The sequence below is a fragment of the Phascolarctos cinereus genome, unplaced genomic scaffold, assembly GCF_003287225.1.
Source record: "Phascolarctos cinereus isolate Bilbo 61053 unplaced genomic scaffold, phaCin_HiC Scaffold_3;HRSCAF=262, whole genome shotgun sequence".
Taxonomy (NCBI): Eukaryota; Metazoa; Chordata; class Mammalia; order Diprotodontia; family Phascolarctidae; genus Phascolarctos; species Phascolarctos cinereus.
The window spans coordinates 31,966,797-32,072,917 of NW_027555736.1; the positions used below are offsets into that span (position 1 = coordinate 31,966,797).

At 46.7% G+C, this 106,121-nt stretch overlaps 1 protein-coding gene across 14 annotated transcripts; it reads right to left on the reverse strand.

Moving 5' to 3' along the window:
- Window positions 1-5,281: 5,281 nt before the first annotated feature.
- LRRC20 (leucine rich repeat containing 20) lies at window positions 5,282-101,681 on the reverse strand. 14 transcript variants are annotated; one of them, XR_002322152.2, is made up of 8 exons: window positions 101,548-101,674; window positions 100,678-100,751; window positions 94,733-94,888; window positions 63,838-63,987; window positions 35,760-35,927; window positions 9,181-9,286; window positions 7,990-8,357; window positions 5,451-5,540 (listed from the first exon to the last, which is right to left on the reverse strand). XR_002322152.2 is itself a non-coding variant. In XM_020975164.2 (7 exons), exons 3-7 carry the CDS (start codon window positions 94,812-94,814, stop codon window positions 5,360-5,362), a joined length of 687 nt encoding a protein of 228 aa, XP_020830823.1. In that variant the 5' UTR covers window positions 94,815-94,885; window positions 100,678-100,751; window positions 101,548-101,674; the 3' UTR covers window positions 5,282-5,359. The 14 variants fall into 14 exon arrangements, 11 of the variants coding, with proteins under 11 accessions (XP_020830823.1, XP_020830822.1, XP_078006882.1 ...); XR_002322150.2 differs by having other exon boundaries at window positions 9,091-9,286; window positions 101,548-101,673; XM_020975164.2 differs by lacking the exon at window positions 7,990-8,357 and having other exon boundaries at window positions 5,282-5,540; window positions 94,733-94,885.
- Window positions 101,682-106,121: the final 4,440 nt, after the last annotated feature.

The window sequence follows — 106,121 nt, forward strand, 5'->3', positions numbered from 1 at the left end:
GTGGCTGCTTCCTTCCCTCCCTCGCACTATGACGGAAATCAGAAATTCACAGAGACTGACCTGATTGTAGAAGCCCACCGGTTATGCCTTGAGCTTCTTCTGATCATGAGGAAATATCTCTGTAGGAAATGTGGATGAACTGAATTATCCCTTTTGGAGGGTCTGAGGAAGATCTATAAAACTCTTCTCTTTAAACCCTCCCCCCCCATGCTTTTTCGTTATCAAGAATCCCTTATGATTTGTTTTCCTCATTATGTTTTAAGCTGTTCCTTTATATTAGTTTTGTTCTTTCTCCACATACATTTATGGTCAACTGAGAAATGTGCATTTCTTGTGTGTAACCTGCAATTACAGAAGCCACTGGTCATTTGGCCACAAAGAATTTGGCCAGCAGGAAGCTTCCTTTTCTAGCGTGGCTAAGCACTGCCTAACCATCATTTTATTGATAAGTCTCTAAATTTCCCAAAGGCAGACTTTCTAATGAAATCTGGGGTTACTTTTTTACCTCCAGAGTCATCAGCTTACGGTAACACTGTGAAGCTAAGAAATCCAGCCCTAATTTAGAAAGAAAGGAAGACTAGAGAAAAGCATAGTAAGGGCCCTTGAGCAAAATCTCCACTCCTTGTCCAAAGGGAAGTGGGCTAAACTACAAGAACATCCTGCCTCCAGCCAACCGCCACGGGAATAGGCAGGCATGGTGGCCAGCCCCTTACCTGCAGGGAGGTCCAGTGAGTCAACTTTGCTCTCCACAGTGACACCTACAGGTCGCAATGATTCTTGGTCCAGTGTGGTCTGTAGATACTAGCCCTGGTTCTACTGCGTGCTAGCTGTGTGTGACCTTGGGCAAGTCATGTCAACTCTCTGAGCCCCCCTCAATTTCCTCTATAAAATGCGGATGGTAATCCTAGTACTACTTGCATCACAGACCTGTTGGGAGGGAAGTACTTTGAAAGAAATACATCATTAAGAGAAATGGAAGCTGTCATTATCAGTGAGTGAGGTGGATGGGGATAGGTATCATCTCTTTTTGGAGGTGATAAGCCTAGGAAAGCTTTGCGGGGCTCCAGGGTCTGAGTTTCCATAAATACAGACAATCCTAACTTATGTAACTTTACTTGAGTTTTCATAAATCAAAGGAATCTGTTGCATAACAAATGGGGAAACAAACGAGAGCCACATTTGCTACTGGGGTGAGGAGCCAGCTTCATTTTTCTTTTTCTTTAGAAAAGAATAATCAGAGATTGATTGGGAAATGACTAAATAAGCTGTAGTACATGAATGCAATGAAATATTATAGTGTTGTAAGAAACAATATGTTGAATACAGAATTTTTTTTAAAGGAAGAAAAAAAGATAAACAAAGGTCTGATGTTATACGGTGGGTGCATTCCCGTGGTCCTCACTTCTGTGAAGGAGCAAGGGGAGGTGTCTCCTCTGCCTCTTCTTTAGGACTGTGCTTGGCCATCGTCACAGCATTCACTTTAGTTGTGTTGTTGTAGTCCTTGTGTCCACTGTTTTCTCGGTTCTGCTCCCTTCACTCAGCATCAGTTCAAAAATCTTCCCATGCTTTTCTGAATTCTCCATAATCATCCTTTCTTAACGGAGATGCACCACTTGCAAATAGCTTGCTACAGGTGGCACAGAAATATTAGGGTCTGGAGATGATTTCACAGGTGGGTTAGACACAAAGTGAGCTAGTGGACACAGTGCCGAGTTCAGAATGAGAGAATGTGGACTAGGATGGCCATTTACCTCTCTGGAGTTTTTTCCTCGACTGTAAAGTGAGGGGTTAGCCTTGGGGCCTCTACAGTTCTTCCCAGCTCTAGAGCTAGCGGCCTATAAGGCAGATCAGGACCTGCTCTGCCAATTACAGTCTTACCTGGGGGCCTGGCCACTGGGTGGTGAAGTCATCTACCCCAGTCACACTACCAGTAGCTGCATCTTCAATTCCGCTGAGAAGTACAGCAGCCTGGAGAGATTCCCTGCCCTTCCCTCAGGAGCAGAGCCAGTCTCCAAAGACTACCTGAGAGCAAGGGGGGATTCTCCCATGAGGTTGCCAGCAAGGAGGGGTTAGCTGCAGCCGGCTGGGAGGAGCCAATTCTGGGACTTGGGGTACGGACCCTGCTTCCATCCCAGCCTCTGTGGGCATCATCCAGGGGAGCAGCCCTAGTGGAACTGTCACCCAGTCCCTGCCTCTGCAGGTGCTCCCACCCCCAACCCTCCTGCAATCCTCCTCAGCAGCCACTGCTACTGACCGCTCAGAAGGCTCTTGCCACCCATGTCGCCGGCACTGTCAAATGGCTCAGCATCAGCATGGTTATGGTTTTACGGGACACAAAGGATGCCTTCCTGGGCTTCACGACCGTCCCCGAGGACCACCAGGGCCTTTCCGTCGTCCTTGCCACCGCCGCACTCTCCTGCACGCGGCACTTCCCCCTGTGAGAATGGGAGCCCTAGGACCGCAGGGACTGCCTGCTTTTCTGTTTTGAGCTTCAGCAGAGGACTCGGGATGCAGGAAGTGCTTAATGCAATCTTCTTTCTTTCTTCTTCTCTCTGGCCTTTCCTTCCTTCTTCCCTCTTTCTCTCCCTCCATCCCTCCTTTCCTTTTTTCTTCCCTGCCCTCCCTTCTCTCCCTATCAGGTCTGTACTCACAGTCTTGGTGACTTGGTTGGATCGACCATTGCTTGACAACTCCCCCCCCCCAGCTTTTAAGAACCCAAGGTCCCTTCCATTCTCCAAGGAAGCACCTGAGGACTTTGGCAAAGGCAAGAAAGCCAAGTCACTGAAAACATTAAAAAAGGCACAATTGGCTTTATAGGAACAGGCCATTGGCAATATGGTAAGGCAGCACAGTAGAGTAGAAAGGATACTGGCTTTGTTACAAGATGACCCGAGTTCGAGTCTAACTCTGTGTCTTACTGCTTTGTGACCCTAGGTGAGTCACTCACCATCCCTGGGCCTCAGCCTCCTCATCAGTAAAATGAGGGGTCTAGACTCCAGGGCCTCTGTGATCCCTCTCGACTCTAAACCCGTGATTGGAGGTCCCACAAACAGGATCTCGGCATTTAAACTGTTCATGGAAGATTTTCTGGAAGTGCCCAGGGCAAGAAAAATCTGGTGAAGAGGCTGAGCCAGAAACACTCGGCCACAGAGGATTTGGGGAAATGCCCTGTCCTATGAATTAGTCCAGGGGGCCCAGGCTTTGCCATAAAGAGGGAAGTTGGCGACCTGAAGCCAGCAAGCTTCGGCAGGGCCTTGCAACAGCTCTTGGGGGGGAGGCTACCAGCCGTGCAGGACAGAGAATGGGGAAGGCGGGAGAGTCTCCTCTGGAGTGAGGAGATCCTGGGCAAGGAGGCCAACCACTCCCCTATCAGGACTCCGTGCTGTCAAGGTGCCTTATTGTCCTGGCACAGAACAAGACTAAGCCGCGGGATTTCAAGAGCTGTTGTGTACCCACGCCCAGAGTTCTTGGGCTCTTACACTGGGTTCTTAAGCCTATTCTCCTCATCTGAGGCGGAGTGAGGGCAAAGTACTGACCAAATTCACACAGCCAATCAAAGGCAGCTTGAACCATGGCTTCTGGAATGCCAGCCGCTCTTCCTTCCCTAGAACACATTGCTTTTCTGATTTAAAACAAATCCAAACGATGATTTTAGGGACTTATTGTTTTATCTTAATGGTTTTTACTTTATTAATTTATTTTGATTTATCCACAATCACTTCCATAAGCTTTGGAGTTTTACATTTTTCTCCCCCTCCTCCCCATCTCCCTCCCCAAGACAGCATGCAGTCTGATATAGGCTATACATACACATTCCTATTAAACATACTTTCACATTAGTGATGTTGTAAGAATTAGAACCAATAGGAGGAACCACCAGAAAGGGGAAACAAAACACAACAGAAGAAAAAAATAGCAAATAGTATCCTTCGACCCACATTCAAACTCCACAGTTCTTTCCTTGGATATGGACAGCATTTTCCATCACGTGGCCTTTGGAGATGTCTTAGATAACTTGCATTGCTGAGAAGGGTTAAGTCTATTAATATTAGTCATCACACAACGTGGCTGTTATTGTGTACAGCGTTCTCCTGGTTCTGGTCACTTCACTCAGCATCAGACCAACAAGTCTTTCCAGGTTTTTTTTTTTAAGTTCATCTGCTCATCATTTCTTATGGCACAATAGCATTCCATTACATTCATATACTACAACTTGCTCAGCCATTCCCCAATTGATGGGCATCTTCTCAATTTCCAATTCTTTGCCACCACAAAAAGAGCTGCTACAAATACTTTTGTACATGTGGGTCTTTTTCCCAGTTGTGTGATCTCTTTGGGATAAAGCCCTAGAAATGCTATTGCTAGGTCAATGGGTATGCACATTTTTATAGCCCTTTGGGCATAGTTTCAAATTGCTCTCCAAAATGGTTGGATCAGTTCACAACTCCACCAACAATGCATTAGTGTTCCAATTTCCCCACAGCTTCTCCAACATTTGTCATTTCCCTGTTTTGTCATGTTGGCCAATCTGATAGGTGTGATGTGGTACCTCAGAGTTGTTTTGACTTGCATTTCTCTAATCAATAGTGATTTAGAGTATTTTTTCACATGACCATAGATGGCTTTAATTTCTTCATCTGAGAATTGCCCGTTCATATACTTTGACCATTTATCAATTGGGGAATGACTTGTATTCTTATACATTTGATATCTTAATGCTTTAAGAGTTATTTGCATTTTAAGAACTGCAGAGAGAGGACAATGCTTAACCCAAAGGGTTGAATTCCCCAAATGGTGGAATTTCAGGCATTGGTAAGGATATTTTTTAATTTTGGTCTAGGCAATGGGGTTAAGTGACTTGCCCAGGGTCACACAGCTAGTAAATGTTATGCGTCTGAGACCGGATTTGAACTCAGGTCCTCCTGAATCCAGGGCCAGTTTTCTATCCCCTGCACCACCTACCTGCCCCCAAGGATGCTACTTTGGGGGCGGGGGTTATCTTCTGAGCCCTTCAAATAATTCCCAGTCTCTGGGGCCAATCTCTTCCTCTCTGAACAAAAACAGTAGGGCATGCATCCTTCTGTGGGCAAGATTCCTGGGTCCCGGGCTTGCAGGTGGGGATGGTCAGTCAGCCAACGAACATTTATTCAGTGCCTACTACGTGATGACACTGCAGGAAGTGCTGGGGACACAAAAAGGTCAAAGACGCTCTGCTCTCAAGGAGCTCACAGTCTGATGGAAGGCCAACCCCCCCCCCCAAAACCAGTCACTGCACAGAAGGTGAAATCAGCATGTCCTTTATTTCAAACCCAAAACTAAGCAAGCACATTTCAGGTCACACATTTTTTTTTGTTTGTTTTTAAAGCAAAGGCTTCAGAAGTGAGCAAGGAAGGAATTTCACTTTGCATAGGTAAATCTTCCCAAGTGGAGTGTGGAGACAAAAGGTCACGCCCTTGTGCCTAGACGGGGGTAGGATGCAGAAAGCCTGTGCATGGAATTGGGCATGCCATATTCTACCTGGAACCCACGGTTGGATGGTGCTGTGAAAATAAACCGTACATATGATGACGTCAGCTCAAACCTTGCCCTGCAGCTAATAATGCACGTGGTCTTGGCGAAGTCATTTCCCCTCAGTTCCTCTCTCTAAACCGAAAGCTTCTTTCGCTTTCAATCTTGTGCTCTAAGCCTAGGTGGGGCAGAAATGCACAGCCATCTGGCCCTGGCCCAGACTGACTGACCCCTCGCCCTGGTGCCCCTCCTCAGACACACTCCTACCCCACAGTCCTTCTGGCTGCCCCACCTCCCCTCACTTACGGACCTCACCTAAGAACCAGACTTTTCTTCGTGGCTTGTTCCCTGGGCTTACTACTCTAGAAACAAGCGTTGTTGGTTCAGGTTAGCCTGGCTGTTAAGAAGACAGTATTTGTGGAGCTCAGAGGGCATCAAGTTCAATACCCTGAGGTTACAGAGGAGTAGACTGAAGCCCAAGGTATGCCCTCAAGGTCACAGAAGTGGGATTAAGTGGCAGAGCTGGGTTTTGGACCTGGGCCTCCTGACTCTAAATCTGCTGCCTTTTCTGTCTCACTTTAGACCTTGGCAATGGAGGGAGGAGGAAGAACTGTGGCCCAGAGTGGAAGGAGGCAGGCCGACAGATGTATTCAAAGGTATGGGGGCAGAAATTAGAAGGCAGTCCAATCAGTATGTACTTATTAAGGGCTTACTATGTGCCAGATGTTGTGCTAAGCACCAATAGAAAAAACAAAACCCAGTCCCTGTCCTCAGGGAGCATACACTCTAACTGTCCCAGGAACAAGTGAACTGTGGTTTTGGTCTAGTGGTTCAGGGAAAGGCAGAAGACAATAGTGTGAGGGAGGGAGGGAGGGAGGGAAAGAGGAAGGGAGAGAGAGGGAGGGGGGGAGAGGGAGAGACAGAGACAGAGAGAGACAGAGAGAGAGAGAGAGAGAGAGAGAGAGAGAGAGAGAGAGAGAGAGAGAGAGAGAGAGAGAGAGAGAGTGTTGGCAGACTCTAAAAAAATGTGCCACGGGTTCGGGACTGCAGAGAGCTGGGGTTGTGTCCTGGGTCTCCTCACCATGGCACCAGCACGACCACAGCCCAATTACATTCTCTATTACTGGCACGCTTTTGTAGGTCTACACTACAAAGAGTGCTTGGAAAAGTGAATGCATATGCTGATGCAGAGCTTCGGGCAGCAGTGTGTCAGAGAGGGTGTGTGTTCATACTCCATGACACTCTTCTCCTCCTGGGGGCCCAGGATATGCCCCCAAGCCTCGACTGACCCTCCCAGTGGGTCCTGGGCCACAGGGGCTAACGCTATCCTTGGGGGCCACGCGAGGTCAATTCTCAGAGACGCCTCACTTCCAAATTCACTGGAGAAGCAGAGGGAAAGAGGGTAAGAGTCGAGGGCTCTGGACCACTGCCCTTCCCCGCCTCATTGGGATTTGGAGCCCTGGGGGCTCTGAAGGACTGAACAGCTCCCCTTCCTAGAGATCTTGAAGGTTTTCAAAGCTCAGAGGCAGTATGTTTGTTGACCTCCATTTTACAGAGGGGGATATTGAGGTTTGGAGAAGCTAGTGACTTGTCCTTGGTCACCATGCTAGAGGTAGGGCTCCAGGGGTCTGCAGGCTCTCCACACCAGCAGCATTCACCAAGCAGCCCAAGCTCTTCCTCCCCCCTGCCTCCGTCCCAGGAACTGAGAGGGGCACGTTACAGGGGTGCTACTAGTCACCCTGACTCGGTGACCATGTTTGTCCTCAGGAAGGAGGATGATGTTGCCAACATGTTCACAGAGCGGGTGGTTGGAGGGTGGTGCTCTTTAATTACCTCTGCCTGGTACCATGCACATCTGAGCAGCTGTAAATGATGTGGGGGCTTATCTAAGCATGGGGATGATGCTGTGACTAATCCCTGACCTTACACTGCACTTCAGTGTTTGCGAAGCCTCTGCTTATTACTTCTGCCTTTCCTACTATCACGCCTTTGCACTGGCTGTGCCCCACGCTTGGATGGCTCTCCCTGCTCACCTCAGTTTCTCGGAATTCCTCAGTTCAAATGCCCCTCCTAAATGAGGCCTTCTCTGACCCCTCCTCCAGCCGCTTGTGCCCCCCCCCATTACCTTATATTTACTTTGTATATATTTTGGGTTTTTTTGGGAGGGGGCTGGCAATGGGGTTAAGTGACTTGCCCAAGGTCACACAGCTAGGAAGTGTCAAGTGTCTGAGGCTGAATTTGAACTCAGGTCCTTCTGACTCCTGGGTCAGTGCTCTATCCACTGCACCACCTAGCTGCCCCCACTTGGTATACATTTTGAACACACTTCTCTGTGTACCTATCTCCCTGGAACTCATGTTAAGTCCTCGAGGCCAGGGACTGTGATGTACAGAGGCTGGCAGGCAGGAAGCACTTAAGAGATGCTTACTGATGATCTCATCTGAGGTGTAAAACAACCCCACCAAGAGGCCAGCGACGTACCCGGGGCCTAAGGTCAGGCTCTGGGGTGCCCGGGGGCCCCAGCGTTGCTCCGTTCCAGGGCAGGGAGGCAGCAGGCCTGGAAGTGCTGCCGCTTCCTATCCCTGAAACCTGAAGGGCTGGAGGATGCCGGGGACGACCACCATCGCGACCTCGGCCTGCTCCTGCACCACCCACAGAAGCAAAAGGGAGCAGCTGAGGCATGTGCAGATGCAGCTCTTGGGGTCTGGGGCTTCCTCCTGTGGCTCGGGAGTTGGAGGTCCTTGGTTTCCTCGAGGTTCTGAGTCACCTTTTACTGCACAGCCTAGGATCCCAGAACACGGCCCAGCCACTCACTCCCCATGTGACCCTATATGGGCCTCAGTTTCCTCCTATGTAAAATGAGAGGTTGAACTAGATCTGCCGGAGTCCTATCATCTTTATTCCCTTCCATACCAGCCTGGGTGTCTGAACTTTGGCAGGAAGGAGTCAACCATGAGCCCAGAATAGCAAGAAAGACTAGGGAAAGGCCGTGAGAGGAATAAATACAACCAAGACCCAGCAGCAGAGTGAGAAAGACGGCCTTAACAGATCCAATTCTGGAAGTGCAGAAAGGATTCCAAAGCACTTTCCTCACAAGAGCCCCATGAGGTAGGCAGGGCAAGCGGAATCCCCTCATTCTGAATGACGGGGACAGGGCCTGGAGCCCAAGGAGACTATTCCAGCCCCAGGAGAACAGCCACAGGCCCACAGCTAGAAGTGCTGGAGGCAGGATTCGAACTAGGGCCCCCAGGACACTTCCCACTACACCCCCTGACTCTTCCAAGAGGACCATTCATAGGTCTGGAGTCAGCAGCTACTTCCTAGAACACGCTGGCAACGGCTGCTTCTCCCTTTTGCCGGACGAGGCTTGAAGCCACGTGACAGCGGGGCTGGCACAAAGAGCCAGCCCCTCCCTGGTGGCACCAGGCTCAGAACCCGGCCAAGGCACCACCTCCGCCACCACTGCTCCTGGGGGTCCAGTTACAACGCTACCACACTCGTCTTGCAAATGCTGCAGCCCCCCCCCCAAAACACACACACAACCCACCCCGCCCCTCCCGGAGGCTGCAGGGAGGCAGGCGCCTGGCATCCTCAGTCCAGCCAAGCCCAGCCTGAGCCTGCTACTGGGCTGAATCGCTCTGGGCTTCTTCCGGGGACACCAGGAGGTCGAACCTGATGAGCGGCTTGGCAATCACGCGCACCTCTGGGTTCAGAGGGTTGAGCCGGAGGTTCACACACTTCAGGGACGGCATGGCGTCCAGCTTCTCCACAGGGACATCTGCGGGGGAGAGAGGAGACGCGTTACCCCGAGATCCCCTGAACTCCGATATCCAACCACCGCCGGGGTCCCGACCACCCAGCCACACAGGCACGAGGGATGTTAGAGCTGAGAGGGATCTTGGAACACGAGACGATGAACCTCCCAGGGTGGGGACACCGTACAGACTATCAGAATGATGGCTGCCCTTGGACGAGGGTTCAAATCTCAGCTTTGCCGCTCACTCTGTGTGACCTTGGGCAAGTCACTAAACCTCTCTGGGCCTGTTCCTTACCTGTAAAATGAGGAGGTAGAACCAAATGACCTCTAAGGTCTCTTCCACTCTAAATTAGTTTTACTGAGCTGGTTTCCTTTCTTTTCTTTTTTATTCTATTATAAAGGAGGTCTCATTGGATAGGAAGGAGGGGAGGGATATGTTTTAAAATGAAGGTGATGTGAAAATGAGAGGGATCAACACCTTTTCTAAGAGGAAAAAAATGAAATGACACTTAGAGCCCAAGTCCATCCCCTTCACTTTACAAATCAGGACACTACGGCCTAGAGAGGCTAAGTTTTTGTCTAAGGTGGGAGCTCTTTACCTGCGGTCTATAAACTTTTTTTTTTAATTGGTAATTATTTCAATGTAATCGGCTTGCTTTGTAATGCTATGGATTTTATTTTATTAATTTAAAAACATGATTCTTGGAAGGGGTCCATGAACTTCACCACACTGCCACTGGGATCTCTGACATAAAAAAGGTTAAGAAGCCCCAGACTAAGGTCGTAGGCAGCTGAAGAGCACAGCGTAGGATCTGAACCCAAGTCTTAGGGTGGCAGAGCTGGGAACAACTGCTCCTGGCCCTCTCTTCCAAGTCACAGAGGAACAGGAAGTGGCAGGGACATCTGTTAGCCCCCTAAACACTTAATCTAGATTCCCCTGCCAAAGACACTCCGTTACGGCTCTCCTACTCAGGTCCTGCTAGCCCTGCTGATGACTGGCACCTTCTCCACTCCCCTACCCCCAGCGGGCCCCCGCCGCATCTCTCAGAGCCAGACGGCTCAGACTCCACAGCGCCTCCCTCCCAAAGAGGGGACATGCTCTCAGCGGCTCTGATGCACACACACGGGCACAAGCCGGTCAGGAACCTCGGACAGACACACTGGAGGCAGGAGCTCGGAGAGCCAAAGAGGAGCTTCAGGAGATGCCTCCGGGCTGAAGAGGGCCAGCCCAGGCCTCCTGTGTCTCTTCTGCTCTATCGGTGGTAAAGCAACAACCAAGCCTGGCGCTCACCTGGGCGCTGCCCCCAGCGCTGCCCTCCATCCATCAGTAATGACAAACAACACAATGTGTCTCAAGAGGATGTAGAGGACACAAGAATGTCAGACAGCAGGGGAGGGGGCCTTCAAGCACAGCCTGGAAGGAAAAGGCCTGAGTAAAAGATGGCTTAAGTCCCAGGACCCTGGCTCTGTGGCAGAAGAAATGTTAGAGGTCACCTAGCCTAACTCCCTCATTTCACAGACGAGGAAACTGAGGCCCTGGAAAGGGAAGCATCTTCTTGCTCCAGGCCCCAGAGGACGACAGCACTGAAGGAGGCAGCTGAAGGGGGTTCTCTGACACCACCGTCCCACACCGCCGCCCTAATGCCACTCACAAACAGGTATTAAGTATCTGGCACTGGCTCCCGAGTTCAGCTGGGGTGAGGGTGCGGGGTGGATGTAAAGACAAAAATAAGGTCATCCTTGCCCTGCCATGCTGAAAGGGGCCTTGGGAACACCACATGTTTGAGGCGGAAGCCACCCTAGAAAGCGTCTTACCTAAACCCTTTCCTTTTACAGACAGAGAAACTGAGTGCTGGAGAAGAGCCTCCATCTGCCCACGGTCCTGACAGATTCCCAGGGAGCCCCGCTGCGTACCTACGGGGCCCAGACTGCAGGATTTCTGGGCCCTTTTCAGTTCTAACAATCTATGACTACCACAATTATCACTGCTATTTGTGCTGGGGGGAGGGGGAGGAGTGAGTGTTCTACATTAAGTAATTAATGTGTTTGGGGGATGGTGGGGCCATCTTGAATAAGCCAACCCTGCAGGGGCTGAGGTGGGTGGGAGCCAATGAGCCAAAGGAAAAATGATTCTGATTGTTATTTGGTTTGGAACAAGAGAGAAAATGAGAGGTTCTGCAAGAGCTTGGGCTTTCTCCACCCCATGCTGAGAGCTGATCCCGTTCTGTTCCAAACCTTCTCCCCACCTGTCAGTTGGGGCTACCGAGGGAAGTGGCCCTAACTCTCAGCTGACGGCTGGAGGGGCCCCTCCCTGCCAGAAGCCAGGCCGACAGGTTAGGGATCTCTACTCCAGGTTTCAGGTGAGGGCCCCTGGTAACACAGCTAGTCCTTCTGATGCCCTGTCTGGGCTGCCTCTCTTCATTAACAACAAGCATAGCTAACATTTTTGCAGGACTGTGCAGACATCACAACAACCCTGGCCAGAGTTATCATGGCCATTTAGGGATGAGGAAACAGGCTGAAGGGGCATCTGAAAATGATAACAGGATGACACGGCACCTGGAGGATTACAAATCACATTTCCTGTATTATTTCATTTGACCCCAAAACAGGCTGGTGAAGTGGGTGCTACTATTATCCTTAGCAGTAGGTGGCACCATAGTGCACAAAGCACTGGGCCTGGAGTCAGGAAGACCAAGCCAGGAATCTGGCCTCACACACCCGAGACCTCAATTGAGAAGGTCATTTACCCACTACTGGCCTCAGTCTCTTTGTCTGTAAAATGGGAATACATGAGCACCTACCTCCCAAAGTTATTGTGAGGATCAACTGAGATCAGCGTTTGAGAAAGACTCAAGTCTCACTGATTCCAAGTCCAGCCTTCTGGCCACTCTGCCAACCCGGCTGCCCAAATCAAGAAGAAAAGCGCCGAACCACAAGGATGACAGAGTAAGGATGGGAAGTGGAACTCTGATCCAGGGAGTGTCTCAGGGGAAGGCACTGATGGCATGAGTCTAGGAGAGACCAGCTAAACTGAAGATCTGAAGAGATCTGAGAAGATCCTGACAGTGAAAAGATGAGCCAAATCTAATGAAATGAAAATTAAAACGGATAAATGTAAAGTCCTACTCAGCAGTGTCCTAATACACACTCACATACATATACACATATGTGGAAACATCCGTTTTATTTAGTATTTGTTAAATTCAGAATAAAAAAATGTCCAATTCAAAAAAACGACCCATCCCAAGTCAGCAGCAGCAGCACAGAATGGAAGCAGAGCGGTCCTTGTTAAAGGCACCCAGGTATTCAGTGGATTCCACGCTCCATATGAGTTCCCAGAGTGACGTGGAAGCCCCCAAAATGGACGTGACTCCATTAACAGAAGAAGGAGGATGGGAGCCCCTCTGCCCTCTGCCTTGCTAAGGCTGCCCTCGGAGGCCTGGGTACAATTCTGGGACTTACATTCTAAGAAGGCCATTGGACAAGCTGGGAGAGGAGGACAACCAGGCTGGAGGGAGGGGGAGCTGCAAACTCTGCCCTGGAGATATTGGTTGAAAAAATTAAAGACTATTTAGCCTGAAGAGGAGAAGACTTAGGGGAGATGAAACTAGCCTTCAATAATGTGAAAAGTTTCACATGGAAGAGGGATTAGACTTGCTTTGCTTGGCTCCTGGGATGAAAGAGGGAAAATAAATACCAATGACATTTTCTATTCTTACTTTACTTCTTAGACATGGCATTCAATCTCTAGTCTGCAGCCCTTTGTCTAAGCTGTCCCCAATGTGCCCTCCTCACCTACGCCTCTGGGAATCCCTACCTCCTTTTAAGGTTTAGCTCAAATGCCACCACCTTGCTTAAGTGTCAGTCACTACCTTCTGGAATATTTTAGTCTTTTTGAAAGGCAACAGTAACTAAATCATTATCTATCAGAGGAATGCAATTACAACAACTCTGAGGTACCACCTCACACCTATCAGATTGGCTAAGACGACAAAACAAGAAAATGATAAATGCTGGAGGGGGTGCAGGAAAACAGGCTCACTAATACATCACTGGTGGAGTTGTGAATTGGTCCAACCATTTGAGAACAAGTTGGAACTATGCCCAAAGAGCTATAAAACTGGGCATACCCTTTGATTCTGCAATACCACTACTGGGTCTGTACCTCAAAGAGATAAAAGAAAAAGGCAAAGGATCTATATGACAAAAACATGTCTATCAGCTCTTTCTGTGGGGGCAAAGAATTGGAAATTGAGGGGATGGCCTGTCAACTGGGAATGGCTGAACAAGTTGTGGTACAGGATTGTGATGGAATACTCTTGTGCTATAAGAAATGACAAGCAGAATGGTTTCAGAAAAATCTGGGATGACTTACATGAGCTGATGCAAAGTGAAGTGAGCAGCACCAGGAGAACACTGTACACAGTAACAGCAACATTGTAACGATGATCAACTTGACTTAGCTATTCTCAGCAATACAATGATCCAAGACAATTCCAAATGACTCATGATGAAAAATGTCATCCATCCCCAGAGAAAGAACTGATGGAGTCTGAATGCAGAACAAAGCATACTTTTAAAATTTTCTTTATTTTTCTTGCTTTTTTCTTCTGAAACACAGCTAATATGGAAATATGTTTTGCATGACTTCACACGTATTGTATTTCTTGCCTTCTTAATGGGTAGAGGAAGGATGGCGGAGGGAGGAAGAGAGAATGTGGAACTGAAAGTTAAAAAAAAAAAGGTGGATAGAGAGCTGGCCTCAGTCAGAAAGACCTCAGTCACATCCTAGCTATGTGACCCTGGGAGGTCCTGTCACCTCGATGGGCTTGAACACGCCACCTGCACTGGCAGAGGTCATTTCCTCGATTGAGAACTCCCTCCACTAATGAAATCAGAGGGCTAGTTCCTGTCCCTTGAAGGCATTATAGGATTATGAGATCATAGTTCTAGAGTTGGAAGGGACCTCAGAGGCTTTTCCTGCCCACCCCAGTTACTTATATACAGTTTGTTTTTATTTAAAATGCACATCTTCTTCCCCTGTGAGGCATCATGTGAGATGCGAGGGATACAAAGATAGAAATGACAAAATCAAACAGTCCCGGCCCTTTATGGAGGGACTGGTCTTTGATCTCTTTTTGGTACAGACTTATCCAATAGGCCTTTCCTGATCCCCCTGCTTGTTAGTGTGCTCTCTCTCAGAATTCCTTTGTATAAACTTTGTACTGACTAATTTGTATACATGTCCTATCTTGCCAATAGAAAGTAAGGTCTTTGAGAGCAGGAATTCATTTCTGAATGAAAACTAATGGAAAAAAATTCCTTTTTATCTCTGAACCCCTAACGCCTAGCACTGTGCTTAGCGCACAGTTGGTGGTTAAGAGACTGTGAAAGCTCACTGACTGAGAGTTGGAAGAAGCCTTGCAGGCCATGGAGTCTCAGGCGGCAAAGGGTTAAGTGATTTTCCCAGGGTCTCTCACACTGCTGGTAAGTGTCTGAGGTGGGATATTGACTCTAGTTCCAGGGCTCCACCTGCCACCCTAGACACCTCTCAATGTGTGGCATCCTAACTCAGAAGACTGAACGAGATGTGTTCCTTTTCCCTGGCCTCTCTTGGGGTTCCCTGAATTTTTCCTGCTCTTTACAGAAAGGGAGTTGAGGGGAGAAAAGGGAAATATGGCTGAATGAATAAAGACTATTAAAATTAGAAAAGACATAAAAACTATCTGAGTTGGACAGACAGACGATAAAGGGAGGCCTATAGAGAAGGTATTGGTTATTCACAATAGCGGCTCCAGCTCTGTTATCCGATAATTCCTGGGGAAAAAAAGGGCTAATCCAAAACACTCTTATCATTAGCAGCTTTTTAACCAATCATCAATTGGTACGGGCAGTGCACAGCGTGGACCAACGGAGCTGAAGGTCCCAAACACGTGAAACGACCCTACCTCACCTCTACCTGAACATACTGATTGTTTGGGTGTAGGATATCAGGGTTGGGAGAGGCCTGAAAGATCCAACCCCCTCACCTAACAAAGGAAACTGAAGGCCCAGAAAGGCCAGGTAATGTATTCAAGGTCACCCAGGTGGTGAGCAGCAGAGCCCAAGTCTGAATGGGCTTTACAGGACACCATGTAACTTAAGTCACCAAACCACAATGACCCAGCTGGGGCGCAGATGCCCGGTCCCAATGCTCAGCCTCTTTGGCCTCTGCCTGTGCTCCTAAGACGTTCCGGGTGCCCAAGGGGCAGAGAGGGTCTGTCTGCTCTTGGGATTCTCCTCCCCTTGGCCTCAGCTGTCTCTTTTTGACAAAACTCATCATCTGCATTTGAATAGAGCTTTCAGCTTTCAAAGCCCTTTCTCAACCATTAAGAGCTTTACTCCTCACTACAACCCTGGGAGGGTCTCACTCCAACAACAGGTTCCCGAGGTAGGAGTCAAACTCATCTGCTAACCCCAAGTCCAATGCTACATTCACTGGCCACCTAGATGCCATGTAATAGCATATCCCTGTGAGGTAGGAAGGGTGGACGTTGTTATCCCTATGTGACATATGAGGAGACTGAGGCCCAGCCAGAGACCTCTAATGCATGCATCATACATTGAGAGCTGCCCAGAGCGGCGTGTCATTCTAACTTGCCATCATCTTCCCTATCTCTCTGCAGTTGTGAATTTGAGCCAGAGGGGGCTCCTGATGCTCTGATCTACGATGCTCAACCCCCCTCTCATTCTGTGCCTGTCAATGCCTTCCCCTAAAATGAGACACGGGACTGGACACGTCCCCACGGGCACCAAGGAGAGAGCTGGACTTGGGGTCAGAAAGCCTTGCCTCTGATGCTACGGGATCACAGTCCCACCCTCGCCCGCCAGGGTGATCAGTTTCCTCCCCTGTAAAACACAGTGATCGTATCAGATAAACTTTGACGTCTCTTCTAGCTCCAAAGCCAACGATGCTGTTTACAGAGGCTTGGATGGCTTCCCTGAAAGAACACTTCATCCCTGCCTGGGGTCCATAGCTAAGCACAGGTCAGGAGAGCACAGGAGTGAAGCCCTCATAACTACCCTGTCAGGGATACCGTGGGAGCACTACTGTTTGCCTGCTGTCTCCCCCATCAGCCTGTGGGCTCCTCGAAGAAAAGGCCTGGTTTCTGCCCTTCTCTGTAGCCCTAGCATCAGAATGGCGTCTGGCGTATGGTCTGGTCGTTGTCCTCCGTTCTCAAAGAGAATCAAAATGACATCGCTATGCTAGAGTCATGTTAGTGTGTCTGACTGTGGCTGATCAGGCCACTGCAAGCTCGGAATGTTTTGCCACACGTTGGGTACAAATAGTCCGTGTGAACATCCAGAGTGGATTCTCTGAATCTGCGCATCTTGTGATGCTTCTGAGCTGTTTCAATTCTGCTTTGCTCGTAGAGCACAGCACCTTCTCTGACATGGGCATGCCATATTGGGCGGTCCTGTGCCAGTGTCTCCCACATCACACAATCAATTCCAAAGTTCTTAAGACCTCGAGAGTGTCCTTGTATCACTTCTTCTGATCTCTATGTGTGTCACTTGCCCTGTGAGAGTTCTCCATAAAATAGTCTTTTAGGTAAACGTACGTTTGGCATTCGAACAACATGGCCAGCCCATTGTAATTGCACTCTCTGTAGTGAAGTTTGAATGCTTGCAATTTAGTTCGTGAAAGGACCTCAGGGTCTGGTACCTTACCCTGCCAGGTGATCTTCAGAATCTTCCTAAGACAATTCAAATGGAAGCGATTCATTTTCCTGGCTTGGCACTAGTATATTGTCAAGGTTTCACAGGCTTACAGCAATGAGGTCAGCACGACAGCTGTGTAGACCTTCAGTTTGGTAATCAGTCTAATACCTCTCCTCTCCCACACTTTCCTTCAGAGCCTCCTAAACACTAAGCTAGCTGTAGTGTGTGCGTCAACCTCGTTATCAATGTGTACATCCCTGGAAAGTACACTACCGAGGTAAGTGAACTTACCCACAGCATTCAAAACTCCTCCATTTGCTGTAATTGATGGTGCCACTTATGGACGGTGTGGTGCTGGCTGATGGAGCGCCTGTGTTTTCTTGGTGTTAATTGTTAGGCCAAAATTAGCACCAGTAGCAGAGAACTGATCCATACTTTGCTGCATCTCCGCTTCAGAGGCTGCATGGAGTGCACAATCAGCTGCAAACAGAACATCAGGCACCCACACTCCCTCTGCTTTGGTCTTGGCTTGTGCAGTCTTTTCAAGTTGAAGAGTTTACTAGCAGTGTGGTAGCTGACCTTGATGCGATGTTCATCCTCACTGAGGGCGTTTTGACAACACCGTAGTCACTTAATAAATGCTAGCTAATCATATTTAAAGATAGTTATCAAAATATTTTTTAAAATTATTGAACCTCAGGTTAAGAAGGCCCAGATGAAATGAGCTCAGAAGCCCCTTCCTGCCACTCCTCACCACCCAACCAACAACCTGGGCAGAGGTGGCAGGGGTGACTAGGTAAGATGGTCCACGATCAGGAGGAGGCTCCACTGACCTGGTCCTCTTGGCTCCTGAAGATACTTCAGTCACAAACAGATCTCCAGAGGTTTTTTGGAAACGACTGTCCTCCTCGTTGGCCACCTGAGCTACTCTAATGGCTGAGTGGCTGACTTGGGCTCTGATTTCCTCCTGACATTTCGCATCTCTTGCATTAGATTTCATCCCTTCACTCGCTTCATACCATTCCCAATTCAACTGGCCTTCTCAGAGGTCTCCCTCCTCCAAAGAGAGGGACTTGAAACCCTCACAGGCTAGAGCTCCTGAATTCCATCCATCAGTCGTTAAGCACCTACTATGTGCTACACATGGAGGATACAACTACAAGGAAAGAAACGATTTCTATTCACAAGGAATTTCCACCATAATGGGGGAGACAACAAGTACATAGAGAATAAATATTTAGAGACTGATGTTATTGTTCAGTCATTTTTCAGTCCCGTCTGACCCTTTGCGATCCCAGTCGGGGTTTTCTTGGCAAAGATGCTTAGTGGTTTGCCATTTCCTTCTCCAGCTCATTGTACAGATGAGGAAACTGAGGCAAACAGGGTTAAGTAAGTGTATGAGGCCAGATTTAAACTCAAGTCTTCTCCACTCCAGTCCCAGCGCTCTACCCACTGCGCCGCATCAATGCATTTTAAGTGGATAATACAGAGTCATTAAATAGAAGGTAGTATGATGATTCAGGATCGGCTTTTGGGAAAGGGGCTCAGACAAGTCTGAGAGATTTCATGATCATCTTCCAGATCACAAGTTACAGGATTCAGAGCTGGAAAGGACGGACCTTAGAGATCAACCACACTTTGTTTTATGGAGGAGAAAAAGCGACATGGAGAGGAGAAGGGCTTTAGAGCAGGAAGGGGCCTTCAGGGTCATTTAGAACAACCCCGAATCCCACATGGGTCCCACTGTACTACTGCACAAAGCTTGGAGGTGGAGGGAAATCTGAGTCTTTTTTTGTTTGTTTGTTTTGGTTAAGCAATGGGGTTAAGTGACTTGCTCAGGGTCACACAGTTAGCAAGTGTCAAGTCTCTGAGGCTGAATTTGAACTCAAGTTCTCCTGACTCCAGGGCCGGTGCTCTATCCACTGCACTACCTAGCTGCCCGTTGCTTTTTTTCCTACTATACAAAACTGTAGGCGGATGACTGGCTCAAGGGCACTAGAGGGCTTAAGCTGTATCCACCACAAATCTACCAGAGATCAGAAAGTCAGGAAGACCTGGGTTCCAGACCTGCCTCATCACTTACCACCTCTGTGACTCTGGACAAACCACTTAATTGCTCTCTGCCTCAGTTTCCTCATTAGGCAGTTGGATTCAGTGGCTTCAGGGCACCGGTACTCCAAATTCTGAGCTCTTTCCTCTATATCAGGCTTGCGTCCAGGGATGCCCTGGGGCGGCCCTTATCTTGGATTCCTTACCTTCTCTGCTTGTGCTTACGAGGGACTCAGATAGGGAGCCAAGTATGCTCCATGAGCAGGCTGTTCTGTGGACGTGCCCAGGGTGCATTCAGGCCCATCAGTGTGGGGAGCTATTCAGCAGGTATTTACTGAACCAGACACCAAGCTAGGACTTCCTGCCACTTCCGATGTACACTGATTGCTCCCCAGGTTTGAAGTGACAAACTGAGGAAGCCACTCCCACACCTACACAATTGTTCAGTTATCACAGGACCCTGGAAGGGGGGGAGGGGGGCCGATCTACTCGTTCCTTCCCCTTCCTACGGCTGGCAAACTCCTCTGTCTCTCGGTCACCCCTGAATTCAGATTCAAGGGGATGAACAACCTTCCCTTCCCTTCTCTGCTCCACTTCCGTGTAGCCCGTGTCTCCCCCGCCCTCCTGTTTCAACGTGCTCTCCAGAATCTCTGCTTCTTATTCACAAACTCCCCTACACCCCTCATCTCTTTATGTAACCAGGGGTTCATAACCTTTTTTGTGTCATGGATGCCTGCGACAGGTTGGTGAAGCCTATCACGCCTTCTAAGAATAATATTTTTTCCCATTTTTAAAATTTTAGACAAATGCTAAAACTTAAATACATAATAAGAAAAGAAAAAACATTATAAACTTAAATATAAAATAAGAAAAAACAAAGTGTCACGTGCACAGCAGAACATAAGGAGGATTCAAAATATATAGCAATAACTTTTCATTTCGAGAAAGTCTGTGTGTTACTCTCGTACACTTTTTACTTTGTTCTCCTCCCCCCCTCCACCACTTCCCCCTTACCCACCACCCCAAGACTGCAGTTGAGCACTAGATATATTGATATATAGGCATTGATATATACATACACTTATACATATGTACACATATACACATACATAGATACATACATATACTTTCCCTAGGAGATTCTACTCCTAATCTTTGTTTTTATGTTTACGCGTATCTCTTAATTTTTCTCCTAACTCCTCTACTTTACTTCTACCTGCTGCCTTACCCTCCTATTATTTAACTTACCCCCATTCTAGCAATCCTTCCCTTATCTTCCTATTCCCCTAAATCTAAACCCCCTTCTATATTCTAGACCCCCTATGTTCCCATACCCTCTCCTCTAAAGATCCCTCCTTTATCCTCTCCCCCCTCCTTATCCGCTTAGAGTTTTATTTCTTTCTAAATGTTGAAGACTTTTATACTCTTCTAAATGTATATGTATTTTCCCCTCTTAAACCTATTCCCGATGTGAGCAGGTTTCCAGAACAAACAGTCCCCCTCTCCCTCTAATTCCTCTGTATTGGTCCTTCCTTTTGCACCTCCTTTGTAAAAGATAATTTCTTTTAGCTGTACTTGAATGGCTACTCAAGTCTACCTCAATCTTCCTTATAAGCTACCTAATTACTAGTGACAATCTTAGACATAGGTTTTACATTTTTCACACATAAAAGGTAAACATTCTATTCTTATTTAGTCCCTTGTAATTGGTCATTGGCATGTACCTTATATTTCTCTTGGCTCTTGTATGTCATATCTGTGTTCGGGGTTTGGTTTTTTAACAAAGACTGAAAGTCCGACAACTCATCAAATGTCCAGTTTTTTTTATTCAGAATTACACTTTGCTTTGCTGGGTATGATCCTTTTGGCTGGAAGCACTGTGCTTTGGCTCTTCAGTATACAGTGTTCCAAGACCTGAGATCTTTCAGTGCTGCCACCGGTAAGTCTTGTGTGATTCTAACTGTGGTACCACTGTATATAAACTGTTTTTTCTTGTTGCTCATAACATTTTGTCCTTGATCTGGGGGTTTTAAAATTTGACAATAATATTCCTGTGAGTTTTCCTCATAGGATCTCAAAGGTGGTGACTGGTGGATTTTTTTCTATTCCTACTTTCCCCTCTTGTTCTAATGCCTCAGCACAATTTTCTTTATTTATTTCTTGTATTACTGTATCAAGATTTTTTTTTATCAGAACTTTCAGGTAGTCCAATTATTCTTAAGTTTTCTCTTTTTGATCTGTTCTCCAGATCCATTGTTTCTCTTATGAGATGTTTTACATTCTCTTCTACTTTTTCATTCTTGATATATTTTTAAAATTTCTTTATCTCTGATAACTTCACTGGCTTCCCCTTGACCAATTTCTGATTTTCAAGGAGTCATTTTCTTCCTTAAGATTCTGGATCTCCTTTTCCACTTGGTTGATTTTCTTTTCATAATTTTCTTGTTTTTCTTGTATTATTCTTATTTTTCTTTTTAGTTTTTCCTCAGTCTCCCTCATTTGATTTTTAAATGTCTTTTTTAAGTTCTTCAATGAGTTCTTTTTGGGCAGGTGACCATCTGACATTACTCTTTGGGGTAGAAGAGGACTTCTTTACTTTGGTATCCTCCTCTGAAGATGAACCCTGATCTTCTCTATTCCCATAATAGCCCTCTATGGTTGGATTCTTTCTCCTTTGCCTGTGCATTTTTTGGGCAATAATTTAGTTTTTATCATCGCTTCTAGTCCTGGGGGATGGTGCCTCTAATCCTCTTCAGTTCACCCTTCTGACCTCCAGCCTCCTGTAAGTGCCCATAGAGAGGTGTCCCCAACCCACCACTTCTGCACTCGCCAGGCCTGTGCTGGTTCCTTCTGGCCCCCACCCCGTCTCCACAGCCCAGCTGGCTCTGGTGTTCCTTGTCAGCAGAGGCTCCCTCTCTCTTCTCCAGGTCAGACCCCCAACTCCTCTCACTGTCCTTGGGGTGGGGCCAAGGCAGCCTCCCAAACCAGCCAGCCCCAGGGCTCACCACTTACTGCTGAAGCTGACCCTAGCCTAGAGGTGTTTACTTTTCACAGGGACAAAATCTTGTCCCAGATTCTCCTCCAGATCTTCTCCAATTGTCCCAGGAGGAGCCCTCTTCTGCCCCTACTCTTGTTTGTTTTCATGGCTCTATGTTCGCCCAGAGGCACTATTTTATCTCTTTCGTGGAGGAAATCTTGAGAGTTTGAAATTTTCTGACCTACTCCACCATCTTCCCAGAATCCTCTCCCAATATTCTTAAAGATTTGAAGGAAATGACATATTTCAGTTAGCAATTAGTGAAAATAAACATGTAATTTTTTTTTCCATCCAAGTTCGGAGACCCTCTAAAATCTACTCCCAGATGTCTTAGGGGCAGGACAGATGTCTGCTGGACGTCTCCAGCATATGCACCTCAAACTCACCATGTCCAAAATCCAGTTCAACATCTTTCTCCCCACACTGCCTCCAAACATTGCTTTTCTGTCAAAGGCAACAGCATCAGCCCAGATTTGTAACCTTGGAGAGCGACGTCCTTGACTTTGCCTCTCCCTCCCTACCCATCTCACATTCAATCACTTACCAAACCTTACTGACTCTACCTTTAAAACGCCTCCCGTAACCGTCTTTCCCTCTTCACTCACAAGACCCCAACTTGATTTCCAAGCTTTCATTATCTCCCATCTGGACTAATGTAAGAGCTTCCTAATTGTTCTCCTGCTTCCAGGTTAGTCTCAGAGTCTGGGTGACCTGGGTTCAGATCTTGCTTCTAACAGGTTTGACCATGAACAAATCACCTCGAGGCTCTTCTCGTGCACAAGTCATCCATGGGAACATGCTGCAGCCCATTCATGCCAACACTGCCACTGCCCTTCCGGTCACCCACAGTTTTTAGTCTTCCAAGACATCCGGAAATCCTGTGCACAGTAGGTGGTTAATACGTGTCTGGAACAAACAGATCTCACTCCACAAAGCCACAGCAAAAGCTGACAATAGGTCCACACTACTGTCTTTGTTGAACCAACTCCAAAGAGAGTGACGTCCAGGTGAATCGGCTTATGACATGGCTGAGGTCCAACCTCCAAAAGCGCCATACAAATGAACTCCCCCAACAACCTGCTGACAAAGAAGGGCTGAGTCATGCAGTGTTGTTTATGGAAATAAAGGGGCTTATTACAGCAATTTTGGGTCATGTCATAGCAACCTGAAATTTCCGAACACATCCTCAAGGAGCCAGGATTTACTGATCAAGGAAGATTATGCAGTGAAACAGTGCAAACTGAGCAAGAAACCACTATAGACTGCAAAACTTTAATACCTACTGGATACAGCGGAAGCAGACAAAATACCTCCCCTCCTCCCTTTCAGAAATGTTAAGAAAGCATTTTTAAATGTATCTGATCTGAAGCCTTTGAACCAATCTGAAAGGCTAACCCTTTTCAGTCTTTCTCTATCAGTCTAGAAACTATGTCCTGCTCCCTTCTCTCCTCATCAGCTAGCTACCAGACAAAGACAAGCAGGAGGAACTCTTGGTTGATAAGAGCCTTTGCCCCTACTCCCTCAAGGGGGTAAGATAACGATCCCCCTAAGAAAAAGAAGAGATCTCTTTGACTACTTCAGATCACCTGTGCCCGATATGAAGATGGGGCAGGAGAAGAGAGAAGAGCCATTGAAGAGAATGGTCAGAGGGGGATTGATCAGTTTTAGGAAAATTATTCTTTGATATTAAGTGGTGACTCTTTTAGATTAATGAAGCAAAGCGTCAATCTTTATCTTCCAATATGATAAACCATATGGAACTATGTTTTCTCATCCTTCACTATTTCCCTTATTCAAGATTCCTATAAATATTCCTTCAAATATGTCTTGTGTTAGAGACATATTCCCCAGGGCATTAGGGGCCTCTGTTAGTTTGGACATTTCTCTCTCAAGCAGAACAACAGTTTCATTCAGGATAATTGTAAATGAATAAAAAGTGTTTCTGGTTAGCTTGTGCTTAAAACACAGAGTACAGCACTGATAGTTTTTCTTTGACAGTACCTGGAACAACATTATCAGGTAGCTAGTATTTATTGTACACCAGAAACCTTTATAATGTAGTAGACTGGGCAACAAATACAAACCCCAAAACATCCTTGAGAATGCAACAAAGAAAATGTTCTGGAATCAGAGAATCATTCTGACAGAAGTGTTATCTTCAAGCGCTTGGATGCAACATTAACCCATAAAAATTGAAATATGGCCTTTTCAATAGGTTGTCATACTGAATATACATCATCTCCAAGAGACACAGAATGAAAAGCTTTCAGAATATAAGGACAAAAAGGAACTCTCCATGTGAACTAAAATATTTATAGCAACACAAAGAAGATGCCCATTAATTTGGGAACTGGCTAAATAAACTATAGTAGATACGTACAATGGAATATTACTATGCATGAATGTGAGGGCCATGGACTTGCATGGACCAATGCAAAGTGAAGAAGCCAGAGCCAGGAAAACAATCCGCATGCTGGCTGCTATCCCGCCCCCTCAGTGCTGGCGCCTCCCGTCCCAGACGGCCTCCTGGGCCGGCATGCTGCTTGTCTCATCTCTGGCCAGCTGCTGACCCGCTGTTTCTCTGGTTAGAACATGAGCTCCTTGAGGGCAGGGCTGTTCTATCTTTCTGTCTCTAGTGCTTAACATAGTGTCTGGCACATAGTAGGGGCTTAATAAATACTTTTGACTTTAAAAAAAGAAGCTTAAAAATTGTCTTCACATGTAATTGGGGAAAAATGAAACAGTATTTTAAAAAAATAAACATAGACACAAAAAATAAATACATGTTTTGATCACAATATAAATGGAAAGAATCACCACAAAACAATCAAAACTGAATATTTCAAAATTACAAAGAACAAGGTTGGCTCCAGAGAAAGGAGAAGACATCCCCCCCATCCCCCACCTCCCAGACTCCTTTGCAGAAGTGAGAGGCTGTGGATGCAGAGCACCGCCTATCAAGTTCAATCTTTTTCAATGTGTTGATTAGCTTGGCTGAATTTTTTCTTCTCTTTCTCTTTTAAAATTCTGTGTTATAAGAGACAGCTTTCTGAGAGGGGGCAGGGGAAAGGACCCTGGTAAATGCAGGCTATATAAAAACAAAAGATATCAATAGAAATATATTACAAACAAAGAGACCTGGCAGAACAAACTAAAATCCCATGGGAGCAGGAGGACATACATGTCATCCCATAGCCCCCTTAGTACTCGGGCTGATGCCTGAAATGAGCCCAAAGGACCACAGACTTCCTCTACTTTAATTCAATGACAAAGAAGTAGATGCATGAGTAAGCCTTTATATCAATACTTTAATTTAATAACCAAAAGGGGTCATCTTCTCTACCCTGTAATAATCCATTCAATATTAAACAGAATAGAATAATAACAGCACACTAACTTGTCCTAGGACTGCTGCTGTCTGAACTCCACCCAGGCCATCCTACAGATGCAGGAGGTAGCAGAGACTGTGCTAAGTCAGAGCCAACCATAACTGAAAGCAATTTGGAAGACTTCTAAGAATCTTCAATATTGGTTCATCGCAACAGGACACAGTGAAGGGCACTGGGTTTGTGGGCAGGAAGTCTGGTTTCAAACCCATCCTCAATGCTCATGAGCTGCATGCCTCTGAGAAAGCCAGTGAACTTCTCTGAGCCTCAGTTTCTCCATTTGTTAAAAAAAAGCATAATAATGATTTTCACAGAATTTTTACTATTTTTTGGCATTTCTTGTAATTGGTGTCCTGAGAGCAGAGGCCAGATGAGTATCTGGACTCCCTGGGAGGTTTGTGATTCAATATGAATTCACCTCTGGGTATGTGACAAGGATGAGCCCTAGCAACTGGTAAGAGACCAAGTATGTAAAAGGCTCTTTGCTCAGAGAAGTCTCAGGTTCTTCCAAGAGGAACACAGGCTGACAGCGGCAGCTCTGACTGCCCAAGACGTGCCCATTAACACTCTTGGCCACCATCACTTCGAATGCGGCCTCACTGCCGTTCTGTGGCTGCTCTATGAGCAGGCTGGATGCCTCCAACTCACCAAGGTCTCCCATCTTCCGGGGCGCTGCTTCCTAGAGGGCTGTTCCTGGTCTCTGGGATTGCCACGGCCCTACCTCGTTGGGTGCCTACTGTGTGCCTGCAAGCAAGAATGTGCTGGTGAATGTTTTCAAAGCAGAGGGAAGGGTCTGCCATGATGAACAGAGTTGAGTTCATCACTTGAAAATTGCCAGGGGCATCAGAGTCCAGGGAGTCCAACCTCTTCATTTTAAAGATGAGGAAGCTGAACCCCAGAGAGGTCAAGGGATTTGCTCAAGGTTGTATAGTTAGGGAGTGGCAGAGTTGGAAACTGAATCCAAGTCTTCTGGCTCCAAATTCACAGGCTCACAGATTTAGAGCAGGAAAGGACCTTTGAGGTCATCCATTACAAACCGTTCATTTTACATATGAGGAAACAGGTTCAGAGAGAATTAAGTGAGGTGCCCAGAGTCAAAAAGCTAGTAAGGGCCAATGATGGGCTTTGAACCCAGGTCTTCCTGACTCCAAGCCCAGCACTCTATCCACTATACCAGGCTGCCTCTCTTCAGAGCTCTTTCCACTGTTCTAAGCTGTCTTTTAGGTAGTTGGTTGCAACAGTTGGTTGCACAGTGGATAGAGTACTGGGCCCAAAGTCAAGAAGACCGTAGTTCGAAATCACCCTCAAACACTTACTAGCTGAGTAAGTCACTCAACCTCTGTCTGCCTCAGTTTCTTTAGCTGTAAAATGAGGATAATAATAGCACTTACCTCCCAGGTCGTTGTGAGGATCAAATGAGACAATAACCGTAAAGCACTTAGCCCAGTGCCTGGCACGTAGCACGTACCATATAAATGTTAGTCATCGTCACATCATCATCATTGTAACACCCAGCACAGTGTCCGGCTAATAAGTGCTTATTTCCTTATTCCTTTCCTTCCTTCCTCCCTTCCTTCCTTCCTGGGATGGAGATAAAGACCTGAGAATCATCTGTATAAAGGACTCCAGATGTGCCTGTGTCGTATCTTAAAGTCTCTCTCTGCCACTGACATCAAGCCAGAAGTCTTTGTCCTTCCTTTGTTGCTCCTTGACCAGACCTCTCTTCACTGCCTGATGCGTGGCCAGCCAAAAGGCCTAGCAAGCGGTCCTGGCATCACTGTAGACCCTGTGACCCGCCTTGTCACTGTCAGCCTGCTTGTTGCACAAGTGTGAGAGCTGTGGTACAGTGGAAAAGTCAGAAGACCTGCGTTCAAATCCCAGCTCTGCCCTGTATGACCTTATACAAGTCACTTTCCGGCCTCAGTGTCTCCAACCACAAGATGATGGGGGTTGGTCTCTTCCAGTTCTCAATCTATTATCATAAGGGAACACAGGGTGGCAGCAGGGGAGAGAGGACAGAAAGCTGAACAAGGAATGACACGTCACAACTTCTGTCTTCACAATCATAATCCTTGCCTTCTCTCCCCACGCTGCCTCCATCAGTGGTTCAGAAAGGATATCAGAGGGCCTGAGCTGTCCACCTGATGCGGGGTTTGCTCTCTCCAGGTTCTGCCCCCTCCACTGGGAGCGTCCCTTCTGTTGACAGGTCTGGGCTCCCAGGCAGAAGAAAGTAGGAGTCTTTGGGTGCTGCTGTCTAGCCTGACTATGGCTTCTTGTAGGAAAAACAACAGTAGCAACAACAGACCATCCATCCTTTGCCACAACTCAGAGCTTCACCCCTCCCTCTTGGGCCAGCTATCAGCTTAGCACCCCAACATCTACAGAGCACACAAATGGAGAAAATGGGAGTCCTGACTAGGGGATGCCATCCTGTTGCACTGGACCAGGACATCTGGCAAAGCCAGGTCCTTGCTGCTGCCTCACCTCTTCCATCCACCCTCGCGTCCAGCCAAAGTGGATCAAGACCCTGACTCGAGGCCGAGGCTCATATACCATGCTTCCTGTGCTCGGCTAATCAGTGTTCTTTCAGCAGTCTGGGGCTGGTGCTGCTTGCAGAACATCTCATCAGGGGCCAGGGGGTAATGTGGCTCCTAACTGCTCATTTGACATGCCCTGAGCTTCACTGAGACAAAGTGGTTTGGAAGACAGAGTACGAGACTGGGAAGCAGAAGGTTGGAATTCTAGTCCTAACGCACTTTGGGATCTTGGACAAGCCATGTCTCTTTTCTGGGCCTCAAACTCCTGACCTGTAAAAAAAAGCATGGTGGGGGAGGGTGGACTTGTCTCCAAGTTCTTAACATTTTCTGGGTCATGGCCCCCTTTGGCAATCTCATGAAATCTATGGACCCCTTCTCTGAATAATGCTTTGAAATGCATAAAAGAAAATACATAAGAAACCAGTTGAAATACAACAATTGAAATATTTTTTTAAAAAATTCACAGAGCTCCTGAAATCCCATGACTATGAACCCCTGGACAAAATGAACTCAAAGGTCCCTTCCAGTTCTACAGATCTGTGGTTCAATCTTGTTCCCCCCAAATGGAATTGTATGGAAAAGGCCAAGAGAACCTGCCAGGCCTGTGACCAAAGGACGCTGGTCCTATCCCCAATGTGGAAAGCTCTGCCACCATACTGGCCTACTCCAGGGCCTCAGAAGTAAGAGCTTCCCTGCTACAGAAGGCAAGGAGGTGAGAAGTCACTGCCATTCAAATAGTCCTTTGTGGCTGGCACAAACATGACTCTTTGCTTTACAATAAGGAAATAGATGCTCTGAGAGGCGAATGACTGGCCCAGAGTCACACAGCTAAGTGTTCTAGGGCTCTGGACACTCGGTCATTATACTGTAAAGCATCTAGAAGGCACCAGCTGATCAATCTATCCGTCAAGGAGCATCAAGTGCCTACTACACGCCAGGTCCTGGGAGTACAAAAGTGAAGCAATCCCAACTCTCCAGAAGCTCACACTGTATCTAGACAGACAACGTAAATATGCACGTAACACACACATATGTGTATGTCTGTGCATATACGTACACACACACACATATACATATATTTCTTTGTATACACATACATATCATACATTTATGTATACACACACAAACACAGCAAATAAATCTCAGGTCATTTGGATGGAAGCACCAGCAGCTGTGGAGGGGTTGGGGAAGGATAAGGAAAGATTTTCCTGTGGGAACTGAGCTTTGAAGGAGACCAGGGATTCTAGAAGGCAGAGGTGATGGGGGAGGTTCTGAATGTCCGGTCCTTGAGAGCAGGGACTGTTTCATTTGCAGTCTTTTTATCCTCAGCATTTCGAATACAGCCTGGAACAGGATGGACCCTGAACAACTACATACTTGATTGTTTAGTTCAGGGAATGGGAGACAGCCTTTGCAAGGGCAACAGGGTGTCCCATGGGAAGATGACCAGAAGTTCTGCCTACTTCAATCAGAGGACATAGGGCATGATCTGCCTCCTATCAACAACTCTTTCCTCCTTCCTAGTAATCTCCACTTTGGGGAACATGAAGGAACTGCGGGAAAAACATCTACGCTATTGCTGCTAAAATGTAAACTGGACAACGTGTTGACTAACGCAGGTTTAAGGGAGAAGCCCGCTTCATGGCTACTCCAGAATGACAGAATCTCAGAGTCAGAAAGGACACTGGGGAGCATCTTGCCCAGCTTGGACTTGAGCCAGAATCCCTTCAGAACATCAGACAAGAGGCCATCCAGCTCCTGCTTGAAGACCTTCAGTGGTAAGGTGGTTAATTCCATTTCTGCTTGAAGACCTTTGAGGCTAGGGAGCCCATTCTCTCTGAAGGTAGTTAATCCCACTTTTGGATGGCGCTCATTTTCAGGTGGCACTTCCTGACATCAGGCCTAAACTGGTCTCTCCTAGTTCTGCCTTCTGGGATCAATCTCAACAAGTCTGCTCCCCCTTCTATATAATAGCCCTTCAAATACTTGAATTCAGCTATCCTGTCTTGTCCCTCCAAGTCTTGTCCAGGTCAAATAGACCCAGTTCCTTTCAGCTGGTTCTCATATGACATGATCTCGCAGCCCTCCACTAACCTAGCTGCCTTCCTCTGGACTCTTTACAGCTTATCAGTGTTTTTTGTAAAACTGTCTACCTAGAAGTAAAAGTTCTCTAGAAACAGAAGCAAAATTGTCTACAGACCACCTGGACAGAAAGAAGAAAAAGATGAAGAGTATGGGAAAGAGATCATAAGCCTGGTAACTCTGCCTCTCCTTCCTCTTTACCTGGTCTGGGCACAATGACAGTGTGGCTCCACCAAGAGGTCACTCTAGACAAAGCTTTTTCTTTTTAACCAGGTGTGGAGTACCTACTGGGGAAAAGCCATAAAAAATACTAAGAAGTGAAAGCCATAACTTAAAACTCTGTGAAAAGTGGAAGCTTGGACATGGTGACCTGTTAGAATCATAATTCAGACACTGAGTCATAACTCAGATAATGTGTCCAGTGACAGCTGTCACACAAACACACTGACCAGTCTGTGACCAGCACACAATCCTGTATTTGGGAATTGACCCAACAACATTGGCTTAATGTCCAGGCTCAGAAATGAGCTCGTTACTAAGCAGAAAACCCAAACTATCCACGAATTAGTAGCCATGGGTTCTATTGTTCCTCCCTTTGTCTGATTTTTATAATTCTACAGGCTTTCCTGGGATCTTTGCAGGGATCCACTGAATTGTCTGGCCGCCACCCCAGACTGAAGATTGTTACACTCTTGGCAGGGATCCATCATTCTGCCCCACTGTAAGTAACCTAATTGATTCAACTACTACCTACAATCAATCTGGAGTTCCCAGTCTGTCTCTTTGATATCAACCTTGTCCCACTATTTAGGGGTGGAGCGTATGAATATCCCTGTGCAGGGGAATTCCGGACCCTACACCAGGACTGCTGGATGGAGGATCACAAGAATGTTGTAAACATGCTTTGCCCAGATCTTCTCAAAGCATTTGATAATGTCTTCTTCTGTGCTCTTCTTGTTGAGAAGGCAGAGTGACGAGGTCCTGAAGGCTGCACCCAAAGAGCAGGCATTCAGAGTCCACTGCTTTATGTCTTCTGCAATTTAGAGCCACGTCTCCCCCTGAGCGCCCCCAGGTTCTCCACTTATTCCTGTTTTGTTCACAATATTGATCAACCATTTTGACTATGGTACAGGCAGCATGTTTATCAAATCTGCCAATGACACAAAGCTGGGAGGGGGCGCTAACACACTGAATGCTCTGAGCCTAAATCTTTCTCTATTGATTAAAATTTCATTTGATCTCTGGGCTTCTATAAGACCTATACTAGGTCTTTTCTAGGGCTTCTTCCTGCTAGAAATCCTGTGAACCCTTGGTTCAGGGTGTTTTAGTGAATGTGATTGTGACTCCTGGCTGCCGGCCTGGAAAGGTCCGGGAGGTGGCAGCTATTTGCAAAGCTGCCCTATGGTGCCCCCTCCCCATTCCTGCCAGGTTGGAACCAGGTCCCTGAATTTTGGGGGAAGTACTCCCTGAAGAAGAGAAGCTCATCACTTTTGGTCAAGTTATTCATTATTCTTAGAATGTTTCTCTACCCTTTGCTCTTTTCCATTTATCTAAATTCTATTCATCATTCAAAGCCCAGGTCAAGTCTCCTCCTCCAGGAAGTCTTTCCTCACTACCCACGGTGATCTCTATAGTAATTCCTATTTACACCACACATTCAGCCTTTACCAAGCCCTGCTTGGTGTTGTAATTTAACTATCTGCAGAAGCCTGTGTGGCCTTGTACACAGAACAGATTTGGTGTCAGGAAGATCTGAGTTCAAAGTCTACTTCAGGCACTTATCAACTATGTGGCACCTCCCTCCCAGGGTAATTGTGAGGATCCAGTGAGATAATCTATGTTAAAGACTGTGCAAAGCTCAGTAAGCCATACAGTGTGAGCTGCCATTGCTACCACTACTGTAATTATTTATTAGAAAGTCTCTTCTTCTAGATCAGAGAGCAGAGGTCACACCACACTTGTGAACTCCTATGGGCTCCAGAACAGTAATCTCCCTATACACTGCTATGACCACACCACTCCTCTACTCAAAACTTGCTTCTGCTGAGGGACTGCATGAATTCCTGACTGTGGGAAACATATTTCCTTGCTCATTTTTAAAAATAAAATTCTTGACAACAACATTGAGATATGTAATCACAGATCTAGAGCTAGAAGGGACTTTAGCCAGTCATCTCAGCCACCCATTTTATTTTTCAGATGAGGAAAGTGAAGCCCAGAGAAGTTAGTCCACTTACCCAGGCTCATAGGAATTGCAAGTGGGAAAGGCGAGATTTGCACCTGGGCCTCTGGCTCTAAATCCAGGCCTCTTTTGGCTGCACTAGGGAACAGTGACACCCCAGTTCCTGGCACTGTAAGTGTGTCTATGTTGCAGTTCACTTGGCTTTTACAGAGCTATTTAGAAAAGGGAGATGTTGTCCCCAAACTCCTCACGTCCCTTAGCTTTTAAACTTCTCTGAGACATCAAGCCTTGAGTTGGCGGCTGTAACTTGATGATCTCTGCACGTGGCCAGCTGCGAGGTGATTCTACCAGGCTTCGCCATCTGTCTCAACTTTATACCATGCTACAAGATCTTGGATTCTGAGCAGGACTAACAGAAGGAGGGGAGGGGACTGGTGAGACAGAGCAAGATTGGAGTCAGAAGACCTGGTTCAGGACCCTAAAAAGAAAAAGCCCCTGGACTTTCCCATGTGGCCCAGCTCCCTGGAGTTCACCTGGGGCACTCAGCCCATCTGGGTCCTTCTCTATTACCCCCCAGTCATTCCAGCTATTAGCCACCCCTTGATTACTGTATATAAGTGTCTATCTCGCCTTCATTAAATTGCTTAGATTCCTTAAGAGTCTGGCCAATAGTGATGATTCTCAGAATCTCGCCCACTCTGACCAATATTCTAACCTTATCTTTAAAAGAAGGCTTGGGTTGAATTCATTCTAGGCAGGACCTGTGTCACTTGTCCTTGAATTTCAAGGTCCTAGCACCCTTAAACCTCAACAGTACTAGGATGAAGGGAGATCAGAAAAGGATGGCGCCTACAGAAGGTAGGGCTGGAAGGAAGCCAGAAGGTGCAATGAAGAGGGAGAGCATTGCAGACACAGGGGCACCAGTGTCACTGGACTGCAGAAGGAAGTGGGATGTAAGGCGTGAGAAGACTGGGAAGGGGGGAGGGTCAACCAGGTTATGAAGAGCTTTGTGTCCCAAACAGAGAATTGTGTATTTGGTTCTGGAAGTTACAGGAAGTCTGGAATTTATGGGGGGTTGGGATGACCTGAGCTTTAAGATCATGTTGGCAGCTGCATGGAGGTTGGATTAGACAGGGTTTCTATCCCTTGCTCTGACTCTCTTCACTAGGAAAGACTTTTCCCCTGTTAGAATCAGATGGTGAATCAGTGAGGAGGATGCACTTACCCTCTCTATCAGACCCTCCTGTTACCACCCACTAATTGACATGGGGACCAAGTAAAGAAATTTCAGTGTCCTGTGGTAGGAGAGAGGCTGGACAGAACGATGGCAGAAGTGCCTGGGGATGGTCCAAGACTATGGCTGACTCCTGCCTCTGCAGGAATGGGACACGCCCTCTGGCCACCAAGTCCAGATTCTCTTATATACTTACATTCAGTTTGGTATTATAGCGAATCCTTGCTCTACCTCCCTTACCTCCCCAAACCATTTTGAACCCCCTACACTTGAGAAAGGCCTAAGACCTGGATTGGCCAATCAGGAGAGACATTTTGGCCCACTCTGAGCTTAACCTCCCATAATGCTTTGCATGCTCTGGCATAACAGACATGCTGTGCTTTGTTCTCTGAATGAACTCAAAATGCCCCTTCCTGTGTCAGCAACTACAGGGCCAGATGAAGCTGACCAGGAGCAGTCTTCTGTTTATGACTACCAAGGACAAGGCGGCTCAAACCAGACATTGTCTCGAATAATGGGACTCTTCTTATTTTATATTATGTCATATTAATGGTAAAAGAAACACAGACATCCTGGATCCATAATTTCAACTGACACTTTGACATTCTCCTATCTTATTGTATTTACAATCTATTCACTTAAGAAACTCCTTTCTCATATCATGGTTAACACATATGGAGACTATAATTTTGACTGACACAGGCATCCTGAGCCAGGAAGGGAGGGAGGGGTGAGAGGGAACTGCTCTGAAGATGTAAGGTCTGCTTTGTCTCTCCACGCTTGGGCTCATTTGCACAACGAGCTCCCACGTGTATCTCCATATGAACGTTCTGCAAGCTCTGAGAGAAATAAACACTCACGTGCAGCCTAATTGTGTTTGTCTTTCTAAGAACGAACTTAGTAATGGTTGGCAGTTACAAGCTCCAAGAAGGAAGGCACAAAACCTTAATTATCTCTCAAGTCCCCAACCCCTAGAGCAGCAGTAACAACAACAAGAAAACACAGTGCTTCAAGGCTGGCAAAGGGCTTTACAGATGTTGTCTGGAGGCTGCGCAGTGCAGTGGAAAGAGGGCTGGAGTCCAGCGGTCTTGTTTCCAATCCCAGATCTACCACTACTGTGAGCTGGGGCAAGTCCCTTCCCCTCTCCGGGCCTCAGTATCCTCACCTAGATGGACCTCTGGGGGCCCTTTTGGTTCTAGACCAATAATAACAACAATAGTGCCTGCCCAAATTCCTGGGAGATTCTCAGCTCTGCTCCAGAAAGCTCGCCCCTCATCATCTTCCAACTCCCTCCCTCTGCTTTCACCATCTCCAGGGTCCCTGGGGTCTTGTTTGTGGGGCTGGACTGAGGGGGAGTATAGGAAGAGGTATTTCTAGTTTGATTTAAAGAGGAAGCTAAGACAATTAAAGAGGCCGCTTGGCAAGAATGCGGACCCAGGTCTGAATCCTGGCTCTGACCTTGCTACCTGCATGACCTTGAGAAGGCCCACAGAATACAAAATCTGAAGGCTAGAAAGGACCTCTGCAGCAGCCACAAAGGAATCTCTGCTATGATGGACTAGACGAGTCCCCCTCTTGGGTCTGCTGAAGACCTCTGAGGAGGAAGCAGCCGCTGCCATCCAAGGCAGGCCATGGTACTTTGGGACACTTTAGTGATTAGGAAGTTGTTCCTAGTATTGGACCCAAATCTGCCTCTAAGGACTTCCAACCACTGCTCTTGGGTCTGCCCTCTGAGGACAAGTAGCACAAGGGTAATGATTCCTCCACGTCAGAGCCCTTAAAACACTTCAGTACAACTAAGGGGGCCCCCTGAGATCACTTCCCTGATCCTCAGTGTCCCCATCCCTAAAATAGGGGTGCTAATCTTTCTATCCCTCACCCCACAGGGCTGGGTCCATTTCAAAGCTCTATAGACCTGAGAAATGCTGTTATTAAAAGCATGGACAGAAAAGAACAGAGGCGTAGGAGACGGGAAAGAACTGGTCAACAAGCACATATTCTAGTGCCTACCATGTGCCAGGCCCGGGACAAGGCAGTGGGGATACATGTACCAGGAATGAAACAAGCCCCACAGCTTCGCACTCTCTGGGCCAGAGCGGGGGAGACACTGACAAAGGGCTTGGCCAGGTCATCTGTGCCAGAGGGCAGGGAGGCCAGAAGGTTCAGATCCTCGCACACTCTCTGCCTCGGCAGCACCACCTGGCAAGGGCCTGAAAGATAGCCCTGGTATCACTCCCATGCTGAGACGGCTGCTCTCACAGAGTGGTCTCAAGGATAACTCACCCACAATGAAATTCTCTTCTAGGTTGATGGTCTCAAGGGCCAGCAGGGCAGTGAGCTTCTCTGGGAAGTCTCGGAACTGATTCCGGGACAAATTAATTATCTTGAGGCGATGTAGGGAGCTAACTTCATCCGGAAGCTTGTATAAGGCGTTTCCCTCCAGGTAGAGTTCTGTGATGACGTGAAAACAAAGAGTTGATAAGACGTAGGAGAACGGAAAAAGAGTTGCTTAGAGCTTACCACACCCCTTCCAGTTTTCCTCAGACACTAAGAAGTGAAATTCCTAAGGTTGGGGGGGGGTGTAGGGGTAAGAGCACTGAATTACGAGGCAGCTGACCTGGTTTCAAATTCTGCCATCCATGGGGCACCAGGAGAGGGCCTGCTGAGCTGTCCAGGATCCTGACCTCAGCCTCTGCCCTCTCCGACTCTTCCTCCTTGGTTTGGTTCCTGTGTTCCTCCCTTGCAACACACAGAATCTCAGAGGTGGAAGGGACCTAAAGACCATCTAGTCCAACCTATAATGGCAGAGGGTTCTCTTTAGCAGAGTCACAAGCCTCAGCTTCAAACTTCCAATGATGGAGTGCATGAACAGCCACAGGAGTTCATTACAACTTAAAAAGTTTACAAGACTTCTTTACCTCAAGCTTCAATTTTATTTATTGTTGCTTTTACCTCCTCCTTCTCCTCCTCCTCCTCCTAATTCTGCTCTCCAAGACTAAGCAGGACAAGTTAAACTGCTCTTCCAAGTGTCAGTCCTTCAAATATTTGAAGGGAGCTAACATCCCGGGAGCATTCTCTTCAACACACAGAATACCTTCAGTTGAGGTCATGAAGGCTTCACCCCACTCATCTTCACAGAAATAAACTAAGGTCAAGCCACTTTAAGTAACTGTCCAAGGCCACAGAGATAATCAGATGAATGGGCTATTCTTCTGCGTTGTCTTGAGCCCTGGTTTCCAGGACCAGGTGGCTATAACCTACTTATTCCGTGGTATAATCAACACACATGAAACACAAAGGCTTTAGTAGACTATAAGGGCAATAGAAGTTATTGTGACTTCTTAATAACTCATGGGCCTATAATTTAGTCAGCGTGGGCATTCGCTCCCCAAAGACAAATCACAACCTTCCTCTGGATACTCTTTGAAGAACTGCCATGGCCAAAAAATTCATCACCCTGGCCAATATGGTGAGGATCTTTACAGTGAAATATGGCAAAGACATTTACATGCATTTAGGTCTCATTAAGGGAAGCTTAGTGTCCAAAATTCAGGAGGTGATTATCTTGCTGCCCTCTGCCCTAATCACAGTCAGTCTTCTAGCATTTATTTATTAAGTGTCTGCTGTGTGGTAAGCCTACTGTGCTAAGCCCTAGGGATACAAAGAAAGGCAAAAACTGCCACTGCCCTCAAGGAGCTCACAGTCTAATGGAGGAGACAATATGCAAATAATTATGAAAAAAGAAAATATATGCCGGATAAATTGGGGGGTAATCTCATTAGGGAAGGCTCTAAGATTCAGGAGGACTGGGAAAGGCTTTTTCCAGAAGGTGGGACTTGAAGGAGGCCGGGAATCTAGGTGGCAGAGATGAGAAGGAAGAACACTGCAGGCATGGAACACAGCCAGTGAAAAAGCCTGGAGTCTGGAGATGGATTACTGTACCTGAGGAGTCAATGGAGAGCAGAGTATACAGAGGATGAAGGTACAAGAAGACTGATGAAGGCTTTAAAGAAAGCCAAACAAACAGAGGATTTTATATTTGATCCTGGAGGTAAGAAGAAGCCAGTGGCATTCAGTGAATAGGGAAGTGATATGGCAATGATGATGATGATGATGATGACGACAGCTAACATTTATATATTTATTACTATGTGCCTAGACACTGTGCTAAGCACCTAAGCACTTCACAAATCTTATCCCATTAGATCTCATAACAACCCGGGGAGGTAGGGGCTCTTCTCATTTTACAAATGAGGAAACCGAGGCAGACAGAAGGTTAAGTGACTCTCTCCCTCCAGTAAATGTGAGGCAGGACTTGAACACTCAGATGGCCCAGCTTTTTTCTGGTGGCCGGGATGCCATTCAGCTGTACCTATCTGCTTCCTTTAATCCATAGTATAATTTTTGGGGGTGAGGGTCTTTGTTGCCAAGAGGCTGCTTGGTGGAGCGCAAAGACTGCCAGATTTGGAAGCAGGAGGGGCGTGGGTTGGAATTCTGGCTCTCCCCTCACAGCTGTGTAACTCAGGGCACATTGCTTAACCTTCGTCTCTAAAACAGGGATGATAAAATCCATATGGACTTGGAGTCAGGAAATCGCCCAGATGGCAGGCACTAGCTAAGTCATATAATCCTGACAGTCACTTAACCTTTGCTTCAAGCAACTCCTAGGACTCATCTGACCCATCCACCTCCACAGGAGCTGACCATGAACACTCTCCTAAGGCTCAGATACGATGGTGTTCCATCCACCAGACGTTATTTCATCTGATCCCCACGGTAGCCCTATGTTGTTATCATGCCCATTTCACAGATGAGGAAATGGGGACTGAAAGAAGGTAAGTGATGTCCCTTGGGTCACACAGCTAGTTATATCTGACCTGAAGCCTAGGACTCTGCCTATTATACACACCAGCCATGACTGAAGAACCCTGGATGGTGCCTGGCATCGGTGGCTCCACGATCCGTCTGGCAGCAGTCCATCATTCCTAAGGGCAGCCCCCTCTTTACTCAGAACTGTAAATTAACCAAGGTAAGAAGAAGCACACAGGAGAGTTCCATAATGTCCCTAACCTCCGCTGGTTCCAACTGCATTCAGGTTTTTAATTTCCACTTCAAGAAAAGCCCCATGACTCCCTTACTGTGAGAGCTTCCTCCCTGGCATCCTCGCTTTTTTAACGTCTCTCCTCCCCCAGCCCGCGAGGATCCATCCCGTGTCACTGACAGTGTCATCTTCCAACACTGCTTTCAGCATGTCACTCATTACCCTGCTTGGAACGGCGCCGTGCCGCCCAGCACATGAAAAACAAACAACAACCGCGCACTCTTCTGCGCAAGCTGTTTGTATCCGAACCATCCTGGAGCCACAATCTTGTTTTGGCTCAATTCATCACGTCATGTGCCGGGCACTGTGTCAGACACTGGTGAGATGAACTCAAAAATGAAACAGCTCCTGCCCTCGGGGAGCTTCCATTCCACTCCAAGGAAATAACATGTACACAAGCCAGCAAATAAAAAGCAATTTGATCTTTACAGTCTTAGAGATAAGAAATGCATAAGAATTCTTCTCCATTTTACAGATTAGGAAACTGAGGCTCTGAGAGAAGTGACTTGCTCAAGGTCACAGAGCTAGTAGCTTGCAGAACCAAGATTCCAGTCGGCCTTTTCAGCTCCATTCCTGTGCTGCTTGAGCAGTCCTGGAGGAAGTCACAAAGCACAGCCAAAGGGATCTGCTACAACTGCACACTATTTAATCACAATGGGCTCCCAATGACAGCCTTTTCCAGGTCCCCCTAAGGGACTCCCGACTGCACTCTTCACAGCAACTGCTCAGTCCTGCTTCTCAAGCCATCCACACCAACACCTCCCACCCTCAGCAGAGGACCTCACACTTCCCTGAAAAAGTTTAGGCCCAGGGGCAGCTAGGTGGCGCAGTGGAAACAGCACTGGCCCTGAAGTCAGGAGGACCTGAGTTCAAATCCGGCCTCAGACCAAACACTTGACACGCACTAGCTGTGTGGCCTTGGGCAAGTCACTTAACACCAATTGCCTAAAAAAACAAAAAAAAAAAGGTACAGAAAAAGTTTAGGCCCTCCATTACGAGCTCCTTCTTTTCTCCAATGCCACACGTCCAATCAGCACAGCATCATCTTCTATCCTCGCTTCCTTTGCTCTAGTCTCAAAACAGGAGGAGAATCTTCTCCGCCAAATCCTCTGTTCATGTCTTTGACTCCATTCCTTCCCCTCCCATCTCATCTGTAAGCTTGCCCCTTTGCTCATCTCTTTTCTCTCTCTCCTTATACATTCTTTCTATTGCCTTCAAACGTGCCCAGATCTCCCCATCCTTAAAAAAAGTCCCCATCTAACCCGACCATCCCGTCAAACTGCCCCCAATACCTCTCCTTTCTTCCACGATGTACTAAAGAAAGACACCTACACACACACTGCCTTCACCTTCTCACCTGCCCTTCATTTTGTAATCTCTTGCTAATCTGGCTTCTCTTTGTCCACCTGACTGAAACTGCTCTCTCCAAGGCCAGATCAACCCCTTTATGAGATAACATATGTAAAGCACTTGGCAAGCCTTATGTGAGCAACTGTCATCAGAACTAAAGCCGGTGGCCCTTTTCCTGCCTCCTTCTGCGTGCTTACTCTGCAGGGTCTAACACTGCTGCCCACACCCTCCTCACTCTCCTCGGTGCTCCCACCTGGAGTGTCTATACAACTCCTCTATCGTAACCATCTTTTTGCTTCTCAGATGCCCACACACAATCACCACCCAGGTCTCATCCCCCGCATGCTCCAACTTGGGCACGCTCCTCTTTTCTTTCCACGCTCTGTCTCATGGGCTCTTTGGCACCCGTGGCTTCAACCCTTATCCTGTGTGGAGAGCTCCCGAGTCCTAAACCTACATGAACAGACTCCATCTCTTTCTAGTACCACATCCCTTTTGAAATTAAAAACATCACTCTCTTTAGTATTTCACAGAATCAAGTTGGATTGATATATTCCCTTTCAAATCTACAAACGCAGCTCTCATTTCTCTCCTGAGCTCCAGTCTTGCCATCTCCAACCACCTGTTAGACATTTCCACCCGAATGTTCCCCAAGAATCTGAAACTCAACATACCCAAAGTGGAACTCCTCTTTCCCTCTAAACTCCCCCCCTTCTACCTTTCCTATTACTGTATAGAAGACGCCATCCTCCTAGTCCTCAGACTCATAACCTAGAAAGTCATCCTGGACTCCTCACTATCTTCCCCCCCCCCCATATCCAAGCTAGTGCCAGGGCCTGCTGATTTCACCTTCACGCCCCCTTCTCTCTTCTGACATAGCCCCGACCTTGGTGCAGACCCTCATCACCTCACACTTGGAATATTTCAATAGCTGCTGGTGTTCTGCCTGCTTCAAGTCTCTCTCCACTCAAAAGCACCCTCGATTCAGCGGATAAGTACCTCTCCTAAAGCACGGGTCCAACTGTGTCACCCCTCTACTCAAAACTGCAGTGGCTCCCTGTTGCCTCCATGAGCAAACATCCAATGCTCTCTTTGGCATTCAAAGTCCTTCATCACCCAGCCCCCTCCTAACCTTTCCAGGCTTCTTATATCTTACTCCCTGACACGTACCCTTTGATGCAGTGACACTGGCCTCCTGGCTACTGACCCAGGCCTTTTCTCAGGCCAACCCCCGTGCTTGGAACACTCTCCCTCCTCCTCTATGATTGCTGATCTCCCTGGCTTCCTTTAAGTCTCAACTAAAATTCCACCTTCTACAGGAAGCCTTCCCCAGCCCCTTTTAATTCCAGTGCCTTCTTTCTGTTAATTATTTTCTATTTATGCTGTATATAGTTTGCTTTGTATATCTGTCTGTTGCCACCTCCCCATTAGGTAGTAAACTCCTCGAGGGCAGAGACTGTCTTTTCCTTATTTTTGTATCCCTAAAAATGTTTAGCACAGTGCCTGGCACATCGTTGTCGTTCAGTTGTTTCAGCTGTGTCCAACTCTTCATGACCCCATTTGGGGTTTTCATGGCAAAGATACTGGAGTGGTTTGCCATTTCCTTCTCCAGCTCATTTTACAAATGAGGAAACTGAGGCAAACAGGGTTGAGTGACTCGCTCAGCATCACAGAGCTAGTGTCTGAGGCCAATTCTGAACTCAGGTCTTCCTGACTCCAGGCCCAGTGATCTATCCACTGTGCCATCTAGCTGCACTGCTTGGCACATAGTAGGTGCTGAATAAATGTTTACTGATTGATTTGATTGAGAACTCATTATTTTCTCCCTAACCCTGTACCTCCTTGGTTCCCTATTTCTGTCAAAAACACCATCATTTTCCCAGTTCCTGAGGTTCCCAATCTAGGGGTCATCCTGGACTCTTCACTGTCAGCTACTGTTCTTTTCAATTTTCCTTTCTTATCACTTACCCCCGTCCATCCCTTTTCTCTATTCACTTACTACCATTCTAGCCCGAGACCTCATCCCCACTCCTCTGGAAGGCTACAGTAATCTCCTAACCAATCTCCTCATCTCCAGCCTCCAATATATGCTGCGCACGGAGCTGCCAAATGGATCTTCCTAAAAGCACAGGGCTGGCCTTGTCACTTCAGTACTCTAGAATCCTCAATAGCTCCCTACTGCCTTTAGCATAAACTACAAACTCCTTCGCTTGGCATCTAAATCATTTTAAAACCTGGCTCCAGCCTACTTTTTCATTCACCTAGGTTCACAACTGCAGGGTCATCCTTGACCACTGCCTCTCTACAACTCCCCCCACCCCACCCCCAATCGAAGCAGTTGCCTGGTCTTGTCAATCCTACTGACTCCAGATCTCTGTAACCCATCCCCTTCTCCATACTCATCCCACAACCACCCTGGTCTAGGCTCTGATCATCTCTTGTCTAGAAACTGCAACAGCCTTCAAACTGGCCTCCCTGAGGCCCATGTTTTCCTTCTCTAATCCATTCTCCATATAAAAGCCTAATTAATATTCTTAAATAGGTCTAGCTAGATCACTGTTCTGTTCAAGAAGCTTCCTGGGGCAGCGAGGTGGGGCAGCGGATAGAGCGCTGGCCCTGGAGTCAGGAAGACCTGAGTTCAAATCCGGCCTCAGACATATAACACTTACTAGCTGTGTGACCCTGGGCAAGTCATTTAACCCCATTGCCTAGTGGAAAAAAAAAAAAGCTTCCCAAGGCTCCCCACAGCCTCCACATAAAAGATCAGTTCCCCTCCTTGGCACTTCAACGGCTTGCACAATTGGGCTCCAGCCTAATTACACAATGCTGTACTCCTCTCCACTTCTCCCATTCTACTCTCCTACCAAACCTGCCCACACATGTTGTTACATCTCCTGCCTCCACACACGTGTATGGCCTGACTCCATGTCGAGAATGCTCTTCCTCCTCACCTCTATCTCTCAGAACTCTGGCTCCCTTCAAGCCTTAGCCCAAGCATGGCCTCTCCTTTCCTAATTGCCCCACCCCCTCCCCCCAGTCACCTGCACATTTACAATGTACACGCTTTTCTGCGAACATGTTCTACAACACCCCCCGCCCTGCCCCGCCCCCACCAGGAGAACAGGAGCACTTTAAGAGCATGGATGGCCTTGTTTTTCTCTGTCTCTTCAGTGCTCAAAACATGGGAGGCATTTATTTGTTTAATGCCTGAAATCTAGGCACAGAATCACAGGATTAAATGTTGGAAGGGGCTGAGAGATCACCCCACGACACTCTGACTCCCAGTCCAGTGAGCTATGTCAGACGGCACAGATGTCAACGGCAGCCAAGCCTCAGTTTCGGGCCCACACCAATGCTGGATAGTAAGTCACGGCATTTTGGCTATGATGTTTCCTCACACCCCCACAGACAAGTCATCTTAGAGCCTCCCCTGAAGACAAGATCTGTGAGTCACTTTTTTCTTCCTTTAGGCTCCACCACAGCAGGGAGCCTCTGGATCTTCGAGACTCTTCTCATCACTGTTCCCATCAACATCTACATCCCAGGGAGTGGGCCTCCCCCAAAGACGGATGGTAATTTCTGCTGATTATTTCTAACAATAACCATCAAGAAGCCTGAGGAGGGGCTGTCCACCTTGCCCACCCTGGACCAGAGCTCTGAGCCTGCAGAGGAAGAAACACCAGAAGTCCCCACACAATCGCCTAATTGATATTATTAAAACACAGGTCTGGCCAGACCACTGTCCTATTCAAGACGCTTCAATACTTGCCCTAAGACAGTACCTTTGGAACAAAACATAAATGCCTCTGTTTGGTATTTAATGGATTACTCAGTCAAGTATCAAAAGGGCTCGAGGACTTCTTTGTGGACTGTGGGAAAGCCATGATCAGATGGGTGACTGCAACATGAGCCAGTCCTGAATCAGGAATTGCATGACTTCATAGCCTTCAGGAGGGTTCCCCTGACTCCCAAATATCACCTCTACCTAAGAGCTCACCAATCTGAGATTCATCTGGGTCAAGAAGCATCCTCTTTTATAATGGAAAAGTACTTGACAAGTAAAAAACTACTGGAAATAATAAACAACTTTAGCAAAGTTGCAGGCTATAAAATAAACCCACATAAATCATCAGCATTTCTATATATTACCAACAAAGCCCAACAGCAAGAGATAGAAAGAGAAATCCCATTTAAACTTACTGTAGACATTATAAAATATTCAGGAGTCTACCTCCCAAAACAAACCCAGGAACTCTATGAACACAATTACAAAACACTTTTCACACAAATAAAATCAGATCTAAATAACTGGAAAAACATCAGTTGCTCACGGGTAGGCCGAGCTAATATAATAAAAATGACACTCCTACCTAAGCTAATGTACTTATTTAGTGCCATACCAAACAAACTACCAAAATATTATTTTATAGAGTTAGAAAAAATAATAACAAGATTCATTTGGAAAAACAAAAGGTCCAGAATATCAAAGGAACTAATGAAAAGAAATGCAGGGGAAGGTGGCCTAGCAATTCCAGATCTTAAATTGTATTATAAAGCAGCAATCATCAAAACTGCTTGGTACTGGCTAAGAAATAGGGAGGTGGATCAGTGGAATAGGTTAAATATGCAAGACACAGTAGTCAATGACTATAGTAATCTATTATTTGATAAACCCAAAGACCCCAGCTTCTGGGATAAGAACCCACTCTTTGAAAAAAACTGCTGGGAAAACTGGAAAAGAGTATGGCAGAAACTAGGCATAGACCCAAATCTCACACCATATACCAAAATAAAGTCAAAATGGGTTCATGACTTAGATATAAAGGCTGATACCATAAGTAAACTGGGAGAACAAGGAATAGTTTACCTATCAGATCTATGGAGAACAGAAGAATTCATGACCAAACAGGAGATAGAGAACATTATGAAAAGCAAAATGGATCATTTTGATTACATTAAATTGAAAAGTTTTTGCAAACAAAGCCAATGCAACTAAGATTAGAAGGAAGGTAGAAAATTGGGAAAGAATTTTTACAACCAGTCTCTCTGATAAAGGCCTCATTTCTAAAATATATAGAGAATTAAGACAAATTTATAAGAACACAAGCCATTCCCCAATTGATAAATGGTCAAAGGATATGAACAGACAGTTCTCAGATGAAGAAATTAAAGCCATCTATAGTCATATGAAAAAATGCTCTAAATCATTATTGAGAGAGAAATGAAAATCAAAACAACTCTGAGGTACCACATCACACCTATCAGATTGGCCAACATGACAAAACAGGAAAATGATAAATGTTGGAAGATGTGGGAAAATTGGAAACTAATACATTGTTGTGGAGTTGTGAAATGATCCAACCATTTTGGAGAACAATTTGGAACTATGCCCAAAGGGCTACAAAAATGTGCATACCCTTTGATCCAGCAATAGCACTTCCAGGGCTATATCCCAAAGAGATCAAACAAATGGGAAAAGGACCCACATGTACAAAAATATTCATAGCAGCTCTTTTTGTGGTGGCAAAGAATTGGAAATTGAGAGGATGCCCATCAATTGGGGAATGGCTGAGCAAGTTGTGGTATATGAATGTAATGGAATACTATTGTGCTACAAGAAATGATGAACAGACTGACTTCAGAAAAACCTGGAAAGACTTGTATGGTCTGATGCTGAGTGAAGTGAGCAGAACCGAGAGGACTTTGTATACAGGTAACAGCCATGTTATACAATGACTAAGATTGTTAAACTGAACCCTTCTCAGCATTACGAAGATCTAAGACATCTCCAGAGGCCTCGGGATGGAAAATGCTGTCCACATCCAAAGAAAGGACTACGGAAATTGAATCGCTATCACTTATTTTTACCTTCTGTTGAGTTTTGTTTCATCTTTCTGATGGTTCCTCCTATTGGTTTTTAATTTCTACTTACAATTTCACTAATGTGAAAATATGTTTAATAGGAATATAAATGTAAAGCCTATATCAGATTGCGTGCCGTCTTGGGGAGGGTGGGGGGGGAGGAAGGGGGAGAAAAACTTTCAACTCAAAAGCATATGGAAGTGATTGTTGATAAATCAAAATAAATTAATAGAATTTTAAAAAAAGAAAAAAAAGAAAAGTACTTGATAGGGCTAAGGGTGATAATCCTTCTCATCTCAGTAAGAGTATGATTTAGTTTAAGCATCTTGCTCTCCCCAACACCTCACTAAAGGAATATTTTAAAATTATAGGGCATTAGGGGTGGGTGGGAAGGACAGACCTAAGTGTGCTATAGGAGCTGGAGGGGTGGGGTAGCAGCATGGTATGTGCAGCCAGAAGGACGTATAAAGATGCTAGGAGCCTAGGTAAGCTAGGGACAGAAAAGTATAGAAAGGGAGGTGTTACAGTACCTAAGAAGCAATTCAATAGAGAGGAAAGAACTGATGGATTGAGAACAAGGAGGCCTGGGTTTGCCTCTCACCTCTGACTTTGATTCTTATGACCTTGAGCAAGTCATTTCATTTGTTCCTTACTTCCTTTCCTTTAAGTTCCCTGGTCAGATCGAGTGTTTCCTTTTATATAAGGCCCCTCCTGCACCTTCCAGATGTCAGTGTTCTGCCCCTTTTACTACGTATTTCACTTGGCATGGATTTCTGTGTGTACATGGGATTTCCCCCAGTAGGATGTGAGCACCTTCAGGGCAGGGATGCTCTCTTATTTTTATTTTCCAGCACAATGCCTGGCACGCAGTAACTCTTAACCTCAAAGGGGCCTGGGTTGCCTCATGAAGTGGTCACTTTTCCATCACTGAAAGTCGTTAAGTCGAAGCTAGGGAAGACTACTTGTTGGGAATTCGAATACAAGGCACATGAGCTCAGTGTCAGGTTGGATTCAATGACTTCTTCAAACTCTGGGGTGCTCCAGTGTTACGCCTGCTCAGAGCTCTAAGGAAAATCATCTCTTCTTGACTGAGAATTCTGAGACAGCTGTGGCTGCTGAGTTTTGAAGATGACAAACTGTTTACAGAAATATGAGGAAACATGGACATTAATATCATTGTATGATTTGGAAACAAATCTAATTTATTTCATTACAGATGAGAATTTGATTATTAATCATAAGCTAAGAGAATTTTATTATTAATCATGAGGTAGATCATTTGCAGAGAGGATACAGAGACTCAACCTTAAGAGAAAAGAATGAAAGGAGAGATTTCAGAATTTTATTAATTAAGTTTGAAGTTGGAAGTGACATCTTCATTGTAGCAAAAACTACCATTGTCATAAGGAATAAGACTAGTTCTTAGAGGAATAGTCTGGAAGCAGAGACTTGGAGAAGTCACTTCTCAGATCAACTAGCCAGACTGAGGTATGGGGGCCACTGAGTTGTGAATCAATTCTGCTTAGTAATGAAGGCAGATAGCCCACACAGAAGTTACATTCAGAAAGGAATTTTACAGAGAAAAAAAAATTGCAGAGTTGTGAATTAGGGTTTTTCTTATCCTTTACAGGTTTCTATACGAGCTCACTTTTCCCCACAGATAATGAAGGTACTGGTGGGAGAGTAAGACCTAGGTTTACATGTGGGTTGTGATATATTTATTATTTATCCACTTATTTTAACATATCAGTACCTATGTTATTACTCTTATTGTTAAGTAAACAGTTACGTTTAAGATCTAAAAGTATCATTACTTAGAGGGCCCAGCTGTATACACAGAAATACACCAGTAGCGGCTCAAGGACTAAAGAGGTGAATAGAGGCGTACATTTCTCCTCAACAGAGAACCTGAGAACGGAGAAATCTGACAGTGATGCACCGTGACGGTTCTTCTTGGGCAAGTCTAGTCCTATCCGTGTGAGAGTACATTGGAGCAATCAAGCCGGCCCGGTGAGTGAGCAGGAGTCTCTAAGCGCAGGTGAGAGGTGTGAGGCACTACAGTGAAAGTGGCCACTCCAGGTGACTGGAACACTGGGGTTCACGGAGGATTTTTTTCCCCTGCCCATTGACCAGATGGAGGTTCATCCTCCGGGATTTTTTTCCCCACATTTCGCACGCAGCAGAGTTTCTAGTCCAGGATTTTTTGGGGGTGCTCTCCGAATTGCAAAGGATCCCTTGGAGAGATTCTTTATCTAAGATTTATTGGATGCCTAGTGTCACAGGGATTCAAGAGCAAAAAACGTTTTTCCTTTGTTTCTTTTTGAAGCTCAATATAAGAAAGATTTTTTAAGCAATGACAGCAGTCCTGAAATGGAACAGGCTTCCTTGTGAGGTAGTGATCTGCCTGTCTCTAGAAGTCTTGAAGCAAAGACTAGATGTCTACTTATAAGAGATGTTGCAGGGGGCAGCTAGGTGGCACAGTGGATAGAGCACAGGCCCTAAAGTCAGGAGGACCTGAGTTCAAATCCGGCCTCAGACTAAATACTTGACACTAGCTGTGTGACCTTAAGCAAGTCACTTAACCCCAACTGCTCCCCCCCCAAAAAAAAGATGTTGTAAGAAGCATGCATGTTATAGCAAAGAGGCCTGGTGGACCTCTAAAGCCTTTTTTAGTTCTAAAACCCCTGAATAATCAAAGCAGTGAACAGTGTAGCATACTTCTTTGCTGTTCCAATCTTTCTCTTCCACTCCACTCATGACTTATTGGCTACAATACACCTTCTTTATAAACCCAGATTAGGGAATACAGCCAATATACCCTCCCCCTCAAAAAAAAGTTTCATGCAAGTAACCGTCTGCTACATAAACCCTTTGTGGATGGACCTTTGAAGTATTAAAAGAGGGAGAGACCCTAGTGATCAATTACTCTAACCCCTGTATTTGAATAAAGAGGAATCTGAGGCCTGGGGAAGAGAAGATACCTATTGTCTCAGAGTCCAGCCCATCTCCTCGGTGCCTTTCTGCCCTCCTATTTACATTCCAGATGTCTTATATGTTGTCTGTACCACTGGAATGTGATCCCTGGGGGCAGGGGCCATGCTTTTGCCTTTCTTTGATTTCCCAGTGCCTGGCACTGCTGATGATGACGGAGCAGGGCAATGATGACAACAACAATGAAGACAATCTTTCAAGGGCAAGGTAACAGGCCCCATCCTCAGGGAGGCTCTCTGAGAGACCAGGGAGGTCTGTCCACTGTCCTCAGGGAATACAAAGCAGCCTCCCCTTTAGAAGAGAAGTCTCCAAAGCCATGTACACTACTACGAAATCAGGCAGCTGCTGCTATGCTCTGAGCCCGAAAATGATAGTCAAGTAGAGCCAAAAAGGACCTCAGAGCTCAATCACTTCAACTTTATTTTACAGAGAAAACCAAGGCCCAGAGAGAGATAACCAGATCCTCTCTGGATCTTTATTTCCTTCTCTAGATCAATCAATAAATCACCAAGCATTTATTAAGCACTATGCGTCACGGACTTTGTTAGGTAGTGAGGATACACAATCAAAGGTGAAATAGTACTTGACCTCCTGGAGCTTAAATTATCCAGGGGAATACAAGCATGTATTTGCATATATACAATACATAAAGATGCTATGTATGTGTGCATATACACACACATACATACATACCCCTCTCCCTAGACACACACACAATCTGTAGCTATACAGAGGTACATACTGGCAGAAGGCCAAACTGAAGAGTTCTTAAAGGGGGGGTCATGCATAATAAGGCTGGAAAGGGAAGGTGGGAATGGGTTGTGAAGGGTTCTGGATGCCAAACAGAGGACTTTATAACATGAAAGTTTAGATGAGCTCAGAGGTCCCTTCCAGCTCTAAAACCAAGACTGTTCAAGTCCCCAAGGTGGTAAGTGACAGATCCAGGATTTAAGGCCGGGCCTCCTAAGTCCAGGATTCTTTCCAAAGCACACAATGTTACCTTCGTGCCAAATTGGGAAGAAGAGAGGAAACGTCAAGCTGAAAGGGGCAAGGATGGGCAGGTTTGCTAATAACTAGTGCAGGGAAGTCTTGCCCCTCCCCCCCCATCCCAGCCTGGGACATCTTCTATGGTATTTTGTCAGACATGACAGTGGATGGGCCTGGCCCTGAAAGCCTGCTCCAGGGATGACAAAGGCGATGCTATGTGGATCAGAGAAGCTTCTTTTGCATGACAGAACAAGCCTGTTTCCCTGACAGTGTTTGTAGTTCCTCCTTCGTGTTTACTGAAGCTTTTTTATAGTTGTACTGTTGGGTATCCCCAAAGCCTAAATGAATAAGATTAAATAAAGAACAGAAGAGTGTGTCCCAGAGGCTCCAAGTGGAGAATAATGGGTCTTGGGCTTCAGCTTTGGCAGCAGGCATCCCTCCATCCTCCCACCCACCTCTAGGACACAGGCTAGTCCCTGAGCATACCCTGGGTCTGCAAAATTACTCTCTGTTTCCAATTAAGAATTGATAGTGACCACACAGGGATCTAGAAGATTCCTCCTCCTGCATAGCAATGAAGATGCTCCTAGGTTCAGCAGAGTAAGGGCAACACGTCCTGTTCAGAGCCCGATTTCCCAGAGGTCAGCAGCAGATCTTGCTCCTCAGCCCTTCTGTTCCCCTTGCCAGCCAGGGAGCTCCCCCTTCCTTCCCTTTACAGGTAGCTCAGGCCCACTCACAAGGACTCAGTACCAAGCTCCATTACTGCATCATCACGAAAGGGATTAATGGGAAATAAGACCCCAAAGAAGGCTGCAGCCAAATCGCCGAAGGCCTTGAATGCCAAGGTCAGGAGTTGAAACTACGCTGTGTCTGCTGTGGAACTGGTGGAGCCTCGATTCAGGCCTGGAAAAGACTTCAGAGGCCACCTGGCCAAACCCATCATTTTACAGAGGAGGAAACCAAGATCCTGGAAAGGAACTGCCCCTGCTCACCAAGGCAGTGTCAGAGAAGGTGGGGTCTTGGGCTCCGTCTAGTGCACTATGCTGGGAGCCCCTGGAGGAGTGGTCTGACTCACGTAATCACAAGATCTCGGCATCAGAAGGGCCCCGCGCTGAACAAGCATCCCCTCCGCCAGATCTCCACCCAGGGGTCCTCTATCCTGGGAGCTCTCCCAAGGTCTCATGCCTGTACCTGTTCTTCACCCTCCTAGGCCTCCACTCCTCCCATCCCTCAGCATTTTCTCAGGCCGATGCACCTGCTCCAGCTTCACTCTTCTCTCTCCCTAATCTCACCCCAAGAAGTAGCCATTTCAACTCTACACTGTCCTCTGCTCTCAAATCCTTGACCCTGTCATCTTATTGATGCCCTTCTCTTGCCAAACCACTTGTCTCTTGCACACCTATTCACAAGCTGCCGAAAGAAGCTGCACAAAGTCCCACATGCTAATGATCCATTACATATTCAAGTTATTCAGCCTCATTTGGGCCTTCACTGAAGAAGGCAGCACTTTAGTTACCCCCTAAACTGACTTCCTATCAGGGGTGAGGAACCTGCGGACTCAAGGCCACACGTGGCCCTCTGGGTCCTCAAGCGCAGCCTTTGACTGAACCCAAACTTCACAGAACAAGTCCCCTTCATAAAAGGATTTATCCTGTAAAACTCGGACTTGGTCAAAAGGCCGAACGTGAGGGCACAGAAGGCCACATGTGGCCGAGGCCAAAGGTCCCTCCCCCATCTCATTCCCCATAAAAGCTATTCCAATCCTTCTCAGCTGAGGATCTCACCTCATACTTTACTGAAAAAAAAAATGAAGACCATTTCTTGTGAGCTCCGTCTTCTCCCCTTCTCTTCATCTTCCCTCCTCTCCTATTTGCCCCTAGTCTCTGACAAGGCCAACTCCTCTTCATGTGCACTTGATCGCCTCCCCTCTCCTTTTCTCCAGCAGGCTATGTCCTTAATCATCCTTCTCCCCCTCCCTCAACCTCCGCCTCTCTTCATCAGATGGTTCCCTCTCTCCTGCCTTCAAACAAACCCAAGTTTTCCCCATCACTGCACCTACCATGCCCTTAAGCTAGTATGTCTCCTCACTAAACCAAATTCCTTGAAAAACTGTCTGCACTTGCTGCCTGTACTTCCCCTCCTCTCACTATTTCTGGAAGCTAATAGGCTTAAGTGCGGTCTACCTGGACTTCTGGGCTGCTCTTTTACATTTCTGACTTACATTGAGACTGCCCTCTACTAAAATCCCCAGGTCTTTCTCGGAGAAGCTTCTGCCCAGCCCCATCTCTCCCATCTTGTACTTGGATTTTAAAAAGGCAATTCCATAAGCATAAGTATCCACTTTTCAAGCTGTCATGCAGATGGTAAGACTGAAACGAGGATAGACAGGAGGCAGAAAGACCTCGGAGACTGGGCCATTCGTGTAAGCAGAAAGAAATCAGGTGCTGGTAAGTGTGAGGGAAGAGAAGCCAGATGTGTGACAGATATTGCTGGCAGAGAATTAATGTGACCTGTCAATAACTAACTGGATGGGGGAAGACAAGGAGAGGGAAGATTCACAGATCATAAGCCTGGAGGACAGTGGTACCATTAACAGAAATAGGGTGAATGTAAATAGACTGGAAGCTCCTTGAGAGCAGGCCCCATCTTTTGCTTTTCTTTATTTCCTCAGCACTTAGCACAGTCCCCGGCACATATTAGGTACTCAATAAATGTTTATTGACTGACTAATTGAAAAAAGTTTGTTGACAGGCAAGGTCTGCCGAAGTGTGGTTATCTTGAATTTAGTCCACATAATATCTTCCCTTATAGCCATCAGGGCCAATACCAATAAATTTTTTCCATTTGTCAACAATGGACAAAGAACAAGGAGGAAGGCCTGGATGCTCTAGGGTTACATAAGATCCACTTAACTCTGGCATCACAGACAAATCCTGCAACAAAATCTTCAAAACACCTTGGCCAAAAACCAAAGGGGTGCCTTCCTTCCCCCTTTCAACATTAATCTGGTCCCCTCACACTGCAGCGGGTAGGTGTGGGCAGGCACTTGACTGGACCGGGGTGGTGACTCCAGCAGCACGTGGGACCAGTGCTAAAAGAGACCTAAGTCACTCAGATACAATCAGCATGTAAACTCTTGTGCTCCTCCACTGTTAGCTGGGCCTGGAAATCAGGAAACCCACATTCTAGCCCTGGCTCAGCCACTGATAAGTCGTTAACTGTCGCAGAGCCTCAGTTTCTTTATCTGTACAATATGATGTTTGGCTTGAATGATTTCTAAGATCCTCTCCAGACAAGGTATCTTATATTCTTCGGATCCTTCCAAATGTGACATCCCAGGTTCTAAGGGCCTTCCGAGCTCTAACATCCTCTGTTGTATGTTAATGGAATCATAGTTTTATAAATGAAAAAAACTTAGAGGCCATCAGCACAACTCCCTTATTTTTAGAGACGAGGAAATTGAGGCACAGAAAGGTTAAATGCCTTGCCTAAGATGCTATAAGTAGTAAATGTCAGATTTAGGACTCCAGTGGGGTTCCTTTCCTCAAATTGAGCGCACTCGGCACTAAGTGCGGATTCTGTTCTAAGATGCCCTCCAGATCTGACATGATTAACAGTAATAATGACAATGATTGAATAACAACTAAATTCAAGCATAATTGATGAAAAACTGTTAGTACCATCCAATTGTCATTTTTTTCCTATGAGGTACAGTCAAAAGTGGTCCTAGGACAAGTCACTATACTGCTATAGTTTTATATTTAATGATCTATGGATAATAATACCAGTGGCTGATGTTTACAAAGGGTCTTAAGGATACAAAGCATTTCACATATATCAATTCATTAGAGCCTCCAAACAGTGCTGTGAGGTGGCTGCTATAATTATCTTCCATTTTACAGATGAAAAAACTGAGACTGAGAGAATTTAAGTTACTTGCCTAGGGTCACATATTGAGGAAGTGTCTGGGGGTGGGATCTGAGCCCAGGTCTTCCTGAGTCCAGGTCCCACCACTATGCTAAAAGGTGCCTTCAAAGCCTTATGTTCTTCGTTTATGTTCTAAAGTCCCTTCCAGCTCTAGCATCCAATGATCTACGTTCTGGGTTTCCTTCTAACTCTGACACCTTAAGATCTTGAGGCCCTCCTGGCTCTGACATTCTTTGTTGCATGATTTAAAGGCCAGCCCAGCTCTGATATTCTATGAGACTCCCATCACCAGTGCAAACTCAGCAGGTTGCCTGGCAACGATCCCTCTCAACTCTCCCCACACCACACCTGCAGCAGGCCACTGTCTTTCTGAACCATCTCTTTCCTCACCACCCCATACAACAGAAGGGTTCATGCAGTTTCTGATGTTTACATTTTCAGCTTGTTGATCAAGGCAGACCTTTGCCTTTTTATGCAGATTTCAGCTGGGACAGGGGAAGAATCAGACCACAGCAGGATGTCCTTAGCTCCTGTACCTGCAGGCACAGTCAATCAATCAACATTTATTAAGCATCTATTTGCCTAGCACTGTGCTAAATGCTGGAGATATTTTAAAAAAAAAAAAAAAAGAGGCTAAAGACAGTCCCTGACCTTGAGAAGCTTGCAATCCAATGAAGGCTAGCTCTGTCCTTGACACCTGAGAAAACCTGGGGCCAAAAATGATCTATTAAGTGACTACTGCTTGCCAAGCCCAGTGCTGAGTGTTGGGGATACAAAGACAAAAGGCAGTTCCTGCCCTGCAGAAGCATCCAGGCTTGTAGGAGCCAATCCTTGCAGATCCTGCCATCCCTAACATCCCAGGAGTTTGTATTTGGGGCCATGGGAAACCACCTTAGTTTTCTGAGCAGAAGAGTGACGAGTGACCGAGTGAGAGGAGTGCACTAGGAAGGGGGTTTGGGTCACTGTGTGCAGGACGCAGCAGAGCTGTCCAGAAAGACAGCCACCTCTGCAATCCCTCCCATAGCTCCCAAAGGTTTCCAAAGACTGATTTCCCAGCCTTGCTTTGTTTTAGTTGCCTCTCAGCATTCTAACTGTGCTCCATTGCAGAGATTTGCATAGTCTCCCATCAGTCCCAATAGGGTTGATTAGTACATGGTCACATGCTCCGTATTTGCATATGTTTACCATTTACCCACAGTGGAGGGAAGTCTCCTCATTTTCAGTGAATTCTAAATTCAATCTGCAGTTTAGGAGGAGGAAACAGAAAGACCTCCCACCCACACAATGACCACACAGTAGGGCGATACTGACATCTCAGCTCTGGCACTTACTGAGTAACCTCACCAAGTCTCTCATTGCCTTCACCCCTCATTGAGTTAAGGCCGCTAGGGGGCGCCATAGTGCGCAGAGGGCCAGGCCTGGAGTCAGGAAGACTCATCTTCCTGAAATCAAATCCGGCCTCAAGCACTTACTAGCTTGTGTGACTCTGGGCAAGTCACTTGAGCCTGTTTGCCTCAGTTTCCTCATCTGTAAAATGAGGCAGAGAAGAAAACGGCAAACCCCTCCAGTATCTTTGCCAAGAAAACCTCAAATGGGGTCATGAAGAGTCAGACACGACTAAAACAACTCAACAATAACCACTGAATTACTGTATAGAATTTAGTGACAAGCTAAGTAGGATGAACCTGCATTATTTCCTACTCCTTTTTTGTCAAGAATATGTGACAGGCCTTTGTAAGGTGAGGGACTGCCCAGGACAGCTCCCTCTGGGAGGGACTGCAATGATGCCCCAAATCCCCTGTAGATATAATCAACCTACTTGGATTGTAAGCTCCACACAGAGAGGCACCTTAGCCCACCCCCTTTGGAACTGCAGGTCTATCAGAACTGACTTCTCTGGTTATGAAAAGTTCTCTTTCAAAGGCTGAACGCAGCCTGGGCTCAGGGTTTTGGCCCATATATAGACTATGACTGGTATGTTATGAGAAATTCCTTTCTGCCACATTTTTTTAGCTTGCCTGATTGATCAGGGTGAAGCCCTAACACAGATTTTTCTTTCAACACCTCCGCCTTGTTTTCTGCCACTGTACAACAGGCATGAGGTATCTGAGCTGCCTCCTTCCTTCAGACCATGAAGATGAAACAGACAGCACTTTGGTTCTACTGGCATTTATTAACTTTTTGCCAGACAGACTCCCCAGTTGGAAGGCAAGTTCTTCAGGAGAAGGGATCTTCCTTCTTTGTATTGCTACCTCTAGACCCTGGCACCCTGCCTGGCACCCTGCCTGGCATCCAGTAGGTGCCTGATACTTGTTGACTGACTGATAGAAATCTGTTTTGCTTAACTACACATATTTACTAGGGGTTTTTTCCTTTTTCTTTTTTTTTTTCCCAGTAAAGAGGGGATGGATGGGAGAAAAAAACAAGTACTTGTGAACTGAGAAAAGAAAAAAAACTTAATTAAAAAAGAAAAAGAAGAGGTCTCTAGAGGAAAGGCACAAAGGTTACTGCAGAGCTACTCTTCTCACTATATGGCACAGCTGAGATTGCCCTGGGCCTGGAAGTACTTCTAGTCCTGCTGAGACAGGCAGCCTGGATTAGAGGAAAGAACACGGCTGGAAACCCAGGCTCTCTATACACAATCACATTTGATCTTCACATCACAGCTTTACATGGAAAATAACCACAAATTTTCCAGTGTGAAGAGACAGCATGTTCTAGTGGGAAGATTATTGGGTTTGGGTTTAAATCCTGCTTCTGTCACTTCTTGTGTGACCTTAAGCAAGTCATTTCTCCCTGTGGGCCTCAGTTTCCTCATCTGTCAAATGAGGGAGCTGGATTAGATGGCCTCCAAGGTCTCTTCCAGCTCCAGAGCCAGGATCCTGTGACCTGTACGAGGGTGACTGTTATCAGAACTGGTGGCAACCAGGGCCCATACAAGTGTACAAGCCACAGGAACCGGGCAGAAAGGAGAGGGCTGAGCCAACAAATCAGCAAGCATTTCTTCCTTTCTTTTTTTTTTTTTGGCTAGGCAATGGGGTTCAGTGACTTGCCCAGGGGTCACACAGTTAGTAAGTGTCAAGTGTCTGAAGCCATATATGAACTCAGGCCCTCCTCCTCCAAGGCTGGAGCTCTACCCACTGAGCCACCTAGCTGCCCCAACAAGCATTTCTTAGGGCTTACTATGAAAGGCACTGGGTCAAGCACTAAGGGAAAAAAAAAAGGAAAAGGTTCATAATTTAATGGGGAGATAGTTTGTGAACAACGAGGTACAAACAAGAGCTGTGCACAGGATAAACCAGAAGTGATCTCAGAGGAAGGCGTGAGCATTGAGGGGAGCTGAGAGAAGCCTCTCCCAAAGGTGAGATTTTAGCTGAGACCTGAAGGAAGAGATGGAGAAATTAGATGTTAACAAGTTATAATTAGCAACAGAAGTCAAGCCAGACAAAGGCATCAGGATAGGCCACTGGGACACCATAAGAAGCTAATGTCATGTAGGTACCATCGTTGGGCTCCACGCATTCCCCACTGTGAAAGCCACGTCCATCTGCTGCCTGGACACGCTGGCTGCACTAAGCCAAGATGTGGGTCTGGGTCAACAAGCTACTAGACATCCCATTAGGAATGAGCCCCTGTAAGCCAGACAAGGAAAGAGGGAAATCAAGACCCTCCAGATAGCACTGACAGCCAATGATTAGCAGTCAAAGCCAAGAGGCTATTGTCACTTCCTAATGATTTATGTTACTCAGCCTTATGCAACACTGGCAATTGGACGGGCTTCGCACCCCTCCCCCTGAAAACTGGCCAATAAGCTGTGTGACTCACCAGAACAAGCCTGGCCAGATGAAAGAGAAATGGAAGGTCTGGAGGCCTCTGAAACAAAGGCCAGGTGTGCTGGGTAACCACTTCATGGAGAATTCCAAAGGCGGCTAGGCCCGTGCTGTTAATGGCCCATGCTGTCCAAAAAAACTATTTTGCATTTAGCAAGAGAGGTTGAAAAGTAAAATACACCCATCCATTTGCTCACCTTTTATTTCACAAAGAGATTCTGGGAAGCATATTTTATCCACAACTGGGGTCTACTATGGTGCTTACAAACTTGCACACACTGCTCACAGAGGCACAGTAGGGCTTCTCAAACTTCTAAACTTAAACTTTTTCCATGCACAACCTCTCTGCCCTCAGTGCTTCTTAAACTGTGGGTCGCTGGGGCAGCAAGGTGGCGCAGTGGATAGAGCACTGGCCCTGAAGTCAGGAGGACCTGAGTTCAAATCCGGCCTCAGACAAAATACTTGATACTTACTAGCTGTGTGACCCTGGGCAAGTCACTTAACCCCGATAGCCTCACCAAAAAGCAAAAAACAACAAAAAAAACTGTGGGTCGCAACCCCATATGGACCCACAGAGGGGCAGGCCTGGATGCAGGGCCTGGCTTGACACCTCACTAGCCGTGTGATCAAAGCCACATCATCACGTCACTTCAGCCTCAGCTTCCTCCTCTGTAAAATGGAGGGATGCCAATTCTTGCAAATCTACCCCACAAAACCTCTGTCCCCTAAGTACTTGCCAAATGTGGAATGCCTGGGGGAGGGGGGAGAGTTTGAGCAAGGACAGACGCTAACATCTTCAGTCCAGCCCTTGCTACTCACCTCCACTGTGAGGTACTCTAGAGAAAGAAACAGAAAGCAACCCCCCTGGGAGCACTGACAAGCAGCTTCATGCCCATAAGGAACACAAAGTACCCCATGGCCAAGTGGCTGCGGAAGGAGACGAGAGCAGCGGGGGAGACCTCAAAGACGTCTCGCAGAAGGCAGCGCCCAAGCACAGCCTTGGAGGAAGAGAGTCTATGAGGCAGGCAGAGGGCGGAAGAGGATTCCAGGCCAAACCGAGAATTTTTATATTGCGTCCTGAAGATAACAGGGTGCCAATGGAATTTAGTGAATAGGGAGCTGGGGTCAAACCTATACTCTAAGTCAAGAAAATCACTGGCAATTGTGCGGAGAGAGACTTGAGGCAGGCAGACCCAAGAGCAGGTTATTGTAATAACCAGGCATGAGGAGATAAGGCCTGGCACTAAGGTAGCAGCTGTGTGAGTGGAAAGAAGGGGATATATGTGAGAGATACAATAGCCAGCATTTACACGGAGGAAACAAGCATTTATTTAGTGTCCAATATTTGCCAGGCACTGTGCTAAGCTCTTTACAAATATTATCTTATTTGATCCTCACAACAACCCTGGGGAGTAAATGCCATTATCATCATCTCCATTTTACAGCTGATGAAACTGAGGCCAAGACAGATTTGCCCAGGGTCACATAACTAGGAAGTATCTGAGGCTGGGTTTCTGGTCTTCCTGACTCCAGTTCTCCATTCTCTCCACTGTACCACCTGGTACTTTAAGGTTTGCAAAGGGCTTTACAAATAAGACAAGGAAACTGAGGCAAACAAAGGTTAACACAGTCCATAAGTACCTAAGGTCATCTGAACGCAGGTCTTCTTGACTCTAGCCTTTATCCATCCATCCAGTTCCTGCCTTGCTGTTGTGAAGGTAAAAAAAGAAGACCTGACAAAGGGATGGATGTGGAAGGCAAGGATGAACTGAGTCAAGTGGAGCTTGACACCGAGATTTCAAGCATCAATGACAGACAGAAAGGAACACCCTGGACAGTAATAAGGGAGGTTAAGAAGGACAGTCTTGGGGATAAAGACGATGAGTTCTGATTGGGACAAGTTGAGTGTGAGATGACTACAGGACATCTGGGATACCCAGCTCAGTCTGGCCAAAAAGCAACTGGTGATGTGAACCCAGAGCAGAGCTCAAGAGAGAGCTTAGGTCTGGCTGTGCAGACCTGAGAATCATCGGCACAGAGATGATAACTGAGCCGTGAGAGCTGACGCGATCACCAAGTGAGAGAACGTGGAGGGAGCAGAGAGGGAAGCTGAGGACAGAGCCTCGAGGAGCACCGAGGGTTAGTGGGCATCAGCTGGATGAAGGTACAGCAAAGCAGGCCAAGCAAGAATCAAGGATTTAGACCTGGAAGGGGTCCGAGAGGTCATCTGGTATAACCCCCTCACTCTACAGATAAGAAAGCTCAAGCCCAGAGAAGAGAGGTCACTTGCCCAAGGTCACAGAGCTAGCCAACGGCAAAAGCCAGGATTTAAACCGGTCTCATCTGCCTTCAACTACAGAACGTTTGTGTAGCGGCAAAAATAGGAACCACAATCATTTCATACACACGTATCCCTGGAGAGGAACAGGTATTTGTCAGATCTACGGAGAAGGAAGAACTGATGACAGAACAAAAGATAGAGAGCATTATAAAATGCAAAAATGGATAATTTTGATTACATTAAATTAAAAAGGTTTTACACAAACAAAGCCAATGCAACCAAGAGTAGAAGGAAGACAGAAAGCTAGGAAATAATTTTTACAGTCACTGTTTCGGATAAAGGCCTCATTTCTCAAATACATAGAGAACTGTTTCACATTTATAATAATACAAGTCATTCCCCAATTGATAACTCATCAAAAGATATGAACAGGCAGTTTTCAGATGAAGAAATTTAAGTATTTATAGTCATATGAAAAAATGCTCTAAATCACTATTGATTATAGAAATGCAAATTAAAATAACCCCGAGGTACCATCTCACACCTATGAGATTGGCTAATATGACAGAAAAGGAAAATTATAAATGTTGAAGAAGATATAGGAAAATTGGAACACTGATGCATTGTTGGTAGAGTTGTGAACTGATCCAACCATTCTGGGGAGCAATTTGGAACTGTGCCCAAAGGGCTATAAAACTGTGCATACCCTTTGATCCAGCAAGACCACTGCTAGGTCTGTATCCCAAAGATATCCAAAAAAAAAGGAAAAGGACCTATTTTTACAAAAATATTTATATCAGCTCTTTTTGTGGCAGCAAAATATTGGAAAATGAGGGGGTGCCCATCAACTGGGAAACGGCTGAACAAGTTGTGGTATATGAATGTAATGGAATACTATTGTGCTATAAGAAATTACAAGCAGGATGCTTTCAGAAAAACCTAGAAAGACTTACATGAATTGATGCTAATCAAAGTAAGGAGAACATGACACACCATGATAACAGCATCGCTCGATGGTCAACTATGATGGACTTAGCTCTCCTCAGCAATACAATGATCCAGGACAATCTCACAAGATTCATGATGGAAAATGCTGTCCACATTTAGAGGAAGAACTACGGAGTTTGAATGCAGATTGAAGCATACCGTTTTTCCTTTTCTTTCTCACGGTTTTTCCCTTTCATTCTGATTCTTCTTTCACAACATGACTAATGTGGAAATAGTATGACCAGTATGATTGTACATGTATAACCTATATCAGATTGCTTGTTGTCCTGAGGAGGATGAAGGGGAGAGAGAGAGAGAAAGGCAGAAAAATTTGGAACTTAGGATCTTATAAAAGTGAATGTTAAAAACTATCTTTACATATAATTGGAAAAAGCAAAATACTATTAAGTGGGAAAAAATAATAGTAAGCATCCCTGCAGGTCACATAACGACTTTAGTTTTAAAATACCCTGGCAGACTCCAGGTTAACAGCCTCTATACCAAACACCCTTGGAGCCAGCTTTCTGTTCCCACCCCCACAGCCTCCCCTAGGACCACAGACTGGGCTCCACACGTGGCTGAGTCCAGCTCCTCGGCAAAACACATGATACACGTGGGTGACACAAGAGTTCCAACTGATCAAGAGTGAAAAGTGCTCACTCCTCTCATAGCTTTTCCCCCTTACTATTGTCAAAACTGTCTCTCTGGAGAAAGAATCTGATAAATTCATTAATGCTAAGATAATGAGGCTTAATGCTGTCTCTCTCTGGGCCACTGACATTTAAAAAAGAACAAAGTCTTAAGCCAAAGGAATTAAGCTATAATTATGGGATTTTAGACATCAGGCAACTATGAGGAAAATACTGAGGGGGTGTATATGAAGAGGGTGGACATTCCTGGAACACTCCCCATGATACAAAATCATCCTTCACTTTCTTTCAGATCTATTCCAGATTTAGAGCCAAAGGTCCTGGGTATGACCTTGAACAAATAATTTAACCTGTTTTGGCCTCAGTTTCCTCATCTGTAAAATGAAGAGAGAGAGAAGAGAGAGAGACAGAGACAGAGACAGAGACAGAGAGAGAGAGAGAGAGAGAGGGAGTATCTGAGAGAGTAGGGGGAGCTGACCCAGAGAGCAGCCTGGCACAATGCAATGAACACAGCTATCTCTGGAGTCAGAGTCTGTTGTTCAGCTGTATCTAATTCTCCATGATCCCATGGACCATATCACACCCATGCTGTCCCTGAGGTTTTCTTGGCAAAGATACTGGAATGGTTTGCCATTTCCTTAAGGCAAACAGAAGCTAAGTGATTTGCCCAGGGTCACACAGCTACCAAGTGTCTGAGACCAAATTTGGACTCAGGTCTTTCTGATTCCAGGCCCAGCTCCACCTAGGTGCCTCTACATACATATTCTACCTTCCCCTGGAGAATGCAAATTCCTTGAAGGAAGGGATCATTTAACTCTTGCTACCGTATCTCTAGCATCCTACACAGTGCTTAGAACTTGGTAGATAATCCACAAATGTTTGTGAGACTGAATTGAGTAGAGAGGATACAATGCTAGATTTACTGTCAGAAGGTCTTGAGTTTAAACCCTGCCTCAGATATTTATGAGTTGTATAGCCTGGACATATCACTTAACCTGTCTCGGCTTTAGTATTTTATCTGCCAAATGAAAGAGCTGGAGTAGATGCCTCTTGGGTCCCTGCCCCCCTCAATCTGTGGTCCTCCGAATCCCTAGAACCACCTGCCCTTGGCCCCCTCATTCCTCCCCCCAATCTCTGTTGTTCCCTACAAACCTACAAGGAAAGCTCAGAACTGGAGGCACAGACAGCCCTGCCTGAGGACAAGAATGTGCAGTCATGGAGCCGAGGGCACAGGCAGCAGCAGAGCAGAGGGCAGGGAGTCAAGGCCTGGGCTCCGATTCCAGCCTGCTTCCCTGGTGGCCAGCAGAAGGGAAAGGCTACGTTCACTCCAAGCTCCCAAAGAGCAGTGGTGAACTCACACAGGGGCGGCAGAAGAATGAGGCTGAGGGAGGCAGAGAAAGCAGGGTCCCTACGGGGCAAGGTCTGTTCAAGTCTAGGCCGAGGCCCCTTCAGAGGGCCCCTCAGCGGACCAAGTGTGGACAGACGCCCATGGAGGAGCCTCGACATCACTCCCTCCCAGGCTGACCCGTGTTTAGACACAAAGTTTCGGGGAACTCTCCCTCATACCAACAAAGTAGAACGTGCCCGTCTGAGGTCCAATGCTGCCCTGCGAGGCCCCACAGGAGCCAACGACAGGTCTACGCACGATCTGTGTAGACGCTGGCCTGGACTAAAGCTGTAGGGGTGCCAACCTGAGGAGTGAGGGGTCACGACAGCTGACATGTGGTCACTGGCTGGGTGACCCCGGCAGGATACTGAACCTACCTGCAAAATGAGGATGATAACAGCACCTACTTCTCAAAGCTGTTGTGAGGATCAAATGAAGTAAAACGCTAAAGTGCTTTGTAAGCTGGGAGGCAGGGGGGGCTGACAGTGAGCTCCCATAGTCCACATATGATCAACCTGTAGTCCTCCCTGTCCCATCCCCCTGGGGCTGGCTGCCTCCCCCCACCCCAGCCTTGTTCTAGAGACCATATTCACAGAATCAGACAGAGTCTGAAAGTCTGAAGGGACCTCACAGGCCATGGAATCCAACCCCACCACTTGATAGCCCAGGAAAGTGAAGTTCGAGGACTGACAAACTGCTTGCCTTCTGACGGGAAGTGGGGGGGGCGGGGTGGGGGAGAATTTGGAACTCGAATTTTAAAAAAATGATTGTCAAATTTTTTTACATGGGGTTGGGAAATATTTGACAAAATAAAAATAATTTTTAAAAATGCTGACTGATAGACTGATTGAAGTGACACACCCAAGGTCACTGAGCTGGAAGGCAGTGGAGGCAGGATTTGAACCCTGGCCCGGGACACTGGAGCTCCCTGTGTGCTAGCCCAGGAGCAGAGAGCTGAACAGAGATCCAGATCCCCCCACTTCCCGACCTCGACGCCAGGGCACCTACCTCGGAGCTGGCTGAACGTAGTCATGAATTTGTTGGTGAGGGAACGGAGCTCATTGTTGGACAGGTTGATGAACTGAATGTGCCTGACGACATTCCGGAGCACTTTGTAGATGGCGACAGGGAAGGAGACCAGCTTACACTCGGCCAAGTCTGCAGCAGGAGAACAGGCAGGAGACGAGTCATGGAGAGCAGTGACAGAGCACAGAGGAAGACCCCTTCCCCGCCCCGTAACCGTGACTGCTGGGGACCAGGTCACAAAAGCAGGGACAGCAGGGCCAATACGAGAGCCCCGGGGGCAGGGCACAGATCGCAGGGCCTGGGGTCAGACTCGGCCTCAGGCACCAACCCTGGACAGCTCACTTCACTTCAGTTCTCTTCAGTTTCCTCCACCGTAAACGGGAACCGTAACAGCACCCGCTTCCCAGTTAGTGTGAGGATCGAATGCGATCATGCTGCTGAAGTGCCGGGCACACAGTAGACAGTGAACGTAGACTTCTTTTCTTCCTGCTGTCGCTCAGAAGTGTCTAGCTCTTTGTGACCTCATTGGGGATGTTTTTGGCAGAGACACTGGAGCGGTTGGCCATCTTCTTCTCCAGCTTATTTTACAGATGAGGAAACTGAGGTAAACAAGGTGAAGTGACTTGCCCAGGGTCACCCAGCTAGATGTGAACTCAGAAGACGAGTCTTCCTGACTCCAGGCCTGGCGGCCGCCCGCCTTCCTTCCTATGTCTCTTGATTCCTGGTCCTGGGCTCCTTCCACTACACCAGGGGACTGCTTTAAATTCCTAGGAAAAGAAGACAAACAGCAACGAGGCAGGAAGGAGGAGAGCTGAGGAGAGGGAGCCAGAGAGGCCTGCCGAGGAGCATGCGACAATGAAGGCGATGTAGGTGGGGCGGAAGGAGAAGAGCATTAGGTGAGAGCAAGGGCCTGTGAAAAAACGCACCGGATAACTGAGGGATCCTACGGCCTGGCAAAGAAGGGAGATGGCTTAGGTCCTTCAGGGCCTGCAGCACTGCCGAAAGTGAGTCAAGACACTCATCCAAAAACACATTAAGCCTTCTGTAGGCAGGGCCCTAAGCTGGGGGAAACAAATCCATATAAGCTTTAGTCTCTCTTTTCCTAGGGCTCAGTGACCACTGAGGGGCAGACAGAGAACCATAACATAGGCATAATAATTAATAATAATATAGTACAAAACAAAGCACTAGGGGAGGCTTAAGAGAGAAAAGGGTGTTGCGGAGCGGGGGGGGGCAGAGTAGAAGGGGGAGCAGTTGTCCACAGGGGTCAGGGAAGGCCTCTTAGAAGAAGTGGCATTTGAGGATGAGACCTGGGATAAGGGGGCAGGAAGGCCTCCCTTCCCACGGAGAGTCAGCACAAGCTGCAGAGGGTCAGACACAGACAGACCAGACACCCAAACTGGAAACAAGGCTTGACTCAGGATCATAACATCACAGGCTTGGAGCTGAATGGGACCTTAAGAAGCCATCTATTTTACTGATGAGGAAACTGAGGCCCAGAGAGATGAAGGGATTTGCTGAGATGCAAATTTGTGGAGCAGCTGGTGTCCTACTAGACGCTTCACTGGTCTTGTTCCCCCTATCACTATAAAAAGCTCTCCTATATTTGTCGAGTACTTTCACTGTTTGTCTTTAAAACTCAAGTTTTGTGCTGTGATCATGCCCCCAGAGCATCGTGCAAGTCAATAATGTGTAAAGTCGGTGACGTGGCTTAGTGAAAAAAGAAAAATGTTAGGCAAACTCTGAGCCTGGGCCCCCTGCGGTCGTTGTCAGCCACAGGCCAGCTTGGTGTCAACAAGTTTATAGCTCGGTATACAGTACAACGCCCGCCGCTGCCCGCCACGGCAGAAGACAAGACTCAGGGTAAAAGTGCTTCAGCTTTAAGCCTCTTACTTGCTGTACAATACTTACGGTACTGCAGATTTCACGTGTTATGAAAAGTTAATACTGTCTGAAATCAACCTTTCCTTTGAGATATTTACACAAAAGGCCACAAAGTTTTAGGGAATAACCAGCAATTAAAAAGTGGGGGTTTTTTGGTTTTGATTTTTGTTTTGCATGAGGCAATCAGGGTTAAGTGACTTGCCCAGGGTCACACAACTAGTGAGTGTTATGTGTCTGAGGCCGGATTTGAACTCAGGACCTCCTGACTCCAGGGCCGGGGCTCTATCCACTGTACCACCTCGCTGCCCAGTAAAAAAATGTTTCGTATGTTACCAATTTTATTTTGTGAACTGCATCTTATGGGTTATTTCACTGTTACTGTGTTAGGAAAAGTGCGTGTAATCAGAATTAATGTTTCGTCATAAAGAATTACATACAGAAAAGTATTTACAGGAATCTCTAGTGAAAGATTAGTTTTTGGTAGTCACAGGAATCTAACCCCTACTTCCCATAGGTTCAATGTATCAACATTTGTAGTTTTTGTCTTTTGCAAGGGTTTTTTAGGAATGTTACCCAAACAAAAGTTGAGGGTTGCTAAGGACTACCAAGGGATCCCCTGAATTTGTCTTTTTGAGTTGCCATATTTTTTCAGAAACACTGAACCCAGAGCAAGCAGGATGCCCTGAATGTATCAAAATGAAACTCCGCTCTAAGCTGACATAAATGTGTTGTTTGTACCCCAAGCTGGACTCCCTGTGGGTCCTTGGGAATCAAAACAGGTACCAGTCAGTCTGTGCTGGGCTCAGAAACTGCTTGTGCAGCTGAGACTCTTGTAGATAAGCAGACCATCCTATCTTCATGGTCTAGCAGCTCCCAAGGGGAAAGAATGTGGCTTTTGCTCCTCCCCTTCAGGAGGGGTTCTTTCCCTTTCCCACCTTTACTGTACCTTTCCCCCTCTCATGCCACACCCCTTTCGGTAGAGATTTCTGGTATCTCCTCCTCCTTTTGTCCTGCTGTTATAAAAATGTAAACTTCTGTATGGATTATGAATTCTTTGAGTTCCACACACATTTGCTTCTCTTGTAATAAATACACCTAGTTTTCAAGTAAGTTTTGTGAAGTTGTGATTGCCAGTTGACAAGATGGATTGTAATTCAGCATGTTATTTTCAAAGCTGTCCCATTAGCCTGTGATTCCTTCTGGATTTCCTTTTGTTCTCTTCTGTGTATTTCAAACCATGTTTTAATGGCCCACTTTTCTTTCTTTTTAACTCCCCTACCCTTACCTTCCCTTTTCCTCCCTAGTTTATCCCCCAAATTGGGAAAGAGGAAAAATAAAACTATTGTAACAACACTGATACTCAGGCAAAACAAATTCCCAAACTGGCTGCGTTTAGAAAAGGTCTTAGGCCATCCCCTATTTCTCAGCAGGGGGTAGCATGGTTCCTTACCAGTCCTCTGGAACCAGGGCTGGTCACTGCACATCAGAGTTCTGAAGTCTTTCAAGGTGGTTTGCCTTTCCAATGTCTCACTCACTCTGTATCAATTCACACAAGTGTCCTCAAGTTTCTCTGAAACTATCTCCTTCATCATTTCATATGGTACAATAACATTCCATAACTTTTTTGTGCCATAATTTGTTCAACCGTTCCCCAATTAATAGACATTGCTGTGGCTTCAAGCTCTTTGCCATAACAAAGACAGACGCTATCAATCTTCTCATACCTATAGGTCACTTTCCTCTCTTTGATCTCTCTGACGTAGGTGCCTAGTATTTGTGCTACTGGGTATGCAGATTCAGGACTTCTGAAGCACAGTTCCAAATGCTTTCAAGAATGGCTAGACCAATTCAAGTTCCACCAGCAGTCTGCCTAACCTCTCACAGACCCTCCAACAAACGTCATTTTCCCTTTTTGTCATCTGTGCCAATCTGAAGGCTGTGGCAGAACTCTAGAGTTATTTTAATTTGCATTTCTCTAATTAGTGATTTTTCCATATGTTTGGATTTCTTCCTTCAAAAATTGCCTGCTCATATCATTTGTCCAATTTATCTACTGGGAAATGGCTCTTGTTTTTACCATCAGTTCCTTAAATACCTTGGATATAAAACCTTTATCAGAAAAGCTTTACACAAAAGTTATTTCCAAGTTTACAGTTTCCCTTCTAATTTTAACTGCATTGGTTTTGTGAAAAACCTTTTTCATTTTTTGTTATCCAAATTATCCCCAAACGCTTTCTCTAGCCTTCACCAAAGTCACCGTGAGCCTTTGAAAAGAGGCCAAATGAAGCGGCAGCTAGGTGATTCAGTGGATAGAGATCCAGCCTTGGAGTCAGGAGAACTTGAGTTCAAATCCTGCCTCAGACACTTGACCCTTAACTAGCTGTGTGACCCTGGGCAAGTCACTTAACCCCAACTGCCTCACCAAAAAAAAAAAAAAGAAGAAAGAGGCCAAATGTGTTTCCAAACCAGTATGCCCCTTTCCTGACCCTGCATTTCTTATTTTTTAGAAAGGTGGAAAAAAAGCTGGAATAGCATTTCTGAAGGGAAAGAGAAAGGAGGAAGAAAAGAATCCACTTCAACTCAAATAAACCCAGCAAATGTTTACTAAGTGCCTTCTAATAGAAAACATTATGCTAGAGAAACAAAGAAAAAGGGGCAGCTAGGTGGGGCAATGGATAGAGCACCGGCCCTGGAGTCAGGAGGACCTGAGTTCAAATCCAGCCTCAGACACATAACACTTACTAGTTGTGTGACTCTGGACAAGTCACTTAGCCCCAAATGCCTTTAAAAAAAAAAAAGAAAAATAACCCCTGCGCTCAAAAAGCTTATACTGTCCCAGAGGATGTAACATAAAAGAATCTGAGGAAGGAGAGAACATGGACAGTTAAGGGGATTAGGGAATGGCTAGTAAATGTCTGAGGCCAGATTTGAACTCAGATAGATGAATCTTCCTGACTTCAGGCCTGGTGCTCTATCCACTATGCTACCTAGCACTAATTCTTTACAAGGTCTTTTCCTAGGCACTGATGCTACAGATATAGGAAACACACATACACATATATGCATATATATATGTATATATACACACATATATATATATACACACATATGCATACATTCACACAGAGAGAGAGAGAGAGACACACACACACACACACACACACACACACACACACACACACACACGTATATAGGACATGGTCCCTGCCCTCAGGGAGATCACCACTGTGAAAAAAGGATTCCAGCCTTATCTTTTTCTGTTTTATTTCTAGAGCAGGAGTTCTTTTTTTTAAAATTTATTTATTTTTAGTTTTCAACATTCACTTCCATAAGCTTTTGAGTTTTAAATCCCCCCCCCCAAGATGGCACGCAATCTGATATGGGCTCTACATATACATTCCTATTAAATATATTTTCACATTAGTCATGTTACGAAGAAGAATTAGAACTAATAGGAGGAACCACAAGAAAGAAGAAACAAAACAAAACAGTAGAGAAAAGAAGAGTAAATAGTATGCTTCGATCTGCATTCAAACTCTATAGTTCTTTCTCTGGATGTAAATAATATTTTCCATCATGAGATTTTTGGAGATATCTTAGATCCTTACATTGCTGAGAAGAACTAAGTCTATCAAAGTTAGTCATCACACGATGTGGCTATTACTATGTCCAACGTTCTCCTGGTTCTGCTCACTTCACTCAGCATCAGTTCATGTTAAGTCTTTCCAGGTTTTTTTCAAGTCTGCCTGCTCATCATTTCTTACAGCACAATAGCATTCCATTACATTCATACATCACAACTTGCTCAGCCATTCCCCAACTGATGGACATCCTCTCAATTTCCAATTCTTTGCCACCACATATAGAGCTGCTATAAATATTTTGTACATGTGGGTTATTTTCCCATTTTTATGATCTCTTTGGGATAAAGCCCTAGAAGTGCTATGGCTGGGTTAAAGGGTATGCACATTTTTATAGCCCTTTGGGCATAGTTCCAAATTGTAGGGCAGGAGCTCTTAACATGGGGTCTACACACCTCCAAAGAGTCTGTAAACAGATTTCAGGGGATCTATGAACTTGGATAGGAAAAAAAATTATATCTTTATTCTCATTAACTCCTAACTGAAATTAAGCATTTCCTTCAATTATGAATGTAGGCAGCAAACCAGTCTTCTAAGAAGAGGTCCATAGGCTTTAGCAGACTACCAAAAGGAATCAGGACACAAAAAAGGCTAAGAATTCCTATTCTAGAACTTAGTATTACTTCAAGGGGCTATGGGTAGATTAGAAACTGCTACCTTATCCTTCCCATGGAAAAATTTGCTTTCTTTTTTTCATTTCATTTCATTTCATTTTAATTAATTTATTTTGAATTGTCAACAATCACTTCCATAAGCTTTTGAGTTTAAAATTTTTCTCCACCTCCCTCCCCAAGATGGAACACAATCTGATCTAGGCTATACACACACATTCCTATTAAACATATTTTCACATTAGTGATGTTGTAAGAAAGAATTAGAACCAACAGGAGGAACCATCAGAAAGAGGAAACAAAACACAACAGAAGAAAAAAATATCAAATAGTCTGCTTTGACCTGCATTCAGACTCTATAGTTCTTTCTCTGGATGTGGATAGCATTCGCCATCACAAGGCCTTTGGAGATGTCTTAGATCCTTGTATTTCTGAGAAGGGCTAAATCTATCAAAGTTAGTCATCGCACAACATTAAAACTTTGCTCTCTCTAGGCAAAACAACAGAAAGCAGCTGCTCAATCTGCTGTCACTACATCTTGTTACTATGTTGCTCACTCCTGGAATATTTCAACTACTCCCAACTCTATACTACCCTCATACGCTTTTGAAAATTTTCTCAATCCGATGTGAAAAACAAAAAAAAAGTTCACATATGGGTATCTCTGAGAAGAGACTATGGGACCCATTTGTCTAAGGTCTAGCTCTTCCTTTGCAGCTGCAAGAAATAAAGGCATAGGGCAAGGGTCAGATAAGAGCCACAGATACCAGCTGCTAGGAGTTCAGAAATCCAAGCTATCACTTTGGGCTAGGGCAGTCAGAGAAGTGCTGGAGGTCATGGGGCTCTGCATTTGGACTACTGAGTTTAATTCTAGGTACCACATTTCAAAAGGCCACTGACAAACTAGAGCGTGTGGTGATGGTAATGAGCCTAGAATCAATGTTATGAGAGGAACTAAGTCACAAAATAACTGAGCTGAAATAGACACGGGATCTAGTTAGAACACAAAATGTCAGTATTAGAAGGGACTTCAGAATGCAGACTGTCAGAGCTGAAAGGGTCCTCAGAACACAGAACACAGACTATGAGGGTTGGAAGAGACCTTATGAAATTATATATTCCATGCTCTTCATTCGACAAAAGAGGAAACAAAGGCACAAGGAAATTAAGTGATTTGCTCACAATTGCATTGGTAGTATTTGCAATAAAAGTTCTACAAAGCCATTAGTGAACCAGGAAAAAAAAAACAAAAACACCTTTTTATGAAGGGCCTAGCACGGAGAGTGTCCCATGTGTGGGCACACCCTTGAGGCAGGAAAGTACAGCCTTTTATTCCCTAACCTGAAATGCAAGGCCCTCCTCTGATTTCCCATAGGCTGGCTACTACAGAGCTTACAGACTATCTGAAGCGCCTAATCTTCCCACTGAATTTTTGCTCCTAATTACATTTCCCATTCCCACATTTCCTTGTCAACAGCCAACAGCTGTCAATACCCCAACAGCTACTCATCACCCTGTGCAGAAGCAACACTTCCCAACCACATTTCCACAGCAGCAAACCCAGAATTCAAACTCAGGTCCATTGACTGCCAATCTAGTACTTTTCCCTCTATTTTTCTATTGTTCAGTTATTTCAGTCATGTCCGACTCTTCATGGCCCCATGTGGAATTTTCTTGTCAAAGATACTGGAGTGGTTTGCCATTTCCTTCCATAGCTCATTTTACAGATGAAGAACTGAGGCAAACAGGGTTAGTTAAGTGACTTGCCCAGGGTCACACAGCCTAATTAGGTGTCTCAGGTCACATCTGAACCCCGTGGAAGATGAGTCTTCCTGACTTGAGTTCCAGTACTCTCTCCACTATGGCGCCTCCTAGCTGCCCCTTTCTGCTATAACATCATTTTTTTCCCCCTTTGCTTGCACTGGACTATGTGCTCCTTGGAGGTTGGCCCTAGTAGCACAAAAAATAATTATCCTTGTAATTAAAATTATTACTTGAGGAAAAGCAAGAGGCACGGCCTAACACCTCCAATCATTAAAGGCATCTTTCACTGCGGAAGGGCAAGGAGGTTGACAAGTACTATCTCGATAATTCTAATGAAGATCTAATTAGAAATCACTGTTGGGCTGAAATCTACAGCATTTCAAGGAGAACCAGTGGATTGGTTTAAACATGCATGCTTCAATAAATCTCAGGCTAAATCCTTATGGAGAAGTAATGGAAAACAGTAGGGTGGCCTGGTGCCACGGTTTTTCTCTGGCGGGGTCATTAAGGGCAAGCAGGATGGAGCATGTTTCCACTAAGGATGCTGGGCACATGCCCTCAGGGAAGGTACAGGCAGAAAGAGAGGTCCCAGGTATACCAAAATATTCATGGCAATTCTCCTTATTGTAGCAAAGAACTAGAAAAAAAAGCAGGTGTCTCCTGATTAGAGACATTAACATACTGGAATACGCCTGCAATCTAAGAAACTACAACTATGAAGAAGTCAGAGAAACATGGGAAGACCTGTTGGAATCCACACAAGGTAAAGCATGCGGAACCCACACCCAGAATGGCCACAAGCTGAAGCAAGGTGGTGCAAGGACTAACAGGTAGAAGGGAGTGAGGGAGAGAGGTGGCAACTGCCTGCTGCAGGAGTGGAGAGGTGGAGACCACAGATGCACAAAGTCCCATTCACTGTCACCTAGGGCCACCTGGTTTGTTACAATGGAAGATGGAAGTCAGGGTGGCAGCAGAGCTGGAAATGAGTATGATGTAAAAATACAACTCTGAGAACTTCTGCTGAGGAAGGGGCCTGGGGATGGGAGGAAGAAGCTACTGTTCCCTGGCACCAGCCCAGTGAGACAGGAAGGGGCGGTGGTCTGTGGCAGCAGGAGGGCAAGCTGCTCCCTGCCTGGCACCCAGAAACACCATGTCTCTAGGGACCCAAGGTGCCAGGAAGTATTCATCTGCAAGCAGCATTTCAGTAGGCCTCCAAGATGAGATGGGCAGCTAGATGGTGCAGTGGATAGAGCACAGGGCTTAGAATGAGTTCAAATCTATCTCCAGACACTTACTAGCTATATGACCCTGGGCAAGTCACTTAACTCTGTTCCCTCAGTTTCCTCATTTGTAAAATGGGCTGGAAAAGGACATGGCAAATCACTCTAGTGTCTTTGCCAAGAAAACCCCAAATGGGGTCACAAAGAATCAGACATGACTGAAAATGACTGACCGACAACAACGTGAGCTTGGGTCAAAGCTATATGTTCACATTACAGCAGGGGTTAATGTTCTCCCTAACCACATGACTTTCCTTCTCAAGGCAGCTCAACAACCCACATTTACAAAGCACCAACTCCGGGCAAGGCCCTATGCTAAGTGCTCGGGGTGCAACGCTAGATACCACACAGGCCCTGACCTTCAGGAGCCTGCACACTGAAGGGATGAAGGCCAAAGTGTTGAACAACTAAGATGGAGGGAAATGAGATAAGTACATAAGTGAGTTCTGAGCATAGGTGCGACCTATGGAGAAAGAGAGAGGTCACCTTCCCTCGGGGAAAGTGTTCACTTGGCATCTACTGCCCTAAGAGCTGTGGACACCAGGAAAGTCAGCCCTTGTGTGTGGGTACAGAAGGAAGGGACAGAGATGGGGCTGAGAATGCCATCAGACGGGCAATACAGTAAGCAAAGGGCTCACACTCAGCACCAACCAAGAAAGCTCCTGCTCTCAATGTGGGTTCAAAACTTCTTAGCTCTCTGGGGCAGCTACGTGGCGAAGTGGATAGAGCACCAGCCCTGGAGTCAGGAGGACCTGAGTTCAAATCCAATATCAGACCAGACACTTGACACTTACTAGCTGTGTGACCCTGGGCAGGTCACTTAACCCCAACTGCCTCACCAAAAAAACCCCAAAACACCCCACTTGTTAACTCTCTAGCTCCTCTCCCAGCTGGAATCTTCCAGAGCTATTCTTGACCAAACTCGCTCCTTCCTTTTAAGTACACAATCCGCACAGGATCATACAAGAATTACAAAAACAGCTTGTGACTCAACAATTATAGTACTGATATTATTATATTCTAAGAAAGATACTGACAGGAGGGAGGAAAAAGCATCTAATCTACAGGCTCAGTCTGACATCTAAAAAAGTGGCTGGCTCAAAGTCAGCCAACAGACTGACTTGTGATGTTCAAAGGGTTCTCTGACCCTGTTACAGAGCCCTGGTGTGACAGGTGAGATGAGGCCCCTTTCTCGTCTGTACCAACACTGTCACACGGGATCCCCTCTTCTCAAGAGAAGGAGACCTCCCTCTGGTGGGGGCGGGGTGAACTTTAACTGCAAACATTTACTCAGTGGTGACTCCGCTGGGCCCTGCAGACGCCGGGGACACACTGCAGCACACCTGCCCTCGTGGACGGCCGGTGCTCTAACTCCTGCCACCTCTGGGCCTTTACACTCATTCTCTCCCAGGCCTGGAACGGGTTCCCTTCTCACCTTGGCTTCTCATTCCCTTCCAGACTCACCTCAAATGACCTTTCCCAGCTACTGCAGCTCTACTGCCCTGTTTCTACATGTATGCGCTGTCTCTAACCTAAAGAGGTCAGTGAATGTCTTCTGCCTTTCTTTGTACCCCCAGCATTTAGCACAGGGCCCAGTGCATAGCAAGCGCTTCATAAAGCCTTGTTGATTTGCCTGTCTCGGAAGGAAAGAAATGAAGGGAAAAGAGAAGAAGAAGGCGAGCTCTCTGGGCCCGAATTCCCCAGGCAGCACTGAAACCAGGAAAAAGAACCAAGAAAGTACAGAGAAGCAGGGCTTAAATGTGAGCCAAATGTTTGTGGGCTCCAAATCCACACCTCTGGCCGTTCTGGGATCCCTTGCACTAAGCTATCTCTAGCCTAGATACTCAATCACAGGCAATTCGCTGTTTTTGAGAAGGAAGTAATGCTATCTCCTATTGGATGGAGGCACTAGCCCAAGAAACCACCCCCCTTCAAAGGCTGGCGCTTCTCTGACTCAGATGGAGAGGGGAGCTGTCTGCCAGCAGCAGCCTAGGGGCCGCAGGAGGCTGAGCCACACAGCGAGCAAACAAAGAAGATAAAAAAATATACAACCTTTTTCATTAGGGGCCTACAACACGACGGAGAAAGGAGGCATTACATGGTCCAAAAACAGCGCTTAAGAATACATGGGAGGTCCCCAACTGATAAACGGTCAAAGGCTATGAACAGGCAGTTTTCATACAAAGAAACCAAAGCTATCTATAGTCATATGAAAAAACGCTCTAAATCACTAACGATTAGAGAAACGCAAATTAAAACAACTCTGATGTGCCACCTCACACTTATCCGATTGACCAATATGACAGAAAAAAAATAGCAAATGTTGGAGGGAATGTGAAAAAACTGGGATAATAACGTACTTCTGGTGAAGTTGTGAATTGATACAACCATTCTGGAGAGCAATCTGGCACTGTGCCCAAAGGGCTATCAAACTGGGCATGCCCTTTGACCCAGCAATACCACTACTAGGTCTGTATCTCAAAGAGATTAAAAAAAAAGGGAAAAAGACCTATGGGGGGGGCTAGGCAATAAGGTTAAGTGACTTGCCCAGGATCACACAGCTAGTAAGTGTTATATGTCTGAGGCTGGATTGGTACTCAGGTCTTCCTGAATCCAAGGCCGGTGCTCTATCCACTGTGCCACCTAGCTGCTCCACTACTATTTTTTTTGATAAAATGTTTATGTAAACTTTTTTTTCACGGAAGTACAGAAATAGAAAAAAAGCAGATTCCCATAAATTGACAAATGACTAAGCAAATTATATTACATGAATGTAGTGGATTATTGTGCTATAAATAATAATGGATATATAATAATAATGGACAGGATTAATACAGAAAAAAACATGGAAATACATGAACAAATGTAAAGTAAAATAGGCCAAGTCAAGAAAATGATGCACACAATGACTATAACAATATAAAAAGAAAGGACAAAACAAGAAAGGGCCTGACCTCAAATCTGGCCTTAAACCAAACATTTGACACTTACTAGCTGTGTGACCCGGGGCAAGTCACTTAACCCCAACTGCCTCACCAAAAAAAGGAAAAGTATTTTATTTTTCTAATTACATATAAAGATAGTTTTTAACATTCACTTTTTTAAGATTTTGAGTTCCAAATTTTTTTCTCCCTCCCCAAGATAGCATGCAATCTGATATAGGCCATACATGTACAATCATATTGAACATATTTCCACATTAGTCTTGTTGTAAAGAAGAATCAGAACCAAAGGGAAAAACCACAAGAAAGAAAGAAAAAAGAGAGAGAGATAACAGACTTCTTCGATCTGCATTCAGACTCCCCAGTTCTTTCTCATGATGTGCGTAACCGTCTTAGGTCCTTGCATTGCTGAGAAGGGCTAACTAAGCCTGTCAGTGTTAGTCATCGCACAGCGTGGCTGTTGCTGTGTGTGATGTTCGTTCTCCTGGTTCTGCTCACTTCACTCAGCATCAGTCCGTACAAGTCCTTCCGGGTTTTTCTGACAGCGTCCTGCTCACTATTTCTTATAGCACAGTAGTATTCCGTCACAGTCATACACCAACCACAACTTGTTCAGCCATTCCCCAATGGACGGGCATCCCCTCATTTCCAGTTCTTGGCCACCACAACAAGAGCTGCCATGAATACTTTGGTACACGTGGCTCCTCTTCCCTTTTCTATGATCTCTCTGGGACACAGACTTCTATTAGAAGTGCTATCACTGGGCATAGTTCCAAAGTGCTCTCCAGAATGGCTGGGTCAGTTCACAACTCCACCAACAATGCATTAGTAGAACCCAAGTTCTTGACTCTCAAGTCCATCTATTTATTCCACCACAGCACACCAACCTGGTAGTACAGTGGGCAGTGTGTTAGATCTGCGGTCAAGTCTGGCCTTAGACACTGTGTGACCCTGGGCAAATCACTAAACCTCTCGGCCTCAGTTTCCTCATCTGTAAAATGGGAATAATAGCACTTAATTCACAAAATTGTTGTGAAGCTTAAAGATAACAATAAGTGTAAAGTACTTTGTGAACCATTAAGCACAATACAAATACAGCAATGATTACAATGTTTCAATTAATTCCTAAATGCAGGGATTATTGGCCTTTTTTGGTGTCCTGGACCCCTCTCTGGCAGTCTGGGGAAGCCTATGAACCCCTTCTCAGGATCATGTTTTTAAGTGCATAAAATAAAAAAAAAATAGGATTACCAAGGAAACCAATGATAGGGAAATATAGTTGTCAAAAAATTTTTTAAAACAAGTTCACAGGAATAATCAGAATTCTCACTAGCTTGTGCCATAAAATCAGCATCTCAATGGAGGGTGGGGGATGTTCTATTAGAAGGGTGGCAAGGCCAGTCAGCCCTTCATGGCTTCTCGTACATAGCTCCCGAGGCTCTGTTTCCTCACCCACCTGCCTTCATCTTACAATCATCTCATTAGCTGATTTTAATAAGTCTTCCAAAAGACTTCTGAAATCATCTCTGCTTGGCTGAACATTCTCATTCTTCCCTAACATCTGCAGCTTTGATGGCACAAAATTACATCCTTGGTTCTTTCTCTCTCAAGCAGAATATTTTCATTCTGTGGCCAGTATGAGGTTTTTGATGTTAGAAATTATCTATTTAATTATCTCTCAGAGACTGAATATTTTCATTCTTCTCTCGACATGTTTAAGGATGCTTGTATTTAGCACGCAGTCGGTGGCGCTCAACAAAAGTTTACCGACTAACAGCTATGGGTTTCATGAGGTTTTTTCCCCCTCCAGCTTCGAGTTCCAAAGGCTGGGGAGAGGCAGGGTAGGCCTGCCTGCCCACCCACCTGACTTGGAAGTTGGGAGAGGGGTAGGCTGGCAGTAGCCTGGGCAATAAGAGCGAGTCAGGGGGAGGGGCTGAAGCTGGGGGATGACAGCCACAGAAGTGGCCAAAGAAAACCCCAGAAAACCAAGGAGGAGGAGAAGACAGGGGCAAATTCCCTCCTTAGGATGACACTCAAAGTGGGCCAAGGTTCACATCCTACGCTGCCTCCACAGGAATCTTAGAGAATCTGAGGATATAAGGTGAAAAGGAATCAGAGCCCCCTCCTTTTACAGAGGAGGAGATTGAGGCTTCCCAGAGAGGAGAAGTGACTTACCCAGGATCACACAGGAGAGGCTCACTGCATCCCTGCTCTAGAACTGGAAGGGATCTCAAAGGCCATCTCATCTAAGCTCCTCGTTTTGCAGATGAAGAAAATGAGGCCCAGGGAGGCAAGTGGCAGAGCCAGTATTTGGATTTCCAACCTTGCTGCCACACTGAGGAGCCTTTCAAGCCCCTCAAGGGAGCATCAGCATAGGTGAGCATCCTGCAAATTCATGGCCCATGTCCTGGGCCGTGGGAGGCCCAGGGAGGCCAGGGAGTAGTTTTCAGGATGTGTGGCCACAGCAGCACCAGTGCAGAGCCCCAATGAAAGAGGGAATCCCCACAGATGGGGAAGGCTGCACCCAGCCCCAGAGCATTGGAGAGTATCCTAAAAGAAAGCTAGCACCACTCATGAGTTCAGCCTAATCACCCACACAAGAAATGCCAAGCAGACAGTGCTAGCGGTCAAACTAGGATGTACCACACACAGAGCTGGTCCACATATATCTATACCTTGGATGGACACTAGGCTGGACCATTGAAGAAGAGGAAGCAGAAAGTAGGCAAGCAATCCTTTGGGTAACTACACAGGGCTTTTAAGAACTCCAAGCTTCTCCCTGAAATAAAGGCCTAGCTTTCTCACATAAATGTTCTTCAGATGATTACTACAGTCTCCAAAGAAGCAGAGGGTTTATTCACCAAAGGGAAACAAAAGAGGTACATGGCGAGCGTGAGCAGGCAGACATCACAAATGTGGGATTATACAAGAGAAGCATAAGGCACATCATCAAAAAAAGGTCTTACCAGGAACAAATCAGGCCGATCACGTGAAGAGAATGAGAGATCATCAATGGACAGCCCACACATTCCACTGATACCCTTCAATGTCAAGAAAGAGGAGGAAGGCAGCAGAATGCGGAGGGAGGGGGATCTCCTTGTGAAACATTTACAAAGAGCCACGGACAAGAGTTGAGCCGGATGGTCAGATGTGGATGGGCTTCAAGACCCACTGCAGACCTCGAGTGCTGTTCTTGACCTCAGTCACACTGTGTCTTTTTTATTTTATACAACCAGAGAATCTTAATCTAGAGCAGGGGTTCCTATCCTGAGGGCCACACACTTGGGTTTTTTTTAATAATGATATTTCCATATAATTGGTTTCCTTTGTAAGCCTATGTATTTTACTCTATTTAAAACCATGACGCAAAAGCCGCCAAAGCAGTCCATGACGCAAAAGAGGTTCTGAACTTCTGGCCTAGAGGATTTCAGTTGCACTCCAAGCCTGCGCACCCTGGAGTCTGCTCCAGATCGGCACTGAAAAGCTTTGTTCCTCCTTGCTTCAGTTGTCTTAGCTGTTAAATGGGGATAATGATAATCGACGGCTCTTCCTCTCTGGAGGTGTTCAGGAGGTGAAGTCTCTTGTCCAAGGCCACACGGAGTTACTGACAGTCACCACTCTGCCCTTCCCCAGGCAAGTACTAGAATTCTCAGACCTGAGAGGTCTGGCCATGATGTCTCCTGAGGCTTCCGCATGGAACGAAGGGACAATAAAGTCTTTGGAGTAGGCAGGGAATTGAGGAGAGAGAGTGTGCGTGTTCAAGTGCGGACTGGGAAGAAAGGTTCTCCCAAGTACAGTTTATTCAGAATTAAAGCCAATGACAGAACTAGCATTCTTTCTTCTGCCTCCTGTCCTGTGCTGTCCTTAGGACTTTTTCCCTCCCTCTGCAGTATTCTTCCATTTAAGCTGCCCACACTCCAGGAACCGTAAAGTTGGCCAGCAGAGGTGCTAGTCTCAACAACAGAGGGTGATGAAGACCTTTCAAGCAGCTCAAAGCCTTCCAAGGGGAGTAAGAGGGAACAGAATCCAGCCATTCAGCTCACACGGTCAGCTGGACTTTTTTTTATTTGAAATTTTTATTTTCAATTGCAAATTTTCATCCTTCCTCAATTTCCTCTCTCCCTATCGAGAAGTTGAGAAATGATATCCACTACGTCAATATGAAGTCATGCAAAATATTCCCACATTAGTCATGCTGCCAAAAAAAAAAAAGCAGCAGCAGGGAGAATAAAGAGAAAAAGCCCCTTCATTCCACACTCAGAGTTCATCAGCTCTCTCTGTGGAGGTAGAAAGTACTTCTCACTGTGGCTCCTTTGGAATTATTGCGGATCACTGTACTGAGCAGAGCAGCCAAGTCTTTCACAGTGGATTCCGCCTAGACTTTGCAAAGCCCTCTTTCCAACTCCTTCTTCCTTCTTCTCCCAGGGCTTCTCATGTGGCTCCCTATCTACTTACACAATGCCTTCCACATAGCAGATATTTAATCAATACTTGTCAAACTAAACTTGCTGAACTGAATTCAATCTAAACCATTAATGTTACAGAGCAGGAAACTGAAGGTCTGACATGTAGAGTGATTTGTCTAAGGTCACATAATGGGTTACTACGAGACCCCGAATTCCAAACCCTTTAGCTCAAAATCAGATGTCCTTGGCACCGCGCCTCAGAGCCCTGGGCAGAAGCGCCTGCCCCGCCACCTGACACCAGAGCTCCCAGAACTAGTGGGCAGATGCCTAGAATGACTGGGAGGTCAGGGGTCAGAGCAGAGCCCCGTGGGAGGGGAAACAGGAGAAAGGGACGTGGACGCTGCTGCAGCAAAATGCCTGGAACCAACTGGGAAAGACACGGAGCCTGGGGAAGCTCTCTCCCCTGAGCCCCCAGCACTGTCTGCAAATGCCTCCCTGGAGGCAAGAGGGCTCAGCATCTGCCAGGAGCATCGGAGTCACTGCCATTTAGAGCATGGACTTAATCTCTAAACTCAAAGGAGGATCTTGTTGTGATTAAGCTGGGTAACAAGGTCAAAGGTTTGGACTCTGGAAGAGGACTTACAGATGAAGAGTCTGGTTAAACTCCCTCATTTTAGAGGCCCTAGGTGAGGGGAAGAAAAGACCTGTCCAAGGTCACACTGATTGTAAGCACAGAGAATGAGATTTGGATCCAGGTTTAAATCTAGGCTATGTGATCTTAGCCACATTACCTAACCTGTGTGGGCCTCAGTTTCTTCATCTATAAAAAGGCACTGGATTCGATGAGCTTCTGAGGTATTGTGGTACAGAGGGAAGAGCGCTAATGATCCTACCACTGCTGCTTTCTAGCTGTATGACCTTAACACCCTAGGCCTCAGTTTCTTCCTCAGTAAAACAAGGGGACCCCGTGGGCTCTGGGATCCTGTCTAGTGCGAGGTCGATGGTCATCTGATCCCAGATAAGGGCTCACATCGGATCCTCCTTGGTGGAGGGCTGTCTTGGTCAGGCCCAGCACTTGGCGAAATCCTCCTGGGGAATCTCAGCTCCCCTTCAGTCAGTCAACACACATTTATCAGACGTCCACTCTGTGCCAGACACTGTGCTAAGTGTTGCAGATACAAAGAAAGGTAAAAGAACATCCCCGCCTTCAAGAAGCTCCCAGTCTAGTGGGAAAGAAATCATGCCAACAACTGTGAGGAAACATGCTCTCTATAAAATACGTGGTAAAGAGTGAACAGAGGGAAGGCCTCCCGTAAGGGGAGGCGGTCGGCTAGGGAGAGCATTCCAGGCCCAGGGGCCGCTCGTGGGAGGGCCCAGGGCTGGGAACCTGGAGCGATGGCTGGAGAAGAGCCAGGAGGAGCGTGCGGCTGGGGACGTGAAGCACGTAAAGGAGCTCAGAGCAGCTCCGGTCGGCCAGGCTGTAAGGAGCTCTGAATGCTCATCGGGAGCCTCTGGAGTTCGCCGCATTCGCGCTCTTTCCCCTGGCTTCCTAGAAGGGCCCCTGCCCAGACAGCCCCTCTAAGCCCTGCCACCAATTTGAGACTATCAGGATCTCCAAGATGGAAGGTGGCCTTGAGTCACACCTGGGAGCTCTCACAGGGACTGTTCATACACATCTCACCCACTAAATAGCGAGCTACTGGAGGGCAGTGCCTGGCACACAGCAGGTGCTTAATAAATGCTTCCTGGCTGAGAAAGAACCAACCTTTGTCTGAATGTTAGAAATGTTACTACCTGGGGGGTTGGAGCTCTTGCAATGGCACTAACTTTTCTTCTGAAATAAACTCCATAAGATGCAGAAAAGGACCACGTGGACCCACAGGCCATCAGGTTGCTCCTAGTTTAAACAGGGAGCTAAGGGTTGTCACAGGCTGATTAAATTTCCAAAGAGCAGGTTGTGGGTGCAGCCGGGGGAGGAGAGGGCAAGGAAAGGAGAAGAGACCATACTCTGAGCACTGCACTCGGCCCAATTCTGCAGGGAAGGAGGGCAGAGGAGACGGTGCACACTCCACAGCAAGGTCCACAAAAGGAAATCTGATCAGTTAATGTGCCTAAAGTGCTCACAGCTGAAAAACCCAGGATCAAAAGATTTAGAGCTAGAAAAGGCCTTACAAACCACCTAGTGTGACGGGAGAGTATGATGCCCAAGGCCACGGTCAGTATACAGCAGAGCCCCAACCTGAATCCAGCTAACAGCGAGGCAGCCTGGCATAGGGCAAAGGCCGAGAGATGTGGAATCAAAGGGCGCGTGGCTACAGCAGAGGGCCTCCAAGACCCCTGGGGTCCACCAGGCTTCCTACTACACTACCCTTCCCCCATGTCATTCTTGAGACCCTCGGTGCCCAGCACAGGGCCTGGAGCAGAAGGAGTTCTTAACGAATGCACGGTGATTGACCGATCACCACTCAGCATTGACGCAGCGCTCTTTTTAGTCCTCCAGTAGGGAAGGCAGAGCTAGAGTCAGAGTCGGAGCATCACAGAGAAGCATGCAGACAGAGAACCCTAAGACATGACCTAGGGTACCAAGGGATTGAGGATCACAGATGGACAGCCAGAAGCCAACTCAGAGGCCAGCCATCCCAACCCTACAGACTCTACTTCCACACTCCAAAGACCCATTTTCCATTCAAATTCAAGTTTCATCCTGGTGACCGGAGGGATCCTAACCCCTTAGGGCCTCAGGAAAAGATCTTCATCATTTGCTATTGCTGAAAGCCCTATCTCCCAGCCTGTGACGCTCACAAATCTTCCCAAATGGGCCACTGTCAGGCTGGACACAATGCCTCTCCGGCCCTGGAAAGCTACCACAGTGGACGCTGGCCTTTCAGAGCCCCGGCATGCTGCATCTCTCTCCTCTCCCCCATAGAAAGGCACCACAAATGAGGAGGAAATTAGGGAGCAAAACAGAGAAAAGAAATAAAGCGTATTTTCTTACCCCATCCCCATCCAATGTAGCACACAACAAATGTTCTTGATCCATATCTAATTTCATCCTTAACATATAATTCTCTGGTTAGAGATGGTAGGACTACTGAGATCATCCAGTCTTATCTCACATTTTACATTCATGGCAGCAGAGATCCAGGGAGGTGAAGTGATTTGCTTAATGTCACAGAGGTAGTAAGTGCCAGAAGTACTAGTATTGACATGTTCTTGCGGAACTCAATTTACATCATGCAGAACACTTAAGGCGATGTTTGTTTAATTTGTCACTGCATTTCATAACAGAAGACCCCCGTGGCAAAAACCCTTCAAGATGCAAAGGGATGAAGCTCTAACGGCGGAGTTTGGGGTATCACACCAGGGAAGCATGGGAGATGGATTGAGCCAACCCCCTTCTCATCACAAGGGAGGCACCTGGCTGACTGCTAAGAAGGCGAGCAGCCCTAGACTCTGCACTTCCCCAAGGCCACCCTGACAGCACCGCAGGCTCTGAGAAAGATATTAGAGTACATCTTGTTCAAGTAAGGAGACTTCCTTCCATTTAAAGCTAAGGAAACTGATGCCCAGAAAGATGAAGGGACTTGTCCAACTAAGTAGCAGCCCAGGTTTGTGAGTTCACGGTCCAGAGTCCAGTCCGGCATGCTCTCCACGGCCCCACACTGCCTCCCCCTATAAGCAGGCCCCGGCTTGCAGAGGTCCATTCTCACCAGCATTGCCCTGGGGGAAGAGCCTTGGGGCAGAGAAAGCAGCCTCACCCCAGCTGCCAGGCTCAGCCAGCAAAGATGGCACCATGGCTGGCCAGGACCATCTCCTTACTCTCATGGTGCTCCTTGCCATTCAGTCCCTTGTTGATGGCTGCAGTTCTCCAAATGACCAAACAGAACCCGCTTCCCCTTGCTCCAGTCACACTCCAAACTGAATAATGTCCCAAGTGCTAACCTGGCCATGCCCAAGTCCAGCTCCTGACCCAAGGCCCATGTCAACTCCCAGCGGAGCTCCCTCGGGGCTCTCCCAGGTAGTGCCTGCCTGGTCTGGCCATCCCAGGGCCTCCCAGTAGGGCTTCTTCATTTGATAGAGGAGCAAAACCACAGAGGTTCTGTGTGACCAGGAGCAAGTCACTTATGTTCTCTGAACCTCAGTCTCCTTATCTGTAAACTGGGGTTAATAGCATATGGCCTTCTTGTAGTGCTTTAAAGATCCACCAAGGATTTAGACATGATCTAATTTGGTCCAAATAACCATCCATTACCACAGGCATAATAGGTATTATTACACTCATTTTACAGATGAGGCCTCACATTAGCACTAAGCCAGATTTAGAGCTAGAAAAAACCTTAAAGATCCAGCCTCCTCCTCACTTTAGAGCTCAGAAAGGTTCTACAATTTTTCCACGGTCCTCTAGGCAGTAAGTAGCAGACCAGTGTTCTTTGCACTACATCCTGCTGCCTCTACTCTGAGTCAAGATTTCAGATGTGTTAGGAAAGTGAACTGCAGAAGAGCAAGGGAAGGGAGAAGACACAGGGAGGGAAGTATCTCCCAGACTCCTTGTCCTTCCACTTCATTTACTTAGAAGACTCAGTTTTCTCAACCTGTAAAATAAGGGGAGTGAAGTTGATGACTTCTTCAACCAGCAATGTACTGGTCAATGTTTAACAATCGGCTCTCTGAAGAAGAAAAATATATTTCGGCCCCACTTTTCAGTTTAATCTGCATTATTCACATTTCCATCAAACCTTGCTTTGTGCCCTTTGCTAACGTCAAAGGCATAAGTGCTCACACTGAAGGCTTAATAATCAGCTCATAATCCTGCTTCTAAATTTAGCTGAGGCTCTAAGATCTGAGATTCTGGTAGAGAGCTTGACAGTAGCAAAAGCCAAGCCAGCCTACTTCCCTTTCCTGCCACGTTCCCCAGACTCCCTCCCTGCCTACTGATTTCCAACTATGAGCTTGACCACAAACAGCTGAGCCAGAAGATGCAGCCTACAAAGACTCGGGGTTCTGCTACTAACTTACTGTGTGGCCTTGGGTATATCACTTTTTCCCTCTGGGCTCAGTTTTCTTATCTGCAAAATGGGCATGAGAATTTTTATACTACCCAGGGCTGAGATGAAAGTGCTGTGCAAAAATAAAAGCAGTGAGGTAGAGGTGGCCCTGGTGCTGGATGGAACATCGGCCTGGAATCAGGAAGACTTCAGGTTCAAATTCAGCCCCCAGGCACTCACTAGCTGGGCACCCCTGCCTGCCTCAGTTTCCTCATTTGTAAAATGGGGATAACAAGAGTCCCTCTTCCTAGGGTTACTGTGAGGATGAAATGAGAGAATCTTTGTAAAACATTCAGCACAGTCCCTGGCACATAGAAGGCACTCTATAAATGCTGGCTAGTACTATCAATGTCACTAAGCATTAAAGCACTATCTAACGTGGGCAAATCCCTCAACAGCTGCAGGCCTCAGTCCTGTCCCTGCCCCCTTACCTGGCTCTAAAGACCCCGTACCAAAGCAGGAGCCAAAGGAGGAAGACAGATGCCTGCCGACAGGCCCACCTACACTGCTGCCCCAGGAGGCATCAGCATCCGGGCCTCCTCTACCCTCCATCCCTCTTTTCTCCATCCTCATTTGCTGTAGGAGCCCCATCAGCACCTGCTCATAGCTGAGCTTCTGAGCCAGGGGTAAGGACGCCGCCTGCTGGCCACTGGGCCACACTGACTGTGGCCAAGAACCAGGAGGGCCAGGGCAGAACTGACCTGTGAAGCTGTCTGGTCCAACCCCTGCCCCTCCTTCGCCTCAGGAAGCCCACTGAGGCCCAGACAAAGACTGCAGGGACACCCTGTCCCCTTGGGCGAGAGGCAAGAAGTCCTGGAGAGCGGAGCGAAGAGAGGCCTTCATGAGGCCATCTGGTCTAACTTGGCCCTTAAGAAGAACCCCTTCACACCCTACCAAGAGGGCATCTGGCTTTTGCTAGGAGACCTCCAGGGACGGGGGACTCATTACCTCCCACTCCCTTCCATGAGCCTAAATCCATCTCACACCAACTGCCACTCCCTGCTCTTAGCTCTGCCTCTGAGGCCAAGGTCATGGTGAATCCCTCTCTGTCCACCATGCATAGCCCACAAGTGACTCAGAGGTGCAGCCCCAGGCCCACCTCCTTGTTTCATGTTCATCATGGTCTTGTCTTATGATTTTTTTGTGCCCATGTCTTTACCCCTCCAGAATGTAAGCTTCTGGAGGCCAGTGGCCATCCTCTGCACCCAGCCTAGGGCATACCCAAGCATCCACTAGATTTCACAGGGCATAGTAGAAAGGGCAGTGCCTGGAGCCAGGAAAATCTGGGTTCCAGTGTGGCCTCCACTGTCTACTGGCTGGGGCAACCCCTGGGCAAGTCCCTTCAGTCCTCCATGTCTCGGGCAACTCTTTAAGGTGATTTCCTTACAAGAGTTGTGGAACTGCAATGGAAGAGAGAGATCCCATACTGGGAGCTCCCCAAACCAAAGGAGAAAACGCTGGCCTTGCCCTCCACCCCCAGAAAAGAGGACAAGGCTGAGTAAGCCTTTAAGCACCATAGAGATGGGAACTTACATTCTTCCCCTTGGGACAGTGGGGGAGGGCAGTGTTGGGGACTGTAATTAGCCATTCTCAGAAGAAAGAGGAGCAGGATGGATACACTCAACGCCTCTTCTTCTTTCTCTGAAAGCTTCCCCATCAAGCAGGGCCATCCGCCTCTTTGCACTGCTCATGTTTATAAACAAAAGGCAGAAAACCTTTGCCAAATTCTTTGGTGACTTTGGAATTATCCTCATCTGGCTGAAACCAGGAGCACTGAAAGGAAGGAAGGGGAGCACCTCCTGGGGCAGGCCCCACCTTCCATGGCTGTCTTTGTAGCCCCAGCACTTCCACGTGGAGAGAGCAGGCACAACATGTGTTCTCCCTCCATCTAGGACCCAGAGCTGGAAGGAGCACAGAGGCCCTCCACGGAAACAAGGGACTTCCCAAGATCCCTCAAGCAGTAAGTGCCAGAGGCAGAACTGGAACCCAGGCCATGGGACACAGAGAGGCAAGAGGGGCAGAGCTTGGACCTTGGCCTTCCGGAGGCCAGGGCAGCTCGCCCCCTCTACCACACTGGCTCACCTCGCACATGGCATCTGCTTCATAAATGACTTTGTCATTTCATTTTTAAAATCCTGAACCTAACAAACTCCAAATAACAAGGCTGTTTCCAAAATGTTGTAGGATAGAAGCGGATCGCCCAAGAAAACCGTGAGCCTCTATTACGTAGAGGTTGCTTTTCTTTTCAAGTCCATAACACATCCAATACACCACTTTCAAAGCCTTCCTGCTCCTCTCTGAGTCCTTCTTTTCTTTTTTCTCTCTTTTTTGGAGGACAAGGAGAAGAGCCCTATCCCCAGCTCCTCTCTCCTTTCCATCTCCCCCTCCCAAACTGAAAAAAAGAAAGAAAAAGAAAGCCCTTATTTAAAAACTGTCCCACATCACTCAGGAGATGTTGGTGAGTCCAGGAAATTTCCCTGAGCAGGATCTAGGACAAACTGACTACGAAATCAAGGCAGCTGCTTAGAACACACTGACCTCAAGCCAAGAAACAGACCCAGAGCCCAGCCTGAAAAGCATCCTGCTTTCCAGGGCCTGAGAAGCCTGAAAGACACTGTGCCACCTAAGATGGTGTGTGAAGAGGCCAGTGTGGCCTCTGTCTGGAAGGCAGGAAGGTGGCAGCAGCCACTGCTATTGTCTAAAGGGGACACCCAATCTCTCCATTGTGGGGCTTTCTGGAGGCAGCCCATAAGAGCATGGAGTGGGCTTAACGCTGCCCCATTACACTGTGGCTGCAGAGAAAAAGCCAGAAGGCCAGGGGAGCATTGGCAGATAAGCAGCTGCTGACTGGCCTTCATCGGGTCTGCCTCTGTGCTTCCTGTGTCCTGGGTATCCCAGGGAAGGTCACGTCACTTGACTCAACATGCCTCTTTTACTATCTCATCCTGGAGCTTCCCTCAGCATTCTAGGAACAGCCAACCATCCCTGTAGCCTTCTCAATGTGGGACATCCCTCTGAAAGACCCTTGGCCTTGGATCACTGGCACGCACATCCTCCTGGGGGCCTCCATGTCCTGCAGGGGCTTGCCTTCATTCCCCTCCCAGCCCTAGCTCTGGCTTATGGACTTCAAAACCATGCCCCACCCCTAGCTGGGCACCACCCCACTCCCTTCTTTTCAGCTCCCTTGTGTGTCAATGCCCCCCATCAGAATGGAAGCCCCTTTCTTTTTGCTTGTATTTGTACCCCAGCATCCACGCAATCTCCCTCCCTCCCTTCCTTTTCTTTCTTCCTTCCCTCTCTCCCTACCTCCCTCCTGCCTTCCTTTCTCTCCTTTATCCATCCCTTCCTTCCTTCTGTTCTCCCTGCCTTCCTTCCCTCATTCCTTTCTTCTCTCCCTTCCTCTTTTCCTTTCTTCCTCCATCCCTTTCTTCCTTCCTTCCTCCTTTCCCTCCCTTCCTTCTTCCTTTCCCTCCCTTCCTTTCTCCTTTCCCTTCCTTCTTTCCTTCCTTCCTTCCTCCCTTCCTCCTTCTCTCCCTCCTCATCTGGAGTTGCCTTGGGGGAGAGGGCAAGTGTCACATCTCTTCTGTCACCATCCATCAGGAACTAGCAGATATTCTGCCTTATAAATGAAGCCTTATCTAGACTCCTCTGGCCTCTAGCAATCTCGTCTTTCTCTGAGCAGCCTCTCATATGGATTAGCACTAGATTCCCTATTATAATTTACTGAGCTCTCACGATTTCACAAGTGCTAATGACTGATAGGGAAAAAGGTTTTGTATCACTTCCCAAATATCATGGGTATCAGATTGCTTGCCTTCTCCATGGGGAGAGGAGGGGCTGGAGGGAGAGACAGAATTTAGAATTCAAAATTTAAAGGGGCAGCTAGGTGTCCCAGTGGAGACAGCACTAGCCCTGGACTCAGGAGGAGCTGAGTTCAAATTTGATCTCAGACCAGACACTTAACACTTATTAGCTGTGTGACCCTGGGCAAGTCACTTAACTCCAATTGCCTTAAAAAAAAAAAAGAAGAAAGAAGAAATCCAAAGCTCTCTAGAACCACATAAAAGATGCTCCACATCACTAATAATTCGAGACATGCACATTTTGTGGGTCCCTGGCACCCATCAGACTGGCAAACACAACAAAAGAAGAAAATGACACACGGCAGCAGAGGAGGCCTGTGGATGGGCCCCAGCCTGGGGTTGGGGTTAGCCATTCTGGGAAATGACAGTAGCCAGAACTTCTAGAACACTGGTGGGTTTGCAAAGCGCCTTACAAATACTGTCTCGTTTCATCCTCACAACCCTGGGACTTGGGTGCTGCTGTTGTCACTATATGACAGTTGAGGCAACTGTAGCAGGGAGAAGTTAAGAGATTTGCCCAGGGTCCCACTGAGGGCAAGTCGGTGAGACTCAGCGCTCCACCCACTGCATCACCTGGCTGCCTTGAGGCAATCTGGAACAGCGCCCCTCAAACTACTCAAGTGTAACCTACCGCAGCTAGGCCCATACCCCAAAGAGATCAAAGAAAAAGGAAAAGACCCCTTTGGACACAAACAGTGATAGCAGCTGACTACATAGATCGGATTCTGTAAATGTGATATGCTATTTTGTATATCATTTTGGTTAACATTTATTATTATCATATAAGAAATGAGAAAATGGACAATTTTAGAGGAAACTGAGAAGACCAGCATGAACTGATGCAGACTGACGAGCAGAACCAAAAAAAAAAATTACTACAATGATTACTACATTAAAAAGAAAACAATTGTGAAAGACTTGAGAACTTTGATCAACACAAGGATAAACCATGCATTCACAAGAATGAAGATGAGGCCTACCATTTACCTCCGGAGAGAGGGGATAGACTTGCAATGCTGAAAAGCACATGGACAATTCGGGCATTTGTTTTGCCACAATATACAGATATATATTGAGGAATTTATTTTTCAGGATATTTTAAAATTTGCTAAATGGAAAGGGGAAGGGAATATAGTGTAGTATGGCCATGATTTGAACCCAGGCCTTCCAGCTCCAAATGCAGTCCCCACACCTCCATCTACTCTGCCACAATGTGGTTCAGCCAGGTTCTGCTCTTCTAGTCACATGTCATCTTGCTAAGGTCCCTCCTAAAGTGAGAGGCCCAGCATGGAATATGACCCTCCGTATGTGGCCACCCAGCACGGGACAAAGGTATGGAGGCTGCTCTGTCACGCTGCTCACTGACTCACCACAAGGCTCTTGGAGTCCATTTAAACCCATTGTCTTTCCAACCAGCTCTAGACCAGCCCTTTGTCCCTTATCTAGTACCTGGGGAGTTGACTTTTTGTACCCAGACACAGAACCACACATTGATTCCTGTTCATCTCATCGATGTCTGAAATTCTCTTCCTTGTACCATGTCCTATTCATCCAGCTCCTCTGCCTCCCTCTTCCCATCATGTTCTTCTTTATGCTTGTTGCATTCTCCAATTCCCACCTACCCCACCCCCGCTCCATGACCTCCCCAGCCCTCCCTGTTCACGCTTCCCTTTCCTCTCTTCACAGACTGAACCCTTAGTGGGCCAGTTCAATCATACACTGTCCTCCACCCTTGAATCTCTTGGTCCTGCATCTTGCCACCATTCACACCCTGTCAATCCTCACCCCAGCATCACTCCCGCCATATGCCTTCTCTGCTCCTCCTCCCATGATGAGGGCCTCGAGGAGGGGTCATAAGACTCTGTCAACTATGAGTGCTAGAACCCAAGTCAGGACCCAACAAGGCCCACCCTGCTGCACTGCAAGGCTTTTCTTCCTTCCCTGTTTAACTGACAGCTCCAAACCTCCAAACTCTCCTCCTCTGAAGCCCCAAGGCCACCCCTCACCCTCCTCCACTCCTGCCAGACATTTATAAACTATGCTGCCTACCCTCCTGCCATGCCCCTCATCTCCCTACCACCCAAACCATAGCCTACCCCTGGCATGCTGGGCTCTCAGAGCTGGGTGAGCCTTAACCTGACCTAGCTCGAGGCAGGCCTCAGAGGACCAAAGATCTAGAACTTCCAGGGGCCTAGGAGGCCCTCATGTTACAAGGGAGCAAACTAAGGCCCAGAAAACTGAAGTGACTTGTCCAACGCCACAGAGGCAGCGAGCTCATGGGTGGGCTCTGAACCCAGGCCCCCACCCTTTGAGCTCTCTTTATGCTTGAGAACTTCCTTGAAAGCAGGTCCCATGCTGCTTGCACAGTGCATGGCACACAGTAAGCACTTAATAAATGCTTTTCCATTTGATTATTCATTCATTCATAGCAGAGGGTTTCCCTGCCAGCTCTCCTGAAAAAATCAATGCCAACCCTAAAGGTTGCCTCATGCCTCTTACACCCCTGCCTGGATGCCTCTAGAGAGCTGTTCCAGCCTTTCTTTCTCCACTCCAGACCCAGAAGATTTGGTCCCTGGGCCTCCCCAAGCCTGCCCCAGGGCTGGTCCCATAGATCACTGCCCTTCATCTTGCCATCTACCGATTCTTTCCCCACTGACTTGTAACAAAACAAAAACGCCTTCTTCCCTAGACTCACTGCAACCCCCTTCTGCACCTCTACCTCTCCTCCCTTCCCAGCTAAGCCCCGAGAGCCCCCTGTCCCTTCGCTGCCTCTGCTCCCTCAGCAGCCCCCCACTTCTAAGGCCATTCTAACCCTCAGCCGAAGCCACTGTCTCCAAGGTTAGCGCTATCTCATAAATGCTAAAGGCTCTGCCTAGTCCTTGTCATCCTGGACCATTGAGCACCTTTAATGAATTTAAAGTCCTTCACAGCCAGGCTCCCTCTCCTTCACGTACACCTGCCAGGGTCCAGCCAAAGGGCTCCAGCACCGCTCCCCCAGACACCTCAGTGGGCTGTGCCTCGAGTCCACTTCCCCCTCACTCCTGACTCAGAGGACTCTAAAATGCTTCCTTCAAGGCTCAGCACCAATGCCATCTCGAAATCCTCCCAACGGCTGATCCATCCCTTCTTGCCCATCATCCCCCTGCCAAGAAATTATTCTATGTTCTGCACACAGCACAGAGCCTGGCACAGAGTAAGTGTCGAATACATTTCTCCCTGATTAATGTCTCTCTTCCTAGATGGCCTATTACTCTGGTCTGAAGAAATAACTTTGGATCTTGGCCCTCTTGTTTCATATGCTAGCTCTGCCTCCCTGCTTGATGTCATTCTCAAAAGTAATGAGTACCAAAGCTATCGAGAGTCAGATGAAAAAATGTTCTCAATCACTACTGATTAGAAAAATGCAAATCAAAACAACTCTGAGGTACCACATCGCACCTATCAGACTGGCCAACATGACAAAACAGGAAAATGACACATGCTGGAGAAGATGTGGGAAAACTGAAACACTAATGCATCGTTGGTGGAGTTGTGAAATGATCCAACCATTGTGGAGAGCAATTTGGAACTATGCCCAAAGGGCTAGAAAATTGTGTATACCCTTTGACCCAGCAATAACACTACTAGGTCTGTACCCCAAAGAGATTATAAAAACAAGAAAAGGACCCACATGTACAAAAATATTTATAGCAGCTCTTTTTGTGGTGGCAAAGAAATGGAAATTGAGAGGATGTCCATCAGTTGGGGAATGGCTGAATAAGCTGTGCTCTATGAATGTAATGGAATACTATTGTGCTATAAGAAATGATGAGCAGGCTGACTTCAGAAAAACCTGGAAAGACTTAATATGAACTGACGCTGCGTGAGGTGAGCAGAACCAGGAGAACATTGTACAAAGTGACAGCCACATTGTGGGATGACTAACTTTGAAAGACTTGGCTCTTCTCAGCAATGCAAGGATCTAAGACATCTCCAAAAGTCTCACAATGGAAAATGCTACCCACATCCAGAGAAAGAACTATGGAGTCTGAATGAAGATCGAAGCATACTATTTGCTCCCTTTTTCCTTTGTTGTTTTGTTTTATTGCTTCATTCTCGTGGTTCCTCCTATTAGTTCGAATTGTTCTTTACATCATGACTAATGGGAAAATATGCTTAATATGAATGTATAAGTAGAGCCTATACCAGATTGAACACTGTCTTAGGAGGGGTAGAGGAGAGAGAGGTGGGGAAGTGAATGTTGAAAACTAAAAATCAATAAATTAATTACTTTTAAAAAGTAATAAGTACCTCCTCAGTGTCACCATCCAAGGCACAGAGGGCCCAGGACAGATCCCCACGGCACTCCTGTAGAGACTTCTCTCCAGGATGACATTTACCCATCAGTGAGTACTAAGTCTTTGAGACACATTCTACATTGATCTAACTGGACCAGAACCTGGCCCGTGCCCGTATCACACCGACTGCGGGAGACCCTCCTCAGGTCACTGGTTCTTTTCCAGAACAAAGACTACACGACAACTGTAGCACTTAAGAGAGCTCTCCCACTCTAAGGCAGGACTATCAAAGCTGAAAACTCCCAGACTTCTGAGCAAGTGTTTTCTAAGCAGATCCTTCTCCTGTGCCTAGAGATGTCAGCTTATTAGAATGCAGGGGGAGCAAGGGATCCAGACAAAACCTTTATGGCAAAGCTGTCTGGTGACCGGGGGGGGGGTGGTTGGGGGGTGTTCCTTCTTGTGCATCCCCCAGGGAAACCTCTTGTGTCCTGGTTAGTACTGTGAGCTGCCCGAGGACTCAGGCACAAAAGACACCTCAGGGCAGGACAAGAGGGTCTTTATGTTACAAAGCCACCCACACATGAGTCCTTAATATCTTCTGAGCCCTTCCAGATTCTCTGCTGGCCTCGCTCAGAGGCTGGAGAACTCTGGCAGTCACTGCCTCAGGACCCCTGCACCTCCAGCTAGACCAGAATTCAGAAAATTCCATCAGATTCTATCAATGGGGCCTCTCTGTTTCCATTGGGCAGCTGTCCTGGTAAGAGACAGACCATCTAACAGGCTGCCACTAAGCTAAAGATACCTTTTAAATGCGCCTACACAGAAAATTCAGGGAGCTGGAATTCCAGGCGTATTGCCAAGATTAAATGTGACAACCAATGTGAAAGTACCCTGAAGAGGACAAAGAGCTTACCCAGTTCTCTTTATCCGCTAAATAGTGCCCCCATCATATTTCCCTAAATGCACACACACACACATGCACACACACACACACACGCACACATGCACGCACACACACGCGCACACACACACACACACACACACACACACACACACACACACACACACTCTCTCTCTCTCTCTCTCTCTCTCTCTCTCTCTCTCTCTCTCTCTGTGCACAAGACTGAGCAGACTGAGACTACTCGGAGAGACAGACCCACTCACCCAAAGTATCTGAGTCGTTTTCCACCGTCTCATTCACCTTCCTGGCAACTCTGGCAACAGCTTCACCCATTTTCTTCAGCATGCAGACACAGTCCTTTCTGTCAGGGAAGCACCGTCAATCGGTCGTTCAGGGAGGGGGACCGAGAGTACCAGCTGCTGAGGAAAAAAGAGAAGGCAGTGACGATCGACTGCTCAACAGCAACCAGAAAGGGCCACCCCACATGGACGCGCACATACACAGGCAGGCAGGGGCCTCTGAGGGTCTTCCCAGGATGGCACTGAAGCCACTCACCTCCACCCCTGGAGAGTCCAGAGCCTCAAGTGACCATGCGCAAACTCCCACTGCTTTCCCTTGGGACATGAGGAGCGAGTCAGGTCACACTAGGCTGCCGAGAAGAGCAACACTGGTGATGTCAACAGGCATCCAGAGCCAGGGGAGAAACCAGAGACAGCAAGATGAGAGCAGGGGCTGCTAGCCCCTGGGTGTGGGCTGTGAATCACCTGGCTGAGGCGTCCGGCTGCCAACACCAGAACTGGAGCCAGGAGAGGCCTCTGCCACTGGGAACAGGCACACCTCGGTGACTCTTCTAGGGCCTGAACAGGAAGGTCATGAGGCTGAAATGGGATTCTTAGCCCTCTGCAGGACACACGGAAGCCCTTGGGGCAAGGCCCATTCCACTCTACCAACTCACCCTGACTACCTCCCTGACCAGAAAAATTCCTCTCTCCCCAACTCAGACTAACTCCTTTGGATTAAAGTATCCAATCTTCCTAAATATCTTTTAAAATGCAAATATTTTGGTGTAAGCTTCGGGCCATTATTAGTCATTCACACTGTAATTGGTTTATAAGTTTAGCTAGACACCTCCAGAAGCCCAAAGAGAATGGGCCACAGCTCAGGTAAATCCCCAAAGGTCAAAGGGGAAGGAGGGAGAAAAAGTACAAGGCTAGAGAAAAGAATGCTTCAGAATCCTCCCAAGAGCAGCCCAGGGCTTGAGCCTCAACCCTATGAGATCAAGCCTTCAAACCAAGGGATTGGGAGAATGAGACACCGAAGAGGAAATATCCCTTGAGCAGCATCCGAATTCTACCACATAGGAGGGTCCAACACAATCACTTTGAGACCAGAAGATCTAGGCCAGGGGGAAGGGAATAAGCATTTCTGTATACAGGCAGACCCCGGAGATATTGTGGTTCAGTTCTAGACCACCACAATAAAGCTGAATAGTGCAATAAAGAGTAACAAGAATTTTTTAGTTTCCCAGTGCACATAAAAGTTATGTTTATACTATACTGTAATGTATTAAGTGTGCAACAGTAGTATGTCTAAAAACACAATGCATATACCTTAATTTAAAAAATTTTTTTTGCTAAAAAATGCTAACCATCAGTAAGTCATAATAGTTTTGCTGGTGGAGGGTCTTGCCTCAGTATTGACAGCTACTGATTCATCAGGGTGGTGGGTTTGTGTGGCAGCTTCTTAAAATAAGATAATGAATTTTGCCACATCTGTTGACTCTTCCTTTCACCTGAACACTTAAAGGCCATTGTAGAGTTACTCACTGGCTTAATTTTAATATTGTTGTGTTTCAGGCAATAGAGATGCCCAACACAGAGGGAGAGAGATGGAATGGCCAGTCAGTAGAGCAGGCAGAATACACACATTTATTAAGTTCGCCATCTTATATGGGTGTGGTTTATGGCTCCCCAAAACAATTACAATAGTAACACTGAAGATCACTGATCACCATAACAGATACAGTAATAATACAAGAGTTTGAAATATTGTAAGAATTACCAGAATTACAGAGACATGATGTGAGCATATGCCATTGGAAAAATAGTGCCATTAGACTTGCTCAGTGCACGGTTGCCACAAACCTTCAATTTGTAAAAAAAAAAAATGCAATATCTGAGAAATGTAATAAAACAAAGCACAATAAAATGAGGTATGCCTGTATTTGTTGTGGTTCAATTGTTTCAGTTGTGTCCAACTCTTTGTGACCCCATTTAGGGTTTTCTTGGCAAAGATACTGGAGTGGTTTGCCATTTCCTTCTACAGCTCATTTTACAGATGAAGAAATTGAGGTAAACAAGGTTAAATGACTTGCCCAGGAACACACTAGTAAGCTAGTAAGTAAGCCAGATTCGAACTCAGGAAGATAAGTCTTCCTGACTCCAGGCCCAACACTCTATCCACTGTGCCACCTGGCTGCCCAAGTATAAAACCTAGTAAATGCCAGGTGCCGTGCTAAGAGCTTTACAAATACTATCTCATTTAATCTTCAAAACAAGCCTGGGAGGTAGGTGCTGTTATTATATCCCCATCTTACAGTTAAGGTAAATGAGGCAGACGATGATGTGCCAAGGTCACATAACTAGGAAAAGTCTGAAGCCAAAGTCAGATCTTCCTGAGTCCAGGCCCAGCACTCTAAGCTGATGTGCCAACTGCCTGCACCTCCCCTCCCTGCAATGGAACCCTTACTGGGACGGGACCCTTGACTTTGGTATCCAATGGGGACAACTAGTGCAGGGCAAAAGCTCAAAAACTTTCAGGAGCTCCCTGTCAAAAATAAGATAATGCTCAAGATTCTCTGCCTGGCATTCAAGGCCCTACACAATATGGCTCCATCCTACCAGTATTATCTCATAGCATCCCTTCCAAGAACTCTAAATTCTAGCCAGACTGGATTTCTCTCCATCCGCCAAACAAATTCCTCACTGCTCCACCCTCCTGCCTTTGTTCCTGCTGTTTCTCACCACCCTTTAAAGTCCATCTCCGATGTCACCTCTTCCAGGAAACTCTCCCTGATCCCCCAGGAATAAAGACCATCCCCACTGCAGCTCACACGGCATTTTATTTCATAACTCTCTAATACATTTATCACGGACCTTGGTCTATGCCGAAAGGTACCATGACAGAGCAGACTGAGAGCCGGCCTCAGAATCAGGGGAGACATGGCATCCTCTCACCACCCAACTTCTCCTTCTTTGTTTCCTGGCAACAGGCTGACTGGGTCCCTTATTTATTATCCAATTTCAGCTGGGCCTTCACTTTGGCATTCTGCCCCCCAGTTCTGATTGGTGAAGTCCTCGGGGAACCTACATTTTGAGGATGTACACAGGTCATGCATGCTCACGCCTTCACTCTCTCGACTCTCTGGACTTCTCCAATACAGCTCCATGTGGACAGCCTCCCCTCTCCCCTTTTTCTGCTCCCCTTTGGGTGTGATCTTCTCCCTTTAGAAGGTAAGCCCCTTGTGGGCAGGGACTGTCTTTCTTGTGGCTTGCATTTTTCTCCCTGTGACTAACGCTGTGCCTGGTTTGTAGTAAGCACTTAATAAATGCTTATTGCCTTGACTCATTCCTCAGGGACAATCCTTGTATTCTTCCTTAACCACTCCCCGAAGTTGATTCCTTCCCCCTTCCCAACCACTGCTCCCCTATCAGCAGACTCTCTCCCACTTCTAGCTCCCTCGTCTCCCCAGTTCCATGTTAAACCACCTCAGCAGGATCCAGGACATGCTGCCCACTTCCTGACTTAGAGCTGATGGACTCAAGGCCCAGATGGAGACAGTGTCTGGACACGGTCAATGCAGGAATCTGTTTTGCTTGACTGTGTATATTGGTTACTGGGGCTTTCTTTTTCTTTTTCAATTGGGGTGGGGGGAGATGGAAGGGAGAGAAATTTTTGTAAATTAAAGAAAATAGTGTTTAAAAATAATTTCAGTATCATTCTTCATCCTAGTCTCTGCTCCAGTCTTAGAGGATGACGTGGCCCTTTTTCTTACTAAGGTCAACCCATCTACCGGTATCCTTGTCCCCTCCCATCTCCTCAGGCAGCTTGCCCCTTGGATCATTCCTCTCTGTCTCTCTAATTTTCTACCTCTCCTTAGACATTGGTTCTTTTCCTGGCCGTCTTCAAACACACTCTGACCTCCTCCATCCTATAAAAAAAAATCCAACTTCACTAAGCAAACCAACCCCTCGGACTATTGACCAATTATCTCCATCCCAACAAAGCCAAACACTAGAGAAAAATCTGGTGGCTTCCTCTTTCTCACCTCCCACCCACTTCCCAATCCAGGGCAGTGTCTGTTTGTCTGTCTGATTCCTGGTGTCACGGTGAGAGGACCTGAGTTTAAATCCCAAAGCTGACAGTGCCTAACTATCCTTGGGCACAGAACAGTAGCCCATCGGCACCAGTATAAGAGGGCTTCCTCACTGGAAATCCTAGTTTAGTGAAGGACAACCTGAGCCAGAGGGTTAAGTGACCTGGTCCAAGTCACAGAGCTCTTAAATGTCTGAGGCAGGATTTGGATTCAGGTCTTCCTGACGCCAGGCCCAGTAATAGAGCAGCAAGTTCAGGAGGCAGCCCCAGACCAGGGCCAGAACTCCCTAGATAGTATTCCCAAACATCTTAGGAATACACATATATATTGGGGCAGCTAGGTGGCACAGGGGATAGAGCACCAGCCCTGGATTCAGGAGGACCTGAGTTCAAATCCAGCCTCAGACACATAACTCTTACTAGCTGTGTGACCCTGGGCAAGTCACTTAACCCCATCGCCTAGCCAAAAAAAAATATATATATATATATACACACACATACATATACACACACATATACACACACAGACACACATACATATTTTACACACAGTGAGCCCACAACATTTTCAGGCCACATCATCAAGGGAAGGACCCAAAGACCCTTCTCCTAAGCTGCTCATCAAACCAGTCCTCCATGCCTGGAATGGCCTCTAGAGGCTTGATCCTGGGGAGCCTCCTCCAGGAGCCTCCTTGCCCTTAGCCATCTACTCACCCTCAGCAAAAATGATCTTGCCCTCCTCAGGTTTCTCAGCACTTTGCCTGAACTTCTTGTCCACACACCTCTCTTTTCTGGAGCTCGCTCATTCAACTGTAAGTTCCTAGAGAGTAGGACCTGCCTTGTCTATCTTTGTATCCCCAGGTCCTGCCCACCGTAGGTGCTCGTCAAATATCTGTCAAATGGAATTCAGTGATTTCACAGTGTACAACTGTAGGGAATGGGCTGAGGGGTGCAGAAAATCCAGTAACATGTCTCTGCTCCCAAGGTCAGAGGTTCCTAATTGGGGAGTCCAGTGAGCTTGTTTTTTAAAAAATATCTTGACAACTCTAATTCAATCTAATTGCTTTCTCTCATAATCTTCTGAATTTTACTTCATACATTTACAAAAATGATTATGAGAAGGGTGCCACAGGCTTCACCAGACTGGGCCAAAGGGGTCTAGGACCCAAAAAAAGTGAGCACCAGCTGCCTGACAGCCGCCCTTCCTCTTATGTCCCAAAAGCCCAGGGACGTATGCAAAGGAGCTGCCTCTAACACCTCCTCTTGTCACCAGCTGCTCCTATATTTAGTTACTGGTACAGGCACAGGAAACTTGAGCCTCTGGGCAGCCACAGGGAAACCCAAGCAGGGTGACACATCCTTTCATCCTTCCTAGGACTGCAGGGCAGCAATATTTCTAATACGACTGACTCTGTAACAAAAAGGAGGCTAACAAACAGGAAGCTGACCATTCCCAGAGTCTAAGCTGAGTAAAGGAGCCCCCAAACTGAGCTGCCTCAGTTTCCCAGGCCTGGAAATGGGCCTTAGGGTGGGAAAAACAGTAGTCTTTGAATCTGGGTAACTTGATCAAGAACTTCTGCCTGAACTACCCAGTGCCAGGAAGACCCCAACAGTGTCCCTCATAATCCTCCCTCCTTCCCCTACTCCAACAACAGCATTTCCAGGGCTCTCTATTCACCTCCATAGTCCAGCCAAGGCACTGGCCTTTGGATAGCAAGAGACAAAGAGTCCCAGAACTCAACAGCAAAAGACCTGGGTTCCAACGCCCTCTCTGCTACTTGCTAGTGGGGGATTTCCAGCCAGTCCTTTCCCTGCTCTGGGCCTGTTTCCTTACCTGGAAGACATCAGAGGGTGGGTCCTTAAGTCAGAGAGACAGCATGATCAGTCTGGTGATGTCTAGAATCATATCTGTAAATGTATAAAGTAAAACAGACAGAATTACAAAGGAAACAATTAAATTGAAATATCATCAATTAAAAAAACAAGGTTCACTGGACTCCAGGTGGAATAATGGTAGTTAACATCTATATAGCAATTTAAAGTTTGCAAAGACCTTTACAAATATTATTTCATTTGATCCTCACAACGATCCTGGGAGATTGGGGCTAAACTGAGGCAGGCAGAGGTGAAGCGGCTTGTCCTGGGTCCCACAGCTGGATACATCGTGTGACCCTGGACAAGTCCCTTCTTGTCTGGGAGCCTGTTTCCCCATCTGTCAAATAACTCCCAGGCCAGGATGCTAAGGTGATATCCTCAGGGGCTCTAGGGTACAGCCTGCAGGCGGAGGGGGAGTCCTGGGCCCGCCCTCCCCCCAGAACGGCCGCCATAGCCCTCCACTCTGTTCAGGTAGCTGGCCGAGATTGCATCGCTGGCCCCGCCCCCGGGGAGGTAGCTCTCATCCCGACCCCCAGGCTTCCAGGGCCCGCAACCAGGCTGGGGGGGAGGTGCCCAGATGGCAATGGGGCGGGGACGCGGCTCGCGTCGGTTCCGCCCCTAGGAGGCGGGGACAAGCCTGGGGCGGGGCCCTGCAGGCGGCCCTCCTCCTCCTTCACTCCCTTCCCAGTTACCCCTCCCCCTCCCGAAGTCTCCTCGCGCTGCCTACGTCACGCGGCGGTTCCCTCTCTTCCTCTTTCTCTTTTCTTTTTTTTTTGCCAGGGCACAGAGAGGGGCCGCCCGCCGGGGGTCTGCCTTCTCCTCCACTTACAGTGAGACTGTCTCCGGCCCCCTGCGACCGTTGCGCCGCACTTCGGCTCACGACAACCGCCGCCGGCCCCTTGCTCCGGAGCCGGCGGGAGGGAGGGGGAGAGGGCAGGGCACGCGCGGTCCTGGGCGCGCGCAGCCAGCCTCGGCCAATCCGCGACCGCGAGAACCGCAGGAGGCGCGCCTGTAGTCCGAGGGCAGCCAATCAGCGCTCGGCAGCCCCACCTGGGGCTGGAAGAGAAAAGGACCGAGAGAGAATGAAGCGTGTGCGCGCTCCCTCCTCTCCCTCCCCCTCCCCCTCCGGTGCAGCGTCGGGCGCCTCCCTGGCCGGGGGAGAAAGGAACCGTTGGGAGGGAAGGGATGGATGGAGGAATGATTGGAGAGATGGATGGGTAAATGGATAGAAGGAGGGATGTGTGGGTGCATGGATGGAGAGGTGGGAGAAAGGGAAGGATAGATGGATGGATAAGTGCCTGGGGAGAATGGATGGAAGGATGAATGAAGTCCATTATTAAGTGCTTTCTCCGCGCAACTTAGTACCAAGTACTAAGCTGGAGACACAAAAAGCAAAGCAAAACAGCCCTGCTCTGCAGAAGCTGGCATCCTCGGAACGGGGTGGACCACGCGTAAGGACGCTACGGGCTGAGCACCGCTGCCGTGGCTAGCATTCAGAGAGCGTGTTAAGCTTTGCAAAGCGTTTTATCTCATCGGAACCTCCCAACAACCCTGTGGCGTAAGCGCAGGGAATGCAACCATTTAAAGAGAGGAAACTGAGCCTGGGGAAGGTTAATATCGGAGTTTAAACTCTTGACTTCAAGTACCTCTCTCTGCCACCTGGGATGCGGCTAAAGAGAGACCACAGGCTGTGATGTGTTCTCTGGGCCATCCACGCTCTCCCTACAATGCCTTACGCTGGTTAGTTTAGGAGGCGTTTTGCAAAATGCCCCGACAGCGGGGAATCTCACGCTCTGGAATCCAACCAAGCTGACCTACTTATAGCTTCCTTGAATTTTTGCTTGTCTTAGAACTGTTTACCTTGGCACAGGGTTTCCTCCGTTCCTGAACTACACATTCCCTCCTCAAGGCTGCCTCTTGGCATCTCTGCCTTCCTCCAAGGGACCGTGTTCCGCGGGAGACCTTTCCTTTAATGGTCAGTACGCCTCTCTCCTCAAAGTATCTGGTATAAAAAGAGATTCAGAGCAACATGGGAAGACTTATATGAACTGGTTCAGAATGAAGTGAGCAGAACCAGGAGAGGAATTTATGTAGTAACAGCAAACAACTTTGAAAGGCTTAAAAACTGAATAATGAAGTGAGCAACCGGGATTCCAGGTGAAGCTACATTTTTTGGATTTGACCAGTGGAGGAAGTTGTTTCGATTGACTATGCGTGTTTTTACAAAGGTTGTGTTTTTCTTCCTTTTTTAATCTAAATTGGAGGAAGAGGTGGGAGGGAGAAAAAATAAATACTTATTAATTGAAAAAATTTTACCTTTTAAAATTATCTTGTGTATACTTATCTGTATGTACATGCCCTTCCTGCCTCTTCCCCAAGCCCCTCAATACAAGGCACAAAATACACAAAATTACAAAGGAAATCGATTATATTGAAATATAATTATCTAACTTTTTAAAAATCTTGTTCAGGGTCTGCAGGTGAAGAATGCCTGTGGGAAAGGGAGTTCCCATACCCTCTTTGTTAGGGAATCCCTAACAAGTTGATGATATCACAGGTCCAAGCAAAAATCTGGTTTACTGATTTTTAGATGTATGAGAAGGCTTCCTAACAGTGGCAGGTACTCCAAAGAAAAATAGACTGTCTCAAGAGGTAATTACTAGTAATACTAACTGCCACTTATGTGGTACTTCAAGGGTTACCAAGTGTGTGATACACATTGTATTTTTGGCTCTTTATAATCACACTGTGAGGTAGCTGCCACAAGTATTTATTATTATTATTATTATTATTCCATTTTCCAAATTGGGAAAGTTGGTTGTGTAAAAGTGAAGTGACTTCTCATGGTTCCACATTATGTCAAATGAGTTCTTCATCTTGAGAGATGCTCAAGCAAAGGATGGGAAAGGATTTGTCAAGTATGTGGTTGGGGGGTGGGGAGGTCTTGTTCTTACAATTGATGCGTTCCATGGCCTCCAAGTTGCTTTCCAGCTCTGAGATTCTGGGATTCTGAGCTGTCTACTTCCTTGAATTTCCATTGCTATGGACAGCTTCTAAGAACAAAGTTGACTTCCCAGGGTTTAAAGGTGACATATCAAAGCCCAGCAACAGGGCTATAGAGAAGTGAAGCTGAGGCCATTCCCTTTCCAGAGGGAGACTCCTCCATCCCTTCAACCCAAGACCCTTGTGACACTGTCTCCCTGGACACAGTGAAGTGGCCATAACCCCTAACCTGCAGCCACAAGGCTGGTCAAGCCAATGGTGATCTCTGTGCAGTTGTCTAGGCTAGCAGCCAAGCCTCCTGCAGCCCCTGAAAGCCCCTACTGTGTGCTGCCTGAAGAGAGGACACATCTTGTACAATGGCAGTGTTACTGTCTCCATGGCAGGCTCCATGGATGAAGTGAAGTATAAGTCTTCCAGGTCTGAATTGATGCTTCTGTGACCAGCAAGACCCAAGAAGTTGCCGGTGTATCTGCTCCTTTATCAGCCACTTCCATCCTCAGGGCCTGTATAGATGTGACCATCCCTCAACACTCGGGCCAGGGTTTGAAGGAGTCCTGTGTGTGTGCTGGAGACAAACTAGACAGAATGCCAGAGATTGGGTTCTTTCCCACTGAAGGATTCCCCAGAGCTCAAAGACTTCTCTCGTCTTTCTTTGACTTCTTCTTGGAGGCCATAAGATCCAACAACAATCCCCCTCTGCCCCATACCCAATAACTTCTTTGATCCTGCTGGTCGCCGAAGCATCGTTTTAGAGCCAGAAAGACTTTGGTATCACTTCATCCATCCTCCTCCTCTTACAGATGGGAAAACTGAGGTGCTGTGGAGTTAAATGACTTAACATCACACGGTAGTAAGTGCCAGGATCAGGATTTGAACCCAGACCCTCTGACTTCAAATTCCAGACGCCTTCCACTGAACTGTCTTTCAAATGAAAACAAAACAGGATACATTCTCAATTAATTTGACCCTAACCCCTGATCTCCATTTCATTCTTTACTCTGTCTTCTGACTAGATGACATTGGAGCTGAAATGGGCTCCACATGACAAGACAGGAAAGTAGGAATTTTTGTACCCAGGACAATCTGCATGAAGCTTTTTTGTAACATCAGAGATTTAGAGCTGGGAGGGGTCTCAGGGGCCCTCTCACTCAACCTCTTCATTTTACAGACAAGGAAAAGTAAGCCTGGAGAAGCTGACCTGACCAAGATCACACAGGAAGTATCAGAGGTTGGATCTGAATACAGGTCCTCTGCCTCCAATACCCATGTTCTTTCTCCTCTACCAAGATGCCACCCTAGTGGGCTATGAGCAGGGCACGATGCTAGGGTAGGAAGACCAATGCTTCTACTTAGAACTGATAAGGGAGAAGAAAAGAAAAGGAGGAGAGAATCTTAACCTACCACTTGGTAGTTCTGTTCTCATTAATTATTCCTACTCACTAGATGCCCAGGTCTGTAGTTTCTACACCACTGAAGGACTACAAGGGTTTACATAGTTTAACTTCGGTGCCCTGGACAAAGTCCCCGTTGTCCACCCTCTCTGGTTATTGTCTCCACCATGAGTCTTTCTGTTCCAAGTCAGACCAAAAGAGAGGATGGTGGCCCTCCTCAAGTTGGGCATTTTCAGAAATCAGATGACCTCAGTACTTCTAGAAGAGAGAGTCAATTCGGTTCAACAAATAGCTTTTAAGAGCACATGTCAGGCACTGTGTGAGGCCTGGCAATATAATGCTGAAACTGAAATGGTCTCTGCCCCCAAGGAAGAAGCTTGGATCAACTCCTCAGCAAGCAATCATTCAGTAAACACTCAGTGCCTATTATTAGCTTATGGGTCATAAATTTAAGACTGGAAGGGACCTCTGGCCACCTAATCCAACCTCCTCATTTTACAGAGTGAGGAAAGTGGGGTCTGGTGAGGTTAAGTGTCTTGGAGCAGAATGTTTTGTGTCCCTAATGCCTAGCACAGTGCCTGGCATGCTGTAGGTGCTTAATAAAGGCTTGCTGTTTGATTTCTCTACTGACTTTTTTCTGTTTTATTTTTTATTTCAAATCCTCCTCCCCTCCCCCACTGTCCCTGCCATTGAGAAGGTAAGGAAATCAAAACCTACTACAAATATGTAGAGCCATGCAAAACCAATTCCCATATTAGCCATGTTCCCCACCCACCATACTGTCACCCCACCTCCCCCCGAAAAAAGAAAAAATTGTGCTTCAAGCTCCACTCTTGAGTCCATCGGTTCTCAGTCTGGCGGTGGGCAACATGTTTCATCTGGAGTCCTTTGGAACTGTGGTTGGTCATGGAGCTGAACGGAGTTACTGAATCTTTCCAATTATCTTTACAATAATGTTACTGTGTAAATTGTTTCCTGGTTCTGCTCGTTTGACTTTGCATCAGTTCAT

Coding starts and splice junctions, on each gene's coding strand:
- LRRC20 (XM_020975164.2), bottom strand. CDS start 94,814: ATGCTGAAGAAAATGGGTGAAGCTGTTGCCAGAGTTGCCAGGAAGGTG. Junction 63,988..94,732: donor AAACGACTCAGATACTTTGG/GTGAGTGGGTCT, acceptor CTCCTGCTGCAG/ACTTGGCCGAGTGTAAGCTG. Junction 35,928..63,837: donor TACGTTCAGCCAGCTCCGAG/GTAGGTGCCCTG, acceptor ACGTCATCACAG/AACTCTACCTGGAGGGAAAC.